The sequence below is a fragment of the Protomyctophum parallelum genome, assembly GCF_964188405.1.
Source record: "Protomyctophum parallelum genome assembly, chromosome: 4".
NCBI classification, from domain to species: Eukaryota; Metazoa; Chordata; class Actinopteri; order Myctophiformes; family Myctophidae; genus Protomyctophum; species Protomyctophum parallelum.
The window spans coordinates 12,119,147-12,231,017 of record NC_139700.1 but is presented as its reverse complement, the minus strand read 5'-3'; the positions used below and the strand labels follow the sequence as shown (position 1 = coordinate 12,231,017).

The 111,871-nt window shown below is 42.8% G+C and overlaps 3 protein-coding genes across 6 annotated transcripts; 1 reads left to right on the top strand and 2 right to left on the bottom strand.

Moving 5' to 3' along the window:
• The first annotated feature begins 17,406 nt into the window (after positions 1-17,406).
• Positions 17,407-28,882, top strand: ciartb (circadian associated repressor of transcription b). The gene is made up of 6 exons (XM_083763138.1): positions 17,407-17,751; positions 20,549-21,056; positions 21,471-21,546; positions 22,336-22,414; positions 25,121-25,256; positions 25,760-28,882. Exons 2-6 carry the CDS (start codon positions 20,589-20,591, stop codon positions 26,192-26,194), a joined length of 1,194 nt encoding a protein of 397 aa, XP_083619264.1. The 5' UTR covers positions 17,407-17,751; positions 20,549-20,588; the 3' UTR covers positions 26,195-28,882.
• Positions 28,883-54,897: 26,015 nt separating this feature from the next.
• dapk2b (death-associated protein kinase 2b) lies at positions 54,898-85,276 on the bottom strand. 4 transcript variants are annotated; one of them, XM_083763995.1, is made up of 12 exons: positions 85,162-85,276; positions 84,261-84,431; positions 69,990-70,211; positions 65,333-65,471; positions 63,124-63,253; positions 62,941-62,989; positions 62,819-62,845; positions 62,070-62,222; positions 61,099-61,144; positions 56,415-56,504; positions 55,801-55,882; positions 54,898-55,029 (listed from the first exon to the last, which is right to left on the bottom strand). In XM_083763995.1, the coding sequence occupies exons 2-12, from the start codon at positions 84,335-84,337 to the stop codon at positions 54,950-54,952; spliced, it is 1,095 nt and encodes a 364-aa protein (XP_083620121.1). In that variant the 5' UTR covers positions 84,338-84,431; positions 85,162-85,276; the 3' UTR covers positions 54,898-54,949. The 4 variants fall into 4 exon arrangements, with proteins under 4 accessions (XP_083620121.1, XP_083620124.1, XP_083620122.1 ...); XM_083763998.1 differs by lacking the exons at positions 54,898-55,029; positions 55,801-55,882 and adding an exon at positions 60,688-60,867 and having other exon boundaries at positions 56,420-56,504; XM_083763997.1 differs by lacking the exons at positions 54,898-55,029; positions 55,801-55,882; positions 56,415-56,504 and adding exons at positions 59,258-59,376; positions 60,688-60,867.
• Positions 85,277-89,922: 4,646 nt separating this feature from the next.
• On the bottom strand, positions 89,923-107,110 carry tbc1d2b (TBC1 domain family, member 2B). The gene is made up of 14 exons (XM_083763873.1): positions 106,700-107,110; positions 105,422-105,572; positions 102,944-103,115; positions 102,140-102,294; positions 100,374-100,633; positions 98,542-98,979; positions 97,373-97,483; positions 96,695-96,894; positions 96,320-96,554; positions 95,376-95,635; positions 94,751-94,868; positions 92,931-93,116; positions 90,773-90,894; positions 89,923-90,177 (listed from the first exon to the last, which is right to left on the bottom strand). The coding sequence occupies exons 1-14, from the start codon at positions 107,096-107,098 to the stop codon at positions 89,982-89,984; spliced, it is 3,003 nt and encodes a 1,000-aa protein (XP_083619999.1). The 5' UTR covers positions 107,099-107,110; the 3' UTR covers positions 89,923-89,981.
• Between the last annotated feature and the right edge of the window lie 4,761 nt (positions 107,111-111,871).

The window sequence follows — 111,871 nt, the reverse complement described above, 5'->3', positions numbered from 1 at the left end:
GAGGTGGAGAGAAGGAGCTAGGAGGAGGAGAGAAGGAGCTAGGAGGAGGAGAGAAGGAGCTAGGAGGAGGAGAGAAGGAGCTAGGAGGAGGAGAGAAGGAGCTAGGAGGAGGAGAGAAGGAGCTAGGAGGTGGAGAGAAGGAGCTAGGAGGAGGAGAGAAGGAGCTAGGAGGAGGAGAGAAGGAGCTAGGAGGTGGAGAGAAGGAGCTAGGAGGAGGAGAGAAGGAGCTAGGAGGAGGAGAGAAGAGGCTCCTCTGACGCTAGAGCAGCTGCCATGTGCAAAAAGGAGTGGGCGGCTGAACGAAGCATGCCAGTTTGTCAGAGCACGGCCTCATGGGAGCCCGGCTCATAATGACAGGCTTTCATCTCGTATATTCGCTGTATTGTGTGTGCGTGGCACTCGATCTGTATGGAATTAGCATTGAGAATGATTAATTGCCAGTCATGAATTGTACATTTAGAACAAGTCAACGTCTCATGGTTGCGTTTATGTTGCATTTTAATGGATTAGGAATGTGGTGGTGGAGGGGCTGACAAGATGTTCAGAGATTGGCGAGAAAATGCAGAATATTTCAAGCGAGGGCAGACATAGACTGATGCGCCAGTTTCAACATATGTGCGTCATGTTAAGTGTGGTCTGTCAATTGACCCATTTGTTTTAGCACCAGACAGACCATGTACTGGGTGTGGGGGAAGAAAGACAACCTCTGAAGCCTGATTTATTTTATACTAACATAAAAAATGTTAGATTGTCACGTTTTTGTATTTAAGTATTTAAGAGAGCAAGTGAAACATAGCTCTAACCCAGTCCATCCTTCCATCCATCCATCAATCCATCTTCACCCGCTTATCCGTAGTCGGGTCGTGGGGGCAACAGCTCCACCAGAGTGCTCCAGACTTCCCTCTCCAGAGCAACATTAGTAACTTCCTCCTGGGGGATCCCGAAACGTTCCAAGGCCAGTGAGTCGATGTGTTTCCTCCAACTGCGCCTTGGTCTGCCCCGGGGTCTCTCCCACGTGACTGAACTTCTCACCCTATCTCTAAGGGAGATGCCAGCCACCCGTCGAAGAAAACTCATTTTGTCCGCTTGTATTTACGACCTTATTCTTTCGGTTATAGGGAGCGTGCCCTCATAAATCCCAAGCCCCTGACAAGAGGAACCCTATGTTGACGTTTTGCCCCGTTTTCCCCTTTCCCTAACACTTTAATAAAAGACAATTTAAGTTTATGTTGAATCTGACTCTAAGCCTCTTATTGTCTCCACCAGGCCGAAGGCATGTGGGGAGAGTATGTTTTGCACTCCGTCCGTCCGCGTGTCCGTCCGTCCGTCCGTCCGTGTGTCCGTGAACAGCTAATCTCGGCCACCGTTAACCCGGTCGATGCCATATTTTGCACACACACTCCCTGGATGCCAACGATCAACCTCTGCCCCAAACTTTCCAGAACAGCCTGTTATAGCGCCACCAGGAGGCCGCTTTGTGCAAAACAAGTTTTTGCACAGTACACCTACAGATTTTGTCCAAACATCACGCAAATTGGTACACAGTCTCTCTAGAGCCATTCAACGAAACGGGTCTTTCAGATTTATCAGACTCCATCCTGATTGGTTAAGATTGGCTTCCAAAGTTCACAGGAGTGCTCAGTTTCAAACAAAATGCTGCAAATCATGAACACATCGCGTCATTTCCGTGAAATTGTGCACCCACATTCCCACTAGGCCGAGGACGAAATGCCACATGAACAATTTCAACTCAGCCTCAAGGTGGCGCTATAACTGGCCGAAAAGTGTTTTTACCTCTAACTGCACGGATCTGTGGATAACTTTGTATGCCAACTCCCTAGAGGCCAAGGAAAAACCTTTGCCTGGAATTTTTCACATCTGCTCTTTATAGCGCCACCAGGAGGCCGACATATGTAAAACACATTTTCTATTATTACTCCTTCAGATTTTATCCAAATTTCACGCAAATCGCTACACATGATCTCCATAGTCATGTGATCAAGACAGGTTTGTTTGATTTATCATATTCCATCCTGATTTGCCACGATTGGCTCCTACAGTTTTCAGGAGTAGCCCGCTTTGTACAAATCGCCACAACTCCTCAACGCAGCGCCCCATTGCGATGAAACTGTGCACGCATATTCACACTAGGTTGAGGAAGAAATCCTGGTGGAGACCTGTGCCCAGGTGAATCTGTGCCTATTCTCCCCTGGGTTGCCACAGTACAAGGAGTGACAGTATGTTTACAGTAGACCACTGTTTTTCAACCTTTTTCATGTCAAGGCCCATTATTTATTGTCTCCACCAGGCCAAAGGCATGGGGGGAGAGTATGTTTTGCACTCCGTCCGTCCGTCCGTCCGTCCGTGTGTCCGTCCGTGTGTGTGTCCGTGAGCAGCTAATCTCCGGCACCGTTAACCCGGTCGATGCCAAATTTTGCACACACACTCCCTGGATGCCAATGATGAACCTCTGCCCCAAAATGTCCACAACGCCCTGTTATAGCGCCACCAGGAGGCCGCTTTGTGCAAAACAAGTTTTTGCATGCCAAATTTTGCACACACACTCCCTGGATGCCAACGATGAACCTCTGCCCCAAAATCTCCAGAACGGCCTGTTATAGCGCCACCAGGAGGCCGCTTTGTGCAAAACAAGTTTTTGCACAGTACACCTACAGATTTTGTCGCAAATTGGTACACAGTCTCTCTAGAGCCATTCAACGAAACGGGTCTTTCAGATTTGTGCTCAGTTTCAATGCTGCAAATCATGAACACATCGCGTGATTTCCGTGAAATTGTGCACGCACATTCCCACTAGGCCGAGGAAGAAATACCACATGAACAATTTCAACTCAGCCTCAAGGTGGCGCTATAACTGGCCGAAAAGTGTTTTCACCTCTAATTTACCTTTGTTGCCCTTTTATCCAACCACCAGATGAAGGCAAGCTGCAATGTCCTACATTCCTATCCTGGTGGAGACCTGTGCCCAGAAGGGCACTTTTTCTAGTTTATTCTGCACGGACCATTGATGACAATAGCCTCTCAGACTCAAAATGTTGAATAGTTTGGTTGTGTATTGATTTGGAGAGATAACAGGCAAACGTTGATCAAAATAACAATTATTCTACATTTTCTAATATGTAGACTTCTTGTAAATTGAGTAATGCAGATGTTTAACAAAAAATTTACTCTTGAGAGCGTAAAATTAAACCAAATATTTGGTTTCGTTTTACGCTCTCAAGAGTTTAAGATCTAAATAGAAGTCAATTTGGTTACCACCTCTCCATCATTTAGCTGGGGTCCACCTGGAACCCCCTCAAGGACCACTGGTGGTCCCCGGACCACTGGTTGAAAACCACTGCAGTAGACAACAGGGGGATGATAAATCTGTTCTTAGCGCTTTGTAAGACGGCTGGAACTCATATGTTTTGTGGGGGAATCTTGATCAATTAAGGCCAAAGATGACGCAAAGCCACTTCAAAATGTTTCACTGGCAACAGCAAGGCATTGGGGGAAAAATTGTATGATGTTATGTAACCATCCTTTGTGCTATTTAGGGTGAGAAACTACAAGCTTTAATGTTAGGTGTCAGGCTGACGGTGGGAGCGGATAAGTTGAGCATCTCCTATCACTGATGCTTCATTGAATTAGGGCCAGGACACTTCCACAAGGCCCACGGTTAACAAAAAAAGCCTTTTTTGGACAGAGTGTTGTTTTGAGTATAGAATGTCAGTATGCCCTACATTCTTCTTTGAGGTGTTGGAGCTAGAGTCCACCCACTATACTCTTATGATGAGGATGTGTACTACTACTGCACTTGCCATAAATGCTCTAAAATCATTTGTCATATATTGTTAATTATTTGGGAATAACTTTAGTTTAAACTGATATTTAGGTCATCCCAATTTTGAAAATAGAGAGCAAGCGGGAATAAAATTGGTCCAAAATGTTCACCACTGTACGTAATGAATAAATCAATGCATATATACAGACAATTTGGCTCTTATCCAGAGAGACTTTGAGTCAGGAGTAAACAAACAAACAGGGCAAATAGTAGAGTGGTATTACTCTTAGAACACAAACATACATAAACAAGTGGTTCTGCATGTGCTTTATGTTCACATGCAAAGACACACAGTACATCATGTAAAAGGTATACGAAAGGTACACACTCACTGACCTCCTAAAAACCCTCGCCCCTCCCTCCATTTCTGGAGGCTATTCAGCTCCTGGGCCCATGCAGCCATCTGTGACACCCTGAACGCATTGACCCTGTCTAGAAGCAGACCCCTTCAATTAGGCTGAAGCATTTGGGAAAAAACCTGCCCCCCCCGAGGATCAGGTGTCAGCTAGCGAGCCACTGGACGTCTGGACTTAATGCGTTTGGAGCCTTTTTCTTTCTTCATACCATTGTGTTTTTTTAATATGATTTGAAATTGTTAAGTATTGCAATCCAATTCAAGTGAAATTTATGTTTAGTTATATATATTATTATGGTTAAAACATTGAGAGCTTCTGCTCTGCTGTCTGCACTGCAGACATGAGTGACGCTGTCGCTGTGTTGTGGGTCTGTCTGTCTGTCTGTCTCTCTCTCTCTCTCTCTCTTTTGGGGGGCTGGGTACCTCAAAATTACACCAAAATTAAAATAAAATACCCCGAAATATTTAGCTGTAAAGCTGGAAACTGCATTAGTGCACTATTAGTGGCTCTACTCTTTCTTTATTGCTCATCTCTCTTACTGTGATGTTATAGAGCACATTGTGAAATATTTTGCTATAAAACTGCATTAGTGCACTACTGGCTACTAGTGGCTGCATCCATTCAGCAACTAGTCTGTCTGCCTGCCTGCCTCTCTCTTTTGGGGGGGCTGGGTACCCCAAAATTACAGCGAAAAAAGAAAGAAAAATACCCCAATGTTTTCCGCACCGCACTGCGCAGCCCAGGGGGGCCCTGAAAATTTGTCTAACCCGGGGGCCCTTGGGAGGATAAATCCGGCTCTGATTGTACCTGCATGGCTAGCTTACACATACACTTGTGTTGTTTGAGAAGGTCATTTATTCTGTCGCTCAGAAGTGAAACAGGTTCAAGATTACATTGGCTCATGCATCATGTGTGGACGCTTTTTACAAGCACGTAATTTACTGCCTGACTATAAATGACTAAAATGACGACTAAGTTAGTGTATTGTGAATAAAATGTTTTCTTACAAAATAGATTTAGTAGCCTATTATATATTTTAATAGTTGATAAGAAGGAAATATGATATATACAACATTTGGTCAAAGGACATTCACTGGAATGACTATGGTCACGTTTTAAAAATGGCAATGTAGGGAGGGACTTATAACCAGCACAAATCCTATAAAACGTTGTGATGTCACACAGGGGAAGACGAAGAAGCCATGTGCTTCAACACGAGGACAATTACAAATGCAGACCTTTGCGGGTACAGAAAAAGCATATCATTATAAAGCAAAGTCAACTGACAGAAAAGCAAGATTTAGTGCAGAATGAAAGGCTGCAATGTTGAGTGTCCTTCGCTGGCGTGGAGTTGTGGCAACACAATGAACCATGGCCATTAAACGGTTTAAAAGCAGGATCCCACATGAGCTGGACTCCACTTGATGCTGCTGGAATTTGGGTAAGTTAATGGGGCATTGTGGGGTCGGGGGTTGAGCTAAAATTAGGCAAAATAGCTTCATCCTGAAGTCCACATGACCCCCGCCCCCTCCCCCTCCCCCCAGTCTTCAGACTGTTGGCATATCCATTTTGTGCTTGACCTAGTGTTTCTGGTGAGGTGTGGTAGTAAACACAAGGCGAGTGAGTGCCGCTCACCAGAAAAACTGGAATTTTCCACACTTTGCTCACAGGCAAGTCTAATGTCCACACAAAGGTTAATGGGAGGAGTTTTGTGTTTTTGGCATGTGATGCAGGGGAAAGTCCCTGGCTTCACAGCCGTGACAGAATCGTTACAGAACATTCAAATTGAATTACGTAACAAAGTCTTTTCCAGAAGTATACATACAGTACTGTACACGGACATACAATTTGTCTGCTATGATCTCACGTCACGTCACGCAAACTGCTGATATGAATCACACATGAATCATGTATGGCCAGCCTGTGTAGTCTACTGGGTTTCACATTGCCTTTGGTGTTATAAAATGAGCACATGCTTTGTTTCTAGTAAGAACTCAGACATGCCTCAAGATAATGTAGGGGGGGAAGGATGCTGGTGTTTGCTGTGCACGTGTGTACGTTGTGGGCATGTGGGTGATGTGCAAGGGAGACGCACGGGGGGCTAGGAGGGAGAGTGTGAGAGAGCGAGAGAGAGGGGGGGGAGTGGGAAGGAGGGGACTGACGAGAAGATGGCTAATGGGGGGGGGGGGGGGGCTGTGCGAGAGAGCATGTAGGAGACAGAGGGGGCAGAGTGAGGGAACAGGAACTAGAATAGGACAGACAGAGAGAGAGAGAGAGAGAGAGAGAGAGCAGGGGGGACGGGTAGTGTGAGATAGAGTCACGTGTATCTACAATAAGCACATAGCTCCACTAGGGCACTCTGTGGAAGCAGCAGCAGCACAGACTGTAGTGCTCTCCCCAGGTCCCTCATGTTCCATCCACATGTTCTCCCTGCAGCAGTCACACACACACACACACACACACACACACACACGCGCGCGCACGTGTGTGCACATGAACGCACGCACACACACAGCCACACACGCACACGCATGCACGCACGCACACACACACACGCACACACATTGCACTGACACCTGTCCGGCAAGCAGCCCCCTCGAGCCTTGTTTATTTATACTCAAATGTTTTACTTAAGAAGTAAAAGTATCAATACTGCAACATAGAAATATTCCGTTACGTAAAAGTTTGCAGGTATTCAAAAGTATTGGCAAATGTGGTAAATGTATGTTTTGTAGTAACTAACTAAAGTTTTCAAATAAATCTAGCAAATTCCTAGTACAAATACCTCAAAATTATACTTACGTACAGTACTTAATAAAATGTACTTTCTACCACTGTCGTACAACTGTGTCGCTCACCAAAATAAGAATTGCTCTTCTCTCTCTTTTCTAGCTTGTCTTCGTTCTCTCTCTCTCTCTTTCTTCCTCTCTCTCTCTCTCTCTCTCTCTCTCTCTCTCTCTCTCTCTCTCTCTCTGGAGCATCCATGTGACAGCATTTTTACAGATCAGAACAATGTTGTTGTGAACATTTCCTCCTCCGCACCACCGGTGTTCCGTAATCAGCGAGGAATCCGAATTATGTCACGTCACGTATTACATGTACATAATATTGTGTGCTCGTTGGAGGGTTGGAGGGTTGCTGAATGCGTGTTGACATTACACATGTACTGCCTCATCTGAGCACATGTAAAAGAGCAGCTCCGGCATGTGTCCTCTGGCTAAGTACACGGTACGCTTAAGTTAGTCACCACTTACAGGATAGCGTTTCTATCTCAGAGGAGCACCCAGATCTAAACAAAAATATTTCCCTAATGTTGGCCTCCAACATACGTTAACTGTGCAAGTTTATACAAGTCTGGTTTCTGGTTTCATTTCAAAGTATACAATGCTAATTTATGTATATTTTTAAACAAATAATTCAAACACCAATATAATTAATTCATTATTGTATTAACTAGTGTCTTAAGTAACAACATACACAACATGAACAAAAAATTGATAATAACAATAATAAAATACTGTATATTTGTGAGAAAAATAAATAATACAAAATTAACACTACCAACACATCACCACACATTGTCAGCTTTTAGATGAGCTATTTCCATTATTCGTTGTATGCCTAAGTAGATAAAAAACACAGGAGTGCCACTTTTCAGAGGGTTAAATGGGCCCAAGATAAGATACCAATCTACATGTACATGTTGTCAAGTTTGGTTTGTTGCTTATTGGTCACTTCACACTTCACATGAAGACCTTTTCCTTGTGATTACATAAAAACACACATGAAGACAGCAAATCATGCTTAGACCTTTTCCTTGTGATTACATAAAGACACTATAGCAGAGGGAGTGTGGGCAGCTCTGCACTCATCATCATACATCAGTCATACATCAAGAAATGTGTGAAATAATATACTTGGTCTTCCACACAAAGTCAACCCCTAGCTAACCACTACTTAATGGCCATTGCTTCCATAGATAGTGTGTGTGTGTGTGTGTGTGTGTGTGTGTGTGTGTGTGTGTGTGTGTGTGTGTGTGTGTGTGTGTGTGTGTGTGCGTGCGCGCGCGCGCGCATGCGTGTGTGCGTGCTTGCGTGGGTTCACATGCACTTGCCTCTTCCACTGCTTATCAGTATTGACTTGGGCATGCACTACACTACAGTATGAAGGGAAGGCCCTTCCCATATCCTAAACGTAACCACCCCAAACACATCTAAATTTACACACAGTTCCTGGCCTTGACAAAAATGAATGAAACCACACAAAGCCCATGCCTAAAATTAACCAAATGAACAGCGCCTTGATGCATACCCCACCCCAGTGGGTGCATTTCGTATTTTCCTGGTGAAAAAGGCGTTTGCATTAAGCACTTAAAACCCAAACGGCACAGAATTGATTTACAAGCTCGTTGCATTGAGACGAGCTGTGAGCTTGTAGATTGGATATCTGTGGCGAATGGTCGCCCCAGAATAGAGATACTGGGGTGTGGTTAAAGTGGAAACTAACAGACATGGCAACGCTAGTGTTGTGTGTGTTGGACATTGTAAAGTTACAGCCTGCTGAAGGAATGATTCAATGTGCGGTGAAGGTAATGCTTGTGGTCAGTGGTAAGTAACTAAGTACATTTACTTTAGCTACTTAAGAGACAAATATTGTGCTTTTACTCCACTACAATTATTAGTTGTTTGTTTGTTTGGTTAACTTGGCTCGTTAGTCGTTACCATTCCGGCCGTGAAGTCCTCCCACAATTGAGAGGGCCATGCAGACTTGATATGCCTGGGGCAATATGCATTGCAAAGGCAGATGAAGGCTGGCTATGCGAGGCTATAGTGGTATCGAGCATCATGGGTATAGGCCTCCTCGTCGGTCTGTGTTTAATTGGACCGCAGGCTGGAGAGCACTTCTTACATAACCCAGTTAAAATATACCCCCAGTCACATGTAGCGCTCCACCCAGCAGATAGATATCCCACTGTCACTTGAGCTGGCAGCCGCTCAGACTTTAGTGAGAGTGTAAACACACACACACACACATGCGCGCACACGTGCACGTACACACCCACACACGCACACACACACACACACACACACACACACACACACACACACACACACACACGCGCACACACGTGCACGCACACACACACACACACACACACACACACACACACACACACACACACACACACACACACACACACACACACACACACATTCATGATCGTGTGCACAGTCTGCACACACATGCCAAGCAAATAAAAAAATCACATGAACATGCACCCACACACACCCACGAACACGCACACACACACAGATTAGATTTGATCGTGATTCGCTGCCAGACATTTCTAAGCTGCCTCCTCCATGTGAACTAGCTGTCTGTGGAAAATGGTCAGGGAGTTTACCCTCTGAGAGAGAGAGAGAGAGAGAGAGAGAGACGCATGTGACTGAGTGAAGCATGACGGGCCAGAAGCCACAGAAGGAAAGGGAGGGTCCAACCCTTTAAAGACACAGTGCGATCACGAAGAGAAGACTATGAGCCCATGATTCAGTTCAGTTCTCCTACTCCTTTTTGCCTGTTATCTCTCCTATAGTATATCATTAATACAGCATGGAAATGTGGACATATTCTTTCGTTTGCAAGACTAAATGTCATCAAATGGTGGTCCGTGGCTCCAATGCAGAATAAATAATGGGCTTTGATATGAAAACCACTGCTGTATACTATTGGTTGAAGCTTGTCACTCACATGAGAGCCAGGTACTTTGCTCCGTTTCTCTCTCTCTCTTTCTTACTTTGTAGCATGCCTATAGCAGTCACATTGCTGCGGGTGTGTGTGTGTGTGTGTGTGTGTGTGTGTGTGTGTGTGTGTGTGTGTGTGTGTGTGTGTGTGTGTGTGTGTGTGCGTGTGTGCGTGTGTGTGCGTGTGCGTGCGTGTGTGTGGGTGGGTGGGGTTACTCAATGAGGGACTAGCATTTACAGTCAAACAGGATGAGGCCATATCAGGAGATGTGGGTGTGTCGTGGCGAGAAGTGCATTTCATCTTCTTGCTGTGTAAGCCCCATGAACTCCCATGAACTCTTAGCCCAAAAGGTAAGGATGTGCAGGTAGACCACATGACACGTGGCCCTAAAGAATATATAGGCCTAATTAAAAAATGAAAATAAGAACAGCGTCTGCCTCTTGAATTAAGGTGACTTCATTGATTGACATCAAATAGGGCCTGTCATCTCAAACCCACAATGAAATTTGTTTTCAAGAGTGTTGCGCACAATTAAACGTCAGTAACATTACGGAGTTATACAAGACAGTACCAATTCCATTTCCCCCCTCTATTTCCCCTTTCCGAGTGTGTCTGTCTTATTATGTAACGCCAGCGCCGCTATTCCAAAGTCCTTTAAACTATTTTCAGCATTGTTTGGGTGGGTAGATCTTGTTGAGCTGGTCATTTTGAAGGTAGCTCTCAAGTCAAAAAGGTGCGGTTTAGAATAGTACCGGTAGTTCATTTTTGAAAAATGTTAATTTACTTATTTATTTATGTAATTATTTATTTTACAAATCTTCTCTTCTGCATATCATTCACACTTCGTCCTTTGCAACATTGGTTTTCAGACGAAGGCCAGACGCCTTGGGTTCAATTAGAAAAAGATATTGTGTGTCACCATTTTTGCTGAAAGATACCTTGCTCTGTAACCTGACTGAAGAATACTGTATAGAAAGTTTTGGTCCTATTATTGCTCATGCCGTCCGAACATGGAAACGTACAGAAAACATACTTAAATGGGAAAACCCATGGCACAAGAATACGCCAATATTTAGGAACAATCATTTACTCATAGGCCAAAGACCCAGTATATTCATCAATGGAAAAGGTGTGGCATTAACATACTTCCGGACATGATGAGCAATGATGGATTTATGTCATTCCAAGAACTCAAATCCAAGTATAATCTGCCTGGCTCCTCTTTTTTCTTTTATCTACAGTTACGCACTGCAATGCGTACATATGGAGTGCCTTGGAACAATAACTTTCCCAAACATCCAGTTATCGAAATGATTACCTCAGATATTAGTAAAGGTTTTGTTTCAACAAAACAAAATCTTCTCTTCTGGGGGTCCCTGACACAAAACAATTTCAGATGGGGGTCCGTGGCCAAATACATAATTTTGGGGGCCCTTAGCACGAAAACGCTTGAGAACCTGTGATATAAAACACATTTGTAGAGTCGGCCCCAGGTCTTAATGGGTTAAAAGAGCATTTCAGCATCCATACTTGATACTTAATCAATTTAATGAATCTGTACTTAATTGTGGGAAGAGATTGAGGATTAAACTCAATCTTTATGACTTTTCTTTTACTGATGCTGTTTTATCTTTAAGAAAATACTGCAGTCACCAACACCTAATGCAGCAGGTTATATTCAAAGATATGAAGCTGGCTCTCTAACCGGGTAGTGTACAGGTCCGATGGGCATTTTGTCACGGTTCCATGTGTCTGTATTTATGTTGCCTGACAGGAAAGGGGGAGAGAGATGGGGAGTGACACGCGGCAAAGGCTGTCGGGCTCAGGAGTCGAACCCACGGCACGCCGTCCGGCTGGCTTGGCAGCCTAGGTGCCCCGACGGTTGAGCTAACTGTCCGGGCTGCCTGTTGTAGTCTTGATTGTTGTTAACATAGTTATGAACAACAGCCCTCCACACCAATCGGTGGCTGAGAAGGGCTGTGTGGTGAAGTCCTCGGGGTTGACTTAACACAGAGATTGTTCAAACAATATAAACCATTTGGTTGCATTTGTACACTCTCTGAGTTGCGAATGGATAAATAAACACTTAGGACTTTACTGTGTGGTGTCATGACTGACACACACACACACATGCGCGCACACGTGCACGCACACACAGTCACACACACACACACACACACACACACACACACACACACACACACACACACACACACACACACACACACACACACACACACACACACACACACACACACACACACACACACACACACACACACACACACTCACACTCAGAGCTCAGGACAAACAGCTGTACTTAACTCCTGGCCCTCAACTCGTGTGGACTCTGCATGGATGGACTGCAGCCAGGTTTGATAGAGTTGAGTCACAGGTTCATATGGGGACAGCAGCAGCAGCAGCAGAAAAGGCGTGCACAAAAACAGACTCGCCTGCCAACACATATACAGTACACTTAACCCACAATCACACACTCACACAACCCTACGGCCTATATACGTACAAGTATACACAGCATGCATTAGAGAAACAAAGGTCATTTAAGGCCCCCCCCCCTTTCCTCCCCCTCCTCTCATGCATTGCCAGAGAGCAACAAAGTTTAGTGCCGGCCCAGTGCTGAGACACTGCAGTGTGGATGCTTATAAGACCATGGACTGCTACCATAATATAATACACCACTACACACTATATCTTATCCTAATATTCTTATACATTATATATTATCTGTACAACATTGTTATACCATATTATATTATCTTACACTATTACATTTATTATTATTGATATTGTTTGTATTTGCCTGTATCTCCCTGTCTCTCCCCCGACACAGTGAGGCAGATGGCCGCCCACCCTGGAGTTGGGTTCTGTTTGACTAAGGGGGAGTTTTTCATTACCACTGTCGCACTATTGCTTGCTCAGGGTGGGATCTCTGTCGGTTTTCTGCTCTACATGTAAAGTGTCTTGAAACAACCTATTGTGATTTGACACTTTAATAAAATTGAATTGAATTGAAAATTACAACTGCTATTCACGATAGCAATAAAAGAAAGGAATTGTGCATGAGATGCACAACACAAAGTTCTAACAGACTTAAGACGCACGTTGGGGAATGACTCATGAATTATTATGCACACATGTAACATCAAAATGGATCCAATCCATGACCCCTCCTCTGTGCGGCTGTCATTTTTATGAATGAACGTGGGTGACATTTCATCCTCGCCGGGCATTGACAAAAGCTTGCAAATCATATTGCCAATTTTGTTGTGCGAGTCATCTCAGCACCTGATAAGAGGGATGGGAGCATAAAAGATTTGTCTTTGTGCACGCACGTACCTGTATGCCTGCGTGTGCCTGTGTGTCTGTGTTTGTGTGCGTTTTTTGTCTGTGATGTGTGAATGGAACAGCTGAAGTGGTGAAGAGAGGATGTGCTTTCCTGCAAACACATTGGAAGCGTGATAAGAGTATCTGCACACTCACAGCTCCCACGCAAAACCATCTAAATGTTTAAACTTTAAACATTTTCAATGTAAATTCAAACCTTTTATGAACATTTGAATAAATCATAAATGTAGACTTTTGCTTTGTAACACAGAGATCATACACATTTATGAGTGGATGAATGCATACTAATGAACCCTATGGGTCCATTTGGTTCCATGCACTCAGTGCTTGGATGACAACCAAAGGTTTAACAAGATTTCACAAAAAATAAAAAGATAAAAGAACAACAAAACAAGGCAAAGTGCAGGGTGACATCGACCCTCTTTTGGTCCACATATACCAAGTTTGGTCATCTTAGGCCTTGTGCCATGTGGATACATTCCCACTAGGCAGAGGAAAAACAGCCACTTGAAATTATTTTCAGATTCTGTCTAAGAATCATGCAAATCTGTACACAGTATCTCTATAGTCATGTGATCAAGACAGATCTGTCCGATATTTCACATTCCATCCTAATTGGCTAACATTTCCTCAAATCATGAACGCAGAGTCCGATTCCCGTTAAAGTGGGAATGTCGCAAACCTAGTGACTAGGCCGAGGACAAAATGCCACCCTTTTCACATTGGCCTATTATAGCGCCACCAGGAGGCCACAATAGCCTATACCTCATCTGGCGGAGACCTGTACTTTTCCTAGTTTCAGCTAAAACACTGTAGAATATGCACAGCACCAAGTACTGCATTGTTCTAAGATCAATGCCACCCCCACCCACCCCCGCAAATAAATAAAATATAATAAAATAAAATCACATTACAGATGCCTCAAGTGGAAATGTTCTGTAATGACCTTTAACATGAGCTATTTCAAGCATACTTCCAACGTTTGTTGTTGGTACGAGGGCAGATGTTATAAGGAAACATACCTACGGAAACTGTCCTTCGCACTTCACCAGTACAGTAAGTACCCTGCTACACGTTCCTGACATACTGTACCTCTTTGATGAGGACACTTCTTCCTGCTTTCCTGTCCTTTGATGTGACGTGGCTCCACAACGACAGAGAAGCCCCTGCAACACAAAAAGAGGAAATGACCGGGAAGCAGAAGGAAGTACACAAGACTGTCGGGGTGTGGGGGAGGGGAGGGGAGGGGGGTCACTGAGGACATGGATTTGGGGGCACTGGAATTTCATTTTCCAGATCTCAATATAATCCACACACTTCACTACACTCCAGTCCCCACTAGGAGACCACTTTTCAGGCTCCGATTTAGGACTGCGGGTTGTTAATAGCACATTGTTGATTCTATGACAGACTCATCCCATCCCAGCAGGAGAGTCACTATGCAGCGTTGGCAATATGTCCATGCCCGCATGGCTCCACCGGTGCAGTCATTCTTCACAGCAGGATGTGAGTAAATGCACCCATCGTTTCCACTGACCAGAACTGAGGGCACTGACTGGTCTGCTGTGGCTCGCAAAACCCCCACCTCTAGGCTCTGTCTCTCTACTGCCTGTTACTCACTTTGACAGCAGAACATATAAAAACATGATCACTTGACCACAGTGCAGTCAAAGAATCTATCTCTTAACTAAGAGTAACCAGGCTGCATTGTTAATGTTAAGGCCTTTACAAATTGTTAAATGGCTTGTTCACATTGGGGTTCTCCATTTTGAATTAATTTACATTTAATGACATAATTATGCAGTACTATGCAAAAGTAGAAAAAAATGTATATACACGGGTATAAATCAAAGGTAAAAATATGTACAGTAGAGGGGACTTTACCTTTTTTTTCTTTTACAATGGCCAGTTTCAAATTGCCACCACCCGTAACAGTGCGTTTTTTTTGAACCCCTTGTTTGAGCCGAATCTGGGTTGAACGTGATTTGTGGAACTCTCTCTCACGCACGCACACACACACACACACACACATGCACCCGATTCTCCTGGAAGGTCAAATTTTGAGAGTTAACTTGAGTAAAAATGCAGGGACGGATTAACCCCCACGAGGGCCCTGGGGCCAGTATTGTTTGGTGAGCCCCATAGCGTCCGAATATTTTGGTTTTTTTTATCATCTTTTTGACATTTAAAACAATCAACAGTCAATGAAGGTCCCCTGCAGGAGTCCTTTTCAGGGCCACAAAGGCTAATTTGGTTCTATCGAAATGTTTTCATGTTTTTTATTTGACTTTGCTAATTGTGATTTTCAATTTAGATGGGGTGGGAGGTGTTTGTTTGTGTCACGTGATCAAGTTTGGAGGAGTTTGTTTCTTGTTTGTGACTCACGGGCTCAGGTCAAGAATGTCTCGTCTGGCTTTTTTCTTTTTTTTTTGCAGGTCTTTCTCTCCCCTCCCTCGCCCTCCAGGCAGCCACGGGCTCAGTGAGTCATCAATTGCGGTTTCCTCTGATGCTGTTTACCATCACTGACTCACTGAAAGAAAGAAAGAAAGAATTAAAGAAAGAAAGAAAGAAAGAAAGAATTAAAGAAAGAAAGAAAGAAAGAAAGAAAGAAAGAGAAAGAAAGAAAGAAGATCAATGAGGATACTGAATTGCGTCACACACACTGCATGCATGTGACACTTTTCTGTTGTTTAAATTGTAGGTAGGATATTTCACTGCAAACAAAGTGTGGGGAAGGAAAACAAAGAAAAAGAAAAACACTTCCTTAGGTTGTTATTGGCTTAGATTTGGACCAACAGACAAGATCTGCTCAGAGCTGTATTAACTCAATACATCCGTTTCAAGCCAAATACAACATAAATAAGCCTAATGTAATTGTATGCATAATCTTTTCATCTGTTGAATTCAAATAAATTGCTGACAGTGCCTTATACTGGGCCTACACGCATGCATGCCACAAGTGAGACATCACCCAAATTCCCCAAAACGACACAAGGGAAGACGAATGCCTCCACTATGATGACCAAAAAACAGTCCTAAAATGACTTTTCGCACAGCTGTTGGAAATGAAACCGACCCCGCGTGTCCACGTGTTTGCGTCATTTCCATATCATTTGAATATGCAAGAGGAGCGTCGCCCAATCGAAGGAGCTTGGCACGGCGAGGCCGCGTCCATTGGCCGGGCGCCCCGCGCCGAAGAGCCAATCGGCGCGGCCGCGGTCGTGGGGCCCCGCCCCCGTCCAGACACGTTGCCTTGGGAGCAGCAACACGGGGCCGCGGCGGAGGGTTGCCATGTCCGCTTATTATAAGCGAGCTTGGACTTGTTTTCTGGAACGTCGCTTGTAAATATTTGGGCTTGTTTTTTAAGTGTAGTTGATTGTTTTGGCTTGTTTCTAAAGTGTAGTTGATTATTTGGACTTGTTTCTAAAGTGTAGTTGCTAACTTGTTTCCAGTGATTCTCACACATTTCCATGTCAAGTACCCCCAGATTAATGTATTTGTCCAAATGTCCAAGGATCCAAGGATGTAAACACATGTTGTGCCACACACTGGCACCCCTATAAAATATTCCACATTTGTCACTCAGCCTGATGGCCTCAAAAGTCTAATATCTTCCACGGACCATAGAGATATTCCTTTGGTCTAGTCACTCTAGTGGTTAAGATGTTGGACTTCCATGTCGGAGACCCGAGTTCGAAACCCAACCCTACGTACATATATATATATTTGTGTGTGTGTGTGTGTGTGTGTGTGTGTGTGTGTGTGTGTGTGTGTGTGTGTGTGTGTGTGTGTGTGTATAGGCCTATATATATTATTTTTTTTCAATAGCAGATCTACAAGCCCACAATGCGTCGCGATGACACACACTGTGAGCTTGTATATCTGCTATTTTCAAATAGCCCCAAACCTTAATGGTGGCTTCTTTTGGGCTTCTTTTCATAGACCCTGGACACCTGGTTGCTTGTTTCTGTCGCAAAACCTGGCAACACTGGAGGCGCTCCATCGCAGCCTCCACTGCGCTCCTCCATAGTCCATATGATACACACACACACACACACACACACACACACGCACGCATGCGCGCGCGCACGCACACACACACACACACACACACACACACACACACACACACACACACACTCTCGCTACTACTACGCTTCCACTCCACACGCTCATCACGTATAGAGCTACTGTCCGCGCATCACATCATCCTAGCACCGCTTCAGTTCACACTGCTGTGTGGATTGTCTGGATTATTATACCGCTGAACAAAGACACACCGCGGCGCACCACACACACGCACACACGCACAAACACAGGCTACATACATTCACACACACGTCTCTCTCTCTCTCTCACACACACACACACACACACACACACACACACACACACACACACACACACACACACACAACCTCTCTGCTGCGATCCATCCCCGGCAAGGTAGGTCACTGATTCCCTCTCTCACCCTTTTTGAAATTACACATTTTTATTTATAGGCCACGGTCGTTCGAAACCCACCCTCGCCTCGACATCGATCCAATTGTATTTTATTATCTCTGGGACCCTAATCTACACTGTTTAACTCTTAGTACTGTACTGTACTCTGTACTGTCTGTACTGTACTGTAGGTCCTTGCTTTTGGTTGGAGTTATACAGACTCATAATCAAGGGTCCGTTTAGTTCCTAAATCCTAACTATCAGTCATTTAGCTTTGGGACCTTCTGAGGCTCCATGCAGTCCTGGGGTTGGTGTGTGTAAAAGTAAAAACATATACAGTGATGGTTTTCTCTATGGAAACTATAATGCAGGAATTTGGAGTTGTGGCATAAAGCCTATATATAGCCATATTGTGCGCATCCTCGTGTAAAGATATCTCTTGGAAGAGACTTTATTCAGAATAGTAGCCTACTACTCGGCCTACACTGCTACATTTTCATTCTGTCTGATGGGGAAGATGGGTTTTTTTGGTGCTCGGACTCGTGTGCTATGCTCCTCATGCTGCTCTCCAAATGGATATATTATATTCGTGGTTTATTTCGTTCTGCCATTCTTCCTGCTGTGAAATATAATTATTCTTCTATATTCTTCTTTCACTTTTAATGACATCTTCTTTCTTTGTTTGGAATCTGAATTGTGGGCGACGGTTGTAATGAAAAACGTGCCCCACCTACACACAGGTGATCTAAGACACGCTGCACACGCATGTGTGTGTTGTTGTATTAATAAGCTCTAGCTCTGACAAGGTCTAGACTCTAGAGAGAAGAAATACAATGTAAATGTGTAGCCTATCCTACCTTTGGAAGGTAGGTATATGTTATCAACGTCTTAATGGTTTATAGCCTGTAGGCTATACCTCATCGTTACATGGTGGAACACGGGTCAGCAGCAATATGAATGTCGCCTACTTGAGTCGGATTGCATGTGTTTTGTGTTGGCCCAGTCCAGACGAGGTGAAATCCAATTATGGCTCCCTTTCACCAATGAACATTAACCTATTCTGTTAAATAGCCTTGAAAGGCTTTATGCTGTAGCCTACTTTATATGGGCTAGGTTATTTGGGTTTCTATATTTGTTTTAGGTCTGTGAGAGGAAGGTTGCAGAACAGTCTGTCTTACCTTTGCACGAGGGCGATTTTAGTGTAGGACACATGAATTATTACTAAAAACCTGTTATATCTTACAAAAGATCAAAGTGATATTTTGAACAAACAGAAGGATAGAGCACTGATAGTCAGTGCCCTCATGACTCCCAGTTTAGTAGCCTCAGACACCCGCCTTTCGCCTTTTGTTTCCAGTAAAGCTGCTGGGCATGTTATGGTTTTGATAGCTGTTATAAACTGTATAACAACAGACACTCAGATATGTTTGTTTTTTGGTGACACACCAACCATTTTAATTTAATAAAACGAGTACAATCTGAGCTTAAGGACCTCCTCTCTCTGCACCCTCCACTTCATCAATAGCATCAGCATGCTAGCACTAGAGACAAAGGACTAAAGAATACATATATTTACAATCTAAATATCAATTATCTGATCCACCTGCACAGTAATATCCTGAGTGTTAACATTCTCAGAGTTACTGTAAATCAACACTTAGGCCAGTGGTTTTCAACCATTTTCATGTCAAGGTCCATTATTTATTCGCCATTTGATGACATTTAGCCTCTCAGACCCAAAACGTAGAATATTTTGTTATCGGTGGATAAGATTTTGTCCATGTACTATTAGGAGAGATAACAGGAAAACATTTGAAATAACAATTCTTCTACATTCTCTAATTGTCTAGACTTCTTATAAATTAAGTAGCCAAATGCAGATGTTTTACAATAATTTAACTCTTGAGAGCGTAAAATGAAACCATTTGGTTTCATTTTCATTTCAAACCCCTTCAAGGACCACTGGTTGAAAACCACTGTTTTATACAATGTACTGCCCTCGCATCTACGGTAGGTCTAGGAACTATAATTTTTTCATAGCCAGTTTAGCCATCTTTCTCATACAGTAATGTGGATGGATGACATGTCTGTTCTGAGTCAGAGGGGGTTATCTTTGGCAGACTCTGTGCCAGTCTGAATAAACAAAGCTTAACAGTGTTTATGAATGTGTGGAGAGAGGAGGTGGTGGCCGGCGAGCCACCTGAGAGAGGGGCAGTGATGCCGAGATATCCAGCCTCTGTGCTTTCGAAAAAAAAAAGAAAAAGAAAATAAGAAGAAGAGAGAAAAAAACACCAAAGGCATGCATTTGTCCCACACATGGCAGGCTCTGTTTACAGGCAAAGTCCCGTGTAGAGATTTGTGGGCGAAGACTTTTAATTCCCACCCACCAAGCCAGGATCCACACTGAATTCCTTGAGGGAAAACGTTGCTGTGTGCGTGCACTGCATGCGTCGCCTGGGACGACACGGGACTTGCTGCTATGGGTGTGAATGGTGTTTTAGTGTTTGCTTTTGATGACTGGCTGCCCAGGCTGTGTTTACTTGCTCAGGTGTTGTGGCTGGAAAAAAAGGCACAGGTTATGCCAGCAGTTGCGTTTCACGGACACCAGCTGCTCAACATGCACGCACGCTGCAGTGCTGTGCTGTGACTGTCTCTCTGCTTTAACCAATTTAGACCTGAGATCAGATTCTAACAAATGTCTTCTAAATCTCAGAGATTTCAGACAGTTTTCTGAAAAACTTGTGTTTCTATATCAGTGGTTTTAACCATGAAGTAACAATGACCTCCCTCTTTTTGACAGGTCAGTGATGGTCAGTGCTGGTTAGAACCTGCGGCTGAGGATGTCTGCCACAGATTCGGACAACTCCATCGATTGGCTGGCGAGCGACAACGAGGAGGACGACGAGAGCGAGCACCGGGAGCCCGACTGCACCGGACGACCCGAGCTGACCGAGGAAGGGGCCTCATCATCTCCGCCCCCGGGTAGCACTCCCCCCTCATGCCCACCACTAGGCCCGCCCAGCGGTGGCTGGCTGCTCCGCAGACAGCTGGAGGACGATGGCGACTGTAGCGACGTGAGCAAGAAGGCCTCTAGTCGGGGGCCTCCTCTGCCCTCCCGCTACACAGGCACAACACAGGACGATGGTGCCAGAGGACTGTGTAACACACAGCAAGGAGAGAGATCAAATGGAAAAAACACCACCCAGCATGCACTGAAGAGGTCTCGCAGCCCCGCCGCTGGGCAGCGCAACGACCGAATCCTGCTCATTTCCACGGAGTCTCAGAAAGACCACGTTTTTACTCATAAGGTGAGGAGGCGGACCCTGCTTGTTGTTTATCTGCCAAGCACGGGAGGTTGATAATGTCAGGAAAAGCCATCGTGCCCTGTCACCCAGATTAGTTTCCCTGCAGGACTGAGAGGATGGCTCATGCATTACTTTCCAGTAAAAGAGTTCCCCCCTCCCCATCCATGTTCTAGACTAAAATTAGTCACACTTAACTTTCTTAACATTCTAAAGAATCGGTGACTAGAGTGCATCATGGTTACATGGTTGTGATAAAAGGAGTGTTAAGGGTGACCTAATTCATGTTGAGCAACATTTACACTTGCAATAGACAGTTTGTGACGGCTGACTTATTTTCTTTCTTTATAAAGAGTTTTAAAATGTCTTATTCTGACAGTGCTACATGTCTCCAATAATGCTCTCTTTTGTGTTTTTCAGTGCATGGAGTTGCAATGCTACATTCACCCACTGTCATTGATTTTGAATGGGCTACGTTCAGGAAGGTACCGAGAACGTAAGTCAACCATTATAGTCTCTATTTTTCCGTCTTTGTCCCGCATTCTTCGCTCTCTTTCCCTCTGTGTTGGTCTCCTCTCCTTTCTTCTGAGAATGATAGACAGTCTGTCTCTCTTTGATAGAAAATGTCTCCCTTGAGATTTGAGAGAAAGATGTCTGAGGTTTCTTTTGTTGGGTGTCGAGTATCATCTAACTACAAGAATTTTCCTTTTGTGTGAGACTTGTCTATATTTTAGAATAGAGGCTTAAAGGTGTGCGACTGTGCGTAGTGTGTTATAACCACACCGTTTCAACATGCCCCCTCAGGCCTCAGATTGGGGCACTTATTATAACTCACAGAAAATCCTTTTTTCATACCAATGGTGAGAAAACCACTTTGAAGTCACACTTCTGCAGTTTCCCCCATAAATTAGACACTCTGTCTGGATATGTCTAGGCAGAGAGAGGTGCGAACATTACATACCAGAGCCTCGCAGCTGCATGTATGCAGTGTAAGGCTGTAAGGCCTGTAAAGTCTGCATGTTTTAGCTGGCTCCCTCACCATGGAGTCTCTCTATGCTCAAAGCAGCATGCATGCTCAAACATGCTATGAAAAGTGGTTATTTTTTGGATCCCTGTCAAGCTCAAGGCCTTATGTGACCCCACACTTCCTGGCCAGAGAGCCAGAGAGTCTGCCCCCCACTCCACTCACACATGCATGCCAGGAACCCATCTGCTGTACAGACTCTGCCCTGCTGTCGAGATAATGCATGTGGCTCATGGTCAAACTCTTCCCCCTCTTTCACAGGACTCAGCAGTTTCCAGGAGAGCGTAGCCATGGACAGGATTCAGCGGATCATGGGTGTCCTGCAAAACCCCTGTATGGGGTAAGTGTCCTCTGTGACTCACTGACCCTTAAGCTGAATTCCAATACCCAAAATCTCTGCCACTCGCTCACTCACACTCGGTCACCCCAGCATGGCGGTGTTACAGTGAAATTGGTGAACCGTTCAATCATGTTGACATCACATAATGTCAGTGTACGAACGTAAATCATTGTGGTTTGTTTATTAGCAGAGTTCAATCTAGCTGTATTTCTTTAGGCCAGTTATTTAAACACCTCCATGTAAGATATGTGAAGTCCACAAGATGGTCACATATTTCGTCAGGTCACCTCCATGCTGGAGTGACGAGTGTGAGTGAGTGGCCGGGATGTTGGGTATTGGAATTTGGCTTTAACTGCTTCAATGTTCTGTACTTGATACATATATTTGGTACACATTATGGTGAGATGGACGTCTGTGTTTGGTCCCATACTGTATGCAACATGTTACACGATTCCCGCTGTTGCTGAGGAATATAGTTGCTGTTGTTTTGCGAATTTGCGCACGTGTCTGCCTGCTCCACCATGTTTGGTGCTGCAAAGTTGACATATGTATCTTGCTCTTGTTCAAATAGATTGCATCTGCTGCTCAAGATCTGTGAGTTTGTCAGAATCAGAGGAACGTCCAACTAGGTTTAGTCACTACACTTAGACCAGAACACATGACTCCACCATGTGGCTATGATGTGAAGTGCCACCTCCACCCAATAACCTAGGGTTTGTGCCAATGGACTAGTATGCACACAGAATAACTCTTCCTACTTCCCTGCTTCTTCCCTACCTGCCGTTACCGATGATGCCAATTAAGGCTGTGTTCCATTCAGTGTGCAGTGGTTCTCAAATGTTTTAATTCCATGAACTATGCAGTGTACAAATAGAACCAACAATTGGAACCCACTCACTCACTTCCAGGGAGCCAACATGCACAATATCAGCACACGGTACCTGACTCTGTTTGACCAGAATGGAACAGAGCCTTCATTAGTATCAGCAGTAACACCTGTGAAGGAAGCAGGGAAGAGGCCCAAGTTCTTTCCAAAATGGCGTGTGTGCATAGAGCCCATTGATGATGACGTTGTGTATTGAACATTTCTTGTATTTGGAGAATGTGGAGCAGGCCTTTGCCAACAGTAGCCGCAGCCACCTCTTGATTCCTGCTAGCAGTCTCGGCAGGGAGGTAACATAATGCCTGGTTTATAACGGAGTTTATAAGACGGTTGCGTATTGTGTCTTGGACCTAAAACGCGTGTGCGAGACACGGGCACGCAACCAGTAACAATACGCATAGAGGAAACATGCACGCCCATACAGTAGGTTGGCCATGAACTGGAGCAACAGCAAGAGCTTCAAGGGAGATGCCACACTCAAAACATCAAATAATGCATGTCATTCTTTTCATATTATAGATATAGACCGTCCGATATTGATACTGGTATAGGGGTACCACAAGGCCTTTGATAGGGCAGACAGTTATTGTGAGTGTGAAGTGAAGTGTGAGTATGACGAAGGCACAATGGTGCCAGATAAAGGCGCTGAAATTGGCTCAGGCTAATCATCGGAGTCCTACCTACCAGCTGTTCCCTCCATGAGACAAAGAGTGGGTGTGGCAGTCTGCTCCTGCAAACAGACAGACAGACAGACAGTCGTAGCAGAATAACTCCCCCTCCCCCCTTGTTCCCTGTGTTGCCAGTTTGGCAACCCCTGCAGTGACACTGACAGTGGTGTATATTGGATCATCAAAGTGACTTCTTTAGCAGCTAGTCGCCGTTGTGGATAATCTATCACAGGGATGGGCAACTTTGACGATAGAGAGGGCAACTATATTTCCACACTCACTCCAGAGGGCCACATTGCATTATTACTGTCGTAGCAAAAATAGCTGCTCTACAAGCGGTTAGCTTGAGTTTTGCTATATTTGAATTGAAATCCTGAATTATATTTAGCCATTTTTGAATTAGAATCCTGAAAAGTAACCTTTTTATTTAATTTCAAATGCATTTAGTTATAGTTATGTTAACTTTATGAACTATGAACAAAGTAATTTAGTTAATTAAATAATATATCAGTATTCTGACATTAACCTGAGGGCCACATTAAGTGAAGGTGGGCGCCGCATGTGGCCCCCCGGGCCACCAGTTTCCCATGTATGATCTATCACATGAATTTAACATGCTCCGAGTGGGTTGAAGGGGGGAAGGTTGCTGATCATATGACATGGGCTAATCCCCTACCAGCCATCTGGTTTGTTAGACGGATGGGGGGTTAATGGGCACCAGTCTCTGCCCACCTCCAACGAAGCCTGCGTCACTGCTGCTGGTTTATTTTCGCTGTGATGCTGTTAGAGAGACCGCTGTGGGCTTAGGCGTTTATTTTTAGAGACGAAGGAGAACCGTTAGCACACCTTCTTGCCACGTGTGGGTTTGAGAAACATGTGTGAAATATACTGTACTTAACCGGCTGCTGCTTCTGATGCTCCCAAAATGCATACATATGTATACTGTATGCAACGTTTCATTTCAACACTTACAGTAAGTCTTCCCCAGGTAAAATTTTTGTCCAAAATGTTGATGTAGGTACATGTAGCCAAAATGAGTTTTCTTCGACGGGTGGCTGGCATCTCCTTTAGAGATAGGGTTAGTATAGTAAATATACTATACTAAACCACTGGCATAGAGGAAAATACTAAATTACTCTTTCAATCTCATTCCAGGGAGAAATATGTCAATATCATTCTTAAAATGGAAGAAATGTTGAAGAGCTGGTTCCCCAATGTCAAACCCAGAGACCAACACGCCAACACACCAACACAGACTGCAGAGGACTCTACTCCCTCCAAGAAACTGAAGGTAAAGACCAGGAGTTCTTGAGAAAGGCGGGCAAGTTGTCAATAACAGGTATAAGGTGTCAACCATCGGACAAAATTAAGGAAGACCTGTCGTTTATTCTTTAATCACATGGCCACAGAGATCCAGGGCAGGGAGGAGAGGATTAAAAGTATATTTTTACAGTTGTACAAATGACATTAGTCTCAAGTTCACAGAGAACAATGACAGCAGAGAAGAGAAACGATAATTGGCGCCACAGGGTGGTAAGAAAGATCAGGAGGATCTGGGGAGAATCAAGGACCATCCTCTTTATCTAGTGCTTGTAGGGATTTAGGATTTAATCCTGTGGCTAATTTTGGCTTGACTTTCCAAAGACAACCATTTCATGTACCTTTCTTCCCCCCCATAACCACCAAAATAGAAGTATATGCCCATTTATTGTATATCAGCAAATAAAACAAATGTGGTATGGACGTACACAGGCATCAAAGAGTAACTTGTAAATTCATGTTCTCTTCACACAGCTGTCTCCGGTGACCACAGCTCTGCCCAGTGCAGCAGCGAGCCCTGTCCAGGCTAGTATCCTTCCGGTGACCAAGGCCAAGACCCTGAGAGTCACTGACCTCACTCCCCCCGGAGCCTGCTCCGCCAGCAACCTGAAGTGGCTCCACACGTCGCCCATCTGCTCTCCCATGAGCGCAGAGCAGGCCCAGGCTGGCCCCAGGCATCACCTGCTGCCCCCCAGAGACAGAGCGCTAACGCAGGACAGCGCCGTGTCCTCCACCACGGACAGCAGCCGCCGTGCTAAGACAGACTCCATGGTGGTGCCCAGGGGGGGTCCCCCACCGCTGGGCAAAATCAATGCCCCCTGTCTGGAGAGGCTGCTGAAGTCCACAGAGAGCATCATCACCCGCAAGGGCACGGCCGGGGACATGATGGACAATAATAGTTGGTCGTAATGATTGTGGAGGGCTCGGTCGGTGCCCGTCCCAGCCCCAAGCCTTGACCAGTCTGCCGGGGAGCCAGTCAGCTCACTTTAGTCCATTCCAGCCTTCGAGAGAGACAGGCGCTTTCGTACAAGGACAAAATGGATTCCGATTGAAAATGGAAGGAGGCGTCAGTGAACATGAACTATTCTCGTGTAAGGAAGTGCCCTCTCTGACAAAGTTCCCTTTGATTGACTTATCCTTTTTTTCCTTCTTTAAATTGTTTTTGCACTCTTGATTAGTGTGTGTGTGTGTGTGTGTGTGTGTGTGTGTGTGTGTGTGTGTGTGTGTGTGTGTGTGTGTGTGTGTGTGTGTGTGTGTGTGTGTGCGTGCGTGCGTGCGTGCGTGCGTGCGTGCGTGCGTGCGTGCGTGTGCGTGCGTGCGTGTGTGTGTGTGTGTGTGTACGTGCGTGCATGTGTGCGTGCGTGTGTGTGTGTGTGTGCGTGTATGTGTGTGTGTGTGTGTGTGTGTGTGTACATCTGTGAGAGGGAGGGGCAAAAAAAAAAGTCACATGTTGAGCTCCTCAGGGCCACGGCTTTGTTGGCGACTCCACAAGTGAACTCAGAGTTTTCCCTCTGGCTGGTCGACGTATTGACATAAATTGAAGTCTCTGTGCAACAGCCATCTTGCCTGAAAGGGAAAAGGATTGCATGTGTCGTCGGGAGGGAACATTTCAGACATGTCAGTGATCTCCATTTAGTTGCGGTGAATATCTGGGTGGAGTGTGATATCCTTTTTTTTCCTCCTCCACATGACTCCACTCTTTAAGTTTATTGATGTGACTGTTACTCATTGTATACTTACATAAATCCGTTTTTTTCTCCCTTTGGTACAACTGTTCTACCTCAGGTGGGCACGTGTCGAGCTTAAGGCCTATTCTTACTCCAGTTTAAGGTGATGAGGTAACCTCGTGTCACCAGGCTTTCCACCTCGGAGGAAAGCCTGGTCTGTGTTCCAAAATTGCTGTGTGATCCGGTCTGGAGCGGATGGTAAAATACGTCATGTTGTAGTCAATGATTTGTAGTCATCTGGCAGGAAACAACAAGGCGGAATCAGAAGTGTACCCAAAATAAGTCCCCACGATCGTAATTTCCAGTATTTTGGGTACTTCTGATTCCGGCTTGTGGTTTCCTGCCAGATGACTACAAATCAGTGACTACAACATGACGAAAGTTACCATTCGCTCCCGACCGGATCATAAACCCGAAATGGAATGCTGCCCAGGCTACCTTTTCGGTGGTCACCTCATCACCGAAAACTGGAGTATGAATAGGCCTTTAGAGGGCAGGGATCTTGAATGATAATAACATACAAAATCTCCGGGAACTCCTCACGAGAAGTGCAGTGAGCCAAAAGGCCTGTGATGGCGAGGTTGAGGCTACGAAGTTGTTCCACTTGTACAAACACGAGAACTCTCGCTCCACGGGGGGGATGCTCGCTCCACGGGGGGACGCTCGCTCCACAGGAGGGGATGCTCGTTCAAAGGGGGTGGGGGGGAGAGCAAGGCTCTCATAGCCTGACTGGTGCCATTGTCAAGAATGTGAACTGCACATATCTTTGGAGTCTACTAAGGCAAACAGTAGTGCCTATAAAGTCAAGCTGTGCCTGCACAGTCAAATCCGGAGTGTTTATTTAACCACTTAAGCCCTATATTATTTTCCGTACTATGATGAATAGTGAAAATAGCACATCTACAAGCTCACAACGTGTTGTGAGCTTTTTTGTAGATCTGGTATTTCTGTGCTATTTTTGGAGGAATAAAACAAAAAGAAGAATTGAAACATTTTAACATTATTGAACGTTATTATCACATTACTTTTTGAACATTTGCCCAATATAGGGGCACCAGGGTTAACCCATTCAGGACGGGGACCTCTTTTGGTGTGTTAAGCATTATGTTTATTGAAAAATAGCATGGCGCGGCACAGAGTGCCGTGCTACGATTTTTTAAAGATCGTGAAAATGTGGCGCAAATCTTTGAATATGTATATATTCTTTCAGAGCAAACGTTTTTAACTCAAATATTTGCTTCTGGGAGGGGGGGGGGGGTCCCTGGAACAACATATTTTGAGATGTGGGTCGTGGGCCAATTACATCTAATTCCTGGGCTCCTCGACATGAAATGGACTGAGAACCACTGATATAGAAACATAGGGTTTTTTCTGAAAACCGGACGTCTTGTAAATCGAATTCACAAGACGTTTTGTAGAAGCTGGTCTCAGTCCTAAATGGGTTAACGTAGTTAGCTGTGTGTTAGCTTTCTGAGTTAAATTAAACGCTCCAGATTTCACTGTGTGTGTGTGTATGCTGGTTATTATGAACATGAGAGAACCGCTCGCTCAGAACACCTGGATCCTCTATAAAGGATGTAAAATAAATCAGGAATTCTCGAGCCCCTGCCATTTTCTGTTTCTGTTATCAAGTAAATTATTCAAAATCTTGCCAACTACTTTTTTTTTCTGTGGTCAAAGTAGTGTTTGGTTTTAGCCACAGAGCTGGACAGTACGAGACCGCCGCAGAGAGGGGCTTGGTATTTCTCTGTGTTAATGTTTCAAAAACAAAAAGGATAAAAATAGGTTGTTGATTTACCCTGAAAAGTGGCCTTTATCGTGTGATATTTTATACTTTGAAAATAAATGTGGTTATATTTGTTTGATGCAAGCCGACTCCTGATTTCTATTTTGTGAGTCCACATTTGCTCAATATATGATATAGTTATATGCTCATTTGAGACATTGTTTTGTCTGTGCTGAAATGAGTAGATTATTTCTTGTGTCAAACATTTTGCACTTCCTGGTAAGTGGTAGCACACTTAATTCAATTCAACGTGATGACTCATACATACAGTATAATATTTTGTATTTTCACCTAATTTACTTTAAAACTTGCCGTTTGTGATAGAAATAAGAGTATAGACGTGAATGATAGGATCATAGTAAAGATACAAACAGTTCTGCATTACTAGCACAACAGTGGGGAAACAACTCACTCACTGTAAAGTTGATACTTCATCGCACAACGGTGTCGATTGCCGAAAAGAACAATTATTGTCCACAAGCCACACCGTATATTGTATAAATTAGGCTTAAATCACCATTAAAAGAAGACCAAGAAGACTAAGGTCTCAGATGATTTACACTGGAGAAATGGATCAATAACAGGGCTCTATTTTCGTCAGTGCTAATTTGCTATCCCTAACCCTTGTTGCCTTTTCTTTTTTTTCTTTACTATTTTGAAAAACATTCACATTGTTCAACTAGCTAATCTACATCAACACGTTGTGAGCTTGTAGATTGGTTATTTGAACTATTCAAAAATGTTTTTCAAAATAGTAACAAATGAAGGCAGGAACTTAGGGATAAGGGGTTAAGCACTGTCGAAAATACATACCTGTGGAAGGACCACACATGGCACAGTCCCATCAAGTAAACCAGTATACAAGCACCATTTTCACAGTAAAGAGAGTCATTACATTACTGCAGGGTTCATCGCCTTGTTGGCTTGTGGTGGACGTTTTTGTCAACATAGATTCTTTGCCACGGACATACAAAATGAGTGGACAATAATATTACCAGAAACACATAAATAGATAGCCCTGAATGACCCTTACGGGTCCATTTGGTTCCATTTGTACACTCTCAGATTTAAGGGGGTCCTTGCAAATAAATCATTTGAGAACCACTAGTACTAGTTGGACTCCTAATAAATAATTGCCATACATATTTTGAAGAAAACCTGGAGACTTGACATTCAGTGGGTGTTATAACCTGATCAAAATAAGATTATAATGGTGAGTAAAACAGAAAATCTAACATTTGCCACCGACATGACCAAGTCTTTGCCACGGACACATTTGTCCGTGTACGGACATGTTGGTGATCCATCCATCCATCCCACCTCATAGAATATTATCAAGCAGGGGAGCCGTGTCGCATCAAATCGGTGTTGCATGCTCAAATGAAATCCTGTCTGAACTCGTCACCTATAGCTGTACCGTTTCACTTATAGTCTTTAGACTGTTGTTGACTCACAAAAAGAGGCTGCTGTTTTTCCTTTTTTTTTGGCAAACAGACACATTTGTCCCTGTTCGGACATGTTGGTGATCGAGCCCTGCATTACAGAGTTAATTTAACAGTTGGATTTGTAGGGTCATGATGAAGAAAAAATACAACAACAGATTTGTAACTGTAACTGTAACTGTAACTCAGTGGTTTTCAACCAGTGGTCCGAGGCCCACCAGTAGTCCTTGAGGGGGTTCCAGGTGGTCCCCCAGCTAAATTATGGACCCTTATAGATCTTTAACTCTTGAGAGTGTAAATTGAACCCAAATGGACCTTAATGGGCCCAATTGGTTTCACTTTACGCTCTCAAGAGTTACATTTCTGTTAAACATCTGCATTACCGTTACTTTACAAGAAATCCCCACATAATATCCAAGAAAATATCCTTTAGTTTTGGATCTGAGAGGCTAAATGTCATCAAGGTGGTCCGTGGATCAAATGACAAATAAATAATGGGCCTTGATGTGAAACAGGTTGAAAACCACTGCTGCAGAACAGATATACTACATTTATTACTTTGCATGACTTTGTATTTTGTATTAGGTTTTTGTTTTACCTCACACTGGAAGGAGTGCAGTAGCCTGCCAGCTGGAATTTGAGTTAGGGATAAGAGGCTGGTAAAATGAACGCTGCCATCTATAGGTTGGCAAAGTTAATATCACATCATCCTATCACATAATTTCCTATAATAATGTGTGTATGTGGACTTTGTTCTCAGAACAGGTCAGCTCCATATATGGAGATCTAAGGGTGGCAGCGGGGGCAGTGTCTTGAGCGTACAGGGTTTGATGAGGTCTGGCCATATATGGAGTGTGTCTTGTGTGTACAGGGTTTGATGCGGTCAGAACAACACATGGAATGTCAGAACAGGTCGGCTCCATATATGGAGATCTAAAGGGCAGTCCATACTGTCTCCGACCATCGAACTTTTCGTCAGAAAGCTCCGGTACAACTACAACATGACGTCACTCGCAACTTCTGAAACGCATTCCTCCGAATTTTTGTTCTGAAAGCTGCACTCCCAGATGTTGTGACTCTCCGAACTCTACTTCGGAGAAAAAATTTAAGTCTGATCTTTCTGACGAAAAGTTCGGTGGTCGGAGAGAGTATGGACTGCCCTTAAGGGTGGTAGCGGGGAAGTGTAGGCTACAGTGTTTGATGAGGGCCTGTGTATAGGGCCTTAATTTTCGGGCCTGTTGAGAACTCTAGTTTTTGCCGGGCGCGGCTGCACTAATAACCTTGGGGCGGGCCCGTCTATAGAGTTTGAATGGACGGTATCAGTCAAAAGGGAGACATCGAACAGAAAGGACGGGTGGTGTAAGTGCTGTTATTAAAATGCTTACTTTAAAAATACTAAAATAGCTAAAACACAACAACTCATGGTCATATCTTCATAAAGCATAATTCATAATAATTTCATGATTTGTGGTTCATAATCAATTTCATATGAGGTTAAAGGTATATTCAGTGATTTCACTTAATTCAAATATCACTTATTTTTTTGTTTTGTTGTGATAATCCTCTCTACTATAGAGTGTGCTGACCATATAAGGAGTTCCTCCCTGTCCCCAGTTAACTCCTGGGGGTAAAAAAACCTTAGGTTTCGTTTTTGACTCTCTATCCTGATTGGACGAAAGTTTGGGTCCCAAGGCAAAAACGAAACCTAAGGTTTTTTGAGTGAAATCACTGAATATACCTTTAACCTTTTTTTAAACATGATGTGTTAACTTTCTGAGGCAGCTACAAAGTTCCTAGTCCAGTACCTGCCTGTAGACCCTATCGCAATTTGGTGTTGGGGGAATTTCTCACTTGAACTGAGTCAATGGGTCCCTAGACATGAAAAATCAACGAGGTGCTTGTCCGCCATAGTGCCACGAATGGCGCAATGGCCACATAAAAAATGGCCACCATCGGCTATGATGAAAATCCAACCTTTTTGTTTTTTTGTGTTTAAGCACATGTAAAACATTCATTTTGACTAATTGTGGTGTGTGGAATTCATTTCTGATATTGTTTTGATGATTTGGGGTGATTTTGACCTTGAAAGGTCATAGTCAAGGTCATTTTGCTATTCCACAGACCTTGGCCATAACTTGTCCATTTTTAGGAGTAAGAACAGGAACAATAAGTCTATTTCAACTAAATCTGACTCTTAAAATTAATTTCTGATATTGTTTTGACCATTAGGGATCATCCTGTCATTGAATTATTGATGTTAATGTCATTTTTTAATAATTCGATTATGATTCTTTAGTCGCTTTTATTATATATTTTCATGATTTGTTTTCTTTACATAAACAAAATACATGGGCATGAGAAAAACAACAACAGCACCATATGTGCTGTGTGAATAAGCCCATTGTACAAAAGACTCTGTCCATGGCCCAAATGAGCCAATTCATTGCTATGGCAACCCCATAGTGGAGGTAAGTCAATATATCATAAGAATCGTTCACTTGATGGTACAAGCACCAAATTTGGTACACAAGTGCTTCAGAACCTACTCTCTCAGAAAAGTACGATGTCCACTTGAAAAAACTAAATGGCCACCATTTTTCAAGATGGCCGCCAAATGAAAAGGGCCTTTTGTGGCGGTTCTGGACAACCGTGGGTCCGACCAACTCGAGACCGGGCACTGCACTCCCTGTGGGTGTGTGGAACGTGTATGTCGAATTTGAAGTGGGGCGAACGGTTCTTGAGTTACGTGGATTACAGACGTACAGACACACACAGAATTTGTGCAATTAGCAGATCATTGGAACGGTTGTTCGCTTGGTGATACAAGCGTGACAGTTGCCGTGAACATTCCTTTGGTCAACTCTTTAACTTTTTAAACCGAGCCATCCAAAAATCCAATATGGCGGTGATATTTCAAGATGGCCACCAAAATTAGACTGGTTTTGCATTTCTGCATATATTTGGCTATACCTTTGTGATGTACTGAATAGTGATCGACCGATATGGTTTTTGGCCGATATATCCGATCACTGATTAGTGGACAATCAAAAAGCCGATAGCCGATTGTTGGTGCAAGAAGCACCAACATCGTTTCAGTAACACTTCCCCCTCCATCAATTGCAGCACATGTACTGTAGCAGCATATATAATTTTCAATATCTATCTATCGATCTATCTATGAATGCACCAAGTGTGTGTGTGTGTGTGTGTAATTGTCCAGAACCGCGCCAAAAAGGCCTCTGCCCGGGCTCTGGACCGGGCCCATGCCCAGTGTCCATATATGGATCTGGCCTGTTCTGACCTCACAGCACTCCATATTTGGACCTGACACAAGACAGAACTCCACAAGCTGGCTGCATATACTCCCTATTTGGGCATGCCTTACAAAGAACTCCATACATGGGCATAAAAGGGCATAATATCTGGGTGGGGCATTCATTTATACAACTTTCATCGTACCAAGTAGGTCAGTGCCCAATGGGCTGTAGAGGCCCTACGGGCACCGTTCTATAGTTTATCAAAACCGGATTTTCAATGAAAGTGGTTGTTTCACCATGTTTGCGCATTTATGAGAAATATAGTAATCGGTCGTTTCTTTCCGATTATTTGTTTTTAGCACCGATACCGATATTAATTAAAATCATGAATATCAAAGCCGATAATCGGTCTATCACTAGTACTGAACCATACTGTATAATACTGTACGGCACTGTAGGGCACCATACTGTACCGTACCGTACCTTACTGTATGGTATCATACTGTACAATACTGTACTGTACTGTACTGTACCGTACTGCATGGTACCATACTGTACCATACTGTACCTTACTGTATGGTATCATACTGTACCTTACTGTACTGTATGGCATCATACTGTACTGTACCATACTTTATGGTATCATACTGTACCATGCCGTACTGCACGTTACTGTACCGTACTGTACTTTACCATACTGTACTGTACTGTAAGATACTGTAGTGTACTGTACAGTACCGTGTGTGTGTGTGTGTGTGTGTGTGTGTGTGTGTGTGTGTGTGTGTGTGTGTGTGCGCACGCACAGGGAAAAGGGGAGGACCCCTTTTGGTTTTGTTTTCTGCATCTTCCTCTGTGACCTGCCACCTTCATGTCATCTCTCACAGCATCCTTAAACCTCGTCTTTGGCCATCCTCTTACCTGGCAGCTAAATCTTCAGCATCCTTCTCCCAATGTACCCTCATCCCTCCTTTTCACATCACATGTCTAAACCATCTCAACCTCACCTCTCTTGCTTTATCCCCAAACCTTCTAACCTGGGCTGATCCTCTAATTTAGTAATTTCTGATCAAGTCCTTCCTTTTCACTCCTAATGAGAACCATAGCATCCTTAATTCTGCCACCTCCAGCTGTGCCTCCTTTTCATCAGTGCCACCGTTTCCAACCGTACGGCATGGCTGGTCTCACTACCATCGTATACATCTTCCCTCTCACTGGTAGCCTTCTGTCACAAATAACTCCTGACACATATGTCCCATATTCTCAATACACTGGCTTCACTTGCTAGAACATTTCCATCTCTATACTCACCTTAACCTGTTACACTACTGTCTACTGTCTGGTCAATTGGTACAAATAATTTTCTCCCTCCCTCACCATCTCTCTTTGCACTTACTGTACATCTCATATACTTTATCTTAGCCCTGACCACTTCTTAGCCCACACCACCTGACATCACATCTCTCTCTTCTTACCCATCATCTAAAAAAAACCCCAATGGGCATTGCCCATTGACATATATTCAAGTCTGTGTGTGTCTGTACATCTGTAATCCACGTAACCCGAGAACCGTTTGCCCCACCGACTTCACCGAATTCGACACACACGTTCCACACACCCACAGGGAGTGCAGTGCCCGGTCTCGAGTTGGTCGGACCCACGGTTGTCCAGAACCGCCACAAAAGGCCCTTTTCATTTGGCGGCCATCTTGAAAAATGGTGGCCATTTCGTTTTTTCAAGTGGACATCGTACTTTTCTGAGAGAGTAGGTTCTGAAGCACTTGTGTACCAAATGTGGTGCTTGTACCATCAAGTGAACGATTCTTATGATATATTGACTTACCTCCACTATGGGGTTGCCATAGCAATGAATTGGCTCATTTGGGCCATGGACAGAGTCTTTTGTACAATGGGCTTATTCACACAGCACAAATGGTGCTGTTGTTGTTTTTCTCATGCCCATGTATTTTGTTTATGTAAAGAAAACAAATCATGAAAATATATAATAAAAGCGACTAAAGAATCATAATCGAATTATTGAAAAATGACATTAACATCAATAATTCAATGACAGGATGATCCCTAATGGTCAAAACAATATCAGAAATTAATTTTAAGAGTCAGATTTAGTTGAAATAGACTTATTGTTCCTGTTCTTACTCCTAAAAATGGACAAGTTATGGCCAAGGTCTGTGGAATAGCAAAATGACCTTGACTATGACCTTTCAAGGTCAAAATCACCCCAAATCATCAAAACAATATCATAAATGAATTCCACACACCACAATTAGTCAAAATGAATGTATTACATGTGCTTAAACACTAAAAAACAAAAAGGTTGGATTTTCATCATAGCCAATGGCGGCCATTTTTGATGTGGCCATTGCGCCATTCGTGGCACTATGGCGGACAAGCACCTCGTTGATTTTTCATGTCTAGGGACCCATTGACTCAGTTCAAGTGAGAAATTCCCCCAACACCAAATTGCGATAGGGTCTACAGGCAGGTACTGGACTATCCCTGTCTGTCAGTAGCTAGCTACACTGGACCATGATTGACTGACTGAATGATCATGCATGATTGCCTGGCATTGCACACAGGTGGTACAAACTTTGTCTCACTCACTCAGACTCTGGTCTGCATGAAGGAAGCAGCACACTTGCAGTTTAGTGTGTTAAGAACTGTTTAAAGTTAAAAAAAAGACGTCCGGACTCGGAAGCCAAAATTCTAAGAACGTTAAGCAACTCAACAACGAAGAACCGACCTGTGTCGTCAATGTTGGAGGGAGGGTTGTGAGAAGAGCTCCAGCTGGGATGGATCAACTATGGAATGTCTGAACAGGTCAGGGGTCTCTCTCTATCGTTTGCGACAGTCAGTCACTCTTATGATAGACTGTTTATATCGAAAATGTAACTAATTCAGTAGCAGTAACGATAGCGTTTTATCTCAGTCAGTTGATTCTTCATATCTATGAGTGAAACGGCCGGGATGACATGTTTATTTTTCTTATTTGAGGCGATCTGAAATCGCCCTATGGAGATTTCTTCAACCGCTCGGGTTACGTGGGCAACAGCGTGCTTGCATTGATTGATTGATTGATTGAAATATTTATTAACAGTTTGCAGAATTTACAGTAGGCTACATTTCAAGCACAAACTCAATACAAAGACTGTTAACTGTGAGTGGACGACCCAATTAAGCATTACACTTGTTTACAACAGGGTCCACATTGTTCAATTCATCAAAACATTTAGAGACATACAAATAGACATTTCTATGTAGCTAAAGAACAGAACAGGAATTCATCATATAGGAAGCAAAAAGGGGAAAGATACATATACAGTGAGGGGAAATGGGGGGGGGGGGGGGGGGGGTGTGGGAAGCCATCCCAGCCTGTCAAAGTGGGCAGGGGGGTGAGGCCAAGTAGGAGCCTGACCAGTTTGTTTTGGGAGGTCTGGAGCCTTGTTTTAAGGGTCTTTGAGGTGCTGTGGTACCAAGAGGTGGATGCATAGTCAAAGAAACCTTGTACAAGGGCTCCTGTCTTCAAGGTGTTTTTGCTGACCAGTGAGGAGATCCTGTAAAGGAATCTTGTTCTTTTATTGACTTTTTTGATTACGTTGGTGGCCATTTTATCACCGGAAAGATTGGCCTCCAGGATGGAACCTAGGTAGGTAATTTGATCTTTTCGTGTGATAATATTGTCACCCACTCTAACCAAGAAGCCATCTGCCTTGCTGAGATTACTATTTGATCTGAAGAGAATGGATTCAGTTTTTCCCAGGTGTAAGGATAGTTTGTTATCAGCGAACCAGGTGCAGATTCTACCGAGTTCAGAGCTGAGGGTCTTTTCAACCTGCAGTTTGTTCCTGTCCGAGACCAGCAGTGCTGAGTCATCTGCGAACAGGAACAAGTTGCAGTCACAAGCTGATGTCATGTCGTTAACATATATTAGGAACAGTAAAGGCCCTAGTATGCTTCCTTGTGGGACACCACAGCTCACTGGGAGGGGAGGGGACAGTGTTCCGTTCACCTCCATCTGTTCTCTCCCCTCCAGGTAGGATTGCATCCAGCTCACTGATGTGCTATCAAAACCAATAGCTTTAAGCTTGTTAACCAGTATGGAGTGGTTCACGGTGTCAAAAGCCTTTTGGAGGTCCAGCATGACCATGCCGCAGTATTTTCCAGCGTCCACCTCGTGTTTGATGTGGTCGCTCAAATAGAGGAGGCATGTGTCAGTGGAGTGGGATGTTCTGAAACCAGATTGGAACTCATACAGCAATTTATTAGTGGCAAGATACTTTTCAACCTGTTCATAGACTATTTTTTCCATCACTTTTGAGATGGAGCTTAGAATAGAAATAGGGCGGTAGTTGCCGGTTTCTAATTTACTCCCTTTTTTGTACAGGGGGGTTACTTTGGCCAGTTTAAAATCTTGGGGGACCTGTCCCTGTTTGATGGAGAGGTTTACTATGTGGGTGATGACGGGAGCTATGGAAATGGCTGAGTCTCTGAGAAATTTGGTGGGAATATTGTCATGGCCAGTGGCCTTGTGGGGTTGGAGAGCACTCAGTTTTTTAAGTACCTCCTCAGTTGTTACCATTGCCATTTTAAAATCATCTTTACAAACACCTAGGTTTTTGTAGAAGGCTTTGATGTGCTCTACACCAAAACGCCCAGAGTGGGAGGGCAGTTTGTTAACCAGCATTGTTGCAATGTTTGTAAAGAAGATGTTCAAGTGGTTTGCTACATAAAGCTTGTCAGTGATGAGGGTGTTATTCGATTTGATGTTTATGTTAGTAAACCTGGTTTTTAGTTTCTGACCACAGCCTAGTTGGTTGTTTAGTAGCTTCCAAAGCTCCCGAGGATTGTTTTTAATTTCCTCTGCTTTATCATTGATAAAGTTACTTTTTGCTGATTTGGTCATGGCAATAACACCATTTCTTAGCTTGTTACATTGGGTTTTTAGGATGTACAGTTTGGTTTGGAGATCACTGTCGAAGCGCTTGGCTAGCTTGGACTTGCATTTAAGAAGTTCAGAGCATTTGATGTCTCTGGTTTTCATTGCAGTCAGTATGTCCGAATTCATCCATGGCTCCGAGCGGGTTTTGACCCTGACGGTTCTCAAAGGAGCCATGATGTTTAGTACTGATGTAAATTTGGTTTTAAAGCCAAGCCATGCTTCTTCGACTAGTGAGCTCCTGAGCACATCGGACCAATCCAGACTCTCCAGTTCTAGGTTAAAGGCCTCGCTAGAGTAGGTTTTGAGGTCCCTAGATATGACTGTTTTGTGACAGTCAAACTTTAGTTTTTGTATTTTGCGGGTACAGAAAATCATAAAATGATCACTGAGCCCACATACAATAACCCCTTTCTTGGAGATTCTGGATTTGTCCGAGGTCAGAATGAGATCAATGACAGTTTGAGTAGAATCACACACTGTCCCTCTTGTGGGTTGGGTAATTAGCTGACTGACACCATGCAGATCACAGAACCGACTAAATTACTTAAACACAGGTGCTTCCTTACGATGCATATCCGTATTGTAGTCGCCAATCAGGATTTTCTCTACACAATCCTCCCCAGCTAAGCACCCCTCAAGTTTATCATAGAACCCGTTCTGATCGGGCGGTCTATAGACGGTGCCAACTAATACTGATTTAGCATTTTTGAAAATTAATTCAACCCACACCGTTTCAATTTCATCATGCTGTGCATGCGACGGAGGGAGAGAGAATACCACACTCTTTCTTGTGTGTGAGAGAGAGAGTGTTGTCTGCTAATTTCCCCACGCGGTAACTGTCATTTCTCAACCATTTCTGACGCTCGCCATCCAAAACGTCCGTTCGGATGCTCCGGGGAACCGGGCCGGCACCCTGGGCACGTTTCTGTGGGTCTGGAAGTTCCGGGGACCCCCACATGGAGTTCACACGGGTGTGATATTTTTGTTTACATGTTTAGTTTATTTCATTTTATTTCTGACCTTTCTTAACAAGCATGTACAATACACAATATATTATACAAGACACTTTGTTGTATGTGATGGGATGAAGTGTCTTGTAGCAGCCTGAGCCTGACATTACACCTGTCAATCTCGAAGACACCTGACTTAATATTTTTTGGAAATTGAAGGCAAAAGTTGTATTAATTAAATATTTGTATGAATGCAAAAATGTTGTGCACGCACAATGACCACCCAGATGATCCCATGCCTAGCTAATAATTAATTCCTGCATAGGCTTAAGACTTAAGTGTGCACAATGTTGCACTAAAATCAGGGGCCTTGAGGCCTTCTTGTTTTGCTTATCCCAACCATCAGTAAATAGTTTAGAAAAATCCAAAGTTGGCAACTGGAATATCATTTTGCAGTGAGGATTAGTTGGCCGATGGAGTTTGAACGTCATACAATGAAATTCCTGAGGAATGAACCCGTGTGGTTTTGAGTACCTGGAAAACTATAGCCTATCTGACAGGCGAGATCGATGCCAAGGCAATTAAATAGGATAAAAATATTATTGTCGAGGTGTTTGTATTTTTCTGTTGGAATCACAAGGTGGTCATGCATTCCCGTCCTAGATTAGATTAGAGGAAGTGATTGGTGGGAGACAGACGGGTCAATTACCCAGACTGCATTGTTTCAGCCAGTGTTGATTTTGGCAGCAAATTTTGATTTTAGTTTAGTCATATTCTTTTTAATAAAATGTAATTTAGTCATATTTTAGTCATCTGAAATGCTTTGGACTAAATGTCATGCGATTTTATTCGACTAAATCTACAGTTGGTGTTTGTCGGCAAAAGCTCACAATGTCATGGTCTGTCGCTCTACAGGCCATGTCTCCACATCAGCCACTCCCATTCTTCATTCCCTCTCTCAGTCCTTGTCACACACCTGTTTCCACCCCCTCTTCAGCCCAACAGTGCCACGCCCATTCCACACCTGAGAACACTCCTGCAATCACCCTGCTCCCTATAAGACTGGACTCTTTTCACAAACACATTGTCAGTACATACTTCCTTGTTCCTGTGTTCTGCCTTGGACTTCTCGTTTGTTGTTTTGGGCTTCTAAGAGGTATTTGTGTTTTGTGATTTTGTATAGCCTTAAGTTTTTGGACTTACTGAGTTTGCATTTATTGCTTCTTGTAGTTTTGCATTTTTGGATTTTGGACTTTGCATTCCCTACTTTTTGTTGTTCAACTTATTAGGCTTAATAAATAAGTTAATTTGAAACCTGTTCTGCTTTTGTCTCTGCATTTGGGTTCAGTCTTTCCTGCGTATCATGACAGAATGTACTGACCATAAATGAACCCAGCAGAGATAAAACTTTTTCATAGAAAAGTAGCAGAATTTGAAAATGTGGTTTCCCATCTCTTGGCCTCTCCACCTAAACTGCTTGCTGAACTCCAAGTGGAGATATCAGTACAGCAGCAGTGGTTCAAGGAGAGACCATGGGTAAGCCATTTTGTCCCCCACCTGGATGTGGTCCTTGGGAGGCTCAAGAACTTTGAAAATGCCTCAATTCCCCATGTGTCCCAACCAGTTCCCTGCTCTCTCAGGCTTGGAGTGGTGAGTCTAGAATTAGCTAGCCCTGATGAGTTTGCTAACCAGCAGAAGACTCAGTATATGGACTTGCGTGCCTATTTTTGCAGTAAGGCCAAAATTCCAGTTTTTTCTGAACAACTTCACGCCCCAGATCCTTATCTGGGCACACGCCTGGCTCTGGGAGGTCCCCGTAGTGCAAACAAACGGGGCAACATCCCCCGGGATCGCCCAGCAACCAAGCCCACCCGGCCAGCCATCTCCAGTCTGCTGTCAGCCCCTAGCCAGAGACCAGTGTCTGCAGCTCCCCCTGCAGGCCTGCCTCCCATGTTGGCCGTTCCGCCTCCAGTGTCTGCAGTTCCATCTGTGGTCCAATCTGCAGCATCCTCCGTCTCTCCTGGGTGTGCAGCATCCTCCATCTCTCCTGGGTGTGCAGCATCCTCCTTCTCTCCTGGGTGTGCAGCATCCTCCGTCTCTCCTGGGTGTGCAGCATCCTCCGTCCCTCCTGGGTGTGCAGCATCCTCCGTATCTCCTGGGTGTGCAGCATCCTCCATGTCTCCTCGGTGTGCAGCTCCGCCTGCAGCCCCACCTCCTGAGCCTGCAGCTCCGCCTGCAGCCCCACCTTCCGAGCCTGCAGCTCCATCTCCTGAGCCTGCAGCTCCGCCTGCAGCCCCACCTCCTGAGCCTGCAGCTCCGCCGGCAGCCCTCCTTCCTGAGTCTGCAGCAATGGCTCCTGCAGCCCTGACGCCTCCGGCTCCAGAGCCTGCAGCTTCTCCTGTGGCCTCGCCTCTGCCTGCAGCACCTCCGGCTTCGCCTCTGCCTGCAGCATCTCTGGCCATGCCTCCGCCTGCGGCCTCCCTGGTGTCGCCTTCGGTGTCTTCGGCCTCGTCTCAGCCCTCGGGGCGACCACCCGACGACTTCGTATCTGCCTCGGCACGGCCTCCGGGGCGACCGCCTGATGTCTCCGCCTTCGCCCTGTCTCGGCCTCCCGGCCGTCCACCTGACGACATCTTCACCGCCTCGTCTCTGCCTCCAGGTTGTCCGCCCGACGACATCTTCACCTCCTCGTCTCGGCCTCCAGGTCGTCCGCCCGACGACATCTTCACCGCCTCGTCTCTGCCTCCAGGTCGTCCGCCCGACGACATCTTCACCTCCTCGTCTCGGCCTCCAGGTCGTCCGCCCGACGACATCTTCACCTCCTCGTCTCGGCCTCCAGGTCGTCCGCCCGACGACATCTTCACCGCCTCGTCTCGGCCTCTAGGTCGTCCGCCCGACGACATCTTCACCTCCTCGTCTCGGCCTCCAGGTCGTCCGCCCGACGACATCTTCACCTCCTCGTCTCGGCCTCCAGGTCGTCCGCCCGACGACATCTTCACCGCCTCGTCTCGGCCTCCAGGTCGTCCGCCCGACGACAACTTGACCGTCTCGTCCCAGCCCCCAGGCCGTCCGCCTGACGTCATCTGCTCAGCATCAGTTCCCCTCCTCCAGACCCCCTCCACCCACCCTGCTCTGTGTTCCGGGCCAGCGTGGTGGGACGTCTGGAAGCCGTCCCTTAAGAGGGAGGTACTGTCATGGTCTGTCGCTCTACAGGCCATGTCTCCACATCAGCCACTCCCATTCTTCATTCCCTCTCTCAGTCCTTGTCACACACCTGTTTCCACCCCCTCTTCAGCCCAACAGTGCCACGCCCATTCCACACCTGAGAACACTCCTGCAATCACCCTGCTCCCTATAAGACTGGACTCTTTTCACAAACACATTGTCAGTACATACTTCCTTGTTCCTGTGTTCTGCCTTGGACTTCTCGTTTGTTGTTTTGGGCTTCTAAGAGGTATTTGTGTTTTGTGATTTTGTATAGCCTTAAGTTTTTGGACTTACTGAGTTTGCATTTATTGCTTCTTGTAGTTTTGCATTTTTGGATTTTGGACTTTGCATTCCCTACTTTTTGTTGTTCAACTTATTAGGCTTAATAAATAAGTTAATTTGAAACCTGTTCTGCTTTTGTCTCTGCATTTGGGTTCAGTCTTTCCTGCGTATCATGACACACAATGCGTCGTCCTGCAACGCGTTGTGATTAGATCGCCTATTTTCAGCATGCAGCCAAGCATAAATTGCCTTTTGTACTGGATCTCTTATCCACTAGTCCCTTCTTAACATTTTAGCCTAGTTTTTATTTGTTTTGTAGTCGATGAACATTCTTCGTCGACAAAATCAACACTGGCTTCAGCGTTTCCGGCTCAGATTCCCTCTCCCTGGGCGATCGAGGCACTGAGGAGGAGCTGGGCCCTGCTGCCACTATACTATCCGTGCGTGAGCCGTGAACACCCAAAGGCACACTTAAGGCTCATACATAGTCTGGATTTTCGGTGGTGGGGTGAACACCGAACTACAACATGATGTCACGAGCCGCGGTGAAGAGTAAACCACCGCCACCGCTCCAGCCCTTCTCTCTGTTTTTACTCACCACCGCTCAACGTTATTTCAGCTCCGGTGGTCAGCTCACCACCGGAGCGGTGGTCACCTCACCACCGAAAATCCAGACTATGAATAGGCCTTTAGTTTATGTCTTGCACTTGTGCCTCTTATCAGGCGTTTTCAACAGGTGGTCTGTGGAGGCATTGCATATGTGGTCCCTGACCATGCATTTATTTTTCTTTATTAATTTCCACTAGCTGAGAATCCGTGAATTTGTCATTTACTGACAAGTTGGAGGTCAAGAAATTCAACTGAAAAAGGGAGTTAAAATCTCAAGAGGGGGAAGTGCACCGGATGGAGTCATTATTATTAGTAGGCCATGGACCATTGGTTGAGAAACAGTGGGATGTATGTACAGTATACACGTCATGGGATGCATAGCAAGAGTAACAACAGCACTAATCTTAGCCCATATCCCCACCCAACAGTGGTCCCCACATTGATTCTAAGTCAGGGTGGTGGTCCCTCTTTCACAATCAGTTGAAAACCCTAACTGTTTGTCAAGCAATTGTCTAAAATCCTGTTCATTCGTGTGCAAAGGTTAGGCCTATATGGTCATGCGCTATAAGCTGTTAATAATGAAATAGTGATGGACCTCAAGGACACAGAAAGTACATGGGAATGTAAAGGGATGGTACAGGAAATTAACGTGACCAGCTTCAGCTTCAGTTCTGCTATAGTGTTGTATGAATTAACCAAGAAAAAAAGTTTGAATGTGTGAACTGAGTATGGGGGGTCCCCAGAACTTCCAGAACAACAGGAAGGCACCCAGGGTTCCGGCCCAGTTCCGGCGAGCCGCCCTGCATCCGCAACGGTTTGAGAAATGACAGTTACCGTGGGGGGGTGCCCGGGGGGTCACTGTACTGTACTGTACTGTCACACCCGAAATCACGTAATGGTTGCTAAAAACTCAGCTGCCCATCATGCAGCTGTGCACAGTGTGAAGCTCAACAGCGCCACTTTGTCACCTGTCACCCTCTAAGGGACAGACAGACAGACAGACATTGTTGTTTGGAGTAGCTGCACCGCTCAAAAAGGAAGCATGTGATATCCTGCTATACACGTGCTGCGCTGAACATATATGAAATGTCATATGATGACATCTCAGGCACCTGCTGCTATATAGCTCTGAGAATGCAGCACTTATGGGGAAAAAGTCATGTTAATGGCTAATTTTAAATGCCTAGCTTTTTTTCGCTGGAGGCAATGTTTGGTCCAAGCAGTGACCGATCGCAGCACTCTACATTTAGGCCACGTGTGGGCAGAAACTACAAAGGCTAATCATTACTGAAGGAGCAGAGATGGGATCGAGCCTTTGTCAAATGCATTAAGGCTGGGGGAGAGAGAACGTTGCAAAGCAGCGCTGGAATAATAATATTCCCTTCCAAGTAGCCTTTCATTGTCAAATGGCGTTAAATGGAGCTCCAGCTGAGTCTGAAATGACATGGTGCTGCTGAATGGAAGCCATGCAGGCTATAGTTATTCATGTACTGTACAGTATGTAAGGCATTTCTCTAGTCTCTCTCTCTCTCATTCTCTCTCCATCAGCAGCGCAATTAAGGGTTCTTAGAAAAGAGAGCTAAAGACGTTGAGTTCAACAGGCCAAGTATAGTGCAGAAAAGTAAGCCGCGCCATCGGTGAACAAGGAGCAGGTAACAACCCTCTGCTTTGTGCTGCATGACTCAGCTTAAAAGGAACATTTAAAATGAACTTGCACTCAAACCTCCCCCATTGTCTCCCGTTTCTTCCTACATCCTTAATATGAAAGGTTATATTGTCTTGCAAATATCTTCAAAATAGAGCAAAAGAAAGCAAGTACAGACTGAGAAATAGTTTCTACCCCAGAGCTGTCATAGCTCTAAACTCTTCACATATCTGAGATACTTTAGTATCTTATGAGTGGTGCTATGTGTGTCTGTGTGTCCCTCTATGTATGTGCGTTTGAGGACGGACAGCTGCAGTATAGCGATGGGTGACCTGGGGTGGCACTTCACACAGCAAGAAATATAGAAAATCTGTCATTCATTCTGCTCTGCAGATCAAGACCCCAATGTTTGTATTTCACTTGCATTCAATCAAATACATCTGTGACAAAATTGCTTGCACTGAAATGATGAAAGAAGCTTTGCCAGTACTAGGCTACTCAGTAAATCAGTTAATCAGACCGTGCCCACTCCCCAGCCGTGACCTAAGAGATCTGGATCGTTCATATCGCACAAGTTCAGGAATGTATTTTTGCCCAAAGCCATTCAAAGCTTTATTATAGAGTAGACCAACAGCAGTATTTTGTAGTGGTGCACTGAATATTCGTCCACAGAAAATATTTGGCCGACAATTTCTAACCCTAAAAAAGCATTTTCGGCTTTTCGGCTTTCGGTCGAAAAAATATCACCGAATAGTCAAATAATAGTGATTATAATTTAAGTTAAGTTTTGCCATAATCATGTCTTTTGCCATATTCAGTTAGCTTTACAACAAAGGTACGGCCATGACGGCAATGGTACAAAGAAAAATGTAAAAAATAAATAATATTAATCATATTCTGCTATTTGGTTTACTAATACTTACATCTGTTAATACAGAACAAATGGTGTAATATTGTATATGGTTTCTCAGAGGCAGAGATCGAGCTGGTTGCATAAGATAGAGCAGGTTGCATACATTCTAATCCTATATAGAATATGTTGAACAAGCTCATTTGTCTTTCTCCATCGATTGATCTCTAAGCCATTTTGAGCAGTCAATTTGTTGGGTGCCTCAGAGACCTATTATGTGAGTAAGGCATCAGCAGCATGCTCATCTCACCATACCACGTGTAGCTAACTAATTACCTGTAGTACTGATTGCCGGTAGCAGTAGAACGGCTGAGATGCACACACACACAGGGGGGCAACAGACACACTATACGGCTCTGAGGCCTCATACACACATTTCAAACGAACATGCTGTGTTCTGTCTGTGTTTCATGGCCACCCCAATGCTTTTCCAATGGAAGTCACGTGGTTTGAGCAAACACGGGGGAGGGGGGCAATCAAACACAAGTGTTTGCTCAAACCACGTGACTTCCATCAGAAAAACATTGAGGCGGCGACGAAACATGGAACACAGAATATCCGTTTGAAATGTGTGTATGAGGCCTGAAAGGACAAACAAGCAGCCATTTGGTGGTTCATAACATGTGGGAATTCTTTCCCCATCCTCTGGTGTGTATGTATATTATACATCCAAGTGGTTCCAATCTATAGATCCTCTAGTTTTATTGAAGGAAATTAACAAACAACCTTGTATGGAGCACACCTGGATTTGTTTTAAATGAATATATATTTATATACAATACATGGTAAATGATGCATTTATATAGCGCTTTTATCCAAAGCGATTTACATAGATTGTGCATTACATTCATACACCGATGCCGGAGGAAACCATGCAAGGCACCAACCTGCACATCGGGAGCAATTAGGGGTTGCTCAAGGACACTAACTCTGGGGGAGCCGGGGTTCCAACTGGGAACCTCACGTTTCCCACTTCCCATCCTGCTGCTTTTACTGGCCACTCATATATACTGTATGTATATAGTAAGATACACCTCCACTTCATTAAGACATAATTAAATAGAATCCCTTCAAAATATATGCCTGGATGCAATTACAGACAACCACCTCTAAAGGCAACATAGACAGCAGATGGAAGATACAAGTCCTGTCTGATCAGCAGTTAGCTCCGGGCAATGAAAGCTTATACTTTTGAAGGGGAGGGCAACCGCTCAAATTATAGAGACCGTTAATTGGAAGAGGAGAAGAGCTCGTTCAGAAAATAAACCTTATACTCAGTCTCCTCCCTTGAGTCTAATCTGGCGCGTATACCTATAGGCTGGGAAGCAGAGGCACCAGGGATGGAGATAGAGGGAGGGGGCTTTTGTAATAGAGGTACCGCCACGCTGTGTGACAGATCAAGAACACAGCGGCCTAAATACGGCCACCCTTCATTAGAGTCTCTTCTTCTAAGAATAGGTGCAGATTGTGCGCTCCTGTAGGTATGAATAATGGACGCATGCAGCCTCCAGGAGCTCATTTCCAAAGAGTGATCATCATGCTAAAGCATGCCCTAATGATCACACAGATAAAGTGGGAGGCTGGCAGCATGCATGATTAATGGCACCCGGGTCGGTCTCCTGAGCTACAATAATATACCACCCATTGTCATCAGGTCGTCTGCTCCATGCAGCAGCATTGGGAACATCCAGAACGGTGGCTTTTCAACCCTTTTCATATCAAGGCCCATTATTTATTCTACATTTGAGCCACGTATACGGACCACCATTTGATGACATTTAGCCTCTCAGACCCAAAACGAAAGAAGATTTTGATCCATGATGACGATTTTGTCCACAATTCCATGCTGTATTGATGTCGCTGATCAAAAATAACAATTTTCTACATTCTCAAATTTCTTGTAAATTGAGATAATGCAGATGTTTAACAATCATTTAACTCTTCATGAGAGTTTAAAATGAAACCACATTTTGTTTCATTTTACACTCAAGAGTTAAAGATCTATATGGGACCATTTGCCCCCCCCCCTCAAGGACCACTGGTGGTCCCCGGACCACTGGTTGAAAAGAACTGACCTAGTGTACTGTACCATTTTCAAGGTATTTCTACTTTACCTGCATGACTATTTCCAATACTTTTACTTTATACTCCAATACATCTCGGATCCAAATATTGTACTTTTACTCCATTACATTCATTTGAAAACATTAGTTTACTAGTTACTTTGTAGATTACAAAACATACATTAACCACTTCGACCCTACCGGTGTATACAAATAGATTTCGGCCATTTGAAAATAGCCGATCTACGCTGCGATCTGCTATTTTCAAGAGATTTTTATACATTTGAAAAGTGGAAATAGAAATTCTGTATAATGAGTACTTTTACTTTTTGTACTTTAAAAGAACTTGCTGCAAACCTCCTTCATTCACAGATTAAATCAATAGTCAGCTCAATTATCTTTGTCCACTAGATGGCACTATGGTATAAGGGGAAAGAAACAGTGAGGAGAGAGATGGAGATTACCATATGTTAGTGTTTTTAATTACTCCTAACTCCTTACTGTTCTAAGTATACATTTTCACCAGTTTTCAATTAATTGAAATAATTGTAATACGACATAATGGGATTTAAATGGATAGTACACTTGCTAAGAATCTCTTTAAAAAATGGGCCTAATCTATGAATTGCTGTAATGTTTTCACAATGGATTTGTAGAACCTTGTAACTCTCTGAAACCACATGTACTGAAATGATATACTGACCATGATACTGACCATAAAACTGACCATGATACTGACATGATTCTGACGAAGATACTGGCCATTATACTGTTTCTGTCAAAGTCAGACACACAATCAACCACGGTTCTGATTTACCTGCAGGTAACTGCTTGCAGACAGAGGTCATTTATTTAAATCTGATTGCCAAATACCAAATCCCTATATTTCACATTGAAGTCCCATAATGCTCTATCTCCTGTTATGACATCACTTGGGTCAAGTGACCACAGCCGCAGGAGAGAAGTCGCATGTTTTTAGATGAAGGGCATACTCTAGGAGGGTTACATGATCCATCAGCACAATACAAACACTGACGGCAAGGCCTTATTCGTCTGTGCAACCGGCTGGCCCGTCATCGTCCCGTAGTCTGAACTCTGAACATCCATCCTAATCCTCTGGAATCTCACGAGCTCCAGTCCCCACATCGCTGGTAGACCACAGACCTGAGCCCTGCACCGACATGACATCAGCTACATGAGAAGTATCCTAAGTTGTGACTTTTACTGGTGACTGGAAGTCAGTAATGCCCGCTCCACACAGAGCTGTGCAATGACGGTGACGGCCAAAGATCATGTGTCAGTGAGACATACCTGAGATATTTAGGGCCCCCAAGGGGCCAGAGAGAGACCCATTTGGGTTGAGCAGTGGGTACAAATTGGTGAGCCAGGCGTACTGTAATGTACATGTGTTCTCTTATCTCATAGTCTGCCGGTAAATGATAAAATAAGATAATGGACAGTAATTAGAAGCATTTCTGTAGATAACAGTAGGCGCCTATGTGTGTAAGCTTCTGTCATAGTACAAATTGAGGCGGAGAGTTATACGTGTACTAATAAGGATGTTAGGGGTAAGTGTGGGGTGTTCTGGTAGTCTGAATGCAGTGTGGAAAGTAACCATGTGCACTTATCCAAGTACTGCACAATTCAATTATGAGGTACTTTTTGATGCATTGCTTTCTGAAATGACGTCATGTGGCAGCCAAGTCTATGGACTTTTAATGTTTGCTTAGAGCCTAATTAAAAATAACCGATCGGCGGCCAAGTCTAAGAGCCTAATAAAAAATAACCGGTCGGCAGCCACGTCTATGGACTTTAATGTTTGTTGAGGGCAGTAAATGACAACATAAGATGTCATCTGGCATCATAGCTATAAGACATACACTTGGTTTATGTTGTAGACTTAATTAAGGCCTATTCATACTCCAAGGTGATAAGGTGACCACCGTTAGTAAAAACAGAGCTAGATGTATTTGTTTGGGTGAGCGGTGAGTCGCTTACCACCACAGCGTGACTTCATGTTGTAGTTTTTGGTGGTCACCTTATAACCTAAACTGGAGTATTTTACAGTAGCCTATTGTGAGTGAGCTGAGGAAGGCATTAAAGAAACTTCTACGGGACCTTTGACTAGGGATGTCCCGATCACGTTTTGTTTTTGCTCCTTATCCGATTCCGATCATTTGATTTTGAGTATCTGCAGATACCGATTTCATCCCGATCCCATATTTATATTTTTATACAGGTTTAATGTTTGTGTTTAGGTCAATGTTTGTTTTAAAAACGCCATTGACAATGAAGAGAAATTCACGTTTGTTTAGTCACTAACACAAACATTAAATCCCATTAACAATAAAGAGAATGTAATGTTTGTTTTGACACAGTTTGTTTTACATCATCATTACATCACCTAATCATGGATTAGATGACCATTGAATAAAGTAACATTTATAGCTGCTCCAAGCTATACCGAATTCCCTCCTCGATGTTGTAAAATGATAAGAGTGCCCCTCACTTCACATAGGTGTGATTTTGTAGAACACTATCACAATAGTATACAATATTCAAAATCACAGACAATATCCAGTCTAATATAATGATATGGATATAATATTGATGCTAGGGATGTCCCGATCCTAGGGATGGCCCAGATTTCCGATCACATGATCGGATTGGGACAACCGTGCCTTTCACAGTAGCAGTCAGGGAAGAAATCGCTGAAGGGTGAAGCTTTCCACTAATTAAGTATAAGGATCCTCCACATCACTGGACTGCCCTACTGAATTTAATATCATTTAAGTTTCTTACCGGTATCCATAATCTTTCTCAGTTTTAATTATGACGAAAGAAAACTTGGAAATGTCGCAAATGCTTTGAACAGAGCATTAGACACACTGGAGATCCTCCTAAATGGTTATTATTAAGGCAACTTAGAAATAAGTGTACACCTTCTGAGGTAAGAATCCTAGCCAAGTGACTATCTGGACATCAATCAATAGCTCTTACTCAGAGACTACTGTAATAAACTCATACAAAAGCAGTTCTACTACTTTGCCTAGACACGAAGGAACATTTTTCAGTGTCTTTGAACAAAACGAAACACAAAACATTGTACAGTACAAGCCTGAGCTAAATGTTTTGTATGTAAAAGAATAAATGGCAATGTAACAAGTTCAATATGCAGACGGAGGAAAAGTCTTGGATCTCAGATTATTTGTATCTGCCGATCCCGATTCTGACCAATTCCGATGTTTTACAGAGGACCACAATGGAAACAGGCCTAGGCTTTATAGGGGCTAATTGGCCCAAAGTGTTAATAAAATGTTCAATCAATAAATATACTCTTTTTCCTGAATGAGATACACAAATTAAATGTAGAATTTAGCCATTGACGGTCACATTATTATTGCATCATCAATATCGGTGAAAATAATGTGGATTATTTTGAGACCAATCCGATACCGATATGGTATTTTTATGGACGATTCCGATTACACTACTGATTATATCGTGCATCTCTATTATTTACAAGAGAGGAAGAGTTTGTCAATTTATTTATTAAACAAGATGTTTTATTTACAATACTGTACATACAAAGGAACAGAATCATAGGATCCTTAAAAAAGACACATTATAGACTAGTGACATTGAAATTATGACCCAGCACATTTACCCTATAAATATAGAACTATTAAAAGTATCTCCAAACCTGTGCAAACACATATTTCAAGAGATACATCTTCTTAAACATACTGGTAATACTTGAACATATCTTTTTTTTCCTATCCTAATGGACCAACCATATTGGCACCAATGGACATGAGCACTATTATAAAAATAAAAAATACAAAGGTGTGCTCCGTAGAGCACAAATCTCCACCTTGCACATATGAAAAGCCGAAGGGCAATGGGGCGCAGGGATAAAATAATGTGACTGTCATTTAAGGTTGGGCGATGTGCTGAATATATTGCAAATCGTGGATTGGATGAGTCCATCGCCGAATATCTTTATTAGGCAATTTTCTCAGCGTTTTTCTTTTTTTAGCTAAATAATACTCGAACTTATCAAAAATCCAACTCTTCAAATGTAAGACCAATTAACCTGCAGCGAAATAAAGTGTGAGTATAGTAGTATATATATATATAGTTTCATAATATAGATATAATATAGATATTCCACTGTTACTTTCTTAGCTTACGCATGTTTCATGATAAATGCTTTTTTGTGATGTATTCCCATGCTTTTTGTTCTTGCTTAATGTAAGTCGCTCTGGATTAAGAGCGTCTGCTAAATGCCTAAATTGTAAATTGAGCAAATTGCTAATCAATTTGGGCCAGCAAACTACAAAAACAGGCAGATCTATACAATTTCTCAACGCGTCGCAAACGGCGCTGCAAAAACAAGGCAGATCTACAAGCAGATCTACATGTAGCTTGAAGATCTGTCTTTTTTTCGACACGCAACCCTGAGCTGTTCTCACTTTGCTTTTATAGCACGAACATATCGTCCATCGGTGATAGAGGGGCAGACGATGGGCGATAATGTGGCATATCGCCCAACCTTACTGCCATCACTACATCATTACAGTGCAATCAGAGTGGACACTGGACAGGCTATCTAAGTTGATCTTTGGACAGTGAACACAACAAACAGTAGTGTGACATGTTGTCATCACCAGTGTTGGACAGCAACGCGTTTCTAGTAATACAATATTGTAATATTATTACTTTACCCAGTAACGTAAGTAATGTAACTAATAACAGTAGTTATTAATTAGTGCTCCAGTACTGCATTACCAGAACATGATACTTTTGTTGACCTAGAGGCTATATATTATAAATCGTTGCTGTCGGGAGGAAACCACCTAACTCATTTTTTGTTTTTCTTTTTTTAATATATTTTTTTCTTTTGCATAATTACGTGTGTTGTTTTTAAAATATTGATGGAAAGTAGTAAAAAAACACTTTGGACAAAACTCCATTGGACCCTCAAACTGTCAGTAATTTCCTGATAAATGTATAATTTTAATTTCTGAAAAAAATCCTGAAAGATTCCTAACTAGGTTTCTTCCCGACAGCAGAGATATTAAGCCTGCAATAAAAACAATTTAAAGCAGTCAGTACAATTATCAAAACAACAGTAGTCACATTCATTATAATATTCATCATCACAACAGTAAGATTAAAACAAATAAAGGGGTCAATTCTTAGCTTAAAACCAAACAAAAATCACCACATGGGATACCTTGATGTTTTTAAATGAGTAATACATAACAAGTGACTTATTACTCTGCCTGAGTAAGTTGCCCAACACTAGGACAAACATGACATTACCATGCCTTTGCTGCTGCAGTCTCTGTAGGCTGTATAGTGGAACAGCACTCCCCATCCTATCAGATCTCTTTTACATCATTTAAATCAAGGCTCGACACTTTTATTATATCTTTTTTATCTGTTGGATCCCTCTGATGTGGCAGATATTTATCATTTCGTCGTTTTATTGCTTTCACTAGTGTTTATTTATGTTTTGTTTATATATACTGTTTTTATTGCTGATTGTTTATATGGGCATTTATGTCTTATTGTTTATGGCAATGCTTTTTTTTTTTTGCTACCACCTGCTCTGTACAGCACTTTGACCGATGATGGTTGTTTTATCAATTAATTGCCCATATTACGAAACTGAATGAGTTAGTTCCGGAGGGATGATTGCTCTGCAAATTATTAATTCAATAAAAATGACATGAATTGACGGATTTACAAAAACATTCAGGAATTTAGTTCATTTGCGTGCTGGCCGTGTGCATAACTTAAGTAATATAACGCTGATCTGTCTAGTCTAGCAGTTTGTGAGATTAGCTGTGGATAGGCACAGAAGTCTCACAGACAGGTTTGAATGCAATATTTCCGGCTAGAAAAGTGTCATCCAGTATAAAGAGCAGATAACGCTGAGTGAGTACAGTCCAGAGTACAGTCGTCATGGATCTGTCGATGCGGCAAATGTGGGAATTAACAGTAAACAACATTTACACAGACGGTGCTGAAAACAGCAGAAGACCATGTAAACAAGCCTATGAAGATATGCTATATGAACGTGGTAAACCGCAATTATCTTCAATTGCAACAATCATTTTTGACACGACTCAAGGTGACATGGCAATGTAAACCACCTACATGTCAGAGGTGCATGCATCTAACTAAGCCTATTTACACTTTGCCGTTCGACTATGTCAAACTCGACAAAAATAATGGATATAGTCTACAACAAAAAAAAGTAGGATTCTTTTGTTGAAAATCTGTTATTTTCGGCGAGCAACATAGATGTGCGACGACTGGAAATCAAATCAGCATAGCCACAGAACAACCTAGCTAGTTGTCAACAGTTAGCTGTCAAGTTGAAGTTGAGGCACTTTAACTAAGACCGCAGTTTAAAGTAAAAGTTACATTCATCTCTCCTGAAGCATTAATAAACAGCCAAAAAAACCCTGCATTTTGGTTGAATTTGTACACTCTTCAGAGTCAGATTAACACTAAAGATTTGACTGTCTATTTACTTCCTCTGCACCCAGCCCCTCCTCCTCACCCATACAGTTATAAAGGATAGAGGACGGACTGCCCCGCCCCCACAATTCATTTCAATGGAAGTTGCTCAGTGGCGTTTTGAAGCACCCGGAAGAACGCTCTACTTCCGCATTTGACCACCAACAGTTGGTGGTTTTGGGGGCTTGTTCTGACGTTATGCTGGTGAGAACTGACAAGTGTGTGTGTGTGTGTGTGTGTGTGTGTGTGTGTGTGTGCGTGTGTGTGTGCGCATGCACGTGCGCGTGTGACTGCTTTCAGGAGGTGCTGCTTCTTTTCCTGGACCTGGGTCTTTTCTTCATGATATCTTCCTCTTGGTCACTTTCACAGGCCCTCTGAAGGAGTGAAACACATGTTTAACAAACCGTAACTGGCTGACACAAGCACGCAGGTACAGCACGCACACACACACACACACACACACACACACACACACACACACACACACACACACACGATTGGCAGAAGGCCCATCTATCCTGATTGGACGAAGGCTTGGCCACCTAGCCAAAAACAAAACCTACAAAACCCAGGGGTTAACTGGGGACAGGGAGGAACTCCTTTCCTTATGGTCAGCACACTCTATAGTAGGGAAGATTATCACAACAAATCAAAAAAATAAGATATTTGAATTAAGTGAAATCACTGAATATACCTTAAGTACACTTTTGAGTATTTCCACTTTCCAATACTTTTACTGTACTTCTACTCCACTACATCTCAGAACCAAAATTTATACTTTCACTCCAATACAATTATTTGAAAACTTTAGTTACTAGATTTTACTTTTGATTAGAAAACATACATTAACCATAACCCTACATTTTGGCCATTTGAAAATAGCCGATCTACAACCTCAATGAGTCGCATCGCGACACATTGTGAGCTTGTAGATCGGCTATTTTCAAATTATTTTGTACACATTTTGGACTTGTGAAATGTGACATTCTGCAATATGAGTACTTTTACTTGTAGTACTTTAAGTACATTTTGATGCCGATCCTTTTGTACTTTTACTTTTATTTTGAATACGGGACTTCTACTTGTAACGGAGTACTGCAGAATTTTTATTAGTGTACTTTTTCCACTACTAGTGCCCTTACCTCCTCCTCCTGGTCAGGTAGTTTGGGATGGCCTTTCTTCATCAGACGTGTTAAATGGTTGCAAAGGGACACAATTCTGAAGGACAGCTGTTGAAGGAATGAGGGAGAGAATTAAACTTTTTGAATGGCACCCTCTCTCGTCCTCTCTGCGGAGATATGTATTTTTACATTTGTTTCGTAAAACACTTTGTAACAGTGCATGATCTTGAAAAGCATTTCACGGATATAGTGGTATTTATTAACCCATTATAAGACCTGAGAGCCCGATTCTACAAATGTCTTCTAAATCCTGTCGGTCTTCTGAAAAACCTATGTTTCTATAAAAATCAGTGGTGCTCAAACTATTTCATGTCAAGAACCCAAATGTAATTGGTCACCGACCAATTCATTATTGAAAATATGTTGTCCCAGGGACCCCCCAGAAGCAAAGATATGAGTTAAAAACATTCACTGTGAAAGAATATATATTCAAAGATTTGGACACGTTTTCAGGATTTTTCAAAGCTCTAAAGTTTAAAATAATGGTTCAAATGTTACGTGACACAGATGCGTTCCAGGTCTTACGTGACACAGATGTGTTCCACTGATAACCCCGTGCAGCATGTCTTAAGCGTTTTACCTTCCATCTGCGTCGCGCGTACTGTCTTCTGAAGTTATCGAGGTTGACCACGGACAGCCTCTTCACCATGAGCTGTCTAGAATTCACAGGCTGAAGAGACACAATGATAATAAAATAGAGCCCTATAGGTGCTCAATGGAGGAGCAGAAATAGTTTAAAAAGTAATCTGGTGCTTCAGAGATCAAAGGCACTGAAATGCTGAAGAAAGGCGAGCACGCAAAAAAGTATAAAAATGAGGATAGGGTGGATATAAGATCAAGGTACTTCATGCACCCTGATGAAGAAGACTCCTTTGTGAGTCGAAACATGTTGGCGTTTTAATTTAGTACCTTGATTTTATATCCACGCTCTCCTCATTTTTATACTTTTTGAGTGCCCGGATGGCAGCACCTTCTCTTCAGCAAGCTATTATATTTGTTAGCTATAGATGGGTTTTGATATGGTTACTGCATGGAAACTCAAAAGTAACACAATTGGACAAATTCCATGGCTCATAGGACTGGAATACATGATGAACAAGAAACATTTATTGTAGTGCTTAGAAAATAAATAAACACAGCAGTCAGGGAACAATAAATCTAAGTGCTAAATCAAGAGGTGAAAAATATTATATACATTATAGGATACATTGATTGATAATATCAACTCATACAGTAAAAGAAGTTACTTCACAATTTACAAAAAAGAAAGAAAGAAAATAATATTGCATAGATATTTTGGACACACCTATAAATAAACTTTCAAGTGTCCAAAATATATTTTCGAATACCGTTTTTTAAACATATACACAGTATGGGAAATAAAGACCTGCATATTTTTTGCTGTATGGAAATTACCAATCCCAACAAAAATTATGGCACAATTGCATTCACACAGTCTCATTGCACACAGTCTGAGTGGGTCACAATATGTTTTGTCTGTTAGGTCTTCAACAAATAAATTCTAACTAATTCTCAAGTAAAAGTGCTTTTTCAGCATTTGGTTTATAAAGTGTTTATGAAGACTAAAGTGAAGAAAAGATTCACCTGTGAGCAATCGCGTATAACATCACAAATGACTTGTCTTGTAAACGACATAAATCAAATCATTTTACATAAATCTATAAATAACCCACATGGTTAATTTATACAACAAACATTGTTCCTTACAAGATTATTTAGTTTTGTATTTTTTTCTTTTAAGATTTGTTTTTGGCTTTTCTGCCTTTATTGATAGTATCAAGTGAAGATGGACAGGAAAGAGGGAGAGAGGGACAGGCGGAGACATGCAGCAAAGGTCGTCATGAACGGGACTCGAACACGTGATGCGCTGTCAGGCCAAAGCCTAATGTGTCATGTGCCTGGACCACTTGGCCAGCGGGCGCCCGCATTTTGTATTTTTACTACGCTTTTCATTTAGTTTAAAATGCTTGTTTTCATATTTCAGTCCAGTTTCAGTTTAATTACCCAATGCGTTTGTTAGTTTCAGTTTTATTTTTGTAAAAAGAAAAAAAAAGAAAGAAAGAAAGAAAGGGGGAAAAAAAAGATTAACTTTTGTTTTTATTTGTTTCAGTATTAGTTTGTTGTATGGGGGTCAAGTAGGCATCTCAGGCTCAATAAGCATGATGCACCAATGCCTCCCAGGCCCGGCGCCAGGATTAAATGACTGAGGGGGGACCATTTTGCTCAATGCCTGTGTGATTCAGTATAAGATCATGACACCGTAGAAAGAATTAAAGAAAGAAAAAACGACACGTTGTGACACAACTGCCTTCATCAGGGTTACTCACCAGGTCTTCATCAGTCACCCTGATGAAGGCAGCTGTGGGTAGGCAGTTTTTAGTCTTGCAATGCATTAGCCACTTTAATAAGAGCTGTTGGACTGAATAATATGTAGTTTGGTTGTTCCAATGTGATAAAGTAAGAGCCTATGACACCACTTATTATACTGTAAATGGATATGAAACTTCCACATGAAAAATAAATTGACATAAAGTGTAACGAAAATGTTCAAGGGCGTTCTAAATTCGACTTTAAGTCGAACAGATCCGTTATCTTCAGATAATCCCGATTTCAGAGGAACACAAAAGTTCAGATTAAGTAAAGACTGTTCAGTTTCATATTACGTTTTGTCTCCCCAAGTTAACCAGTCTCTGTAACAAGCTGCTTTTTAGCATGGCTGTTTCAGGGCATAGTTAGTTCCCCCAACACACATGATCCGTGCATAAGTTCTTTCAGGGCCTGGTTGTTCACTCCCTTGTTGAGACAATGGGTATGGCGGATGGTCGTCCTTGGTCCCCCTCGGGATGCAAGGAGCTCATCATCACCCCCTGCATCCACTGCAGCTCGGAGTCCAGCTCCTGCCTGAGGACAACAATCTGCATGCCGGCTGCCTCCGCTGGTACTTACCGCTAAAGGCCAATTCATAGTCCAGTTTTAGGTGAAGAGGTGACCAGTGGTCACCGCTCACAAAACACATTTCTCTGTTTTTAATAACCACCGCTTCATTGAAAACTGGACTATGAATAGGCCTTAGTGCTCTCCAGTCTGTCTTCCACACCACTCAGAGCTGCCCGTAGCAGCCTCCACGCGGTGGCCTCCTCCACCTTGCAGAAGGCATAGTAGTGCGCCTGCATGGGACAGCCGCTTCCTTGCACCCTCGCTCTCCGTCTTGTACCAGGCCTCCTTGTTCGCGTCGTATATTATGGGGAGCAGTGCCTCAATGTCAGCCTGAAGAGTACAACGGTGGTGGGCGCCGGCGGTCAGCCCTGTCGCTGTCAGGCCAAACGTCTAATAATAAACGTCTAATAATATCGCGTGGCCTCCACCACGCGAGCGAAGCGTTCAAAGTTCTTGTATGTGTTGTTGGGCACACATGTGGAGTGCGCCTGGATGGTGTACTCCTTCAGGCGTATTGTCTTGAGCTGCTGCGGCTGTGGCACAGCGATGGCATTGCTGGCCTCGAGGGCAGCGGTATACAGGGGCTTCAGAAGGGATGGAGGGAGGGGACACTGAGTGAGAATCTGTCTCATTGTTGGATGTTGCATCTTTAACACAGCACAGCAAACATCCCAGCTAGACAGACGGACACGGCCCAGCCACTTGTTGTATTAGTGCGCAAAACACTAGTCTCAAGTGGGTGTTGTCGCATTCCTTGCTCCTTGCATTCACCATGCTCCTATTCATCCAAGCGGGATGGATGGGGGACTTCCACAGCAAAAAACAGCAATCGCATGCACGTCAGTCAGACGTCGGTAAAGGAAGAACGCACTTTCCCCCGACATCGCAGGATGTTACAGGTCCAAACCATGCATTTCACGTGTACTAGTGAGTTGGAGCTTCACAGTCTTTGATCTATTCGAGTTAACCTCAACCGCAATGACAGTTTCAGAACACACCCGTCCCGAGAGAGACAGACCAAGATGGCCTATAGTGCTGTGTGTTTAGACAGGTGAAAGCTGTGGTGTGTGTGTGTGTGTGTTTGTGTGTGTGTGTGTGTGTGTGTGTGTGTGTGTGTGTGTGTGTGTGTGTGTGGGTGGGTGGGTGGCAGCCGCTATGGGACTGTGCTATCGTTTTTCAACAGACCAAACACTGCGTAGCCGCGGTTTGAACTCTGGCATTTGGCGCCTGTCATGAAGTCAAAAGTAATAATAATAGTACAGCGGCTCTGTTGGTTAGGGAAATCGCAATCCGTCCTTTAAATCCTAAAAGAAATCTGAATGGAGTATTTATGGACGGATTTGCGACCCCTCTAACCAACAAACCAAACTAATATTACATAAATTACTTTATGACAGAGCGTGACCACGTTATGTTTAATAAGCACATGTTTGCTACTGGAAAACAATGTCCTAGTTGTAGCTACCAGTTATTAGCCTGGTGTAAGTGATGTTTAACTGTTTCCGCGCCATTGCCGAAGCCCTTCGGCAATTGAAGCCTAATTTTGATACTAAGGGCCGATTCATACTCCTATTTTAGAGCCGAATAAAAGTCGGTTCGGCGCTGTAAAGCCTACAATTTGACGTCATTTGAGGTTCGGGGTGGCGGGTACCGTCCTAAAGTCGGCTCTTCGGTGCTACTGAAAATTTCTGACGAGCCGAAATCATTTCGGCACTACAGCGCCGAAACAGCGGTAAAATAGGAGTATGAATCGGCCCTAACACTTGCCGCCATTGCCGAAGCCCTTCGGCAATTGAAGCCTAATTTTGTTACTAACACTTGCCGCCATTGCCTAAGCCCTTCGGCAATTGCGCTTTTATAGTGCATTCGATCAAGCGACCCATAATGCTACTCACGTTAGCTGGTTAGCTAGCTGTGTTGTTAGCACAGCACTGGATCGTTCATCTTAGATCCATTCTATCCGTTTCTTTCAATCGCCTGTATCTCCTAGTCCTTGTCCCAGATGGCATTTTGGTCAAAACAGCGTTTCTTTGACGGCACAGAGCCGACGATGTGGAGCTCCCAGGAGCTCCAGGCTGGATTCACATTGTCAACAAAGGTTGACTTGGCAACGTCTAGCTAGCAGAGATAATACACTTCCGGTCGAGTGAAAATGTGGCTTTTCAAAATAAGAGCTCGACTGGCTTGAATTAGGTCCTAATTTGTGTTAATGTGATGTTCAGTATGTTAATGTTAAAATGTTCTCAGTAGTAAATTACACAGAGACATGCCATTATACGGCAAAACAACAACAGGTGCATACATACCTTTATCCAAGGGTGATTCATAGCCTCTTGTATGGTCATTCTTTTTCTGAAAAAAACATTTATATATAAAATACGAATCAGTAACAGACAGACAGACAGACATACTCTACCACTCTGATGCTCTTGGGAATATTACCCATATATGCATAGAAATATATGGATGGCACTTACACCCGCCTTCTAATGAGAGTGTAAAATCTCTCTTGGAAGAGCCACCCATCGACTTCTCTAATATACAGCAACCTTCCCTGTGTTTCTTCACTAGTCTGATCCAGAAGAACACAGTTTGCCACTATTCCCAAGGGCATATTCCCAATATGTTCCTGGGAATATTACCCTAATATGTAGAGACAAAATAACTTTCACAGGAATATTAGGTTTCCCTGTGTTCTATTTCAGTGTAATCAACAGGCTAAGTGATGCAATATTAATAAGTAATAATAAGTTCAAATTGCATGTTATAGAAAAGAAAATGATCAACATATTGCTAGATCGTGGCAGGCAGATTTACAGTAGTTACTGTAAAGTCCTCAATTCCCCTCTGTTGAAGACCTTTGTCATTGAAGTGGCCAGAATAACAAACTGCCTGCCCTACGTACACTGTACTTCAAATTTCTGTTGGCCTTTCATTAATGTGGAAAAGGACCTTTAACACCCCTTTTTCTATTGAGGGTTAAGAGTAAGACAGATTCATAGTTGTGTGCTGGTGTTTTTTCTACATCATTTTTCGACCGCGGTCGAGATCATGGATCCCTAGTGATGACATCAGATCTGATCTACAAGCTGATCTAAGAAGGTCACAACACGTCACAGCATGACACATTGTCCACAAACTCCAGTGTTCATTTAACGCAATTCTAACGCAAAAGGCAATTCTTTTTTTTACTACATTTACTGGCTTTTTCATTGCAGTGCTCAGACACCCCGGAGTGTGTTACAGGCTGGAAGAGTATAAACCCTAATAACCTCACCTGGTGTCTTTCACCAGAAGCTGTGTAATAAAACTTTTGGCCAGCTCGCTCGTAGTGCTGAAGTACTCATCATCAAAGTCGTAGTTCATCCCCGAGATATTTCCCATCGTCTCCTGTTTCGTGTCTCCCAGAAAAGGTGAATAACCGCTCAAACTGTGTGAGGCCATAAAGAAAGAACACATGCACCAGACATTATGGTTTCTGCTTATGTACGTTCCTCCTGTCCATGCAGACATACAGTACCCTACATACATATTATGTATATTACAGTGTATACATTACATGTAGACATACCTACATACAATGCATATTATGTATATTACAGTGGTGGACTTAAGTAAAAGAATCAATACTGCAATATAGAAATACTTCGTTACGTAAGGTAAAAAAAAATCTTTTGAAAATAGCATTGTGACCTTGAAATGTATATAGAGTTGAAGCGGTTAATGCATGTTTAATAATAAGGGTAATAATAATAAAAATCTTCCAAATAACTAGTAGTGACTAAAGTTCTAAAATAAATGTAGTGGAGTAAAAGTACAACATTTGTCTCTGAGATGTGGTGGAGTAGAAGTAAAAGTATTGGAAATACTCAAGTAAAGTACAAATACCTCAAATTTGTACTTAAGTAAATGTACTTAGTTACTTTCCACCACTGATTACGGTGTTGTACATTACATGTAGACATACCACACGTACAATACATGTTATGCAATATTTCTCATAGCTTCCAATAAATCTCAACTTACAGTATATATGTGATGACTCCAATGCTCCTGCGAAAGGTTAACACAAAGGTTAATCCAGAGAAATGCATCGCGGCCTGTATGTATGCCAGGCAGAATGGTGCGAAGGAATTATGGGCTCTTACCACATGTCTGCCTCCAATCCTAGTTGGTCATAGTTGACTATCTCTGGGGCTGGAAATAGACAGGCACACGTTCCCACATCACAAACAACTCCAGGCCAAAACAAAGTCCACACAGACCTCTTTGCAGAACTACAGTAGTTTGAATGGGAAGAATTGAAAAGTCCTGCTTATAAAAACACTTGCCAACAAATTCCGGTGTTCCAAAAACGTCTCTGAAGTCTACCCCGTCTTCCATTACACGTGCCAAGCCAAAGTCTATGATTTTGATGCGTGGTACGGCCACGTTCTTATCCAGCAGCATAATATTTTCAGGCTGAAACGATAAAAAAGAAATGATAAAACCACATTAGACACCAAACCAAAACGACAGGATTGGATAATAGGCAACATAGAATATTGCAGGTTACCTGTTCATCTTTTAGCGTAGGCATTGAAGGAAAACATAATTTGTGAGTGGATGTGATGCAGAGTGATTATGGAAACAATAGTGCATCACTGCATCAGTGTTGATTTTGTCGACTAATAATATGACAAAAGAATGTTCGTCAACTACCATTTTTTACTGATGAAAACTAAATGGAAACTAAATGAAAACTAAGCTATGATGACTATACAACTAAGACTATATATTGACAATTTCGTCAACAAAACAAACAAAGTGACTAGTGGACAAGAGATCCAATATAAGTCATTTTACACTTGGAATTGCATGCTGAAAATAGCCGATCTACAAGCTCACAGCGCATCAAAGCGCATCAAGGCCCACCAAAATATTTTTTGTTAGATGACTAAAATCTTATAATTAGTCGACTAAAACTAGACTAACACTAAAGCTAAATTCCAATACCCAAAATCTTGGCCACTCACTACGGTGAAATTGGTGACCTGCTGAAATATGTCACAATCTGTTGACATCACATAATGTCAGCTTGTCCGAACGTAAGTCATTGCAGTTTGTTCATTAGCAGACCTAACTGCAGGCCTTGTTGACTAGATTTAGAAGACATTTTGAAGTTCTTTCTACTGAAATGATCGATTGTTTATATGGAGAAAACCCCGTCATTTAACATGCATCTCAATGGGGGAGAAGGACCGCTTGCCCTGTCTCCTCACTGCTAGTCTCTCAAGACAGACTGTTGATTCTGTAAAATTCAATGAAAAGAGGGTGCTGCAATTTTCTTTTTTTATGAGTCAATTTTCATTGACTCATAAAAACCTTTTTCACTTAAAAAGAAATTACTACGATTTATTGTCCGTATAGGTCCAAAGTTCACATGTAGACGTTTTTGTGCATTTTGATCAAAGATCCTGGGAGGAGATACATTTGAACTGTTTTTCATATCATTAAAAATGGCGAGTGATCTAAAGGTCAGAGAACACGAAAGTTGTTCGGCATGAGGAGACACATATGTGTATCAAAGAGTCATTGCCAAAGGTCAAATGGTTCATGAGATATGTACGTTCAAATTTTGCATTTTCAATTGAGTGCTATAGTGCCACCCTTTGGCCAATGGTCATGGGCTTTGCATAGTCACCGTTTGGCATGGACCTCTACCAGATTCCCGCGTTTCACAAAAACCGACTGCACGGTTCAGTCAGAACTGCTATTTTTGGCGGAAGAAGAAGGAGAAGAAAAATAAACACAAAAACAATAAGTGACCAAAGTCACTTCGTGACTTCTTGGTCCCTTAACAAAGTCACTTTGTGACTTCTTGGTCCCTTAAAAAACAGGATGAACAGGATGATCACAGAACAGCGTGGGTGACATTGCTCTAATGGCAGAGAGATAACCTTCTGGTGTCTGTCTGGACCCAAGCCACAGAAAACAGGAAGGATGTATTCATCAGATTGGCCAATGGCCAGACACACTCTACTATTGACAGCAATGTGCAGTGGTTCGGTTCCCAAACGTTTTAGCTCGAGACCCGAGAAATGTGATCTCCCCCAGGACCCAAACTAGTGAAAATAGCAGATCTACAAGCTCCTAACGCGTCGCAATGCCATACGTTCGGGGCTTGGCTATTTTCACTACTTTTTTTTTTTTTCCTAATTTATGAATCATGAATTTGAAACAAATTCATGATTTATTTTAAGTAAATAAAATTTAAAACAAAAGAGGAAAAGAGGTCTTAAAAGGTCTTTCATTAGCCTACTTTAAATAAATACTTTTTGAAACGTCTGTGGGAAAAATGAATGAGGAATTCTCTTCCGGGCCTGTCGTCGGGGGCGGGACTGCGACGATCTATCATGCAAGACTTTGTCACAAGCCAGGCCATGCATACATACAGCCTTAACACTGACAATGAGCTTCTCTTTCCCGACAGAGGCCACAGGTCAGGTGACACACTGTGCCGTACTGTATACGTACAGGAAGTGTTTCACTCAATCTTACCTTGAGATCAAAGTGTGCAACTTTTTTGGAGTGGAGGTACTGGACTCCATCAAGGATCTGTTTGATAAACTGAGTGGCTTCCTCTTCACTCAGAGACTCCTTCTGAGCCAGGAACTCAAACAGCTCTCCTCCAGACACTCTGTAACACACATAGATACCTTTATTATCCCTCACTCACCCAGAGTTAAGGTTACAACTTACATGCAAGTTGCCGTAGTATATAGTAGAAACAAGGCAAAAAGAATGACAAGATGCATCAAAAAATAAATAATACAGAGCAAACAAGGGTAAACGAATAAGATGTCTATAGTCAATCAGTGCGTCATCATAAAGTGTATCACTGTCTCGCCTTTCAGAGTACGTCTCACTAATGTGCAGCATGAACACCCTTAACACCCGCTCACACTTTGTCGCCGCTGCGATGCTCGTGAGCTTATACTGTAGGTCGCATAGCATAAACTAGAAAAAGTGCCCTTCTGGGCACAGGTCTCCACCAGGTTATCCACAGATCCGTGCAGTTAGAGGTAAAAACACTTTTCGGCCAGTTATAGCGCCACCTTGAGGCTGAGTTGAAATTGTTCATGTGGCATTTTGTCCTCGGCCTAGTGGGAATGTGGGTGCACAATTTCACGGAAATCACACGATGTGTTGATGATTTGCAGCATTTTGTTTGAAACTGAGCACTCCTGTGAACTTTGGAAGCCAATCTTAACCAATCAGGATGGAGTCTGAGAAATCTGAAAGACCGGTTTGGTTGAATGGCTCTAGAGAGACTGTGTACCAATTTGCGTGATGTTTGGACAAAATCTGTAGGTGTGCTGTGCAAAAACTTGTTTTGCACAAAGCGGCCTCCTGGTGGCGCTATAACAGGCCGTTCTGGAAAGTTTGGGGCAGAGGTTCATCGTTGGCATCCAGGGAGTGTGTGTGCAAAATTTGGCATCGACCGGGTTAACGGTGGCCGAGATTAGCTGCTCACGGACACACACACACACACACACACACACACACACACACACACACACACACACACACACACACACACACACACACACACACACACACACACACACACACACACACACACACACACACACACACACACACACACACACACACACACACACACGGACGGACGGAGTGCAAAACATACTCTCTCCCCATGCCTTCGGCCTGGTGGAGACAATTAGGCATTATTATGATTAAATGTGGTAGACTATATTCAATTTCTGGGTATAGGAAATTAGGAATGCAATGGTCATGGCTGCCTTCCTTGGGTAACTTTGTTTACGGTTACAACACATCAGCAACAGGAGAATGCCCTAGCCTCGACGACCTTACAGGCGTATGCAAAGGCTCAATTTATGTCATTGTTTATGTAGACATAGCACTCTATAGTGTGTACACATACCGGTATTTCATTATATAGATAGTCCACTGTTAGACGGATGTCAGGTTCTTAGCTGACGTATGATTCTTGATGACTGTTTCTATGTATTTAATGTATTACCATGTGTTGTTCTTGCTTACTGTAAATCGCTCTGGATTAAGAGCTTCTGCTAAATGCCTAAATTGTAAATAAAGAATGCATGAAAAGCCAAACGAGAAATAATTTTGCAATCAGAGAGTTGATGCGCATCACTTCTTCTTCCCCCGAGATATTACCACACGCCTGCTCTCTCTCGCCGTCGACAGAGGAGCACACAGAGCCATTGATGAGGCAGCAGTTTGAACAAAGTGCGCTTTATGCTGTCTATCTGTCTGTATAGCGCATAGTGCAAGAGCAACGAGCACGTTAATGTAACAGAAGACCCAGTCTGTTGAGGCTACCATTCACGCCTCCTTTCAATTAGTCTTAATTGGGCCCTCCGTCCGTGTTCCATCATGGCCCATGGGAGCACGCCGGTATACCCTCTGAGGCCTCTCCTCAACCCGGCCATTATTGACGTCTCAGTGAAAGTGACATTTACTTGTGTTTCGCCATTCGCCACCATGACCCTGCATGATTGACGGAGGCTTGCATCAAACACAAGTCTGACTAATATATTACTACAGTATATAGCCTTAGCCACCAGTGTTGATTTCGTCAACTTAAACTGTGATGAAAAATATTCGAATACCTTTTTTTTCTACTGACAAAAACTAAATGGAAACTAAATGAAAACTAAGTTACGATGACTAAAATTAAGACTAAATATATTGACAATTTCGTCAACAAATAAAAACTGGATAAAAAACCGCCATACTTTTTCATTTTATTGTATTCTTTTTTCATAAATCACTGTCAGTGCTATTGAACACTATTAAAAAAAATTAAAATATTATACCAATTAATAGTAGTAAGCACTGCTTGGGACAAAACCTCTTAACTCCATTGGACCCTCTGTCCTCTGACTGTCTGCTAAAGCAACTAACTCCACCTACGCCTCTCATGCAAGTTATTGGCAATACTATATACAGTCACAACACCAACTCTGATGAGGTAGTATTGCTTTGTTTTCAAAATATAAAGTTTTTTTCATTTCTTGAAAAGAAAATATTTTCAATTCTCTACAAAATGACTATTTTGGAGTTTTAAATGGTTTCTTCCCGACAGCAGAGATGTGTAAAGGACAGACAGACACCAACTTTTGTATGTAATGTTGATACAATATAACTAACAACACAACTAACTGACAGTGGTTGTATTTGGTCCCCCATGTTCTTCTATTAATCTAATTGAAGACTTACAGATCCTGCGGTCTGGTATAGGACCACTACTATAGTTGACGAGTGGTATAAATGGTAAATGGTGCATTTATATAGCGCCTTTATCCAAGGTGCTTTACATAGATTGTGCATTACATTCACCCGGGCCATTCACACACACACATTCATACACTGATGGCGGCAGAAACCATGCAAGGCACCAATCACAATCAGCACATCGGGAGCAATTAGGGGTTCAGTGTCTTGCTCAAGGACACTTCGACACTAACTCTGGGGGAGCCCGGGTTCGAACTGGCAGCCTTGCGGTTACCATCCAGCCACACTACCCCTGAGCCACCGCCAACCCTTTTGAAGGTATCGCCTGAAGATCAAAATCCATGCCTATACTAGTAGTAGGCATGCTTAATTTAAGTTTATTATAGCTCAGTGGTAAACATGTCAGCACTTGCACTTGCACTTGCACTAGGGTAGATCGTGAAAGTGCAGCTTTAATGTTAACACCTGCTTTATGGCTTTGGTATTATGCTAGCCTGGCCCAGATCCATAGAGTAAGACAGAGTTACGACGACACTGTTCACTTCAGGGGCCAGTCCAATGGCGGCTCTTTTACATAGACTTCTATTGGCGGCGGAGAGCAGAGCATTGTGAAGAGTGACCGGAAGTTGGCAGAATGCACTGGACTCAGGCAACAGCCCAGCTTTAATGATCTTAAAAACTCCTTACTTTTAGATCGTTTTTTAGTAATAGACAGTACAACATACACATTGCAGAGACTTCTGTTGTCACTATACAATACTTTAAAACAGTTGTCATGTCGCACACATGGCTAAAATTACTGATGTGACATGTGTGACATCATCATTGTAACCGAGGCTCTATGTCAAGAGCCTGAGATCTGGTCTGGGAATTACAGCCGAGAGGTCGCACCTTAGTAAGGGATAGAAATGCGATCTCTTGAGGCAGGTGGGTTCAATAGTCAAAGGCGAGTAAGTCACTACTAAAGATCCAAGCTTAATTCTACCGGTAAACCTGCTGAGGCCCTGTATTTATAATATCGTGATGTCATCTCTGACGCCATGGTTGTGATGTCAGAGCGACACTTCGTTCCTTCGTAACATCGTCATAGCTGGAAGTTATGCGGGAACACCTACTGAGTGGCAAAAAAACTACTTCCTGGCCTTGACAGCCCGTACATCCAAACAGAAAATTCCTATTTGATTGCATTGAACAACGTTAAACAATGTTTAACTCACTTTTCCACTCACTTTGCCACTCAATTTGCCACTCGATTTTCCATTCACTTTGTGCATGCGCATTCCCTCTATTTGCGCCGCCCTCGTTGAAAACAATGTATTTTAAACTCCAGCTTGTCACTCTCCAGGCTGCATGAACAGCACCCGAGTGCTCAGTTATCTGCCCCCTCAATGTCGTAACTCTGTCTTCATCTATGGCTCTGGTCTGGCCCAGCCTATGGTCCCTTCAGGAAATTAAGAAAGCCGTATATTTTGAAAACAAAGCAATACTGCCTCATCAAAGTTGGTGTTGTGACTTATATATATATATTGTCAATTACTTGCATGAGAGGGAGAGTTGGTGGAGAGAGTGAAGAGTGGAGAGAGTTGCTTTAGCAGACAGAGGGTCCAATGGAGTTAAGAGGTTTTGTCCAAAGTGTTTTTTGCTACTTTCCATTGGTTCAACATTATTTTCGAAACACACAGACGTGTGTGTTCAAAAGCACTCATTTATGCAAAAAGAAAGAAATCCAAAACCTGAACAAAAAAATCCAAAACCGGCAAACACCAACGTGTTTGCCAGTTTGGAGAGACTTCAAGTTGCATGCAACTTGTATGGAAGAGCAAACGTACAGTAATTAAAATAAATAATACATTTGAAGAGAGTACGTCTAGTAAACTGAAGGTATTGTTGGGTGAAGTGATGGAATTAAACTCACAACTCCAGGATGAGCACCACGTCCGTGCGGTTCTCGTACACGTCGTGTAGCTTGACGATGTTGGAGTGCTGGCACTTCTGCAGGATGTCCACCTCTCTCTCGATCTCCTCCTGGCGGATGCCCCGTCTGCTGGTCCGGCTCTGGCGCTTCTTGATGTACTTGGCCGCGTACCGCTGAGTCGTGGCCTTCTCCATGCACCTCTTGACGATGGCAAACTGCCCGCTGTGTGTACGCAAAGCAAACACAACCACCACTGGCCGTTAGATCTCTGGCCCCTTCGGTTGCTTCTAGTGATGTTTTCAGGACTAGAAAGCCTGCAGTTTCTATTAGCTTGGATTCCCCATCGACGATGTCACTGGTGGACGGGTTTCTGAACACAGCCCTCCTATGAGACACAGACTGAGTAGAAAGATATTTAGATTATTAGTGAGGACCTTTTATATGAAGATAGGTTGAAAAGTGGTGAAGTGGTCCTTTAATAATGAGTGTCTAACTGTAGCAACATGCAGGAGGTCTGTTTTCCAGTTCATTTAGAAGTCTTTCACAACTACCTGGCAGTTGAACAACTTGGCCCCAATCTCAACTTTTCGTCTGAGTACAACATGGAAAAAGAAACAAGCCGACTTTGTCTCTATTGCTATACATCGATTAATTTGTCAAAATGTGAGTGAAAGAAGACAATGAGGAAATATTCTCCGTGTAGAGACTATAGTGTATGTGTGTGAGAAAATGAAATGGGAAGGTTCATAATGTCCTGTCTCCGAGCCAGACAGAGAACAATCGCACACAGAGCGAGGCGGTGAATACAACATTATTTCTCCCACTCCAGCAAATTTCCTGCCAAATGGTCTGAGACATCCTTCGAGAGGTCACTCCTCCGAAAAATCCCAAAACTCTCAAACATTTCACAACAGAGGTGTGGCTTACTGCAGTTCCTTTCAGTTGGTCTTTGTTTTTCATTGCTGCAATAATGTGTTCCATATGAATGTAGGGGGGTGTATAGTATACAGTTACAGTATGACATATACGACATAACCTGTGAAACATTCATTGAGAGGTCTTCTAAACCGTGGTTATACTGTAGTGAGTAAAACACTCTAGGAGTAGATACAAATTCCAACTTAACAGTGACTCTTGCTGATGGATTGTGAGCTGTTCATGTATCATCGTCCTGCTGCAATGTAAGGCCTATACTTCACCATGTTGTCTGCTGCCCTACTGGCATCTTGCCAACTTGAACCCTAGTAGTGTCCCTATTATGGGAGCAGACATTCACCGAAAATATCAGATCTACAAGCTCGTTTTGAGTCGGTACACCAGCTATTTTCAGCAAAGATGTTTTAGTGTAGCAGTATGGAACCCTGGGAGGACACCAGTCAACTTCGTTTTATACTGTGTAGGGAGGGATCAAATGGTTAACCGATATTTAACACTGCATCTAGGGGAGGAACCTATACACTTTGTTTCCATTGTACACCTGATTATTATTAAATATAAACAACAAACTCTTGATCTGATTCCCCTCTCGCATAACTAGTGTAGAAAGTAGCGATCAAGTCACTGAAAGTAGTCCAAGGGGCGACACAGGAAGGATGAGAAACGTTTAGTTATGCAGTTAATTACAGTATACGTGGTGGGTCGGACTGTGGGCTGAAGTGTTATCACACCAACACTCATAGATGACTAAGCCTGCCACTCCTGCATGCTTACACCACTCCTGCAAGCTGCTATTACCGGTATACTAGTTATCAAACATTTTCAGGTCAAGGACCCCGAAATGTATATGTATTTGGCTGCAGACCCCCATTTGAAAGGATTTGGTCTCCTATAGCGGACCCCCATAAGAGTTTTTCAAAAAGAGCCGTAGTAGTATAATAACTGATTTTAATGCTATATTATTCATTTTGCTTGGAACACACTCATGGGCCCCTGGGGGTCCCCGCGACCCCACTGCCCTGGAACTATAGACTATAAACTTCTCGGGGACACGCCTGCAAATTCTGGTGCCAGCTGAGTGGCACGGACAGACAGCTATGTGTTATCAAGTTGTTTGGAAACATGGTTGGGACATTGGGGAGAGATAACTATGGCCGCAGCTATTTCCTGTGTTTTGGACACTCGGCCCCACAAGAGAGGTTCCCGGGGTGGCTGTCATAGGCCCGTCCAGGCTTCGGCCTGGCACTGCCGGCGCTAAGAATAGCCTTGCTTGCGGGGCTCATCCTCTAGTCTACACCTGCCATCTATCTCTCCCCTGCCGGGTGGAAGGAATGGGGCCCGCTGGGCCGTGTCCCTGACTTTCCTCCTGGAATTTCACCCAGTGAGGCGTAGGAGGGGCTGGGCAAGAGCCCTGTATGCAGATTCAAACACACTGCCTTATGTACTACAGCAAAGAACCTTTAATAACAGTCTAAGTCCACACTAATTATCCATAATGTATAAATGATGGATATGGGGTCACAGCTAGGTCAGAATAAATTATGGACTTAGACTGTCTCAACTGCTCAATTGTATTAGTTGCCTTAGATTCAAGATTCATAAGCTGTATAATATGATATTGGCTGTTTGTATTATTTTTGGAAAAATATACTACTATGGAAAGGCTATTTTACTTATATTGACCCTATAAACAATTTAGTATAATTTAGTATATATGTAAGGTTTTACCCACTCTGATGGTACCTCGTCAGATAATCCCCACATAGACTACAACAACTTCCGTGAACCGACTTCACTGTAGTAGCCTTTTCATACATTATTATGTACTTAAGCTGTCTGCTGTCGTGAAAGTATAGTTAGAGAAATGTAAAGCTTCAACACCAAAGTAGTAGTACTGGACATTTGGACTGAATGTTTCCATTATCCTCGTGTTTTCGCAGTTTTTATTTTTGTTGTTTCTCATAAGCGCACCTTCAAGTTACACAGCCCCTCTGCCGCCCCTCCCACCCCTCACTGCATGGGGAAAATTCCAGGAGGAAAAACGGGGACGCTGCTGGGCCTGGTGAAGGGAGCATGAGGGGAGACATGGGGTGGAGAAGAGAGAGGTTGCCCTGATGGCTGTGGTGGCACTCACATGAAGATTCCTGAAGTGCAATGCAACCCGGCCGCTGCGAGCTATACACAGTGTAGACTTAAGACTTATTTTCACGTGGCTGCGCACATGGCAGGAGCAGAGCATAAATCACGTACAAACGTTTACGTTGGGACAGGTCAGGGCTGGGTGTCACCAGGTTAGGTTTCTATTTAAAGTACTTGTTTTTTAACAGTCACATTGACTGCTGATGCAGGCAGAAACCTCTGAATGTCCAAAATAGATAGTTTTCCAATCCATCAAGTGTAGTTATTAGTCGTACAGTAATAGTAATATTGTGTTGAATATTTATAAAACCCACATGCAGAAAGACTTGTAATTTATGAAACAACATGCCAACATCTGCTCAAAACGATGATAACACTAGCAAAAGTAAATAAAATACACATTGATGTACAGTACTGTAACAAACTGCTCCCTGTGGTTTCAGCCCTCTGATACTTTCAATGAGAGGTGGGTCACTATTTATTCAGTGTAAGCTGACTTAAGCACGTATCATACTCTTTCTCAGAAACGCCCAACTTCATATGCTCCATATAAAACTATACAATGATACTTACCACAACTACAACTACAAAGTACTTAAAAATAGTACAAAAATATGAGCAGGTTTTAGTTTTTTAGTTTTTGTGCCGATTGCATGTTTATTTACCTGCATATAATGCTAATGTTCCTACAAGGACACGCACACACCTGCATACGATACAATGCTAATGTTCTAAACGAGTGGTTCCCAAAGTGGGGTCCGGGGATCCCCAAGGGGTCCTTCAGGGAGTTCCAAGGGGTCCCCAGCTAAATGATAGTTAGGAACCAAATGGACCCTTATGGGACTGTAACTCAGAGTGTACAAATGGAACCAAATGGACAGGTCCATTTGGTCCCATTTGTACACTCTCAGAGTTAAATTAACATTGATAATGCAATTGACTAATGCATGTCAAACTGGGGGTACTTGAAATTAAAATATTTGAGAATCACTGGCATATCTCTTCAAATGGGGGTCCGCAGGCTAATTAGTGTCAATTTGGGGGTCCTTGACACGAAATTTTTTGGGAACCACTGTTCTAAACATCATGTAAATATCTGTTTTTTCTTTTCTTCTCCTCCTGCTCTAGTCTACTCTACCTCTATCTTCTCACTAAAACGACAAATGATGTAGAGCACTCAAGATCAAATAATTTCACCCACTTCTTACACCTGTAAACCTGCTGTGACGTGACAAGAACGATGATTCTGATTCGTTACGATATACATACACAGCATATATTTGCCTTAGGGGTAATAAAAACACAGCGGGTAATAGCAAAACAAATATGTAGGCTACATTAAACTTAAACTGACGGGGACCGGGGAAGAATTTGAAACTGAGTAGGCAAACCGTGGTGCCGGGCCATCAATGGTTCACACACACAGTGGCTATGCAATGGCAAGGTCAGCCAGGTTTTCAGCCAACTCCCTCCCCACACTGTTGGGAAATCCCAGTGTAACTTTGTTCTGTCCTTGTTGACGGTAATGCTAAGCCATTCATTCAATTCATAGTAAGTGTTGATCAAATGCTATTTTTCTCATTGTCTACAAATTATTGTACAGCCTTCGTTGTTGCCCTCTGTATCCAGGCTTTGGGCAACACTTCACGTCTATTGAACGATAATACGATTCTATACAAATTTTGAATGAGAACAAATCTCTATTTATTTAAGCAAACAGGCACATTTCCCCCAGACGCATACACTACAACACACCATCAGTAGGCTACTAGATTTATACTGTAAATTCAATCATTTAGCAGATAATCTTGTCAAGAATGACTTAAAATGAGTTGGAGCAGGTAGGGGTGTCATACTGTACATGTCTTGTTTGAGCACATTGACAAGATGGACAGGTTGGGGTGATTTAAAATGTATTTTCCATAGAAGTGGTTCTTAAACATTTTCAGGGAGGGACAAATATTGTAACTATGGGGCTAAGATTTGTGTTGGTAACATGTTTTTCCAAGGGCTCCCCAGGTGCCACTTTGAGAACCACTGTCCAAAAGCAGCCATGACAACCTGTCACGTACCAAAACCACTCAACCCATCCAATCAATGTTAATGTTAATGTTAAGACAACAAGCATGGCCATAATGTATAGCGTATTCCGTACTCTCCCATGTGAAAGCTCTGGGTGGGCCTGCCTGTCCCAACAACAGAAAGAACAGGAGACAGAGGCTAGAGGTGGAGAACGAGAAACAAAGAGAGAGAGTGAAAGAGAAAAGGAGAACAAATGGTGCTGCGCATACACGCATGCACACACCAAAATAACATGAAGGAATGCACACACACACACAAAAGACTACAAGCTCCGGGAGAGCAAACGTACGTGGCATCATAAATGCTCATCCTATGCCCTCTATTGACAGGACGTGTCCCCTAGAGACATGCTTGAATAGGCTGACCCTCTTTAAGATGCCTATGGTAATGTGCGAGTATAATTGAGGAGGGGGGGTCCCGGGGTGAGTCAACTTTCAGTTGGCGTCAAGTTGACTAAAGGCTGTGTGTGGGGGGTGGGGGGGGGGGGGGGGGAGGCAGAAGTGCCCTATAGATGAATCGTAATCACTACTGTACATGCAGTATACAGTACATTAGCATTAAACAGTGTGGGTAAGGCAAGGACGGTTAGCTCAACCGCCTGGGAACCTAGGCTGCCAAGCCAGCCGGACGGCATGCCGCGGGCTCGACTCCCGAGCCCGACAGCCTTTTTTGCGTGTCACTCCCCATCTCTCTCCTCCTTTCCTGTCTGACTACTGTTCCCTATCAATAAAGGCATCAAAAAGCCCCAAAAAACCCAAATCTCTGCAGTGTGGGTAATACATCCAAAGTAAATAAAGGTTCATATATACATATACATACATATATATATAAAGTAGTAGCATACTCAAAGGGAGAAATAGGCCTATACGTAACATATATAACATGAATGTAAATTACAGAATGGTACTGTACAGTCAAGACTGAACTATACGTAATTATGTATGCATGCGTCATGCCGCGCTGTGTTGCATTGTGTTGTGAGCAAGAGGCAGAGATGGAGATGGAGATGATATTCCACAGCGGGCCAGCCAGGCAGGCAGGCGTGCCGTGCCTGCCGGCTGTCTTATCTGTAAAGCACTGTCTCTCTCTGTGGAGTTTCCACTTTCTGAACAGCTGAGGGTTATTATCCACACAGCCCAGGTTGGAGGAATGCTCGGAACAAGCGGTGTCCGGTATTAAAAGTCATTTCTCAACCCCCGACAAACCCCCTGGGACACCCCTGGGACGGTTTCATAACACGACCAAACCCTGTCCCCGAACGCCTCTCTCATTTGTCATAATACGGCTTTGCAAATTCTATTACCTAATTTGTAGCGAGGCTGGTGGTGATGCAACACTTGCTTATTATACGGTTACTCACAGACTTGTAAAACGTACCTGACTGATGGCAGAATATTTTATTTACAGAGGAACCATGTTATCTGAGTCACAGGTTTTCAAAGTGGGGACCGCCCACCCAATTCAGATAAGTGCATAAATAAATACATAGTAATTATAAATATACAAATAATAATAATTGTGATAGCCAGAGACTATTGCTATTTGGGGGTCTTTGGCATGGGAAACGTTTTGGGAAAACCTTGATCTACTAAGTAGTACACCGGGTGTACACCGCGTTGATAAATATGGGCCAAAATGACTAAAACTAAAATAGAAATGTGCTGCCAAAAACAACACTGGTTTGGTTGGGTGTCAGGGTGCTCTGCTATGGTTTGGTTGGGTGTCAGGGTGCAGTGATAGGGTGATGCCTGTCATCGTCAGAGGAACGCCCCGGAATGCCAGGGGGGAGTCCTGCTGGAGTTCCCTCCACCAATTCTCCCTGAATAAACACATTTCTGCAGAAATATTTTCATATTTCGGCGGTTTCCTTGACATGAAAATGTTTGAGAACCACTGTCATAGAAACATGGGTTTTTCAGAAAACTGTCATGATTTAGAAGCCATTAGTAGAATCGTCTAAAAAAGTACAATTTTGTGGTATTTATACTTTACTTAATAGTAATTCCAACTACCAGTACAATACTACTCCTCCTAGTACTCCACTGCACCTCAGATCCAAATATTGTACTTTTACTCTACAATTATTTACTCTAATAATAAATAATAATAATACTCTACAATTATTAATTTCTTACTACAGGTAGTTTGTTACTACTTTGTAGATTTTGATCATCATTACAAAAACATACATAAACACACTTCAGCCCTATACATTTCAGCCATTTGAAAATAGGCGATCTACAAGCAATGCATTGCGATGCGATGCATTGTGAGCTTGTAGATCTGCTATTTTCAAAACATTCGTAAACTTGAAATGGGACATTCTGCATAAGTGAGTACTTTCTACTTTTGGTACTTTAAGTACATTTTGATGGCAATGCTTTTGTACTTTTAATCAAGTACATTTAGACTTTTACTTGTAACCGAGTATTTCTACATTGCCGTATTGATACTTTTACAAAATGTGAGTACATTTTCCACCACTGCATACATGCTATACCATGTCCTGCCCAGCAACAAGGCACATTTAATACCGATACATTTAAGTCCCTTGGAGAAATTCTAGCACTCTAACGCGAGGCCCTGTGTGCCACCTGCTTGTCCTGTGGCTGGTATTTCCTCTCTCTCGACACACACATTTCGAGCGTGAACTCAGTAGAGTGACATGCATTCTTCCCCACATAATATGCGAAATAAGTACTGGCCCCCAAACTTCTGCAAACGGAAAGCAGTTACTTCCCATCACTTCCCCCGTCATTTCCCCTTTTCGTGTATTTTGCATTATCTAGATCTCTCTTAAAATTGTACATTCACTGTGATGTAAGTATCTTCCTGTGGTTAACACTCAAACTTTTAGAAGTTTGCTTTTCAATACTGTCTCATTCATTGCATCCATTGCTACCAGGCATTAGGGGGGGATATTGTATTCAGCTAGATACTTTTCATCCATTGCTACCATAGGCATTAGGGGGATATTGTATTAAACTAGATACTTTTCATCCATTGCTACCATAGGCATTAGGGGGATATTGTATTAAACTAGATACTTTTCATCCATTGCTACCATAGGCATTAGGGGGATATTGTATTCAACTAGATACTTTTCATCCATTGCTACCATAGGCATTAGGGGGATATTGTATTGAACTAGATACTTTTCATCCATTGCTACCATAGGCATTAGGGGGATATTGTATTCAACTAGATACTTTTCCCAAACATGAACACAATACTGCAAAACCACACAACTTCAACAGTGACTTCCTCTAGTGCTACTCAAAGATGAAATGCAATACCCAGAGTTCTTACACACGTTCCTCCTATAGTCCTACACGCACAAACGCATGCACTCACGTACACGCATACACACACACGCTCGCGCACGCACACACACACACACACACACACACACACACACACTCACACGAAATGTTTATTTATGTCCACATAATGAGTACAGGAATACCTTGTACAAAGGACATAAACACTGCCAGTGCAGTTTGACAGTGGGAGATCAGCCAGTTACAACGTGCATGGACGGCAAAGCATCGTTACATACAGTACAGCTGACATGTCGGACACCGGGCAGCAGACATAAATCATGGATAAAGGAAACAACGCCTCCTCCAAATTGAGCGGCTACCTATAATGGCTGAAACTGAGCAATACCTCGCTAAACTGCTTGGCAGGCACACACACACACACACACACACACACACACACACACACACACACACACAGTAGTAGTGTATTTACAGTGATGTTATTAAGATACTGTAGGATGTTTTGGACAAGTGTATTCTCCACTGGTTACGTACAAGAATGGCACTTCCTAACCGGCAGTACGTCCTGCTGTGAGCAACAACAACGCTACTATTTGATAGTGACATATGAGTGATGTAGGGCAGTTGTTCTCAAAGTGGGGTCCAGGGACCCCCAGGGGTCCTTGAGGGAGTTCCAGGGGGTCCCCAGCTAAATGGATAGTTAGGAACCAAATGGACCCATGGATCTGTAACTTTGAGAGTGTACAAATGGAACCAAATGGATCCTAACGGGTCCATTTGGTTCCATTTGTACACTCTCAAGAGTTACCGTACATTAACATTGATTTTACAATATGAATTGGGGTCCCAGAGATAGAAAATGTCTACCCCCATTTAATTGCATTTCTAATAGAAATGCCAGTAGTAGTCTTTTCAAATGGGGCAAATAAGTGTCAATTTGGGGGTCCTTAATTGGCATGAAAAAGTTTGAGAACCATATATTGGGTACATTGTTGCTTCAGTTCAGTCCAATGACTACCGTCGTTCAAAGTCATAATAGACATCTCACAGGAATAAAATAATAATAATAATAATACATTTTAGACATTTAGCTCACCCAGACTAGCTTACACCTGGTAAGGTTTTGGGGCCCACCTATACAGGTGGGATTGAACAGTCGCCAAGTATTGATGCAATCAATTATTTGCAATGGAAAACGATTCGATACAGATTATTTGCATTGCAAAATGCAATAATACGATACGATACAAAGTAAATGTTGCTGTTTCAAGATGATATAATCACTATTGTCAACAACAGAATGTGGAGGGGTGTTGTCCATTGGGGTTTTTGTTTTGACTGCTAGTGTTTTTTCTTTTTTTTCTTTTCTTGTCTTTTTCTTTTGTGTAAGTCATGTGTATTTTGTATGCTTTATTGTAAAATCATTACAAAACTTTAATGACATTTTTTTTATTTTTTATCTTGCTGTTTCATTTCGATGAATCCCTTGGCACTATCATATCTGCTCACAATATATCCTATCACTGCTACGCCGATGACACACAACTTTTTCTATCCTTGCCACTCAGGTGGAAGAGCGCATCACTGCATGCCTGGCTGACATCTCACAGTGGATGTTCTCCAACCACCTCAAGCTGAACCCAGACAAGACTGAGCTTCTCTTCTTCCCAGCTAAGTCCTGCCCTATGCGGGAGCTAACTATTTCCGTAGACAACGCCCTGGTAACGTCTGTCCCAACAGCCAGGAATCTTGGTGTTGTCCTGGACAGTCAGCTCTCGTTCAAAACTCACATCACAGCTGTCACTCGATCCTGTAGGTTCACACTCTATAACATACGACAAATTAGACCGTTCCTCACCCAGGAATCAGCCCAGCTCCTAATCCAGACAACAGTCTTGTCAAAACTCGACTATTGTAACTCCCTCCTTACTGGCCTACCAGCATGCGCACTTAAGCCTCTCCAGCTGATCCAAAATGCCGCAGCTCGCTTGGTCTTCAACCAGCCAAAATTCTCACATGTCTCCCCCCTGCTCCACTCCGTATGATTGAACCCTACAAACCCTCCCGCGCACTCAGATCAGCCAACGCCGGGAAGCTGGAAGTACCCTCACTAAAAACGCCGGGACAACGCTCCACACGTCCCAGACTCTTCTCCCTTCTGGCTCCAAAACTGTGGAATGCACTTCCCATTGCAGTCAGAACTGCAGCATCACTCCCAATCTTCCGCCGTAGTCTGAAAACCCACCTTTTCAGTCTCCATCATGGCCCATAGCACTTACCCTACCCCCTTAGATAGCACTTCCGTAGACTTAGATAGCATTTGATACAGACTTATAGCATGTTATGTAGACAGCACTATAATTGCATTGTATATAGTCATAGCACGCCATAGTACATATGTATAGCATAGTAGTATATATGTATAGTTTCATTATATAGATATTCCACTGTTACTTTCTTAGCTTACGCATGTTTCATGAGAAATGCTTTTATGTGATGTATTCCCATGCTTTTGTTCTTGCTTAATGTAAGTCGCTCTGGATTAAGCGTCTGCTAAATGCCTAAATTGTAATTGTAATTGATGAATAGATTTTACGACTTACTATAATATTGTTACACCCCTACTTTCTACCATGCGCTGTGCTGCCTGTAACCAATGCTACTTTACCTGTTCTATATAAGGGTCTGGTATATATTAAACTGTCACTGCCAAATATGGCACAAGCACCAAGCCACGTGTAGCAGCCATGGGGCATTAGCGGACACATGCATCCCAATATTTGTTGAAAGGCAGCAGCAGGGGGTTCACGTGGTCCTTTACTGTTCCCACAAGACAGACACAGTCTGGTTGGTTGGGTGCAAAAAGTATACATAACAGCTCAGCACAGCCCCCACCAGTCCCTGAGATGGCCAATGACAGCTGGAGGCCGCCAGCCAGCCAGCCTGAAGCTCTGCTTCCCCCATATCATAGTTGAGATCTGTCAGACAGGTAGCTGAGCACAAAATGCCTCAGTGGAGGAGGACCTCAGTGCAGGAGGGCTGGGCTGGCTTCACAGCAGTGTTGATTTTGTCGACTAAAACTATGACGAAAAGTGTTCGACGACGACTACATTTTTTCACTGGAGAAAACGGAATCAAAACAAAATAAAAACTAAGCTGTGATGACTACTAAAATCATATGATATGTCTACTAAAACTGCTACACAACACTGAGTAGTGAAGTGTACGTGTGCATATGGACTGGAGTGTGTGGAGTGTGTGTGGGGCTACATGATATCAATATGGGCGACGGACAGACGGCATGACCTTTACATGGCGAATCATCTTTCATGAAGTGACATGAGGCGAGTGTTCCTATAGGGAACGGAACATCTCGAGTATGTTTGCACGGGGTTCTTTATGACAGTGGTTCTCAAAGCGGAGTCCAGGGACCACAGGGGTCCTCAGCTAAATGATAGTTCAGGAACCAAATGAGACCCTTATGGCATATATATGTCCCTGGCATATATTTTCAAATGGGGGTGCACAGGCTAATAATATACGTGTCAATTTGGGGTTCCTTGACATGGAAGTTTGAGAACCACTGGTTTATGACACCGTCCCCCATAAGAGACCACGGTCCACGGATTGCGTTGAGAGAGCGTTGAGAGAGCGTTTCCATGATAGGTTCAAATCTAGATCCACACATGACAGGACAGGGAAAAGTGATGGCGTGATAGTTTGGCCGGCGGCCCCTGCATTGCAACCCACTGGGGGGGGGGGGGGGGCTTGTACAGTCACACAAAACACTGTGGAACCATCATAATCCTCTGTAACACAAATGAGTCTAAGGCAGCTGCCCAAGTGTTGAGTGCTTTCTCTGTGGTGTCACTTCCGTGACGCCACAGAAAGAGTCCTTCTGCTTCTCAGTCAGATGTCTGTTCTTTTCAACCGCACTGCTCTTTGCACCTCACTCTCTCTCTCTCTCTCTCTCTCTCTCTCTCTCTCTCTCTCTCTCTCTCTCTCTCACACACACTCATGACGGTGGGAATCGAACATGTGCAGATAATATAGAGCCCACTTCTGAACGCAGGCATGTTAGCAATTAAGCAAAAAGCTTTCGGTATGCCACAAAACACTGCAATATTGTTAACCTGTGAGGCGTGTTGTAAGTCTTTGAAGGTCTTCATTTAGACAGCTTGTTATATGAAGCTCTCTATTCATCTCCGTCTTCATTACATTTCATCTCATTCGACATTCAAACATCGACGAGGAGCATTTAAAAAAGGATAGGGCTGCCTGCACCTATCGTTTTCAGAGTAATCTCCCCATTACAGTATATGTTCCATAGTTTAATTAATTTAACCCGTAAATGAGAGGTTTTTTAGTAGTAGCGTGGAAAAAACTAACAGGACGCAGTATCTTAAAATGGCTTCAGTCAATAACTGGACTATGGAATCGTGCATTTCCTGTCCGTCAGTTTATCACTCAAAATCCCATACATGGAAAAGCCCATGGTGCCCAGGTCTCGTGACATCACGTGACATCATCAGTGAGAAAGATCCTGGAGCTGACCTGACCTGACATTCCATTATGTTGATCTGACCTCATCAAACCCTGTACACTCAAGACACGCTCCATGCTGCTCCCATTATGGTCATTGTAGGAATTCAGCAATCTAGTCAAACCCATGTCACACACACAAATTGTGCTACTGTTATCTACTACAAATTCTATTAACATTGAGTGACTGCAGTTTCTTCCAGCTGTGAAATGTCCCTTTAATTTCATAATATGGAGGTTTCACATTTTGGTGAAATTGTTTATAATGATAATTATATCATTCACATATCATACTATGGCAGAAGAAAGACCCCAAGGTTACAAATAATCAGCATCATGTAAACACAGCTGGGCTATCCAGTTGAAACAGCAGGCCATTACTGTAAGTAATACAGGCATGCTCTCAGCTTGTCCTCTGTAAGGGTGTTTCCATTAAGTAACTGTATATTTTGGACAGCACACACTGGGAAATACGAGTCTACGTTTTCATAGGTCACGAAAAGTCAGAACCTTTTTTCGCTTCATACCCCTTCACATCTGTTAACGCGCTCTGCACAGCTGTCATATGCTGGCCTTGATCATTCCAAAACAATGATTTGCAGCTTCCCCTTTCAACACGGCACTGGCAACTTCCCTTTTTCTTTTTTATCAATTTCCCTTTGTGACATAATTTCCTCGATGTAGGGGCTTGCCTTCAGCTGCATAATTGTGTCTCTAAATGATTTTTTGTATTAATGTAAGTCCTCCATAGATTATAGATTTATAATCCTACTGTTTTTTAATTTTAAATATTTTAATTTTAAAAAACCGTATATTACAAAGAAACAGTAGCCTTATACTTGTTAGGTTGGCAGCCATTTATCCTTTGAACTTTCTCATTTGCTGTAAACTTCAACCCACTTATCATAGTGACACCCAAGCAGCTTAAATGTTAACAGACCCGCTGTTTGCACACAATATCAGCAATCTGTACTATAGACCACTATGCTACGAGGCATGTAGGAGTTTACAAGCATCCCCTGCATTTATGATTCAATTAAAACTAATAGCCCAAACCTAACCATGCACTAAACCGGGTCCCAAGGGCGCTATACTACTGTAGTAGGACCCCCAGTTTCTTCCCTCTTCACAACATATCTAATCGTTCTGATACGTCCCAAGCTTGTATAGATCTTCTATTTTCATAAATGTTAGTCCCAGAATAGCTATAGGCATGCTATATAGGGTTCAATTGGTTAAACGTTCTCGAAATATTGTGATGTAAATTTTAAACGGCAACAACACTTACCTTCCCAGTTCTTCTCCAATTTCATAGAAGTCCTCCACTCTCTGTTGCTTGAATACTGCCATGCCCAGTGTCCTCATTGATGTAGGTTTATCTCCTAAACATGGAACTCTTGGGTCAGTCAGTCGCTCCTCCGTCAGTCCAACTCCTTTTAACTTCACTTTAAGTCCAGCCCTGTGAGAACAGGAGATGTTCTTGTTGCAGTTTTGACAGAAGAGCAGTGAGTACTCTCACATGTCTCAGCACGCTGTCTAGCATTCCATCTCAGAAGGAACTGCATCTAAATTCAAGTTCTCCATTAGCCTGACGAGCACAAACACACCCTTTTGCTCATGAAGGGAAAATAAAAAGTCTAAATACCTACTAGCAGCACTAAGCAAAACTACCAATGACATTGTTATTACAGAGGGCTTAATTGGGCCTATTTATTTAGTACAACCCTAGGCTACTGCACAAGTACAACTCAGCTGTAGTCTACCCAGTAGACTACAGCTGAGTTGTACTTGTGCAGACGTGCAGTGTCATCTTTGGTTTGTTATAATCACTATAAGTACAGTACTCTACTGTACTTATAGTGATTATAGCAAACCAAAGATGACATTTGGTTATATGGGGCAGAACATCTGTTTTGAGAGTTAATGACTGTTTTGTCTGATGATGACATAGCCAAGTATAGATGCTGACACTACCATGAGCTTTACAAATGATTATGGCATAACCATTAATGTTGTGAATTAAACTAAGAAATTACTTTTTCTTTTAAATTAATACTAGTATACCATACAACAGTTCATGCTATAGGTATTAGCCTATGCTCAAATAACTTGACTTGACTCTAGTTTTACAATATTGAATTCATACTTTCCAAGGTTTCAACAAGAAAGAACATGAGGTCATGTCTTACCTTCTGTCAGGTGGCAGGTTTGATGATGAACTTGCATACTCTCCCTGCTTCTTCTACAACTAGTCCTGCTGTGTGTCTGTAGTCCAGTCACAGCTGCTGCCCTGTCTGTCTCAACTTCTCTGTGTGTGTGTGTCCCAGGCAGCAGCACCAGCACACTTTTGTTCCTTCAAAAGGTCTTTGAATGTCACACCCCCTGATGGCTCCATTAGGAAACTGCACTGTGACTGAGCCATGACAAAACATTGGTGAAAATCACTCGACTTTTATGGAAGATCATTAAAAAGTGCTGGAGGAACATGTCATTAGTAAATGACCACTTGTCGGCAGTAGTTACTACTGTACCTTTCAATCAGTTATAAGTTAATATAGCGTAGCCATGTCGATATCTAGAGAGAGACAGAGTGTGTATGTGTCTGTGTGTATGTTTGTTTTGTTGGGGGGCCCAACATGAGAGGGAGGGGGAGAGCTCTGCTCAATGGAATGGAATTCAATTCATTGGTCAGTCAACGTCACTAGTATGCCAGCATTATTGCCTTGCAAGTAGGCTACTTGAACACAACAGTTTTCTCTAGAAAAAGGTGGTCTTTCAGATTATGTTCTTTAAGAAGTTTGAGGCAATAAACATTAAAAAAGGTATACATAACTTTAATTAAAACCATAAGGGTTAACATGATCAACACAAGTTTGTTTTTCATAATATGCCATCCCGATTGGCAATGATCAAAAGTGTGCAGACTGGCCCGTTAGAACAAAATGCCTCAAATCATGAACACAGCGTCCAATTGCTGTGAAACTTTGCATGCAGATTTCCACTATGTTGAGGAACAATTAATGCCACCCTTGTTTTAACATCTATTATAGCGCCACCAGGAGTCATATCTCCATATTTTTGGCAAAAAAAAACAAAACATGTTTCTAGTTCTGTCATCCAAAACATTGTTTATTGGATTCGTTTTGTAAAAAAAAAAAAGACAATATAATCAGAGAGAAACATTGAATTCAACACCATGTGTTATTTTCAAACAATCAACAATAATGATTAACATCCACTGATATTTAATACGATTTAGAAACTAAATGAAAAGTGCCCTGTAATATTTGATAAGTTCCTTGTGTGGCACTACGCGTGTGCAATGTGTTGGTGTGAAGAACAAAAGAAGGGGGTTTCAAGCTATAGCTTATTTGATACAAGAAATAAAATAAATGAAGCTATGATAAACATTAATATGATCAATGTGTCACATGAAATAACCTTTAGCATGCAAAATAACAAGCTTACAATGAAAGTGTACACTATGAAAGTGTACACTATGAAGATGTACAGCACACAACGCTCTCGTCTTTGACTAAAGCACTAATGCAGAATCCTGTTTGCAAAAGTAACAGAACAGAGTAAACAGAGCCACGCTTAAATTGCTTCTTAATTCTTTTCGTAATAGAGACCTGCTCTAAATGCAATTAAAACCCCAATTTGTAGGAGCCACATTTTTCTTAAAACACTTCATCGTTGTAGTAAACCATGACATTTGCGCAAATGTCTGATTAGATAGTTCAACATGACAGCTAGTTGTCCAGCAATTGAAAGGAAAGGAAAATCCTACAGCAAAGAATAGCATGGGGAATAAAAATCTGTTTTCTACAGGAGTTATATAATGGTGCTTAAAATGATAGCATGGCACAAATGTTTACTTCAGGCAGATGTGGCCGGGGGGTGGTGGTACAGTTGCCCACCAGCGTTTTTTTTTATCGCTTACATTGGAGGCATTAATTACAGTATGATGAACTTCACAAAATAATGTCACTGTAAACAGGTAATGTCGAACCTTAAATTACGGCAGATAGTGGTAACCACAGTAGTTAGCTGTATTCCACAAGTATCTGGAGGACTCCTCTCTGTACCGTTAGTATGTATGGACTACTAGAGCATAGCATTGTGCATGGTGTTCTTCTGGACCTGCTGGAAGAAACAAATTAATTTTTCATTTTTTACAAAAGTATTTATATCAATTATTTTAAGCCTAGAATCCAGTCATCCAGGATCCTGGTGAATCATGACCATAACACCTTTGATTCTGTGAAGAAAGAAAAATGAAAACCGCCATACAAAGTGTATTTATTAAATGTAGTATATAATTATAATTTTGACAGAATCAAAGGATTTATGGCCATGGTTCACCAGGAGCCTGGATGGCTGGATTCTAGGCTTAAAATAATTATAAATATTTTTTGTAAATCTCTACAGGGAAGAATGAATGGCCAATGTTTCAGTGGGTCAAGAAAACCACCACTCCCATTGCTATGCTCTATACTAGGGCAGCGTTCTTCCACTCAGGTACTGGGACCCTAAGTGATGCTGGTCTTCTACCCTATACCAGTAAGCCAGTGGTTTTCAACCTTTTTCATATCAAGGCCCATTATTTATTCGGCATTTGAGCCACGGACCACCACGGATGATTTAGTTAGCCTCTCAGATCCAAGACTAAAGAATATTTTGTTGGTGTCCACAATTCCATGCTGTATTGATGTTGGTACCATTAGGAGATTGACAGTTGATCAAAAATAACAATTCTTCTACATTCTCTAATTGTGTAGATTTCTTGTAAATTAAGTAATGAAAATGTTTAACAATAACTTAACTCTTGAGAGTGTAAAAATGAAACCACGGGTCCATTTGGTTTCATTTTACACTCAAGAGTTCAAGATCTATAAGGGTCCATTTGGTTACCAACTCTCCATCATTTAGCTGCATGAGGACCACCTGGAACCTCCTCAAGGACCACTGGTTGAAAGCCACTGCAGTAAGGTCTATAAGCAAGGACCCATGGGTACCAGGTGGACCCATGGGTACCAGGTGGATACAAGTAAACTCCCAGGATACGATAGAAAGCCTCAAACTCTCAAACTCACTTATTAGCCCGCGGACCCCCATTAGAAAAGATATGCCAGGGAACCCCATAAGAGATGTTTATGGCTCTATAGCAGTAATTATCAACCAATTTAATTTCAAGCTCCCTCCAGTTTGACATGCATTAGGCTACGGACCCCCATTTAATGGCATTTCTATCTCTGGGACTCCATTTGGTTCCTAACTATCAGTCAGCTGGGGACCCCCTGGAACTCCCTCAAGGACCCCTGGGGGTCCCCGGACCACTGGTTGAGAACCACTGGCCTAGCCAGGGTTACAGAACAGAGAAAGAACACGGCTACACATGCTTAGGAAATTCCCTTGTGTACTTCCCTCATCTATTCCAAATCACATTTCTGTTTTCAGACAGCAGCCGTGCATGCCGGCAAGTCAAGTTTTTAAGTTTAGGATTATTTGCCGTTTGATCTGAAACTCAGTCACAGTAAGATCAACATTAAAAACGCATGTGTACTACTGTAAACATCCCAACTGGTTGAGAACTGTTACACTGCCACTCTGAGGCCAACAACCGCATCTACAGGTAAAATGTGAAGACTTATAGAGCACCCAATTGCATTGTAATCCCCATAGGGGAATTTTAGATCGCCTCATATAAGAACAGCGTTTGAAAAATGAACAAATCATCCCGGCCGTTTCACTCATTATGAAGAATCAACTGACTGAGAGAAAACGTTACTGCTGCTGAATTAGTTACATTTTCGCTAGAAACAGACTGTATGAAATATGAGTGAGTGACTATCGTAAACGTTACAGAGCCACCTCCCCGACAATATCGCCGGGACAGTTTGTTTATTTTTGGACCACAATTCTTATACGAGACGATTTTAAGATGGTCCAATGTTATTCTCAGAAGAGAAAAAACGTCCATGAACCAGGGGATGAGCGAGTGACGTCAGGACTTTGGCACACTATAGTGTAGATTGGACGCATACAATGGCAGTGAGATAATACAGCTGAAATAGTGTGTGTGTGTGTGTGTGTGTGTGTGTGTGTGTGTGTGTGCATGTGTGTCTGTGGTATTTTAAAACATTGAACATCAATACATGGTGTCTAACAAAAGCAACGAGGGCCTTCATTTCCATAGAACAGAGAATCTCGTCACAGATAAAAGCTGTAATCTGAGACAGCGGGAATATGTGAGAGGCACATACCACATATCCCAGATATAATCAGAACAGTAAGGTCAGGTACCAATGCCCACTGAATATAGAGAGATTATGTATGATGTAAGTAAGTGATTATGTGATAAGATTTAGCTCTCAAACCTGCCTTACTCCATATGAATACTGTATGTTTTTGTGCTTGGTGTTCTCAGCCACCATCCAGGGGTATTTAGTGGCCATATAGTAACTGTTCAAATTGGAAACCTTCAAAAAGACCTACATTTCAGCAACAGTGATTCAAGTGCATCAATTAGACACTGCACAGCAATGTGCACAGAGTAGGAACGCAGAGGAGAAATATGCACACAATGGAAGGCCACTAAAGGCTGCCCAGCAAAAAATAGAAAGAAAGAAAATCAATCATAATGAAGATGAAAGTGAATATGAACATGTACAATCATGCCCAGCATAAAGGTGACGTTTAAAAAAAAAAATACTGATTCAGAATGTGGCATGGGACACTAAACTGTTTGGCTGTCACATCAACAAGCAAACACAATGTCGCTCGATGAAAGACAGGCGCGCCAGCATGCAGCACATTAAAAAAAAAAAACATTGGCAGGAATACTGATAGGAAGGAATTTGGCTTGTAAGGTTTTGGTACTTAGAAGCCATACTGTGTACATATTATGGGTGATTGTTCCAGCGCGGACGCAATATGCCCCCCCCCCCCCCAATCACTTGGTCTAGTAGGGACGGTTAACCCTCTAATGCTGGAGACCCACCGAGGTTTAGTTATCCTCCTCGTCGTCGCTGACAAAGATCCTACCCTCCTGAGAGGTCTCCCTCTCCCTGATGAAGGTCTGCCGGATGGCCTCCAGCTCCGTCAGCTCCAGGCGCACCTTCTCCAGGTGGAAAGCCCGGCGGTTCTGGATCTGCCTCATGGGGAACGGATTCATGTCCACAAAGGCCATGTTCATCAGTTTCCTGTAAAAGGTGGAGGTACAATTAAGGTGGAATATCTATATAATGAAACTATCTGTGTATACATCGTTTATAGAGTATAGAGTGCTATGTCTACATAAAGTGCTATTTAAGTTACATAAGTTGAGCCTATGCATACGCCTGTAGGAGGCCGAGGCTAGGGCTAATATTATGGCTAGGGCTAATATTATGGCTAAGATGGAGTCTGAAGAGGTGGAGTTTAGGAGGTTTTGGGGCAAAACCAAAACCACTCCCTCTGGTGGAGTTAGCTGGTTTAGCAAACTGTTTGAGGATCCAATGGAGTTAGCTGGTTTTGTCATAAGCGCTTTGTAATACTTTTCATTCGTTCAATATATATTATATATATGCCCGACATCGACCATATCCTAAATAGGGATGCTATAGGTTGAAAGCGGTTAATAATAATAAATAATAAACATAATTTCTTGATAGAACAATGTCACAAACAGCTTTATGAAAACAGGAAAAAATGACAGCAACATAACAAAAAGCATGCTGTCCTTATACTGGAAACCCAAGCTCCATCCATAGGGAACAGACTGTGTAATACCACACCGGGTTGGCTGGATGGTTTTACCTTGAGTCCAGGATTGTGCGTGTGAAGTATCGAAGGTACTTGAAAATGGTGGTGGAGTCTTCCAACTTCAAAAACTCCTCCTCTTTGTACTTGAACAGAGCGAGGGCGAAGCGGAATATGATCTGCAAAGAGAAAGTGGTATGAAGACGCCCACAGCATGTCAGGAGAAAGCAACATGTGAAATCGAATTCCACTGAAATGTAACACCATTTCAGGACACTGATACCTACTCTCTAGAACCATTACTGTAGGCTAACGATGAAATGCACCTGGGAATGCGAACCCTTACCATCCCTCACTATGCTAGCCGAAATCTTGCAATCTTAGTTTTTCCCCCCCAGTTTTCAGAAGAAACTATGTTTCTATGTCAGTGGTGCTTATCCTTTTTCTTGTCAAGGACCCCCAGAATTATCTGTATTTGGCTGCGGACCCCCATCTGAAAATATGTTGTTCCAGTGACCAGCAAAGTTTTTTTTCTTTTTTTTTAAGATATTTTTTTGCGGCTTACGCCTTTTATTGATTTTTGAAGGGACAGACAGTAGGCTGACAGGAAACGGGAGAGAGATGGGGGATGACATGCAGTAAAGGCCGTGTCGGGTCCGGGAGTCGAACCCGCGGCACACTGCGACTAGGGTTGGGATTCGGAACCGGGTCCATTTCAGACCCGGTTCCGACATTGCGGATCCGGAGCCGGTTCCATCGTTTTTTTATTAACGGTTCCCCAAACGGTTCTCATCAGTCGTCATTTAGCTCCGCTGTGTCTGTGCAATGTGCATGCATGCAAGCAGAGCCTGAGGTGACGTCACCCCACCTAAAGGAGTGTGTGGGGTCGGGGAGGATACGCCCACTGTTCTGTGCATTCAGCGACCGCTCACCGCCGCGGAGCGAGTGATGTCGAAGAGATCTCCAAAGTGTGGTTAACAGAGAGGGAAATGACTCTGAGGATGAGCACGCAAAGTGGAATAAATGTTATGCTATAGTTCCCTGCAAAGGTTGTTGCAACTTGTACCAGTTGCACGTCCACATTGATGAAACAACTCAAAATCAATACGCCTACACGAGTCCACAACTCACGAGAATAATCTAGGCAAATCGCGTTTGAGAGCCATGCGGAAAGCTCACACTCCCCGCAGCTCCACCACAGCCGGCGGGGGATGAGGATGATGCAAGGCTGGTTCACTTTCCCCAGGCTAGTAACGTAATAGAAAATAAAAACTACTAATGTCTACAGAGCTTTTCATTAGGTGTATTGTACAACTGTTAATGGTGTTAATTTAGAACGCCAATGTCTCGACGTCTTTCTGTCTGATATTTTATGAATCATGCCAAATCAATTTTCTGCACTTATTTTTTACAACTTATAAGCAACTCAACTGCTTTTGATTTGGCTTTAAATTAATCGCGTGACTGTTGAGAGCCCAGCGTTTAGGTGCATATACCTCCATAGATTGATTAGCCTACTTTATAAACAGTTTGCAGAAAAAAAGCACAGGAACGTAGCCTACAGTTCAATACAAGGTCTGCTAAAAGGATTTTTTTATTCCAAGAAAGCACTATTTGTTTCCATTAGGGTAAGGGGTCCTTCATATTAAATTAATCTGAACATTAAAGACAACATTTGTCACCACAACAATATCATTATTGCAATGTGTACTGTATTTAATATACAGCAAATTGCAATATATAGAGTAAAAATGATATTGTTGTGGTGGCTAGCTGGTGGTGGTGGTGGTGAAGTTTAAATAATAGTGCCACCTCATACTTGTAAAGTGCATTTTCAATAATTTCATTAATTAATTTGTTTTTATTATGTACTTGGTTAGGTTAGTTATAATATAAGCATCATTTATGTCAGAAAAAAAGGGGAAAAAATAATATTAGGATCCGTTAAGGGAACCGTTAGGAACCGGAACCGTTAAGAGGGATCCGGGAAGGATCCGGAACCGTTAAAATCCTAACGAATCCCAACCCTAACTGCGACTGGATTACCAGTCCGGTGCCCAGACCGTTACGCTACGGCCTGGGCCACCAGCAAAGTTTTTAGTTAAAAACCTTCGCTCTGAAAAAATATATATTCAAAGATTTGTGCCACATTTCACGCACATTTTCACGCACGCACACACACCTGATCAGTAGTTACACTGGCCTCGGGTCCTACCTTGGGCCCCTCGTACAGGAAGGCGTCCCAGACCTTGAAGAGGATGTCACTGACCACGCTGTCCACGAACACCACCAGGAACCAGTTGAAGGTGATCAGTGAGAAGTCCACCTTGTTCTGCTCAAAGTGAGCGTGGAGCCGAGGCAGCTTCTCACTCATCAGGTCTTTGAACACACGCTGGTCCACCTGCACACAGAGATACAGTGGAGTGTGGATGTGGGTTAGGTTTTAATTTCTAAATTAGTACTACTAGCCCTTACCTGTTGTGAGATATTTGCCCCCCCTTGTGGCCGTGGGGGGTACTGTGCCCGGTGCGTTTTTAATTCACTAATAAATTCATTAATAATCATTAATGTGTCAAATGGTCAATGCCTGTGTGAAAAGTGGGAGCGATTGGTGCAGGCAATGAGGAGCTACGGCTCTGACACTACGGCTTTGACACACAGACAGACATTGTTAGAATTATAGTATGATGTAGGCATGTAACGATATATCGTATATCGATATATATCGATATTATATGGCTATGGATATTACTCATTGCTGGCTGTCTGAATACCAAAACATTAAATAAATAAAAAGGTCATTAACATTTTGACATATTATTATTGCTTATAGCAGCTTTACGTACAGTACTACTACAAAGTAAGTGTACCAGTTTACACCACTAAGTACGGTTGTACGCATGAGCTCAGCTCTCTTGCTGATATGATGATCCCATGAAGTGATGTTAAGTATAGACACTAGAGGGCAGCAGAGCATTGAGCCTCTCTCAAGGATGCCCCCCCCAAAAAGAAAAACGCCAATAAAAATTAAACAAACAAAACTAAAAAGTCAAAGGACATTAGGACATGTATTTTTATTGCCTGAACAGACTGCTAACCAAACCAGGACACATTACATCACAGTTTTATGTTTTCCCACAGCAGCAGCAGCACAACACGTGTCACATTTCTGCTGAGCTAATGCATTCTTCCTCTAGTGAGTCATCAGCAGCAGTGTCCTGTCACAGGGACATGACATCATTAGTCCACTTAGACCTGATAGGACGCATCTGTGTAGTTGTCATGCTTATAGCTTTTAACCACTTTAACTGCTATTTTCTACTATAGCTGTTGAAAAATAGCAGATCTACAAGCTTATAGCTCAGAGGAATATTATCAACTGCTGCCCTCCATGAGGCGGTTTAGAGTCAATAAATATAAGAAAAACTGACTAAATAACGCTTTTGTACATCTGTCCTGCTTTTAAACCAAATTCATTAAACCAGAGGATTATGTTCTTGTTCCTGTCTGTTTCTGTGATTTTTGTCCTGTATGTCTATCATTTTGTAATGTATTGTGTCTATGTCTTGTCTGTATCTTGAACGGTGACTTCATGGACGCAAAACACATTTCAGTGCAAGCTGACAATAAAGTTGTATCGTATTGTGTCGTATCGTATCATAGTGCGGCACCGAGTTCCACGCTATGAGCTTGTAGAGCTGCTATTTTTGAAAAATCTTGAAAATGTGTCGCAAATCTTTGAAATATATATTCTTTCACAGCAAACGTTTTTAACTCATATCTTTGCTTCTGGGAGGTCCCTAGAACAAAATATTTTGAGATGGGGGTCGGCGGCCAAATATATATCATTCTAGGGGTCCTTGAAATGAAATAGTTTGAGAACCACTGAGTATAGAATCATAGGATTATAAGAAAACTGTCACGATTTAGAAGACATTTGTAGAATCTGGTCTCAGGTCTCAATGGATTAACAGATGTACTCTGGGGCAGCAGCATGCCTCAGTATAAAACATCTCTAGTGTGCACATGGTTTACCTGAGAGCCCAGCAGTGTCTTAGTGTAATAGTCCCTTGGCATGAAGACCTCCACGATGGCTATGAGGCACCAGAAAGCATCCTCTTGGTCCAGATAGAGCAGAGCGATGGCTGCCAGCCTGACAGAACGGACACAAATAAACCTCCCTGAAACATACTGTATATTGTAGGTAATCAAAAATTTCTGACTTCAGCTTCAACTTTAGTGTGGCAGCGGTGGCCGAACGCTTTGCGGAGCGGTCTTGATACCAGAAGGTCGCCAGTTCGAATCCCCGGACCGGCACGTTAAAATTACCACAGCTGAAGTGCCCTTGAGCAAGGCATTGAATCCCTACCATGAAATGTTCTATGAGCAGGGTGTGGCTGTAAACAAGCATCTCGAGCTTAGTCCACTTCCCTGGGTAAACAAAGAACTTTGCTTTGCTTTGCTAGCTTGTTTAGAATATTACCGCTTCTAAAGAGAGATCAGTTTTCCGACGGCGATGTAGTAAAGGAAGATTTCACCTCCCGGTTTTCGGGGAGGGGGGGAAGATGAAAGGCGTCTCCCACTCGCACTCTAGCGCCTTTATTCGAAAATAATACCAAATTGTTAAAATGTACGGCACCATCAACCACATCCACAGTACCTGTTGAGTCCTTGGCAGTAGCCGATGTCGGGATTCTTCCAGGAGAACGCCATCAGCACGTTCCTGAGTTTCTGGATGCCGTCTGCGCTGGGCGAGGCGTAGTGCTTGTTGTTGGGCAACGTGCGCAGCAGGTCCAGCTCGATCTGCTTGGAGGCCGGGTTGGCCTTGTCCTGAGCCATGGCCAGCAGGGTCTCGTAGTAGTCCACAGGCTTCTGCTCGCGGAACTTCCGCACGTGGAAGCTGACGCACCAGTGCCACACCTTGGAGCAGTCGCACGGTTATTAGAGTTAACTTTTTTTTTTTTTTTTTTTTTTTGCGGCTTACGCCTTTTATTGATTTGAAGGGACAGACAGTAGGCTGACAGGAAACGGGAGAGAGATGGGGGGATGACATGCAGTAAATGCCGTGTCGGGTCCGGGAGTCGAACCCGCGGCACACTGCGACTGGATTACCAGTCCGGTGCCCAGACCGTTACGCTACGGCCTGGGCCTATTAGAGTTAACTTAACCTAAAAGAAAAACTAAAAGAAAACTAAAAGAATATTTTCGTTAACTGGAACTAAATAAAAAGTAGAAGAGTGAAAGAAAGAAAGAAAGAAGAAACTAACTGAAACCATATTTTGTGTTTACAAAACTAACTAAAACTAAGGTAACTTAGTTTTCGTTATTTTTTTATAATCTGTAACTGAATATATATATTTAATTTTAAATGCTATCTTTTCTTGAGTTTTTAATTACACAATATTTACTCTGGTCCTGAAAAGGGCCGACAATACTAAAACTAACACTAAAACTAATAAAAACTAAACTAAAACCAAGCAAAAACTAAATAAAAACTAGCAAACCCACTCTAAAACTAACTAAAACTAACTGAATTAGAAAAAAAACAAGTCAAACATTAACTAAAAACACAACTATAATGAAAATAATAATATGAATTCTAACCTTGGATCGGTGCACGTGAGGCACGCCGCTGCGCATCAGGGCCTTGAGCTCCGGGGAGCGCACCAGGTCCCGGTTCATGGTGCTGGCCAGGTAGTTCTCCCACTTCACGCCCACAGACACCTCCTGGTCCGTCAGCGACAGGGACTTGAGCTCCAGGGCTCTCACCCTGGCCACGAGCTTCTCCTCCTCCTCATCCTCCTCATCCACCGTCTTGAAGCCGCAGATGTCGTACTCGCTGATGCGCGCAGAGAGGGGGAGAGAAAGAGAGATGGTCAGAGTGAGTGTGGAAATAGTGTGGCCCTCTGGAGTGAGTGTCGGAATATTGTGGCCCTCTCCATCATCAAATAAATGTCCCGCCCTTGATCTAGTCCATACCTGACAGTGTGTGGTTTAAAGATGGGGTGGCCCTCTTGCTGGTCGGTGAGGTCCAGCTGCAGGGCGTCCTCCAGCAGTCTGGAGATGACCTCCCGGGCGGGACTCTGCTCCGATGACGAGCACACCGGAGTCTTCACCTCCTGCAGCAGCACCAGGTACTTGCTCTCGATCTGACACAGCTTAGCCTCCAGGGCCGTACACTGGAGAAAAGACACACACGATGGAAGAAAAGAACGTGAAACAATAGATTATCTGTGCAGTGAAGGAGTATACAATATAGAGTGCTATGTATACATAAAATGCTAATTTATATATCTAATAAAAATGCTAAATATTAATCTAAATTACATACATTTAGCCTTTGCATACACCGGTAAGGTCATCGAGGCTAGTGCAAGTGCTACGGGCCAAGATAGAGGGTAAAGAGGTGTGTTTTCAGACTATGGCGGAAGATTGGGAGTGAGTCTGCAGTTCTGATTGCAATGGGAAGTTCATTCCATCGTTTTGGAGCCAGAAGGGAGAAGGATCTGGGACCAGTGGAGCGCTCATTTTTAACAAAAGCAACAACAAAATCATCTATGTACTTGTACAGTACAATGTACTTCCCCATAATGCTACACTGTTGCTATTCGTTAAATGACTCCATTGCAATGCAACCTGCAGGAGAGTGGATTCTACCTTGGCTTCCAGAGCTTTCTCTCTGCTCTCCGAGTTCCTCCGTAACACCGTCAGCTCCAGGATCTCTTTGTTCAGAAACTTGTTCTGGGATTTATAGCCCTGAAGGCTGTCCTGAAATGGAGGAGACAAAACCATGGTGAAAATAAAGAGGACATTGACAAGACTTCAACAGGATATAGCCTATGATTGGCTAATTGAAATTCACCAACTACAGCTTCTATCTTCACTTTCATATCGTTGCTGTCTGGAGGAAACCACCCAACTCCATTTTTGAGGTTTTTGATTTTTTCTTTTCATAAATCAGTGCAATTGAACACCATTTACGTCTGTGTGTTGGTTAAAAAAACCTTGAACCAATGGAAAGTATTAAAAAGCACTTCGGACAAAACCTCTTAACTCCTTTGGAACCTCAAACTGTCTGCTAAACCAGCTAACTCCACCACCTCTCACCCTCTCATGCAAGTAATTGACAATATATAAAGTCACAACACCAACTTTGATGAGGCAGTATTGCATTGTTGCAAAAATGTAAGGTTTTCTTGATTTCCTGGAAAAAAATAAAAATAAAAAATTTCTCAGCAGAGATATCCAGATGTCTTCAGCTATCTACTGCACCTGCTGTTATCTACTATATAATGCGCCACATCTCTGCGTACATGTGTGCGTGCGTACGTTTACGGTTGTATTGCACGTAACTCGAGAACCGTTTGACCCACCGACTTCACATTCGACAAACGCGTTCCACACCCCCACAGGGAGTGCAGTGCCAGGTATCGAGTCGGTCGGACCCACGGTTCTGGCAGTGGGTCAACAACTCCTTTCACCTGGGCCAGGCTCTGCCAGAGGGACTAATGAGGCCAACTCCTTTCACCTGGGCCAGGCTCTGCCAGAGGGACTAATGAGGCCAACTCCTTTCACCTGAGCCAGGCTCTGCCAGTGGGCCGAATTGATTGCCAAGTACACATTTCAGTTTGCAGTCTTCACACACAGATCTCCATGTGGGACACCGGCTGACAGTTAAAACGGGTGCTATGACAACGTATATCATTAGGTTCCCAAGTTGCATCGTTCCCAAGTAGGCTGGTGGCCGACTGCGACGGGCACGTACAGGTCTAGTAGTTTCATAATGTATGAATGAATGCAGTCGAATAGACTTTGTCTACCAATACCTTGAATTCCTGTAGCTCCTTGCCGAGCGTTGGCGAGCTGCATTCGTTGGGCTGGCCGCTGGTCTCCAAGCCCTCCTGGGACAGTTTGATGATGGCGTCGTCCTTGGCTTGGATGGTCTCCATTAGCATGCCCAGCTGCTCGTTCATCTCCCCCACCTTGACCTTCAGGCCTTTCAGCTCCTGCTGCAGGCTGTCCTTCTCCAGGGCGAGGCGCTCCATGTGTCCACACAGGGCCCCAATCTGTCCGTCTCGTTCCCGGAGCGCGGCCTCCGGCTGGAGGACTTCCTCCTGGATCGAGGCCGGGGGGGCCGAGGTCTGGCCTACCGGAGCTGGGCTGGTGGAGTCCTGGGCCAGTGGAGCCCAGGAAGCTGCCCGACTCAGAGGTTGTCTCTCAGTCTGGGAAGTCCTGAGGGTCTGCTGCAGAAGTCTGACCAGCTCCTGGTAAGTAGAGGACAGAAAAAAAACACATTTGGTCAAGAGTAAGACAATAACAGGGTCAAGACAGGTTCATGCTTCGCTTTTAAGCCATTGATTGGGAGAAGAATAACAAAATAGGAGTGTGTTTCAGTCCAACTGTCATGTTTTACTTCCTCACAGAATAGTTTAATCAGAAATTGTCAACAAGACAAGGGTACAATCTACGGTTTGTATGTTCCTGAATCCTGACACAACAAGCTTCAAAATAATAATTGGTGGTTTTCCCCTGGCCTGGACAACCAATTATTTTTTCTCTCCATTTGGTTTGTTCAGTAACAGAGATCCTGTTACAGAACAAACACTAGCAATGATTGTTATCGGAATATAGAGCTATTTAACACTTAAATATCACTTAGCCCGCCTATATTCCAATGCTACTTTTAAAAGGCCAAATGTTGTTATCTCAACTAGAAAAACAAATTATAATGTAATAAGAGAACTGTTTAAATCATTGACATATTGGTGAGAAGAGGTTCGCACAGCTCCAAGCATTTTATTTGAGGAAGAGTAAACAACGTTTCGACCCCTTCGGGTCCAGAAGACCCTGCTGGATCACATTTAACATAAACAAATACTTTTTTTGGTATAGAATAGAATAGAGCTTGGTGTTACGGCTGAAAATCTAGCTTTTATCGAATTGTAGAGGGCCATACTGACTGACATATTCAGTGCTGTGTGTGTTCACTGCATAACTAAATCCAACCACAACTAAATAATAAACGATCAAATATTAATATTTATGTCCATGTTATCTGCCCGACTAATTGTGTTGGGTTTAAGGTCCATTTTTACTTGATGGCGATATTTCCGGATGCCTTGCAGAGTGAGAGAAGAAAGACATTGAAAGACACTGACCACAGCTACTCAAACGGAGCATGTATAAAGTTGTACTATTTCTGGACAGCTTTCTATGATAGCAGATTTTGTGCATGTATTGTATGTGCCCCGAACAGAAACTGAGAGTAATCTGTAAGCTGTAATTGACACAGCTGCTATTGTCGTTGAGAGAACTGCTGTTTCGGTCCTCAGCATGACTACGATCATGACTAATCACTTGCTGTCTTCCTGGTTATTAGTGAGGAGTCAGAATTACATCTGGGAACCCATCGGCAAAAAAGAAAATAAAATATTTGTTTTCCCTTTGAATCTGCAGAGCTCTGAATGTGTCTTGAGAGCATTGACTAAATGGGGAGCTAAACATGGTAAAGATAGCTTTACGCTTCAGCCAACTGATGCGTCAACACTACTAGTACTACACAAGATATTATGAAAAGTCACACACACAGTTTCCAGTGTGAGAGAGAGAGAGAAAGAGAGAGAGAGAGAGAGAGAGAGAGAGAGACATGCACATGCACCTTCTGGCTGAGCAGATCCTCTCTGAGTTTGGCCTGCTCCTGGTGCATGCGGTTCAGTTCTTCCTGTTGACCCTGAAGCCGGTGCTGCATCTCTAAGGGTCTGCTGCCGTTAAACTCCACCGGCGAGCTCTCGGCACTGCGCGTCTCGACGGCGGCGCCACGGGACGACTTCCCGGAGCCCATCATGTCTCGCAGCAAGGGCCTCCTGTGTCGTGATGAATTGCGTCCGAAGTCAAAGAGGGACGCTGACCCGATCGAGTCTGAAAACACAAGAAGAATAGAACTTGCCATACAAGCTGTTCTTTGGCTTCCTGTAACCAAACCCTTTCCTGAATCAATCACTTTGCCATGGCTATGTTTTTTACGCTTTGTTTAAAAATGGTATGAGTGTGGATATATGTTTTTTGAGTGGTGCAACCACTCCAAGGAACAGCAATGTCCGTGTTCACCTATGTGTTGTTCACCTATGTGTTCATGTGACGTTAATTAATGAGCACCAGTATATGACTGAGTACCAGTAGGGGCGCTGTTGTGCCAGAAACAGAGAGAGGGATAGTTCTGCACTGTTGCCTGCTAATGAGAGAGAGAGGGGGTGGGGTGTGGAGTTGCACCACTCAGTTCACACGGGTGTGATTTTTTAATCACAACATCAAACTTCATACTGCAAGTGTGATAATTGACAAATGTAGCTAACTAAGCTAACTAAGCTAGCTAAGCGCCATGTGATGACAGACACCCTCTTACCAATGTGGTCATTGTGAAATAGATGTAGTACATACCGTACATACGCATTTATTGTGCAATAGCTGTACATTCATCCACTTGTACATACAATCCTGGATTTTGTGTGTGTCATAATTCTTCCAAGTAGGCGAGTCATACAGTACATTACATAAAAATAAAAACTGTATTCTGATAACGTGTACTTTAAGTTGTGGTTACTGACAATGTCTAGTACTCTCTCTCTGACAATAGACTGCACTAATAATACTTAATTTATCACAACCATTTCACTTACAGTACACCCAACCTCATTTAGAAATGCTACATACAGGTTGCAGTTCTTATTGTTTACTGTACATACGGTAGTTTTGTATTGTTTGTTTTGTTACTGTATCTAGCTGCCGCTGCTGCATGTATTGTAAACGTATTGAGTCAATGACCACCAGAGTAAAATTCATGTACCGTATATATTCTTTCATATTCAAAATGCTATCTTTGCTATGAGAGTCATGCTAAGCGGGGTAAAGGTCGTGTTCATGTCTGACAAGTGTGGGTGGGCAGTGTTGATTTTGTCAATTAAAGCATGACGAAAAATGTTACCTTTTTTTCACTGACAAATTAAATGGTAACTAAATGAAAATTAAGCTATGATGACTAAAATGAAGACTAAATAAATTGACAATTTCGTCAACAAATAAAAACTAGACTAAAATGTTAGGGACTAGTGGACAAGAGGTCCAGTATACCTGTAAGTCATTTTACACTTTGCATGCTGAAAATGGCAGATCTAAAGGCTCACAACATCTGCTATTTTCTGCAAGTGTAAAATCAGTCATTACGACGGCATCAAGGCCCGCCAAAACAAATATTTAGTTGACTAAATCAACTGTAGATTTAGTCGACTAAAACTAGACTAACGCTAAAACATTCCAGGTGACTAAAATGTGACTAAAACTAAATTAACTATTCAGAAGACTATGACTAAAATCAAAATTTGCTGTCAAAATCAACACTGCGGGTGGTGTGGAAGGGAGTGGACCTACGCCTGTGGGTGGTGTCTGGGTGAGGTGGTTTCTGTTCAGGGATGTCCTTGGGCGGAGGGTCCACCAGCTCCCACTCTTCGGAGGCGCTGTTGGTGTAAAATACGCTGCGCCTGTTCTCGCCTCCGCGGCCCGGCCGCAGATGAGACATGGAGTTCCTGACAGCGGCGAAGACATAGGAATTAACTCAGAAACGGAGATGGACTTAAAAAACATGGAAAGCAACAGGAATGTGGTAGTTATGTTAGGTACTATCAGAGTCGGAGACACAAACTGCTTCACTAGAGGACTGTGGACGGGAACCCCTTTCGGTGTTTTAAGCATTATGTTATACTTTAACTATTCGTCCCCATCACTGGTGTGCGCTCCTACCTTTTTGTTTGATACTTTAGCTTGTAGATCTGCTATTTTTGGAAAAATCTTGAAAATGTGGCGCAAATCTTTCAATATACTGTATATTCTTTCTTTCAGAGCGAACGTTTTTAAGTTTAACTCATCTTTGCTTCTGGGGCAGGTCCCTGGAACAAAATATTTTCAGATGGGGGTTGGCGGCCGACATATGATTTTTGGGGTCCATGACATGAAATAGTTTGAGAACCACATAGGTTTTTCAGAAAACTGTCACGATTTATAAGACATTTGTAAAATATGGTTTCAGGTCTAAATGTCACCTTAGGTGACATTGTAAAATATGCCATATGTCATGTGTTCTACCTGCACAGCCTTTGTGATCTACTGGTAGATCACGATCTACCTTTTGGGCACCCCAGTCAGGCAACTGGAGCAGTGTCATAGCTGGATTCTTACCGGAGTTCGGAGCCCCAGTTCTTCAGGGATAAGTTGAGAGGATTTTTGCCGGAGGAGGGCCCTCTGGTCGACTGTATGCCCACCATTCCACAGCCGTCCGATTCCATCTCCATGGCAAAGTCACTGCGGACCTTCTCCATGTTCTCGCATGGCTTCTCGAAGATAAATGCATCTAAAAATTCAACATGAAGAGGCACGATCAAAGATTGGGGGGGGGGGGGGGGGGGTACTGTTCTCCACCAGTTGCCTGGGATTTACATTATGAGGAAACATTGTTCGGTACATTGAGGCACGCAAACATGACTCAAGTCTAAAACTAGGAAATAGAAATCCAGTTGTCTCATGTGTAATTCCTGGAGTATCACTTGATGTCTATCAGTCAATCAGTAAGAAACCCATTACCCACTGGTAAACTGGTTTATCTGTCTGTTCCTGAGCAGCTCTCCATCCGGCACAGACAACACAGGCTATTATTGAGGTCAGTGGACTAATTTTCCATCTTCTGGATGGTGCAAAAGTGAGTCAGGGAACATGTGCCGACAACGTTGGGTCAGTGCCAGCCAGGCAGCTCTTAACCACACCCAGCATGATGATGTCATCGTCACACAAGATGCCATTGACTCACTTTTCATTTTTACACTGCAATTCAAAGACAGAAGACAGGGATGGTTTTGAACGTTACGGTTCAAGGCCAAAATGTGAAGGGCCCTTGCGCACACACACACACACACACACACACCCCCTTGGAGACCGGCTAATATGATTACTGAACATTCAACACAGCGAAAAACTCCAATTAACGAGCTTTAACTCCACATCAAAATGCTGAAACTAATTTTCCAGCCCTTCTCTCGCCTCTCAATGCATTTCATCAGAGTTTTCTGGCAAGGATCAAAGGGCTGTCATATCCGCAATCGTATCGGACAAAAAGCAAACAAGTAGCTGAGTGAAAAAAACAAGTATTTCGCAATGGCCCTGTCTGTGGGAAACACAAAATAAGGCAAAACACATCACCATATTGGTCCTATATTTGCCCAAACCTAATTAAGATGTAATATTGCTAATATAATTGCTCCAATGTTTAAACTCAATATTGCATAGTCCTTTTATCTGCAACGAACTTTGCTGAACTTTGCTGTGTATCATTGGTCAAACATGGGTGTTTGTTTAGCTACAGCAGCTGTGTGAATGGGAATGAGTCCAGCTGAGGTGTACACATCATGAGAACACATGCCATGCATGTGTGTGCTTGTACTTGTGGAAAATCTTGAAGTCCTTCAAAATCCTACAAAGTGAAGGCATTTCATTGGTCATCATTTTAAAAGGGGGTTATGTTATGGTACAGGCTTTGTGCAAAGGGGTTTGTTAAGTTGAGGGTTAAAGGGGACTTTTCTAGTATTTATGTAAATCCTATTATTCTATTCCGAGTGTGAAAATCGGACACAAACACTCCCCAGTGTGTTCTGTGTGTCGACAGCTCTCTCTCTCTGTACTGTAAACTCTGTCTCTGCCAGCCCACGTTAAGTGACTGCCGGTCAGTCACTTTACTGGATCTTCATTGGCCTCACAATTCAATTAGATTTTATTACGATTCACCGATTTGATTTGATTCTACGATGCCTCTCAAATTTCTATATTTTTCTTACTAACTTACTTACTTATTACTGCAACTTCTTTTACTAGATCATCCTATCCCTCAAAACCTCAGTAATGTAACCAAATGGATTGTGATGCCAGAGGATTTGGGCTTTCCATAGTAGAAGTTCACAACGCACATTACATTACAACATTTAGTGCGCGTGTAGATCGTCACAGATGATTTGGTGGAGAAATGTGTCCAGATTTTCAAAGTACTTGTTGATCTCAGGCAGCCTCTCTACGTCATATTGAAGGAGCATCAGTATAGCGTTAGCATGTACCTTGACGTAGCGTCACAGTTCAATGTGACAAATTCTCATGTCAGTAAATTATTTTCAGTCATCAGTATTGTGGCTCTGAGAGTCAAATGGAAGCGAATATGGTTTGTACAGAGTTGGTGATGGGCAGTGGTGAGAGTCAAATTAACCTTAGGGGTTCCGGCAGGGGGGTCTACACTTTTTTCACTTGAGAGCTACTTTCAAAACCAGCTACAAGATCTACCTACCCAAATAAGTATTATCCCTTGCTGAAAATAGCCGCGCTGGCGTTGCATATAAGACAAACACACTTATGTGTTATCTGTAATGCTCCTGACATTTGTGCGCAACACTATTGGAAACAAAGTATTGCATTGTGGGTTTGAGCTGACATTTTTTTATTATATTTAAATGATAAACTTTTAGAGGAATGTCATGTGGTCTACCTGTACAGCCTTTGTGATCTACTGGTAGATCATGATCTACCTTTTGGGCACCCATGGGTTGGAGAATTACGCATTAGGAATCTATGGATAGTGCTCCCTGTATGTGTGATTTCGCGCATGCGTGTCCTTTGCTCTACCGTTGTCCTTTGCCACCAGGCCAGTGGGGGAGTATGTAGTTGTAGGAGAGCTCCAACAGTCCCTCTGCCCAGCTCCCCGTGTGTTGCTGTAGTCCCAACGCTTCTGCTGTAGCTGCTGGAGCCAATAATGCATCTCCCGTCTATTGGCAGCCTACGCACACACACACACACACACACACACACACACACAAGATATAAGATTGAAATTACTGTATAATGATGACATTTTGACCATTTCATCGGGAATGATATTACCCACGAGGGTCGAAACTGGGAGCTACAGAACAGTGTGCCGACTTCACTTCTCCATTGTACATTGTACACATGTACACTTCTCCATTGTACATATTTTTGTTCAGCATTTTTATTGTTTAATGACAGGCCATGACATAACTGACAACATGTCACAATGACTTTGAGTGTGTTTCAATCCGAGTGCCACAGGCTTCCTGGTCAGGTCCTTCTCAGATATGTCATGTGAATCATAACAGATGATACTTTCATTCTCGGTACCAGCCCTGGGCCAACAACGCCAATTAGGGCTGTCAAAAAATATTAACCATTCATAGTATACCATCTGTTCACTGACGGAGAGTTTAGAAAACAATAGCCTACTTTTAGAAACAAGTCTGGGTTAAGTGAAACTAGAGGTGGGTTTTTTTTTAAACCAGAAATCCTGGTGGTGATGACACCTGCCTTAACTGGGCAGTTATGGCACTGAGGAGTGAGGACATAACTAAGTCGAGACATCCCCAGGAAATCCACTGAACCCGACTGAATAATCACAGACCAAGACTTTCATTCAATGTAGACTCTCAATTGACACTAGTCTAGTAAGTAATAATAAGAATGATCAGCAATATAATGCTGTAGTCTGTTTTAGAAGCCTACACATTTTATCTGGTGTCACTCATACACTGTATGTATGATAACAGAGAAAATGTGTATCAGACCAGTTCATGTGAAAATTAACTGATGCAAACAATGTATCAGTCAACATTAACTGATACATTGTGTAACAGGTATAAATATCTGTTATTGCACTTATTGCCTATGTTATATGCCCGTTATTAAAAGTAAAAGAAAGCAGTTCATCAACAAAACAAGCCTCCAGCAGCTCGTGACAAAGCAGGACTTTAACAAATGGGTGTGTCTGTCTGCAACTCTAACAAAGAGCATTGAAAGTGACAAGTGACATCCCAACCAAATAAAGGGCCATATTTGCAGAGCAGTGATATAGCCATATCCTAACTGAAAGGATGTTTAGATTTGTAGTACCTTCAGGAGAAATTCCTTCCCCGAGGTGCGGATCTCAAACAGTCCCTCGTCTCCCTCCACGTCGTAGCTGAAGCACGCGTCTCCTATCTCGATGTGTCCAAGCGGCAGGGCGTCCTGGGGCGTCTTGAAGTAATACAAGTAACATTTTCTCGGATCATAAACAAACCACCTCGGTTTGTAGCCCTTCATGGGGCCCTTGCTCGCCTGTTTGTTCAAGAAGCCGCATAGTTTCGGGGGCTGCTGCTGGTCCTTATTATTATTATTTGCACCCTGCTCCACTAGTTCGGCCACAACAACAACAACATGCTCCCCGGACTTGGAGGAGGCCTCGGTTTGCTGTGAAGCTGCTGTGGTGGTGGTGCGATTCGCAGCTTCGCAGCCATCCTCATCTCCATGCATTTTTCTTCTTGCCTCGAACTTTCTTCTTCTTGCAATGCAATGCCCCAGTACTTCTGTTTCCATCCGCATGACCGGTTGTTTCTGGTACACAGGGATTATGGTATTAGTAGTTCTTCTACGTAGCTATACAAGAACTACAATTACAGCAAGTTCAGTATCTGCACAGCCAGATGGCGGTATATATCGATATCATAATTGATAATAATTATGTGACAATAATCTAAAGCCCTTTTTGATTGATTGATTGAAATATTTATTAACAGTTTGTAGAATTTACAGTACATTTTAAGCACAAACTCAATACAAAGACTGTCAACTGTGAGTGGACGACCCAATTAAGCATTACACTTGTTTACAACAGGGTCCACATTGTTCAATTCATCAAAACATTTAAAGACATACAGACATTTAGAGACATACAAATAGACATTTCTATGTAGCTAAAGTACAGAACAGGAATTCATCATATGGGAAGCAAAAAAGGGAAAAGATACAATATACAGTGAGGGAAAATGGGGGGGGGGGGGGGGGGATTCAGATTTTACAGAGGCCAGTTTCGAATTGCAGCCATCCGTAGGTGCCCTTTGAGAGCGGTTTTGAAGGAGTCAAGGGATTCACATGTCTTAATGACTGTTGGTAGGGCGTTCCACATTTTGGTGGCATAGGAGCGAAAATAATTTAGTCCCTTGTTTGTGCCGAATCTGGGTTGTACATGGTTTGTTGCACTCCCTCTGGTGTTGTGGGTGTGGACTTCGTTTACATTAAGGAAGTATTTAGACAGGTACATGGGTATCTTGGTGGTGTATCGAATCTTGTGGACCAGACCCATTGCAAGATGGTGTACTCTGTCGTCGACCCTAAGCCATCCCAGCCTGTCAAAGTGGGCAGGGGTGAGGTGGGTTCGGGGGGTGAGGCCAAGTAGGAGCCTGACCAGTTTGTTTTGGGAGGTCTGGAGCCTTGTTTTAAGGGCCTTTGAGGTGCTGTGGTACCAAGAGGTGGATGCATAGTCAAAGAAACCTTGTACGAGGGCTCCTGTTAAGGTCTTCAAGGTGTTTTTGCTGACCAGTGAGGAGATCCTGTAAAGGAATCTTGTTCTTTGATTGACTTTTTTGGTGGCATGATAGTGGTAGTGCATGAACTAGCCTATATAGGCTACCTCCCATTTGCCTAACAAGAAATACATTTGGTTTAAAAAAGAAACGTAGGCTACCGGTAAGGAATGTTGTTATTTTTTGGTATTTTGGACAAACAAACCTGTAATGTAATGTCAATAAGAGCAACCTCACAGTTATGGTAATGTCTAACCGAACAGCCAGGGGAAATGTGCATAATGTGTTCAGAGCATGAAAATATTTCTGACTAAAGCCTGCTTCCATCAGCAGCATGCTCCATTTCTAGAATAATTTGCATATAGGCCTCAGCACTAGCATTGTGTGCAGCTGCAGGTAGGGGAAGTCGTGGTCATGCAGTTTAAAGGTTGTTCATTGATCTTGGTATTTTGTTTTCTGTTGCTCTCTTCCATTCAAATAACATGAGCCTAAAAGCTTTATTTTTTACATTTGAATATTTGACAACATATACAGTATAGGCGTGCTCTGTTGAGCCCTGTAATCAGTAATGGAATCTGGTCTATGTAACAGTAAGTCATAACACTTCTATTTCAAATAATGATACAACCGTAATTTGTTATATATCTTACTATCAAGACCTAGGCCTACATTTAATTGTGTGGGGCACATACAGTATAGGTGCCTTTGGAGAAATATTCAGATGCACAAATCGTTTATCAGTGGAAATATATATCGTCCTCCACTCATCAATCAGCAAATAGTTTATGCTAGAAAACATTAGAAATCTGTGAAATAATTCTCTCACATGAATAGGAACATTAACATGTCACAGCTGATTGTTATCATTCTGGATTTGTGTGCCCATAGAAAACACTCATGGACTATATGAGTGTTATGACTCTATTATTATTATTATTATTATTATTATATGAGTGTTATGACTCAGCAGCATTTCTTTTTAAAGTGAAATGGATCACAAAGTACAAATTTAATTGAACTTGTGCATGAATATTAGCCGAATGTGTTTTAAGGGTGCTAAATCTGGAGACCATATTCACAGAGGGCAGACTGTCCTCCACTGTCCCACCTCAGTAGTAGCCTATGCCTCTTTTAAAGTGCCATAATTTAACTGTTAAATATAATAAATAACTCCACAGTGCTCATGTTATGCTAATGGCCCCAGTTTAATTCCTAAATGGTTAGATTAGACTAGAGAATGGAGTGAAGAATGGCGTCCGGGATATACAGCCAGTGACTGTAAATACAGCCAAACAAGGCTGCCTACTCTGAACTGTCCAATACTGTAATTCCACCAGGGGACAGCTGAGATGAGCTCCAGTATGGCTGCTTTATAGCCACACAGAGCCCCCGTATCACAGTCCACCAGAAGCTGCCCTGTCGTCGGAATCTAAATCAGCAGATGTTCTGTGTGAGGGCAGTAATTAATGAAGCCGCACCATCAGCGATATATTGCCCCGAATATTTAATGCTGCCCCTATTAAAGCAAGCTGGATGTAACAGCATGAGGAATTAACTGCATATTTGTGGCACTGCCTTCTCTGATGACTGCACACACTGCTCGCTGCTACAATTCCTCAACTTCTTTCCATTCGCCACTAACTGATTATGCAAATAGCATATTCATGATCAAGCCCTCTTACCTGTCGACATGTCGTAACTCGTAAGGTAGCCTAATAGTTATTATGCACCATTAGAAGATCATTCTCACAGGGGTCACCAACATGTCCGTAGGCCTACACGGACAAATGTGTCTGTGGCAAATATTACATTTTCTGTTTTACTCACCATTATAATGTTCTTATTTTGATCATAACACCCACTTACTGAATGTCAAGTCTCCAGGTTTTCTTCAGAATAAGTATGGCAATTATCTATTGTGATAACTGTGGTTCTCAAATTCTCAAAGACCCCCTTTAACTAATGGAACCATTTTATAACACTCTCAGAGTTACAGATCTGTTATGGTAATTCAGTGCTATCTATTTATGTGTTTCTGGTAATATTATTGTCCTCTCATTTTGTATGTCCGTGGGGAAAATGGAATGTTCACAAAAATGTCCACCACAAACCAACATGGCGATGACCTCTGATCATTTGTCATTGACAAAATGAATAGCTTAATTCCCACTGCCTCAATCAAATAACCCACTTTCTATCAATTATATTATATTATATATTATATTATATTATATCCCCCTGTGCATAAAGTAAGACGACTAGTGAATCATCACCCAACAAACATGACGAAGGACAGCTTCTAAATACTTTGTGAAGTAGTATATGCTGGGCTTTGTGCTGCAATGTAATCCCAATGGTAAATACTGAAGCAGCTCTTACTGCAATAATGATCTCATTCTGCTTAAAGATGTCATTGGGTTTTACAATGGGATACGCATAGTCTAGACATAATGATGTGATATCTTTATTGTTCCTCAACCATCCTGAATGGGAGGAGATATGAGCTGAGTAGCTTACATAGTATGTAATAACTCACACAAGTTTCAGGTCAGTTCAGTCACTGGAAACAGTGGAAAGGGTTCATGATTTAGAAAGTAATCTTTAAGATTTACTTTAAATGTGAAGGCCATACTTCCCACCTGCGTGTCTGTGCCTCCATGTAAATCCAATGTAAAATATTACGTTTTAATTTGACTGTTTGTTAAGAAAGTATGGGTGCGCATGCACCAGTGAAAGCAAAGAAGAGACTAATGCAGGGACAAAATGCTTTCGAATCACACAAAACAAACAGAAGAGTACTTTATTAAAAGTTAAGCCCAGTATTCCCATTATTCACACTGGGAAATGTGTATTAAAGAATTAGCTGAGACAACAGGGAGATCAAATGTACAGATGCCAGAAGCTAATATATTCAAATACAGACAACAAGAGCCCTTCATTCAACTGGAAAATAGTAAGATGTGATTGTCATTGTGCTCCAGTTCTAACAAGAAAGGACACAAATTAACATGACCAAAGAAATGTAAACAAGATAGAGAGCACAGTTCTGTTCATGCAGGTTGCAGATCAAATTATTGCATAGCTAAATTAACACACTCCAGGCATGTTTCAAACAATATCTGCTGTGTACAGTAATATATATCATGTGCAACAAACGTTGATATATAAGTTATTTCTGTAACCTTAATCCAACATATATTAATATAGGCCAGTGTCTGGCAGAAGTAGATACAGTAAAAAGGGCTCATATCAATACCTTGTTTTTCTTTCTAGAAAATGTAAAAAGTAGTCCTTTCTCCCCACATGTGACACATTCTGGTCAAGCCCTATTATTTCTGGAGATTAAAACACGAAACAACCTGCGTTTCATCAAAGAAGAAAGTAAATGAATGCATATAAATAGCTGAGTCATCCTGAGAATCAGTCTTAACGAGCCATACAGTTTCCCAGACTTCAAACAGACTTCACAGATCGCAGGCAAAGGAGGAGTGAAGGTTGACAGGAATTGGAGATACGGTATATAGGCACTGTGCTGTTGAATACTGTACACCAGTGTTCTCAAACCTTTTCATGTCAAGGACCCCCAAATTGACACTCATTATAGCCTGCGGTCCCCCATTAGAAAATATATGCCAAGGACACCCATAACAGAAGATTTTTTTTACGGCTCTAGCAGTGATTCTCAACCATTTTCATTTCAAGGAACCTTAGGTTTGACCTGTAT

What these genes read in the sequence shown, in the direction of transcription:
- dapk2b (XM_083763995.1), bottom strand. Translation starts at nt 84,337, where the DNA reads ATGAGGACACTGGGCATGGCAGTATTCAAGCAACAGAGAGTGGAGGAC. An exon ending in TTGCACACTTTGATCTCAAG is followed by an intron (nt 63,254 to 65,332) that starts GTAAGATTGAGT and finishes TTATCGTTTCAG; the next exon opens with CCTGAAAATATTATGCTGCT. An exon ending in ACGCGCGACGCAGATGGAAG is followed by an intron (nt 55,883 to 56,414) that starts GTAAAACGCTTA and finishes TTCCTTCAACAG; the next exon opens with CTGTCCTTCAGAATTGTGTC.
- tbc1d2b (XM_083763873.1), bottom strand. Translation starts at nt 107,098, where the DNA reads ATGCATGGAGATGAGGATGGCTGCGAAGCTGCGAATCGCACCACCACC. An exon ending in GGAAGGAATTTCTCCTGAAG is followed by an intron (nt 105,573 to 106,699) that starts GTACTACAAATC and finishes GTGTGTGCGTAG; the next exon opens with GCTGCCAATAGACGGGAGAT. An exon ending in AGAAAGCTCTGGAAGCCAAG is followed by an intron (nt 96,895 to 97,372) that starts GTAGAATCCACT and finishes TCTTTTCTCCAG; the next exon opens with TGTACGGCCCTGGAGGCTAA.
- ciartb (XM_083763138.1), top strand. Translation starts at nt 20,589, where the DNA reads ATGTCTGCCACAGATTCGGACAACTCCATCGATTGGCTGGCGAGCGAC. An exon ending in ACCACGTTTTTACTCATAAG is followed by an intron (nt 21,057 to 21,470) that starts GTGAGGAGGCGG and finishes TGTGTTTTTCAG; the next exon opens with TGCATGGAGTTGCAATGCTA. An exon ending in TTCAGGAAGGTACCGAGAAC is followed by an intron (nt 21,547 to 22,335) that starts GTAAGTCAACCA and finishes CCTCTTTCACAG; the next exon opens with GACTCAGCAGTTTCCAGGAG.